At 37.0% G+C, this 144,179-nt stretch overlaps 1 protein-coding gene across 1 annotated transcript; it reads right to left on the reverse strand.

The window, feature by feature from the left end:
- Positions 1-3,212: 3,212 nt before the first annotated feature.
- JAK2 (Janus kinase 2) lies at positions 3,213-119,831 on the reverse strand. The gene is made up of 25 exons (XM_065879133.1): positions 119,625-119,831; positions 119,190-119,268; positions 100,726-100,975; positions 74,335-74,458; positions 66,130-66,247; positions 50,460-50,605; positions 40,043-40,364; positions 39,157-39,276; positions 37,105-37,262; positions 34,923-35,034; positions 32,828-33,014; positions 32,018-32,145; positions 30,377-30,511; positions 29,170-29,257; positions 27,458-27,585; positions 26,175-26,313; positions 25,126-25,277; positions 24,827-24,977; positions 23,937-24,073; positions 21,459-21,648; positions 19,713-19,837; positions 19,369-19,541; positions 6,325-6,442; positions 4,666-4,779; positions 3,213-4,410 (listed from the first exon to the last, which is right to left on the reverse strand). Exons 3-25 carry the CDS (start codon positions 100,949-100,951, stop codon positions 4,303-4,305), a joined length of 3,399 nt encoding a protein of 1,132 aa, XP_065735205.1. The 5' UTR covers positions 100,952-100,975; positions 119,190-119,268; positions 119,625-119,831; the 3' UTR covers positions 3,213-4,302.
- Positions 119,832-144,179: the final 24,348 nt, after the last annotated feature.

Genomic DNA, 144,179 nt, shown 5'->3' on the forward strand with positions numbered 1-144,179 from the left:
AGATTAAAAGTATTTTAATCAGTACTGTTGGAGAATTCAGTTATTTGCTCTTAAGAATCAAGGTGAAGTCTTTGATTCTACAAACAACTTTCTTTTCATTCCTCTCCAACCAAAATTAATCCAACATCCTAAATGTTACTAAGGACATAAAATAAATTTTGTTTTCATATACTTAAAATTTGGGATAGTTAAAAAGGTTCATTACAGCAACCTTCAACAAAACTATTATTGCAGAAGAAGAAAGTATCATATGTGTATTTCAAGTTGTTGAAGTTGAAAGAAATTTCAAGTAGATATTTTCATAATTGAGTGTAGGTTTATCTTTCTCATTTTATTTCCATTTTCTTTAGTATCTATGACTTTCTTAATCTCTAACGTTTTTAGTTTCAGTAAATAAATTGCAACTCACAAGCTTATACTCCATGCTACTAGAAAATTCATGCTCTGAGATTCACATATATTCCAAGCATTTGAAACACCCTAAACTTTTTCATTAAAAACACTTATCTTTTTGCGTGTGAAAAGCACCTAAACATTTTCAACTATGATCTTGAAAGGATAATTGATGAAAAACCTTTCTATTGCATACTTTCATTTGTGTTTTTAGTGTACTTGTTCTGCTTATCATCTGCAACTGGTAAGTTGCCTTTCCAGCTGCCTGCTGTCTCTATAAAATCCTGCTATATGCCTTTTCCTTACCACCTTGTTCTGTTTATTAATGCTATTTACCTGTTGTCAGACTTAAAAGCTATGCTACTGTCTGTTCACACTGCTCAAAGTTGACTTGCTTGACCCCAATAAATAGCATCTATAGGAGTGCTTCCTAGTACAGGTATTAAAAACATAACACATATTCACAAAAACTAAGAATATGGATAACTGGAACAGAGACTCCTAGAAGCTCTTTTAATGACCTCATGTCATAAATCTGTTCCAGTTCAAAATAAGATGTTAAGCAATTTGCTATGCAAAGAAAGGCCTTATAATAGAAAATGATAATTAAAAACTTTTAAAGATATATTAATAACAATTGGTGTTTCAGTTGGAGATAAGAATTTTCCTTATAAATTTTGTAAGACTGGAAAAGAACAATATTTAGGGCCTGCACTAAGCAATGCCATCTAGCATAAGCACAGTAGAAGTTAATTTCTTAACCTATGAAGAACATACTGTAATAAAGTAAAACAAAATTGGTAATTTTAATATTTAGGTATACAATGTGATGTGCATATCATATGCATTTGACTAATGTGAAAGTTTAAAAATTCTCTCACTGTCATTCTGAAATCTCTAATGTTACTGTCAGTATCGTAAAACAGTTAGCAGCTAGTTATCTTGAAATTAAGTACAACCAACCCAAATCAGGGTGTCAATATAAAGTATTTTCTGATATTTATACTTTTTTTTTTCTTAAATAAAATGAAGATTATCTCATATAACCTAGTCTTTTGTTTGGATAATTCTGCTGACTTACTGTTATTATTTATTCTAATATAGGAGATTAAAGATCTTTAGTAAGTTGTACTGGAAAATTAGAGAAACTTTCATTAGAAATAATTTATATACCAGACCTAGGGTGGATATAGCAGTGGTCATAAGCAGCACAAAGTAGTTGATAGCACTCTTAGGAAGCATTTCTTTTAAAATGAAAGGTAAGTTTACTTTATAAAAGTCTTTCTCTGAACATCCCTAAATCAATGTGTGTACCTGCAGTTCCTTGGTTAGGTGACAATACGAAAGAAAATAACTTCTGAATATTTATTACATGAGTATTTCAGTTTTGTGGGAACATGCTAAAGGCACAATGAAGAAAATAATACAGTCTCAATCTGACCACATCATGCCACCCCAAAGAGAATGGCTCCCCAGGTATAGAACTATAGGTATTTTCTAAAGTCTACTCTATAACAAAACTCTTTAAATAAAATTTAAATATCAGGAGTTACGGTTTTGATAAAAATTTCACTTGACTTTAAAGCAGAAGTCTTGGGTTGGGTTGTAAGAAAGCACTCTTCCATAGCAAATTATAGTGCTACTGGCAGCATACATAAATAACATGAAAAAGTGACCATTTCCCAAAGCAGGCAGTCATGGATATAGGGAATTATTTATATAAAGACTGTGTAACTTAGAATACTGGAATATTTACAGAATTGCAGAATTTTAAGAAAATCTTTACGCTCATTTCTGAAGAGTATTACTTTGAAGAAACATTTTGGCATTAACTGGTACAATACTGACTTACCTGTGTCTTGTGCAGAATCAACTAAACAGCTGCATGGTTAATTTCCTTTTATGTATGGTCAGAATCAAAATTTAAAACATCACAAACCCTCAATAAATAATAATTTTCTTGAAAACTTAGAATTTTACAATAAGGCTGTCATCCCATTCTAAAAACTTAAGATGTTTATGTGGGATTTTTCTCCTAAAACTAAAAATGGAAACATTAAAAGAAAAACTTTTAAAAAAGAAACCTACTTAACATCCTTGTTTTTATAAACAAAATGTTATCAACCTTTAAGAATCTACTTTTAGGTACTTAAGTTTTAGTACAAAAATCTGCAATCAAACATATTATATGATATGCTACTTTTGACATGAAAAGTAGCAGAACAGAAGATCTCTTAAATGCATTACATACAGAGATCCTGGAGGAGTCTTTACAAATTAAACAAAAATTATATTCAACTTTCATCAAAATATAATGTTTACCAGAAATCTTTTAAAATCTAATATATTATTTTAGATGATTTGTGCATTTGGTGTAACTACTATTTGGTAAAATGCTTTAAAGATAGCACAAAAAGCATTTCTTCCCTTTCCTTCCAACAAAAAACTCAAACTTTATATGTGAGGCATTTTTTTCTTATATAATATTCATTTTAAAACCAGCTCCAAAAAACAGAAAGATAATCAAAAGTCTTAAGTTCAAGTTAAAAGAAAAAAAGCATATAGCATTGAAAATAAAGAAACTATTTTCTTTTTAACCAAAATGCCAAGTATTTTAAACTTTGTATAAATAACACACAGACAAAAAACCCCACCAAATTTTAGGTATGGTGTCTAAAATGGAGTAGCACTAAAACAAACGACAACAGTAACAAACGACCCTGTATACTCAGGTGAAAAATGCTGATTTTTCTTCAAGACATTATGAATTTTCTACTGGCATTCTTGAATAAAATTAACAAGCATACTTTTTTTTTTTTACCAATTTACTCTTATTTCTCCCTTGTAAGAATCTAACAAAAGAAAATCTCTTTTATAACGGCAATAGATTTCTGAAATCCCTAAAATATACATTCTTTAGAAAAAAATTCCTAACCCACTGTGCATCTTAATAGGCTTATATATATGAAAAACAATCTATTTTATGGCTTACACTTAAATTTAATCCATGAATATAGGTCCCAGGGATTGAAGAGTCTTATTGGCAGCCAGTAGCTCAAGGGATGACAATATTCCTGGCATTCGTCATCTCAAAATTTTAAAAGAAAACTGTTCACTGTAGTCTTAGAAAAGCCTGGAGATAGTTCTATTTAAAAAACATACTCGCCACAAACAGATACAAGGGAGAGAAATAAGAAAATAGATTGTGTTATATCTTTGTAAACTTGTTCCATTTCAAAATGTATTCTTTAGAGTCAGGGAAATTCCCTATACAAATAAAACTAAACATTTGTTCCCTTTGCTTTGAAAAATATTTACAGTACATAGAACAACAAGCTAAAAGTATACACCTGCTTATATTGCTGGCCAGTGATATAGATGAACAAGGACACAAAGGTGCTTATTCAATTATCTGAGCATCTTAATTTGTACAGTGAAGTTATTACAGATCAACTATGGAAAAATTAGAAAACATTATTTATGAATACCAGCTCTTGTGTAAAACATCACACAAGATGCCAAGGTATTATACATTCACTGTGGTAAAAACTGTACATACGTATTCTGTGCATATTAAACATTTACAATTTTTTCATCTCTCATAATTCTGAGTTGAAAAAAGTCTAAGTTTCTTCTTTTGCCAAAGGTGATATTAACTGACTGATTAGGTTCACGAAACTTTTTACAAAACTCTTTGCTAAGGACTTTTCATCAGTGTCTTTGGCTGGTGTCCTCATGAAGAAAAACTCACTAAACTTTTGAAAGCTCTGAGCAGATATTTCCACACTTTTGCTGGCTAAAGTCATGATATACATAATAATGATATATGTAGTAACAGTCCACAGTAATGTGAAATACAACACTTTGTTCTGTAAGTCTATTTTGGTCTCAGAGTGAAGTTCATTTCTTTTATCCAGCCATGCTGTCTCTTATTTGATCAACTCGAAGAGCTAGGTCTCTGAAAGAGGGGCGTTGGTTTACATTATTGTTCCAGCATTCTGTCATGATTACATAAATCTGTAAAAGGGAAAATAAACCAAACTTACAATGAACACAAAGTGCCATCTTTTAATTGGTGAAGACATAAATTCAGAACTCCCACTTAATTTGCCTGTACAGGCATGTGTCATGGATATACCTATATCCACAGTCATGATTATGCTATTTTTCTACAACCTCAGCAAATTAAATTACATAAACTGACCTGAAATCCTTGGGTAAAGAGAGAAAGAAAATGCATGATTACTGCGGATAAAAAAAATTTTTTGTTACCTCATCTGGGCATCCATCTGGTCTTGGTAATCTTCCATTATTCTTCAGGAGTTCTATCAAATGAAACACAATCATCTGTCCTTGTTTGTCATTGCCAATCATACGCATAAATTCCTGAAACACAAACCCACTTTTCAATGACACATTTTTGGTACATTTAATTTGAATCAGAATTCTTTCTCAACTTCTTCCAGTAAATGGGAAAAATCCTGTATGTTTCCTTACCTTGAAACATTTTAAAAACAGACTATTTTAACTTCAAAAACTTTGTTTTCAGTCATAGTTCAGAAAAGATTGTTAAATGTGGAACGTCTATAATGCCATTTCCATAACTGTAACATACTCAGCACAAATTCCCTGAAAAGGTTCAAAACCAGTGAACTAAAAACACTTACTTTGTTTTAACACACCATATTACATTTCAGGTGAAATAAAAAGTTTAATGTAAAAGAAGACATAATAAAAAGAAAATACAGAATGAATATTTAAGCATAAATGGAACGAAGAGAAGTTCTATGTTTAAAATTCATAAAATTGAAGCCTGAACCATAAGCTAGAGAAGTATTTACAATGAACACATCGTTTATTTAAACACAGAGAGCTCTTATATACTTGTAAGAAAAATTACCAATATAAAAATGGGCAAAGTACATGAAGATACAATGCACACACGCACAGACTCACCCCAAACACCCAATAAATATGTATTCAATCACACTAATAGCAGAAATGCAAATTAAAATCCAATAGGTACAACTTTTCTCCCATCAATCTGGCAAAACTGTGTAGAAATATAATAGTCAACACTGGCAAATGATAAAACGTATACCCCTATGCACAGCTACTGAGAGTCTAATCTGGTACAGCTTTCCTGGAAAGCATTTTGAAATAATGAAAATCCTATAAAAGAGTTCATAACGTTTCACCTATAATTATACTTTTACTCTCTAAGATGACAACCAGAGATGAACATAAATATATATAAGGATGTGCACTATGTTCAATGAAGTGTTACTTAAAAGACTGAAAAATAGAAAATAATTGTCCAGAAATTATATCCTTATGATGAAATGCTACCAAGGAATTAGAAGTCATATTTGCAGTAAATATTTACTAATATAGGAAAACATTCATGCTATAATATGTAATGAAAAAGCAGGATAGCAAACTGTACAGTATGACCTGTTATAAAAGAAATCTTTTTAATAAAATTTCGCTTTTATATATAAAATTAAAAGAAGCCTGTAAGAAAACATTAAAGTGGTTATTAAAGTGGTATTAAAGTGGTTATTTCTGAGTAGTTGAATTAGAGATTATTTTTATTTTCTTTTTTATACTTTCCTATATTAAAATTATACAATAAGCAGAAAAAATATTACTTTAAAAGGTTTAACTTTTGCAATAATTCCTGGAATGAATGAGTTTATCGGATTTACTGAAGATAATATTAAGAGAATATACTAAATAGTACTCCAATCCCCACTTTTTAAAACATCAAGTTAATTTAATGAATAAGTTTGGGATTATTTTGTTGGATGCTGTCTTACAAATAAGCAATAGGAGCTCTAAAATAACCCTAAGCTTACTATATTATTCTTTGGAAAAAGCTTTTCTCATGTTAAAAAAAAAAACTTGAGAGTAAATAAAAAGCAAACTGACCGCTGGTGGGCTTTTACTCTTCTCAATATATGTGAAAAGTTCATACAGAACCACTCCAAAGCTCCAAACATCTGAGGCCACAGAAAACTTGCTCTCTGTCAGTGATTCTGGCGCATACCTGTAGTATATTTAAAAGACAGTTACTTGATGTGTCAATTCTTGATTTTATCTGCAAATCATTGGATTAAAAAAAAAAAAGCTGTAGAGAAAAGGGTTAACACAGCAGGTCTGAGGCTGCCATCTTCAAAAAGGTCTGTTTGCAGTGTTGACACTTGACCAGTACCTGGGATCTTAGATTTCAGGAGGGTTTCCACAATTCCCTAAATGATAATAGAAGTGGCTCACTGTACCTAAACCATTTCTGCAAACAAATGAGTCTAGAATCTTGTTAATGTGCCAGGCAGAGAATGTCTACATGGCCAGTCCCAATAAAAACTGTGGGCACTGAGTCTCTAATGAGCTTCCTTAGTAGATGACATTTCACACATGTTGTCACAGTTTATTGCTGGGGGAATTAAGTGTGTCCCATATGACTTTACTCGGAGAGGACACTTAGAAACTTGAGCTTGGTTTCTTCCAGGTGTTCCCCCAGACGCCTTTTCTCTTTGCTGATTTTGCTTTGCATCCTTTTCCTATAATGAGTCATAGCCATGCTTATGGCTGTACGCTGAGTCCTATGAGTCCTCCTAGTGAATCATCAAACCTGAGGGTGGGCTTGGGAACCTCCAAAACACAAAGATAACTAAAATCCAAAATAAATAATGTTTGTCTCAGTAACATCAGGGTTAACTGCAAAGTACCTTCCAAGAACTGAAAAATAGCTGATCTTTGCAAGTTAAGCTTAAAATGAATCCAGATAAGAATCCTAGAGAAAAAGTGCCTTTTAAGCTGGAGAAGACTTGAAGCTACTAACATATAAAAGAAATAACCTGTTAATCTGAAAGGGGGTGATTGTGAGAGGGAGCACAGAAAATAGAAAGTCATAGGGGAAAATGGTGTCATCTACTCAAGTATCAACACTACCCAACTGAGAATTTTGGCCAATGGATTATGAATATCATGGTACCATTGCTAAATTTATCCTATTATAGAGAATTGCAATGGAGATCTGTTTTAGACTGAGGTTTAAAATATGAATTACATAAAATGAACCTCTCCTTCAAAATCCAACTTCCAGAAATCCTCTGACTACTTAAGGTCATAATGACCTCATGCTACTGAAATTCTAAAGTACTTATAGTCTATACTTATACAATTAACCATGTAATGTCATATTCTTTTTATATTTAGTTTTTTAAAAAGTTACATATTTGTTATTTTAAAATATATGCTAGTGTTATCCCACAAATGGAATATAACCTCCTAGAAGGCAGTACTACTCCCTCAACCCTTGAAAAATATTCTCTTGCTGTGGCTTTCATGAAAGCACTCTTTGTAACTTCCCCCTTCATCTCCAAGGCTGTTTTTCTCTTTCCCATTACTTATGTAAGGATAAATACAAAGTTAAAAAAAAAAAGTCCATGTGGAAAAGGAGAGAAAAGACTCTCCTCTTTTCTTAGAGCATTTACTTTAGAAAATTTAAAATTGTGAATTCTCTGTCTCTTTGAAATTTATGTAAAAATCTTTTTAAAAGCTTTTGCTTAAAAAGCCTCTTGCCAGGTTTACATACAGGAATGTCTTTCTCAAGAACCTGGGAACTACCTCTTTGGAATGTAATCATTAAGGATTATCATGCCCTTACCTCCCAGTTTCAATGGCAGGGCAGGAGCCTAACTTGGGCAGGTGTATCCTTCAAGTTGCAAAACTATCTCCTATCATAAAGATATGAGAAGTTTATTTTTCTTTTGGATAAAGCCAATTAGCTAACACAGATGGGCACTCCTATTACTAAGTGAATTTAGGATGAACAATGTGTGACAGATGGTGCTGTCAAGTCCTCTTACTTGAGGAGTAGTTATTGTTTATCCTGAGAACACGTTGGCCATTTTATAAAAGGGTGAGATTTCTTTCTGTTTTTGTAATCTCTTAGCAGATTGCTTATGATGCACATTACTTTCTGGATTACTGCTTATTCAGTAATGAAACTGTTTTCTTTCTATTCTGCTTTTGTGGAGAGGTTCATTTCCTGTGTTAACCTTTCCCCGAAGGTTCCATCATCAGATCTCTTCCTCTCTAAAAAAAATTTCCCTTAGGTAGTATCATTCACTTATATACTACAGTCTCCCAAATTTATAACCACCCTATCTTTGACCTTTCTTTTGTGTTTCAGACTTATTGAACATTTCCATATTAAAGTTCTGCACAGGCAAAAAGAACTCCATCCCCACCTCTCTGACACTTGCTGATTATTTTATTTTCTCTATGCAATGAATGGTATCACAATCTATCTAACTCCCCAAAATGGAAATCTTAAGAATTATTTTTGACTCATCTTTCACTCCCAAGTCTACTGAGCCACTAAAGTATGTCTTAAAAATGTCTCAAATCAGTCTCCTAACCAATACTGCTATTACAGTCTTAGGTTAGATCCTTATCTCCTGACTAGTACAGAGATCTTCAAACCAGGTGAAGAGTAATAAACCCAAGGATATACAAAGATTTTCCAAGGGGCTCTACAGCAAGAACCGTATAAGGATTCTCCATGAGTCCAAAACCCTGCCTGAACAATTTAAAAAAATACGTTAGCAGAAGCATTTTCCCTGCAGTTCTTCTTAATACCACCCCACAGGACATGCTGTTAGCTAAACAAAGAATATTTTTGAACAATAAAAGCAATATAGATGACAGTGATTCTTTTAAGTGAAACTGTATTTTTTTAAAGATAGGATGGCTAAATCCTATGGATAAAAATTATGTGATTTCTTTCAGACTATAGATTTAGTGTTTGTTACTCAACAAGTTAGGTAAAATCTATCAACTCATTCTGAAATATTTATATAAAAATTAGTTATTTCATTTCATTATATAAAACATATTTTTTTACTTGCTAATATAAAAATAAAACTGTATGTCAACTCTCCATCTGATTAGTTTTTAGCAGTATATAGCTTTCTTTTTTCATTAAATACATAAGAAAATTTTGACCAAGATGAAAATGTTCTTTCTGATTTTTATACAAGCTTATTAGTGATTCCCCAAAGTCAAACATCAGAGTTCAATCTCCCCAAAACATTTAGTGAAGGAATAACAGGCCTTTTACCATATTCCTTACTTCATAAATTATAATCTTAACTATATTTTATTCTGTATTATTTATTAGAAATTAAGTAATGAGAAGTGGTTTATCTTATTTTCATAACTTAATTATGAAATTATTTATATTAGATATATATCATCTTAAGCTTATCCTGACTGCCCTTGTGGTTAATCTTTACAGATATGCAGGGAGAAATACTGGGCCCAAAGTTTTAGGGGCTTTCTTTATGACAAAAAATATAAAATGAGGTGTGAAAGCGAATATTTAAAATTAGAAAAGAAGGAATCTTGAAAGGAAGGCACTCTGGTGGATATGCTTTGTTAGCTTCATTGTAAACATGCCTCTGGCACATGTGTTCTGCAGTTTTTATCTGTTTTTTAAAATAATATTTCATAACATTAATATACTTACTTGAATTGAAAATGAAGTAAGACCTTTTCTGTTGGAAATTAAGTGTATTTGTTTATGAGGCCTGGCATTGCCAAATAGATTGTAATGAAGGACACTCTTCATTAAGTGACTCAATCTTTGAGGCAGTGCAAGGGTTTGCCATATTTAAATCACATATTTAAAATGTGATAAAAGATGTTATTAAAAACTACCATATTTAAACTAACAATATTCTATTTTATGAATGTATCAGTTTAAACAAGGTGCCTCTAAATGAGAGTAATATCATAATTTGAACTAATTTTAAAAGATTTTTGGTATACTTCCCAGAAACAGAAAATGAATGACTCTAATGATTGGGTAGTAAATCCACTTTTGAAAATCAAGTGGGTTTAATTCTTCGTTTTCAATGAAACTGAAAAAAGAATGGATCTAATGAAATTGCCAGCTAACAAATTTTACTGGTAGATCACTATATACTGTTTTGCTACGTACGTATCAGGAGTCACAGAAATGAGTGACATTGTTATGACAAAACTCCTTTCTTTCTTTCCCATCTCCTTATTTATACAAAAAAGTTTTCTCCATGTTTACAAATACAGAAATAAAATTAGAATTTATGTTGAATCTGGTCCCATTATAGAAGTAAATAATATTTATCTAAGGATATATGGACTAGTTGGAGGGGAAAGAAAAGCTCCATTTATTAAGAAATGTCTCCAATGCAAGAGGGAGGGGATATGGGGATATATGTATACATATAGCTGATTCACTTTGTTATAAAGCAGAAACTAACACACCATTGTAAAGCAATTATACTCCAATAAAGATGTTAAAAAAATTTTTTTTAAAAGAAATGTCTCCAATAAAAAATTTTAAAGAATTATTCAAATTAGTAATTCATTTATATTGCTTTGGAAATTTCATCCTGGCGGTACCTTTGACGATAACTTAATCTGGAATAAAAAGGTGAATACTTTTTTTGTGGTCATAGGAAATTTTAAAATTAATTTAAATTTATATATGTATTTTGGTTACAACGGAGATAGGTAATCAAAAGATTTTCCAAGTACAAAATATAATACATTATACAAAATTTTGAGATGGGAAGTGGAAATATAATTTTAAGAAGAAAAAGGAATAATGCAAAGTTTCTATCAAGAAGAACATCTGTTCCTATATATTTTTAAGTGGGTGACAATGGGTATCAAATTGCTGTGGTGTCTGGATTTCCTTGTATACATCTAAAAGATTGATGTACCATACTTCAATGTCATTATTTACAATACTTTATAAAATATATTATTTACAACCATCTAAATTTACAAAGGAAAAAATTAGCTATCAATTTAAAAATGTGCCAGAAAGAATATAGCTTTTGATAATTCTTTCAATGGGTATATATGCACAAAGGGTTTGAAAATCAATGACCTAGATTCCTGCAAAAGTTGCCTAATTAGTCTTCTCTCTGCTGTTAGCCTCTTCTCAATAAAATGTACCCTCTATACCTCTAGTTCTCAAAACTTTTGGTCTGAAGTCCCCTATACTCTTAAAAGTTATTGAAGTGCCCCAAAAGCTTTCATTTATGTGGGTTGTATTTACCAATATTTACTATATTAGATTTCAAAATTAAGGAAATGTAAAAGTATAAACCCAGTAATTTAGCATAAATAACATTTTTATATAAAAATAACTATTTTCCAAAACAAAAAATTTTGTATTTAGAGTACTATGTTTTACATTTTTGTAAGTTTAATGTTGGTTTAATAGAAGACATTTTCTGTGAGTAGTTTTTTTAAAAAAGTTTTTATACAATTTTTAAAGGTTATACTTCATTTACAGTTATTACAAAATACTGGCTATATTCCCCATGTTGAACAATACATCCTTGTAGCCTATCTCAAAGGGCCCTAACTCCCGGGCTGTGGACCACTACCGGTCTGCAGCCTGTTAGGAACTGGGCCACACAGCAGGAGGTGAGTGGCAGGTGAGCGAGTGAAACTTCATCTGCCGCTCCCCACCATCCCCCATCACTAGCGTTACTGCCTGAACCATCCCCACCATTGCTCCCATTACTGCCTGAACCATCCACTGCCCTCCCCGCACCGTGGAAGAACTGTCTTCCACGAAATCGGTCCCTGGTGCCAAAAAGGTTGGGGACTGCTGGCCTATCTTATACCCAATGGTTTGCACCTCCCATTCCTATATATTGCCCCTCCCTACTGGTAACCACTAGTTTGTTCTCTATTTCTGTAAGTATGCTTCTTTTTTTGTTATGTTCACTAGTTTGTTGTAGTTTTTAGATTCTACATATAAGTGGTGTCATACAGTATTTGTCTTTCTCTGACTTAGTTCACTCAGCACAATACCCTCTAAGTCCATCCATGTTGCTGCAAATGGCAAAATTTCATTATTTTTTAAGGCTGAGTGGTATTCCATTGTATATGTAAAATGAGAGTGAAAAAGGGGAATAACATCTTAGTATTATTATAAAAATACTTCTGACCTCACAGACTCCCTAAAGGGTGTACCAGAGGTCCTCAAACTTTGAGAACTGCTGTTCTCCACCAAAAGTAGAGCTATCTTCCTAAAATATGAATCTCACCATTATCGCTGGATAAAGCCTCTAATATCCCACCTGCACACTGTCTAATGAATAATGTCTGAACGCACTAACATGGCACACAGAACGCAGTATTATTCCGTTTGTTCTGTGGTAACACCATTCACTTACAACCCTGCTTATCCTGTTGTTCTTGTCATCCTCCTCATGGAATACCCTTCCTCTTGTCCATCTGGTGAACTATTAATCAATAGTTGAAATGTCATCTTTTAGTTGTGGTTTTCTCTGATTAATTTAAACCCTCAGCAGAATTACTGCACTCTAATGTTTTTGCATCATCTTCTTCATTATTGCACTTACATACTACATTGCAATGACTGGATTACACATTTGATTTTTCCTAAACTAAGAGACCTTAAAAGGCAAAGGATTATGGATAGTGGACCTGTCAGTTGAATTTCCACGCCATATCAAACTTTTCCACTTAGTTCAGCCTTCCTTGTAAGGGACAGTTCTTTTTTTTCTGATGCTGATCCTATCTTCTTATTCCAATTTCCTTGTATGGTGTTTGGAACACAGTAGGTGCTTTATAAGTAGGTGCTTAATAAGTATTTATTAAATTGTATTCACTAAGTATGCCAAAATCACTGGAAATCCATATAACTAATCATTATGGATTGCTAGTTAATTCCATTTAACTTCTCTAATTTCTCATTCTGGAAAAACAGAATGAAATTCATGTATCACTGGGGACATGACCAAAATAAGACAGTCAAGTTTAGATAAGTCTTATTTTCTAGTTTCACTTAAACCCTAAAAATAATTAGATAATGCTAATGCTCATAATTATCATCAGGATATTCCTTTAAAATGTTTTTAGTATTATAAAAAACTTCAAACATATACAAATTAGAGAACAATGAACAACCATGTACCTGTCACTTAGCTAAATTCATTGCCCACCTTGTTTTATCTACTACTCCCGACCTGCACACAACAGTATTTATATGAAATGAGTTCTGGATATGACAGTATTTCAACCATATTTCATACCATAACTATCCCAGTATGCATCTCTAAAACATAAGCAGTCTTCTTTAAAACACATTCACAATGCCATTATAAATCATTCTCCTGTGTAAGGGGTCCAAGATGGCAGCCTAAGAAGACTCTGAGCTCACCTCCTCCCATAGACACATGAAATTTACAGCTACACACGAAGTACTTTTCCTCTGAAAAGTATATGATAACTAGATGAACAGCACCTCCACAACAAAAGATAAAAGAGACTCACTGAAACAGGCAGGAGAGGCAGAGAGACAGTCCCACCCAGGACCCCATTCCAGGAGCAAATCAGAAGGATCACAAAAATATGTAACTATTTGGAGTAAAAAAAAGAGGGAGTAAAGGGATTGAGCTCCAAATAACATACCTCAACCCTTGAGGGCATCACTGGGAACACGAGCCCCTAAAACATCTGTTTTTGAAAATCAATGGGGATTAAGTCCAGGAGAACCACATAACTGTAGGGAACAAAGAACCCGCTCTTAAGGAGCTCACACAGACCCATCTACCATGAGAAACAGCACAAAAGCAACAGTGTGAAAACACCTACACCATAAGTGAGGGAGACCTACTTACTGGTCTTAGAGCAGCTGCTAGAGAGGCAGGAACCTAACGGGACTTTCTCTGGAGACAAAAGCACTGGTAGATGACATCTTTGAAATCTCATTCTAACTTGCTGGTGATACAGCTAGTGGGCACTATTTTTGGTGCCCTTCTTCTAGCCTCCTAGCACCAGTAGGTGTGCTCCTCCCACCCTGAACCACAACTGAGCCAAAGCGAGTACCTTGAGTGCCCTGCCTACCCAGTGCAGATGTCACACCACAACTGGGCTGGACAAACACACAATATACCCCACCCTCCCCACACACTAGCTGCACCATAACTGGGATGAGCAAGTGCCCCAAACCCAGTCCACACTATGCAACAGCTCACTACAACCAGCAGGTGAGCACCCCAAATCCCACACATCCCACATCATAGCAGCAGCCCCACCACAGCTTGTAGGTGTGCACAGTCCACGTGAAGAACACCCGTGAGTGCCTGGGTCTGGTGGCCAGGGAGATTGTGCTTCTGGGCCCTATGGATTATCTCCTACACAAGAACAAGACTGGAAGAGGTAGCTGTTTCACCTAATGAATTTAGACAAATAGAGAAAGTTATGCACCATGAGAAGGCAGAGGAATATGTTCCAAACCAAAGAAAAAGACAAAAGACATGAATGAAATGGAGCTAAGCAACTCACTCAACAAAGAGTTCAAAGCAATGGTCATAAAAATGCTCATTGAACTCAGAAGAAGATTGGATAAACACAGCAAGACCTTAAACAAAGAGGTAGAAAATATAAGAAAGTACTAAATAGAAGTTATAACTAAACTGAAAAATACACTTGAGGGTTTCAACAGAAGACTTGATGAAGCAGAAGAACGAATCAGCAAGCTGGAAAATGAAACAAATAGAAATCACCCAGACACAGTTGCAAAATGAAAAAAGAATTTAAAAAAGTGAATATACCTTAAGGGACTTCTGGAACAACATCAAGCAGAACAGCATTCACATTATAGGGGTCCCAGAGGAAAAGAGAAAGAGAGAAAAGGTCAGAAAATTTTGAAGAAATAATGAATGAAAACTTCCCTAATCTGGGGAAGAAAGCAGACATTCTGGGTCTAAGAATTTCAGAAAGTTCCAAATAAGATGAACCCAGAGAGAACCATACCAAGACATATTACAATTAAGATGGTAAAAGTTAAGGATAAAGAATCTTAAAAGCAGCAAAAACAAACAAACAAAAAGCCCCCCAAACCCCCAAAACACTACCTATTAAGTACAAGGGAAATCCCTAAATCAGCAGATTTTTCAGCAGAAACTTTATCAGCCAGAAAGAAGTGGATGACCTATTCAAAATGCTGAAAGGAAAAACTTTCCAACCAAGAATTCTCTACCAATTCTACCAGTCAAGATTATCAATCAGAACTGAAGAAGAGATGAAGAATTTTACAAATAAGCAAAAGCTAAAGGATTTCATCACCACTAAACTGGCCTTATAAGAAATGTTAAAGGGACTTCTCTAGGCTAAAGAAGAAATGGCACTAATTAATAATAAGAAAATATATGAAAATAAAAATCTCAGTGGAAAACATATAGTAAAGGTAGTGGCTCAGTCACTTATAAAGCAAGTATGAAGACAAAAGTAGTAAAGTTAACTCAAATTACAGTAATACTTAAGGGAAGCATAAAATAAGAATATGCAAAAGGCATCATCAGGGCTTCCCTGGTGGCGCAGTGGTTGAGAGTCCGCCTGCCAACGCAGGGAACACGGGTTCGCGCCCCGGTCTGGGAAGATCCCACATGTCGTGGAGTGGCTGGGCCCATGCGCCGTGGCCGCTGAGCCGGCATGTCTGGAGCCTGTGCTCCGCAACGGGAGAGGCCACAACAGTGAGGGGCCCACGTACTGCAAAATAAATAAATAAATAAAATAAAATTAAAAGGCATCATCAAAAATATAAAATGTGGCAGGGGGGAGAGTAAAAATGTAAAGCTTTGCTTTACATTTTAAGTTGTTATCAACTTGGAAGACACTGCTATATACATACAATGTTATATGTAAACACCACAGTAACCACAAAGAAAAACCTTACAGTACACACAGAAAAGAAAATGAGAATGGAATCTAAACATAATACTAAAAAAATCCAGCAAACCACATGGGATTTTTGCATATATGTTCATCCAGGTATTGGCCTGTAAAAAATCCAGCAAACCAAAGGGAAGACAGAAGAAAGGAACAGAGAGGAACTATAAAAACAACCAGAAAACAATAAACAAAATGGCAATAAGTACATACCTATCAATTACTTTAAATGTAAATGGACTAAATTAGCCAATATAAAGACATATAGTGGCTGAATAGATTAAAAAAAAAAACAAGACCCATCTATATGCTGCCTAGAGATTTATTTCAGAAGTAAAGACACACACAGACTGGATGTGAGGAAAAAGTAATGAAAAGAAAGCTGGTGTAGCTATACTCACAGCAGATAAAACAGACTTTAAAACAAAGCCTGTAATAAAAGATAAAGAAAGGCACTATACAATGATAAAGGGGTCAATCCAGCAAGAAGATAAAACATTTATAAATATATATGCACACTACATAGGAACACCAAAATATATAAAGCAAATATTACTGGCCCTAAAGGGAGAAATTAAAAGCAATATAATAATAATAGGGGATTTTAATACCCCGCTTACAGCAATGGATAGATCATTCACAAAAAAATCAATCAAAAAGGAAACATTTGGCTTTAAATGACACATTAGATAAGATGGAGTTCACAGATATGTTCAGAATACTCTATCCAGAAGCAGCAGAATACACATTCTTCTAAGGTACACATGGAACATTCTCCAGGATAGATCATGTGTTAGCCCACAACATGTCCCAGTAATTCAAGAAGACTGAAATCATATCAAGCATGTTTTCCAACTATAATGGTATGAAACTAGGAATCACAATAAGAAAACTGGAAAACCACAAAAACATGAAGATTAAACAACATGCGACTAAACAACTAATGGGTCAATGAAGAAATCAAAGGAGAAAAAAGAAAAAAAGCCTAGGGACAAATAAAAACAAAAATAAAGCACACCAAAATCTATGGAATGCAGCAAAAGTAGTTCTAGGAAGGAAGTTCATAGCAATACAGGCCTACCTCAAGAAACAAGTAAAGTCTCAAATAAACAACCTGAATTTGCACCTAAAGGAACTAGAAAAAGACCAAAGCCCAAAGGTAGTAGAAGGAAGGAAATAATAAGATAAGGGCAGAAATAGAGACTAAAAAGACAATAGAATAGAACAGATCAATAAAACCAAGAGCTGGTTCTCTGAGAAGATAAACAAATCAAGAAGCCTTTAGCTAGACTAACCAAGAAAAAAAGGAGAGGGCTCAAATAAATAAAATTAGAAACGAAAGAGGACAAGTCACAACTGATACCACAGAAATACAAAGGATAATAAGAGAATACTACAAACAATTATATGCCAACAAAGTGAACAACCCAGAAAGAACAAATTCCTAGAAACATATAATCTACCAGGACTGAATCGTGAAGAAACAGAAATAGAAAGCCTGAATAGTCCTGAATAGTAAGGAGACTGAGTCAGTAATCAAAAAACTTCCAACAAACACCAAGTCCAGGAAACAGACAGCTTCACTGATGAATTCTTCCAAACATTCAAATAAGATTCAATACTTTTCCTTCTCAATTCTTCCAAAAAAACTGAAGAGGAGGGAACACATCTAAACATGTTATGAGGCCAACATTACCCTAATACCAAAACCAGACAAGGACACTGCAAAAAAATAAATTACAGGCCAATACCTGGATGAATATAGATGCAAAAATCCTCAACAAAATATTAGCAAACTGAATTCAACAATACATCAAAAGGATCATATCCCATGATGAAGTGGGATTTATTCCAAGGCTGTAAGGATGGTTCAACATCTGCGTGAACAAAATGAAGGATAAATACCATACGATTATCTCAACAGATGCAGAAAAAGCAACTGATAAGATTCTAACATCCACTTATGATAAAAACTCTCAACAAAGTGGGTATAGAGGGAACCTACCTCAACATAATAAAGGCCATATATGACAAATCCACAGTTAACATCATACTCAACAATGAAAACCTGAAAGCCTTTCCTCTAAAATCAGAAACAAGACAAGGATGCCCACTCTCACCACTTTTATTCAACACAGTATTGGAAATTCTAGTCACAGCAATTAAGAAAGAAAAAGAAAGAAAAGGCATCCAAATTCGAAAGGAGGAAGTAAAACTGTCACTCTTTGCAGATGGCATTATACTATATAGAGAAAACCCTAAAGACTCCATGAAATAATAAAAAAAACACTTTTAGAACTAATAAATTCAGTAAAGTCACAGGATACCAAAAACAAAAAAATCAATATACACAAGCCAGTGACATTTCTATACACTAATAGCAAACCAACAGAAAGAGAAATTAAAGCAATCCCATTTACCACTGTATCAAAAAGAATAAAATATCTAGGAATAATTTCAACCAAGGAGGTGAATGACCTGTACAGTGAAAACTGTTTAAGACACTGATAAAAGAAATCAAAGAAGGCACAATTAAATGGGAAGACAGTCCATGCTCATGGACTGGAAGACTTAATATTGTTAAAACGTCCATACTACCCAAAGCAATCTACAGATTTAATGCAATTCTTATCAAAATTCCAATGACATATTTCACAGAACTAGAACAAATTCTAAAATTTCTACGAAACCACAAAAGATCCCTTGAGAAAGGGAACAACCTTGAGAAAGAAGGACAAAGCTGGAGGTAGCATGCTCCCTGATTTCAAGATATGCTACAAAGCCACAGTGATCAAAACAGGTTGGTACTGGCATAAAAACAGACACCCAGATCAACCAAACAGAATTGAGAGCCCAGAAATAAACCCATATATATATGGACAATTAAATTATAATAAAGGAGCAAAGAACATACAATGGAGAAAGGACAGTCTCTTCAATAAAGGGTGTTGGGAAAACTGGACAAACATGTGCAAAAGAATGAAATTAGACCACTATTTTATACCACATACAAAAATTAACTCAAAATAGATTAAAGACTTGAATGTATGACCTAAAACCATAAAATTCCCAGAGGAAAACATAGGATATAACTTCATTGATTATTACTATAAATATATAAATGACAAACTATTAATAGTAAAAATAAAGTTTGAAGTTTGTGCTCCAAAACTTCATTTTACTGTACTAAAATATACTCACCAGAATATGGGACTTTCACCAGGTTCTTTCACTTTGTAGTATTCTTTGCCTTGTGGCAACACTTTGGTTAAGCCAAAATCTCCTATTTTAACTCTGTTTTCATTCTCCACCAATATATTCCTCGTTGCCAGATCCCTGTGGATATACCTTTTTGTACCAAGATACTCCATACCCTATGAATAAAATAACATTTTTCTTTCAGCTAGCTTTATAAACATAAACAAGTTAAATAGTCTTGTATCTTTCTACTCCCTTAATTATCTAAGAAAAACCTTAGAGGATTTCTTAATAATTACTTCAACATATTCTCTTCATCTACAACAAATAGCCAGGATATTAGGTACCTTGCATATCTGAGATGTGTACTGAAGAAGTTTTTTATGATCTATCCGTTCTTTATGTTTTTGGAGATAGTCTCGTAAACTTCCATATGGTAAATATTCCATAATTAATCTTAGATTACGCCGGCCTATTAACACACAAATGAGAACATAACGTTTTACTCTGCTATACTTTACTGATGAACTATTAGAAAACAACTGTATAAAAATGACTTAAAGGGCTTCCCTGGTGGCGCAGTGGTTGAGAGTCTGCCTGCCGATGCAGGGGACACGGGTTCGTGCCCCGGTCCGGGAAGATCCCACATGCCGCGGAGTGGCTGGGCCCGTGAGCCATGGCCGCTGAGCCTGTGCGTCCGGAGCCTGTGCTCCGCAACAGGAGAGGCCACAACAGTGAGAGGCCTGCGTACCGCAAAAAAAAAAAAAAAAAGACTTAAAAGATATATAAAATCTAAGAGACTTCCCTTGTGGTGCACTGGATAAGATTCCACACTCCCAATGCAGGGGGCCTGGGTTTGATCCCTGGTCAGGGAACTAGATCCCATATGCATGCTGCAACTAAGAGTTAGCATGCCACAACTAAGGAGCCTGTGTGCCACAACTAAGGAGCCCTGGAGCCGCAACTAATACCCAGTGCAACCTAAAAAAAAATAATAGTAATAAAGCATGACTGGAGGTTTTTTTTTTTTTTTTTTTGGCTGCGTTGGGTCTTCATTGCTGCGTAGGGGCTTTCTCTAGTTGCAGTGAGCGGGGGCTACTCTTCGTTGCAGTGCATGGGCTTCTCACTGCGGTGGCTTCTCTTGTTGCGGAGCATGGGCTTTAGGTGTGCAGGCTTCAGTAGTTGTGGTGTGTGGGCTCAGTAGTTGTGGCTCACGGACTCTAAAGCACAGGCTCAGTAGTTGTGGTAAACGGGTTTAGGTGCTCCGCAGCATGTGGGATCATCCTGGACCAGGTATCGAACCCACGTCCCCTGCACTGGCAGGTGGATTCTCAACAACTGTGCCATCAGGGAAGTCCTGGAGTTATTAATAAAAAAAAAATCTGAGTCTAAGATGACAAAACCTGATTATAAAATTAAAGGTGATGTAGTAGTTAAGAACAATGACTTTTTTTTTTTTTTTTTTGCAGTACACGTGCCTCTCGCTGTTGTGGCCTCTCACATTGCGGAGCACATGCTCTGGACATGCAGGCTCAGCGTCCATGGCTCACGGGCCCAGCCACTCCGCGGCATGTGGGATCTTCCCGGACCGGGGCACGAACCCGTGTCCCCTGCATCGGCAGGCAGACTCTCAACCACTGCGCCACCAGGGAAGCCCTAGAACAATGACTTTTTGAATCAAAAAGATTTGAATAGAAGTTTTAAAAATAGTTATGTTTTAATCTTCTGTAACCCATTATGCAAACCAAAATAAGCTGATGAGAAAACTTCCTTTCTCTTCATCTATACTGAATAAAAAGCATCTAATTAAAAAAAATAATATTTTCACAGAAAATTTCTTTCTTTAAAAATGACATTCCCTTGGTAAGTTTAAGCAAGAATGGTAACCACCATCCTCAGTGAAGAGAATGATCAATCAAGTAGTCAAGGACTTCCTAACACCAAGTACAATCTCCAGTCATACAGAATGCTTCTTTCTCTGGGTACTGGAATATTTTAAGTCCAGATCTGGAGGCATTATAAGTTTCTACAATATTACCCAGGATGTCAAAGACATACCCTGAGTTCAAAAAAGGTATCAATGGGCAACATACCAGCACTGTAGCACACTCCCTTGTACTTTACAATGTTGTCATGTTGCAAGGATTTAAGGATTTCAATTTCCCTTTCAAAGTCTCTGAGGTGCTCTTCAGTACTGTGCTGGAGCTTCTTCACAGCCACCACCTCTCCAGTGTTGTCTTGTAGAGGGTCATACCGGCACATCTCCACACTGCCAAAATTACCCTAAATAATACATCACATTAAGATAGAAATCGCAAGTTTTCTAGAAAAAGTACTAATAAATTCTGATTATACAGGCAATTTTCAGCAGCTAGACGATGTATCTCAAAACTCACATTAAACAACTTTCAGAACAAGAAAAGGAGATAATATTTCAATAGGTGAGTAGTAAACTTAAATATTTAATTTCTTCAAAAGGAATTACAGGCTGAAATATAAAAACTTCAAAAAAACATTTAAACAAATCATTAACATTAATTTTTAAGATAAGCCAAGGGACATGCCAGGGAATTCCTAAATTTCTATCACTAACTTCCAGGAAGAACTTTTCTTCTTCACAATATAGCCTTTGATGTCACTGTCAGTGAGCTATATGGAATAAGAGTATGTTACAGACTGAATATGTCCATGCCCATCCCCCCAAATTCATATGATAAAGCCCTAACCCTGAATGTGAGTGTATTTGGAGATAAGGCCTGTGAAGAGGTGATAAAGATTAAATAAGGTCATAAGGGTGAGTCCTTCATCCAATAGGGCTGGTGCCTTTATAAGAAGAGGAAGAGACACCAGTTCTCTCTGCCATATAAGGACACAGTGAGAAGGTGGACATGTGCAAGCCAAGAAAAGAGCCCTCATCAGAAACTGAACCCTACTGGAACCTTGATCTTACTTTTCAGCCTCTAGAATTATGAGAAATAAATGTCTGCTGTTTAAGCCAAGGTCAGCCTGTGTGGTTGGCAGCTTCTGTGATTATCTCCCAATGTTCTCTACATTCTGACATTCAAGCTCTTTTAAAATCCCCTCCCCTTGAGTGTAGGCTGGATTTATTAACTCATTTTTAATGAACAGAATATGGCAGGAGTGATAAGATGCCACTCCTGAGATTAGGATATGAAAACACAATGGCTTCGATCTTGGGTATTTGCTCTCAGCTCCTGTGTTGTGAGGCAGCCTGTGGAGAGGCCCGTGTAAGTGAGCTTAGAAGCAGATATTCTGAGGCCTTGTCAATAGCCATGTGGTAAGCTTGGAAGTAAGCCTTCCCCTAGTCAAGCCTTCAGAGAAGACTGCAAGACCTGGCTGACACCTTGATTACAGTCTAGTGAGAGACCTTGAGCTATAACCACCCAGCTAAGTTACTCCCAGATTCCTGACGCGCCTAACCTGTGTGATAATAAATGCTTTTTTGTTTTCAGCTGTTACGTTTTAGGGTGATCTGTTGCACAGCAACAGATAACTAATACACCCAAATACATACTTTTATTTGTCATTGCTACATACTTTGAAACATTCCCGAGACTATTTTACAAACCAGGAATGACAGCAAAGTATTAATATAACTAAGCCAATATATAATATAACACCCAATGTTTAGCTCTGGTAAAGCTGGATCAGAACATTTAGTTTAGATTCAATACCTAAGTGAGGCCTTCATAATACATCCAAGCCCAAATCCAGTTCATAAAGCTACATGGTACAGAGCCCTATACTAGCAAGCTTAGAGGAAGAAAGAGCGCTTTACCACTATGATTGGACCTGCTAAGAACTAAGGTTTTCTTGGTCTTACTTAAAATATGTAGGCTATGCATGACTGTGTGACCTTTCAGCAGGTAGAGACTGTCTGCTAGTAAACATGGTCCAGTCAACATCTAGACTCTGAACAAGCAGATTAATTATTTCTCTCTGAGATGACTGAAAAAGGACATCGGTGGAGAGGCTTAATTAATTGTTCCTTTCTGTATCTCATAACCAAAGCGCCCTCTACCAAGAGTCTCATGGTCAAATTAACTGGGGAAAATACTGCCTAATTTATCCATCTCTTGAAAATGTTCAATGCACAGTACATGTTAAAGGTTCTGAGAAGTTCTTCAGTAAAGACAGCTGTTTATTTAACACAGCATTTCTTCAACATCTGACAACAAAACCTTTTTTCTACAAACACTTTTTTTAAACTTTTTATTTTATATTGGAGTATAGTTGATTAACAATGTTTGTTAGTTTCAGGTGTAGAGTAAAGTGATTCAGGTGTAGATTCAGTGATTCAGTGATTCAGGTGTAGAGTAAAGTTATACATATACATGTATCTGTTCTTTTTCAAATTATTTTCCCATTTAGGTTGTTACATAATATTGAGCAGAGTTCCCTGTGGTATAGAGTAGATCCTTGTTGGTTATACAAACAGTCTTTAAAATTTTGTGGAAAGTGAACTTTAGAGAATCTCTTAAGCCTTTTTTTCCTAAATAAAATGTTTTACGATTATATTTCAACTATTTAAAAATCTTCTGACATCTTACCTTGCCAAGTTGCTGTAGAAATTTCAAGTGTCTCTCTTCAAATTGTGTAGGGTCTCGGTCTTCAAAAGCACCAGAAAACCCTAGGGCACCTATTCTCATATTAGGTAACATGTCATTTTCTGTTAATAGTTCATAATCTGGAGAAATAAAGAATATTTCTACCATAACCTGGCAAATCCATTCTCTAGGTTAAAATAATACATATTCAAGCTGACCAAAATAATCATAATGAGTTAGAAATACTAAATACAAATCAATACAGGGCAACTCTAATAGTTTTGATTATGTTAATGGAAGCCTTGAATTATAACCCATAATCTAACATGTTTTCAGTAAAGATTTTTGCAAAGGATAAATGAATACTTTCCAAAATAGGTAGTTTTAATAGTTATAAAGTAAGATTATATGCCGATTTTTGTGGTGAGAAGAGATAATAGTATTGGAACAGGAAATACTTATAGGTCAGACACATGTATATTTAGCTATGTATTTTAAAGGAGGAGAGGACAAACAAAAACAAATCTACTTCATGTTTACAAAATTAATCAATTACAGAATATATGAGAACTAGTTAAAAAAACAAAAGAATTGTTTTTAAAAAGTCAAATAAGTCAAATAAACTTCTATCGTTTACTACTCATTAACTGGCAAACTAAAATGAGGTTATTAAAAGGGAAAAAGCCTTTTTTAAAAATGGAAATACTTCACAATCAGTGAGACCAGAAAATGTATAAAGTAAGAAAAGTCAAATGAACGTAAGAAATTAAGAGGGTCAAAAAGATATCAGGGAACTTTCCAGAGGGGATTACAAAATTAGTAAGGATTTATTAAATATAACAAAGATAGAAAGATAGCTGGAGACTCATTAAGATTGCTCCATCAATACGTACCTGGAGTAAACAAACTATTAAGATCTCGTATGATGGCTCTGAAAGAAGGTCTAAAATCTGGTTCGTAATCCATACAATTATTAATAAGATTTGCTAATTCTGTCCACTTTGGTGCAGGAAGCTGGTGCCTATTTTCATAAAACTGTAGTTTCTATAATTAAAGAACCACATGTTGATAATAAATTATAAATGCCGTATCAACCTTTTTTACATAAAATGGGCTAAAGAATATCAAATCATGTGCAAAAAATATCAGGGATCACAAGGTAATTCCAACTTCACCGTTTACATGAACTTACTCTTTGAGAATCCAAAGCACTCAGGGGCTTATCTCCTCCACTGCAGATTTCCCACAAAGTGGTACCAAAACTCCATTTGTCTGTTGCCAAATTTAGATTTTTAGGATTTTCAATGCATTCAGGTGGTACCCATGGTATTCTCTCCTGCAGAACTTTCAAATGATAGGAACAAAGTATGGTTAAAGAGTTCCCACAATTAAACAATTCTTATATATGTTAATAATTTTTGCTGTATAATTAAGAGAGTACAGAGTCCTTTCTCCTTCACCATATGAATATATATTCTCTTTCTTCACATCCCATTCCAAAGGGTAAAGTCCCCCTGAGTATCAGATCTAACTAAGATCCTATAACATTTTCTGCCCTATAGTCTCTGTCTTCACTTCATATAAAGGCACCAAGTTTAAGTACTACTTGCTGAAATAGGAAACCATGCATCAGTGTACAAAAGTTGATAAATTTGGATTCTAATTTTAGACATTCAATTAGAGAAATTAGCTAATGTAATGAAATACAATTACAACACTATTTGGATAAAAAAAATGCCTCTCAATTATCTGACTGAATTTTTTACTTTAATTAATTGTGTTAAGGAGAAGGTTATCAACACAAAAGTTTTAAGAAGTCATAATTAGCTGAATAATTAAACTAAATAAAAAATTCAAACTTGATAATATATCTTCTTAAATTTTTATTTAACGACTAAAGGGAAGAAAAATTTAGAAGAATTTACTTGTGGCTCAAAGAATGATATTTAAAAATTTCACAATAAAACTGGATAAAATCCAATATTCCATATATAATTAGGGATTAACACTGTTTAAAAAAAATCATCTTACAGTACATAGAAACATGCTTATAAGAAAGGAGAAACAGAGACTAGGATGTAACTATAACTTAATTTAGATTGCTAAAAATGGTAACTAAATTTTATTATTAATCAAGAACATGTCAATAAAATAGAATTTGAGAAAAATTAACAGCCTGATCTTTATGCCTCTTTCTAAGCAAAGCTTAATAAAGTTAAATTCGATCCCTGTAGAACTTACTGTCCTTTGGCAAAACTGTAATACTAATGCCAGGATCACTAAGTTTGATGAAAGGAGGATTTCCTGTCTTCCTGTCTTCTTCTCTGATAAGAAGAATATTTTTGGTGCACACATTCCCATGAATAAGGGTTTTTTCTTCCTATTAAAGTTAAATGCATATACATTCAAATATTAATCCACAAATAATTTGAGCACTTAATATGTCCAAGACCCCAAAATGGATTTAAAAAGTAAAAATAAGAAAACAGTATTAATAAACATTAATTGGAGGCACACTTTGAGAAAATAAAATGAAATTTTATGGCATCACCATGCTTTGTGTTTTACATTTTAAGTGAAACAATGCTCTATACCCACGAAGAAACAAATACATTAAAAAAATTTATTTATTTATTTATTATTTATTTTGGGCTGCGTTGGGTCTTCGTTGCTGTGCGCAGGCTTTTCTCTAGTTGCGGCGAGCGGGGGCTACTCTTCATTGCAGTGAGTGGGCTTCTCATTGCGGTGGCTTCTCTTGTTGCAGAGCACAGGCTCTAGGCGCACAGGTTTCAGTAGTTGTGGCACGTGGGCTCAGTAGTTGTGGCTCACGGGCTCTAGAGCGCAGGCTCAGTAGTTGTGTGGCATGGGCTTAGCTGCTCCACGGGGCATGTGGGATCTTCCTGGACCAGGGATCGAACCCATGTTCCCTGCATTGGCAGGTGGGTTCTCAACCACTGCGCCACCAGGGAAGTCCCACGAATACTTTTTAAAACTACTTAATGCCAGTTCACTTTATTAAGCTGAGATTTTAAATAGTATATATTTGTAGGTGGTAGTTAACAGCAAGAAATACTGTTTCTGTTCAGTAGGTGCATTCTTAAGGATCTGATCACTAGCTGGCCCTCTGGTATTCTGCTTCTCTGGCAAAACTGCTTTCTCAATGGACATAATGTCCAATTACCCACAAATACCATAACAAGGTATTTTCTGCAGGGATTTTTTGCTATTCATAGTTAGCACAACTTTTTGATAATTTTTCGTTAAATTCTCTGAAGCTAAGATACACAAACTACAGACTGTCTATCAGCAGTTCTAAGAAATTGATGGGATGACAAAACTATTTCTTTCAAAATTGATTTCACATAAGTACACCTAAAATAATCCCTTTCATCAACTAACACAGATTATTTTAAATGACTCAGCATCCATTTACAGATTTATTTCTTGGTCCCACGTCAAGATCCTTTCACATTGCTTCATAATCTAAAACAGTAAGCTGACAAAAGAATATAATAATTACTTACTAGAAAATGCATGGCCCATGCCAGCTGTTTAGCCACTTCAAGTTTCCATAATATATTTATAGAATTTTTATTCTTTTTCAGATATATATCTAGTGATCCAAATTTTACAAACTCCTGAACCAGAATATCTGCATTAAAATATAATGATAATAATAAGACTCAAGTACTGTACAGTAAAATATATATCATTTTAAACTTTTATAATTATATTTATAGTTATATGTGATATTATAGGTAAAGAGATTAAGCTACGTAAAATTCACTAATTTAAAGAAAGGTTAACAGCTATATAAAATGTATATTGGGGTTTTAGTTCATTCACAACAGAAAGAGGTAAAGTCTAAACAATTACATATAAACACAATATTATATATAATTGTACATTATGTATAATAATATGTAGATGTATGTAGATCGAATCCCAAATTGTGATTCCGCTTCATCTAATATTAAAATTAGTTTTCATATGATATACAACAACTTTTGGTGACAAAACTACCTTTGGACCTTGCTGAGTAACTAAAACAAATGTTATGAAAGTTTTTATGCCTATAGTTAATTTGGAGAACAGTCAACATGTCAATAATAAAGAACTGACTGCAGGGAAATTTACATCAGGGCAAGTGTCGAAAAAAAGATCTAAGAGTTACAATGAGCAAGGGCTTAGTAAAACTTTTTTATGTGGCATGTAAGACCTACTATATTTCACAGATACCACTGACTGTCATATGTCCCATTATTATGTGTCATAAAATTTTAAAAATTGCCAATTAAATTATGAAATGACATCAATTATATCACACTTCCTAATTTCAGATATTTTTAATGTGAAAAAAAATGTATCACAGAATCAATGAAATAAGTATAAAAGCAAATGTAAGATCTGGGATTATTTGCTCTAAAACATTGTTTTCAAACTTTGTAAAGAAGTATATTCTTTTTTTCCCCTAGATGAAAATTTACGGGAAACATCAATAAATAAAAAAGAGAAATACAGAACCACTTTAGTTGGCAGTGAGAGGCAGAACTCTCTACTCTGCATTTAGATTTACTCCCATTTCATCAGTCCCCTGAGACACCTCTACAGAACAGATTTGAAAACCACTGCCTCTGAAAAGACTATCAATTTTCAAAAACATGAAAAAATGTTATATAAGTATGGATGCATATTTAATCATATTACTAATGGAAAATAGGAAATTAATTACATAAGTAATTTCTGAATGTAAACTTTTGAGAGTTTTTATGAACAGTTTAAATTTAGCCATAAATTATATCTATATCAACATCCAATCATTTCAGTCAGTTCCATTACAATTCAATCTAACATTTATATGCTTTGTCTTAATAATTTCAAAGAGATCTGTACTGAAATGGCCAGTTATTACAATGTTATGTTGAACCAGCCATAATCTGTATTGCTATGGTTAACAGAAAAGGTTGTTTTTGTTTACTATAATACTGTACTGTTCTGGCATTTTAACATAAGCCATATTAAACTGTTTACTGCATTTTAATTTCATTCATTGGTTTCCTTTATAAGAAGATATAACTGAACAGTTCCACAGTGTTTTTGGTTTCAACAATATTTAATTCCTGTTATAGTTTATATTGATATCTATTATCCTGAAATTGAATTTTCTATACAAATAAAAATGGATGTTCTGAGAAAGGCATAACATTAACATAAGGAAGCCAGTCGTTTTACTTACTCTCCTCTCCACAGACACATACTCCATAATTTAAAACCAGATGTTTGTGAGAAAGCTGGCTCATCATGCTTGCTGCTTCAAAGAAAGACTAAGGAAAAGAAAAATATACAAAAGATGCAAAAGAATTATTTTTTGTGTCTAAAAGCATTCATAGTTCAGCAAGATTCTCTCTGCCATAAGAGAAATGCACTTTCTCCTATTAGCAGGACTATAGATAAGGTTACAATGTGCTTTGGTCCCTTCAGACGGAGTTACAACTGCCATCAACCTTGATGTTAGAATTCATTCTCAGGAAAACCTTGAGTAAGCTTGGTTCAAGCAGACAGCAATGTGAAAGAACAATAGTGGTTGGTACAGAGCAACATAAATGATGCAAGATTAACAGGCTTAGACCCATAGCACCTAGAATAGAGAACAGTGGTACGAACAGAGACAGACACCAAAGACAGTGATGTGGGACTGCAGTAAATGGATGGGAGCTTCAAGTAACACTTCCTAAAAAAATAAGAATGATCGCTGTGCAGATAAAATAGTGTAACAACTATGTCAGGAAACTGGCATGGTATTAACATCACTATAACTCAACTAAACTTTGCCTTGAACTTCTGGGTATGGCTGTTGAAGATCACAATCACCAACACTGTGGTGTTCTGGATTAGAACAACTCTTCGGCTTCTATGTTTCACATTATCTTCTACTAATATCCTTTAAGACATTTTAAGTATCATAAATCTTCGTTACATCATGTTTGGTGATATCTTACTATACTAAGGACTTTGGCAACTGGCAGCTGGGTTTCTGCTGGCTAGCATCTTTGGATGATGCCCAGAGGTAACAACATTTCACCTAGAGTGCTCCTCACGTACACTGCCTTTCAAACTTTTTTTAAGTAGGCGAAATTATAGAGGAAACCTGTGGAACCCATGAAGCTCTGGGGAGCCAAATTTAAAAGCCACTGCTTTAGTATATACAAAGATGTAATAATACACATAACACAATGCTTAATATTTAGTTTGGAAATTAGTTATTATGAAAAAATTCCATATTTTTTTAGACCCACCAGAATACATCCTCAGAAAGGTTCTTGACATATATACTTATAAAAATTACAATTTTGAAAAGCTGCATACATGAATGTGTTGTGTACATATGAGAGCATATCTTTAAATATCATAAACTACATGAACTACAAAAGGAATATACAAACCTCTGAATAGTTTCTATGTGCTTTATCCAGAACTTTTAAAAGAACTTCTGTTTCATGCAGTTGACCATAGTCTCCTACTTCTCTTCTTACACCTTTAAAAATTTTGGTAAAAGTTCCTTGGCCAAGGCTTTCATGCTTTAACAGAAAAAATGGAAAGAAAGAATGAATAAAGATGGAGAAAGAAGTGGGAATAAGGAAATATGTTCAATGACAAACAGTCTTTAAAAAATCCACTAGTATTTCTTGCATATCTTTACAGAATAATTGTTGAAAGACTGCACTCTGAATTCAGCAGGGCTGCCTGCAATCTATTACTATTAGTTTTGTAACGTTAGTCAGGTTACCTGGCAACTCTCTGCTTCTTGTTACTCATATAAGGATTCATATTTTTATAGTTCTGGATAATTCTATCTATTGTCTCCTTAAGGAACTCAGACATTAGTTGGTTTTTCTCATTCTACTCTCCATGTCCCTTAAGTTCTGTTTCATAACTTCCATTTCTTTCTCCCTCTCTGCTGCCTTTGAATAATTTTCAGATCTAACTTTCAATTCACTAGTTTTCTCTTCAACTATGAGTAACTGCTTTTTAATTTGTTCATTTTTTTAATGTCAATGAGTGTATTCTTCATTTCTATACTTGCCCCCCCCCCGCAAATCTTTCTGGGCTGTTTTGATGTCTTGGTTTTTCCCATGTTTTCAACTCCTTTTTTATTTTTAAACATATATATATATACATACACACACACACACACACACACACACACATACATATATATATATATGTATTTTATGATCTCTATCTGAAAAGTCTGTTATATGAAGCTCTTGAAGTATAATTTGATATTTGTCAGTCTTCTGACTCTTGCTTAATCTGGGATTATTTCTCTGTATGTTTTAAAATTTACAATTAAAAGCTCATGTTTGGAGTCATTTTAACTGGGAATCTTCGGTGGCCTAGATTAAGAGTATATTCTTCCAAAAGATTTTATATTTGCTCTGCCAACCACCACAGGGTGTTACTAGGGGAATACCACTTGTTAATTTAATTTATTGGCTTAGGGTTTCTCAAACCATGCAGGTGATATAAAGAAACCCAAACTCAAAAGTTTATAATTACAAATTCTCAGGACAGACTTTTTCATAACTAAGAGCTCAACTAAAACATACAACACTCTTCTCTTTTTGCTAGCAGGTGAATTTTTCACAATCCAAATATTTTTCACTGAGGATGTATTTATGTGAGGGTCCTGGTAATCCTGATCCCCCAAAATGTTCTGTGGCCAAACATCAGCTCTTATGTACTACTTTGTTTTCAGTACCTTCTTTGAACTTCCCTTACTTTCTTGAGAACTTGAGAATTAAGATACTTTTTTAGAGGAAGACTTTTAATTTTTAATTTATTAAAAAATTTTTTAATTCCTGAAAAGAAAATACAATTCCATTCTTAAAATAATTAACTTAAGTTCGGTATCACATTTTCACAAGAAATAAAAATATGTGAACTGCTATAAAATTTTTATAACATAGGTTATAATAAAAGAGTTCCAAATGTCATATGAATGTAATGTGGGTTAGAAAATGAAGAAAACAGTTGTTGTTTTAAAAAGACAAAAAGACAATAATCAGCATCTAATGACTTACAAATATCAAATCTTCATTTCTGATTTTGTGGAACACCATTTGGTTCACATTATTATGCCTCTGTAATGTTGGTGAGGTTGGTACATCAGAAATACCATTGGTTCTGAAGACTAGAAGGTTTGATTTATCTGTTTAAAAAAAAGGATAGAATGAATGAAAAAATATATATATATATAAAATCAAAACACACTGAGGATATAAATTGCTCCAAAGGGATAAAATAAAATGTGTTCTATATACAAGAAATGCTTAACAGCCTCTTATTGTTCATTTTTTTTCATAGAAAATTATTTTAGGAGTTTATTCATTGAACTTTGATGTACTCTAACCAGTTATTTTATATATTCAAAATTATAATCCCTTCCTTAACTAGTATAATTTTTCAGGAATTTTAATAATAATTTTAATGTGCCTGTTACTTTAAAGGATTTCCAACCTTATTTTTATTTTAAAAGATAATTTAAAAGAAATTAAAATTCTAAAAGAATCTGAAAGTTTTTACTTAGAATAACATATGAGAATTTGGTACTGAGGTCTTTCAGTTCAATAAATAAGTGACTTATTGATACCATGAAATTATTTTTTTTAAGTACATTTTAGAATTACAAAACTTTAAGTCAGTTCTAGAAAACATAAACCAAACTGAACAATTCTATTAGAGGATGCCTGTACAACATATCAGGAAAAAATTAATTTGTTTTTGGAGCTTCTTCTTTCCTATTTCTTTTGAAATCAACATGCTGAAAATAGCTCCCACCATATACACCATCCATGGCCAATATTTTAAAAATAACTAGAAATCTATTTTACCTTTTGGCTTTGGGGGACAGCATTTAGTAAACTGGAAAATTATACTGTCTGAGCGAACAGTTTCCATCTGATAGCAATTTAAAAGATCTTTAAGATTACTGAAGTTCTTCTTAGTACCAGTGAGGTTGTATTCTCCATTCTCATTTTTTGTAATCAAACAGTGCTTATATTCAATGACGTTTTCTCTCTATGTAAGTTTAATTATAAAGAGAGGGAAGGAAAAATCACAATGGACATAATAGTGATTACTGTGACAAAAATGATATCACAAAACAACCAAAAGAACATTTAGACATTTGAACCATGAATACCAGCATAAGGTGAGAGAGGTGTTTGGTTCCTCAAAAGGGCATCTAATTACAACTGCCTAGCCTACAGAAATGGTTTAAAAGTTATTTTATTGAAAGGCAAGGAAGAAAGCAATAATAATAAACAATAATAATACCATCCTTAACAGCATTCCACCATTTACAGAATAAAGTCTAAAACTATTTTAGCATATAAGGCCTTCCATAAGCTAGCTTCTGCCTCCAGCCCCAACCTCAACTCCTGCCACTCTCAACATACAACCCATGCTCTAGCTACATTAGGTGACCTAAAATTTTTCAAGCAAATGCCATGCCGTTTCATGCCTTGATAACTGTACGTGCTGTCTCTCTACAGAATGTACATCCTTTCCTTTTGAGCAATGTACTTTTTATTCAATCCTTAAAACTCAGCTCAATTTCCACTTTTTCTGTGAAGTCCTCCCTAACTCTGACCCCATTCCATAAGCAGAGGTGACTACCTATTGTGCCTCTACTGTATTTGTTAATGATGTCTAATATGGCAATTTTAATATTTTTCAGTTTTTCGATGTTTGTCTTATGTGCTCTATTATGAACTTGCTCAACCATCTATTTTTTGAACTGCTTCTTATAAACATATTCTACCGACTTAGAACCATTTTTATAAAATTGACTCATTATCTCCAGTCAGTCTCAAGTGCTTCCTACTCCCAAGGACCTTTCTTAATAATTGTAATCCCTTCTCTTATTGTCAATATTTGCTTATACTGGATATACTGGGTAATAAACAATACTCGATTTAGTATTTTCTGGTATACTTTATTTTTGTTTTTCCAAAAGATAAATTTCTTGAAGCAGGGTTATAGCATAGACTCCCTGATATTTAGCCCTCATATTATGCTGGGCAAATACAGTAAATATAAAAAATATATACATTTTGATATGATAATTGAATATAATAGACTGTCATATATGACAGTAAAGATACTGTGAAATTAGGATAGATTATCAGTATTTTACAACGTTAAAGTCATGGAGCAACCTACTTTATGTATTGTATTTATGGACAATTACTCCACTTTACATATGCTAACTATAAGATGACTGCTTTTTATAAAAATTAATAACACAATCCTTACATTCTCTAATTTTAAAAAGATAAATTTTGTAAGCAGCTACAAAGTTTCTCAAGATTTATACCATGAAACTGCCTTATAAGTGATAGTATCTTTTTAGATAATTTTGGATAGTAAACAATCTTAGCTGAGATCCAAAATGATCTGTATTAACAGTGAGATTTCCTTGCAGTTTTACATTTAAAACATACATTGTAGATCATTATTCTTAATATTGGAAAACCACTAGTTAAAAGTGCAATAATGTCTCTTTCTTTGTTATTACCCTATTTCACTCTAATCCTATAACCATTATCTGTAAAAGGAAAGTTTAACTTCTGATTTATTTAGTTCTACATGTTTTGGTAAAGATATGCATTTTTGTGAAAAAAGAGACTTCAAGAGACTTGATGAAAGTTAACACACTGGTAACACCCAAACATCAAAAAAACAAATTCCAGAAGATAGTAATATATTACAAATAATTTTTAACATAAGTCCTAGAAATTATATCTTGTTTATGAAGAATAGCTGAGGTAAATTAAGTTTACTTAATTGCTAGTTATCATATCCAAAGCCATCATATCCAAAACCATCATTTGAGTATTAAAAAGGAAATATGGTAGATATTACAAAAGGGAAATTATATGCACTAAATAAAGATGTTACCATTAATTAGTGTGACATACTAACCTCAACAGCAAAAGTCAGAAAATATTTATTAAAGTCCTTAGGACTGCATCGAAGTACATAGAGTCCAGTCTGATTACCAGTTTTCTTCAGTTTACTGATGGCAAAATCCATTCTGAAGGTAAAGAAGTAATTTGCATGATAATGTAGCAAGAACCATGACATTATGACCAAAATGTCATCTAAAAGTCGAAAGTCAAATCTAAAACTCTCAGAATTTTTAGAAGTCTCCTCCACTTTATATTTTTATCAATAATCTTACAAGGAAAACTATTAAAGTACCAAGCTATTTTGCAATAAATTCAAACCGATTCAAGGGGCAATTATATTGCTTTAAAAACAAAAGGTATTATAAGACATACAAAATCACAAAGAACAATTCATTCATATGAATTTTCTGCCTTCTGATTTCAAATTTAGTATTTTAAAAACCATAATCTCGGGCTTCCCTGGTGTCGCAGTGGTTGAGAGTCCGCCTGCCGATGCAGGGGACACGGGTTCGTGCCCCAGTCCGGGAAGATCCCACATGTCGCGGAGCAGCTGGGCCCGTGAGCCATGGCCGCTGAGCCTGCACGCCCGGAGCCTGTGCTCCACAGCGGGAGAGGCCACAACAGTGAGAGGCCCGCGTACCACAAAAAAACACATAAACTATACAAACAATATGTCATAAAACACTCATGTCTCTTCTACCACAGCAATTGCTAATATAAAAATTTGTGCATCTTTAATATTTAATATAATACCAAAGTCTACTAGAAGACCCATGGCAAGCAACAAAGACTACAAATTTTTAAAATTTGCTACATGTTTAACTGAAGCTGCACATCTTGAAAGAAATGCAATCTACGTGAAAGCAAGAGTTATCTGTTTCACTTATCACTGTATTTCTCATACCTAAACCAGTGCCTGGTGCATATTAGGTACTCAGTAAATGTTCTACAAATAAATGAAAGAATGGATGGATGGATAATGAATGAATGGATAATGAATGAATGGATGTAGGAGCTTTTAAAATACTGAATATGTAAATTATAGAATGTTCAAGTAGTGCAACTTTTTCATATCAACTGTACTTCTTAAACAGACATTAGGTATAGGCCAAATCAGTCTTAAATACCAGTCAGGACATGATTTCTCAAATAGTTAAGGATAGGTTAAGGTAAAAAACGTATGCTCAAAACCCCAGATTGTTTCTTCTGCTCAAGTCCTTCAGACCTGGTGCCAATCATAAAGCACATCCTGGCTGAAAGATAACTAGGACTTGGGGTAAACAGATGTTGTGCATGATAGCTGGCTTTATCAGTGTTAAAGTAAAGGTTTACATCTGTGTGTATCAACACGGTAGCTAGTAGTCACATGAAGCTATTTACAGTTGACCCTTGAACAACGTGGGTTTGAACTGCGAGGGTCCACTTATTCGCAGATATTTTTCAATAGTAAATACTACAGTACTGCACAGTCTGTGGTTGTTTGAATCCAAGGATGCAGAGGAACCACTGATACAGAGGATGGACTATAAATTATATGTGGATTAACACCTTGTGTTGTTTAAGGGTCAACTGTAAATGTAAAGTTATTAAAATTAAATTAAATTAAAAATTCAGTTCCTTAGTTGCACTAGCCACATTTTAAATACTAAATAGCCACATGTGGCTAGCAGCAATTATTAAACAGCACAGATATAGAACATTTTCATTTTCATCACTGTGGAACATACTGCACAGAACTAGTCTAGAAATATGGACATCATATACATTTTGTGTTCAAAGCTTTCAGTAGAAGGAGATGGATTATCCAAAAATAATGATGATTATCAAATTTTGCACTGTGGCTCCTCTGCAGTATTTCCAAATTAATGAAACATAAATTGGAAGGTTTTAAAAAAAAATTAACACTGAAGAACTAATTAAACACACCTAGGGAACTAAATATCAAACTTATACAGCAACTTAGTATTATAGATTGGGATACAGATGGTAAGTTATATTCTAAATAATTCTAATTATTATGTAGTCTGATTGGAAATAGGCTTTCATTAAAAGAAAAACAATTTCCGTCAGATTAAGATAATATTTCTTTCCTAAACTTCCTAAACCTAGGTATATCATTCTGTTGTGTAAACTCTTCTATGTAAATACCTCATTTACTTTAAAAAAATTTTACTTTTAAAGTCTGTATTACTCACGAAATTGGGCCATGACAGTTGCTTTGTATATTTTCAAGCACCATTGGAGGTGCTACTTCTTTACAAAGATAATGATGTGCGTCTGCAGTTAACCTGTAATATCCATCAATTAATGACACAAAAGACAAAGCTTCTCTTAATGACCTAAGTTCAATTTCCTAAGAGGAGAAAAGAAAAAGAAGAAAATTATTTTCACTCCATGTTGTTAGATAATTCTTCTAAATTAGTTTTCTTCTAAATTGCTCAAATGTCTTTTAAGGCTCCCAATTACCCAAAGTGAATTACAAATTCTTGTGTCTGATATTAAAGACCCTCTCAAATATGAGTTTATCATGCCTTTCTAGTTATAGTTCACTCTACACCCATAATTTTATTGTATTTTCCAATACACCCATTAGACAAATGTGCTAGTCATCTTAATTATAAATCTATCTAATCTGATATAAAAGTTTGTATTAATTAGAAATACTGAAAAAAGTTGAAGGTATGATCAACTCCAGGAAAAACAAAAAGTTGTATGTACAAGAATGGACATGTGATCACGATATAATGCTTGGCTCAGCAATATTTAGTCACAATGAGAACACAGAGTATGGACTTATATCAAAAATTATAATAAGGAGAGAACTGTGTGAGGTGTCTGAACTATAAAAGGTATCTAGCTAACACAAATAGGCCATAAAAATAGGTACTATAAAAGATACCATAAACAATGTTAAAAGACTTGGCAAACTGCAAACCTGTACAACAAAGGATTAATACCTAAGAAAAGGAAGGCATGCTGACGAAAGTGAGTTGCAAGTTTTATAATTTTGGTCATAAAACCCTGAAATGGCCTGGTAGGTAAGTCATATAGATACTTAAGTTAAATAAACAAATAACATTAATATGACGTTTAAGCCCCAAGTACAAGAAATATCTGAGTTAGAAAGAAAACAGAGCCAGAAAAATAAGCAATTTAAGAGCAGAATATAAAGGAATTCATTTCTTCCCTTTCAATTAAAGTAAGTGGGATGTCTGAAGCTATTCTGTTTTATTTTATTATTTTTTTTTGGCTACGCCACGCAGCATGGGGGATCTTAGTTCCCCAACCAGGTATTGAACCCATGCCCCCGGCAGTGGAAGCACAGAGTCCTAACCATGGACTGCCAGGGAATTCCCTCTGAAGCTATTTTAAAAAAGAGAAGGGGTTAATCTTTTAGAGTCAAACATGTCTCACAGTTTGGGTAGGGATCACCTGGGATTGGTTTACATTTTGTTACATAAAGAGGTGGTATGACTAAAATTACGTGAATCTCTATTGGTAAAAAAGATTATACAGTTGTTCCTCCATCCCTCTGTATCTATCTCTCCCTCCACAGATACCAAAATCCGTGGATCCTTAAGTCTCTTATATAAAATGACATATTATCTGCATAAAACCTACTTACATCCTCCCATATACTTTAAATCATCTCTAGATTACTTATAATACCTAATATAATGTAAATGCTATATGAATAGTTGTAAGTACAATGTAAATGCTATGTAAGTAGTTGCCTGCACATAGTAAATTCAAGTTTTGCTTTTTGGAACTTTCTGGAATTTTTTTTCCTGAATATTTTCAATCTGCGGTTGGTTGAATCTCTGGATATGGAACCCACAGATACAGAGGGTCGACTGTAGTGAGGAATGAGCATTACAACAGGGAACTAGCACAACTGAGGCTGGGGGTGGGGGAGGAGAGGGCAGGAGGTAACTGGTGCTTTTGCTAATTATGAAAATGACCGAAAAATACATTAATGTACAAGAGATACTCTATGGGAAGACAGTGTTGGTAGTGATACAAAAAGCTAGATGTAATCAAAAAGCTTACTAAATTGTTGTTTATGTTTATAGCTCTATTTAAAACTATAATCAACATCCCTACGGTAACTTTGTAACTTTGGTATTACAACTTTGGAACTTTGTAACTATTATAACTTTGGAAAGTAACTTTGGTATTAAGATTCTGAAATACTTATTTCTGACAACTGTAAAACATAACCATTATTAATGATAAAGCAAACTTACTAGACTTTTACCATCTTGCTTATGAATAGTTACAATTCTGCTTTCATTTGAGCCTTCTTGGTTTGCTTGTTTAATACTGACATCAATAATATCAGGAAAATCACAATATAACTGTAAATCCTGTAATTAAGAGCAGTTGATATTAAAAACAGGCAGAATTTATGGAGCCATTTTAAAACAAGACTCTTATGAAGGAGATTTCATTCCAAATTCTTTTTAAAAAATACTGATACCAATAGATAAGCATTAAATGGGATTCTCTCCCCCAATAATGTAACCCTAAAACTACACTGTATCTTGCTTTCACTTAAAAATGAGAGCATTAAAGGGTGCCAGGAATCTAAAGTGTGCTATAGTACCCTTCAATCCAATCAACATTAATAGAAACCATTGCCAGAAAATTGAAAGTTTACCAAAGAATGAAGATAAAAAAATATATATATCAGATAACATCCTAAGAACCACATAGATATGAACAAACTTAAAATTTGTAATGCAAACAAAAACTAAATTATTTAACAAGTATACATCATAAAATCATTGAAAATTAATCTTTTCGAACTAATTAAATTTCATGATTGTGCTTCATATTATCAATAATAGTAAAAGGAAAAAAGGAAGCAAAACGACCTTAAACATCACTCTTAGAATTCAAGACTGAAACTACAAGAACACCATTACTAATTATTTAGTCATAAAAAATTAATAAATGCCATTTAAGAACAATAAGGTATGACCTTGTTGGCATCACGTTATTAAAAACTTCCATTTGTATCAATGGGAGAAGAGAAGTGCAAGACCATGTTTCAAATGACTAAAAGTACTGTGCTTCTACTGCCATTCTACTTAAATTAACAAAGAATGAGAACATATCATTGAGGATTACCTGTTCTGTCAGTGTCTCACTTTCTTTATGTCTCCCTCTTGACCACTGAATTCCACCGTTTCCAGTTATTATAATGGTTGCAAAAATCTCCTCACCTGAAGGACCTCTTCCAGGTTCTTTTACTTCAAATTGCTCTGTGTAGAAGGCAGACTGAAGAGTTTCCAGATTTATAAGATACTTAAGTTTCAAGTTTCTGGCAGTGGCTTTGCAATGGCTGAATTGCTCAATAAATCTGCGAAATCTGTACCTTATTCGCTTCCTTGTCAAAATATGATAGTCTTGGATCTTTGCTCGAACACATTTTGGTAAAAATGTCTTGTAGCTAGGGGTAAAGAGCACACACAAGAGCAGAACAAATTGGAAAACAAAGTTAAAAGAGAAGTCACCAACTTTCTCCATAATAAGTAAACAGCACAGTAGTCAAATGGAAAAAAGTGACACAGCCACCATCCATATAGTATAAAAACTTAAGGTTTTGTTTGATGATGTGAATGCATTTACAAATTCTGAGTCACCATAAATTTTTAGAGCAAGAGATGTTAATTTTCTTCCGTAATGAAATGAAGACATAGTCTAGTTAACATTGGAGTCTAAAAATTTATTTTCTCTGATTATCTTATATACCATTTTTTGGCTGTACTCTAAAATGTATCTGAATTCTGGAAATTGTTACATTTTGTTAGATGCTACTGATATACATTAGGTAAACACACTTCTTTTGTATGCATTATTTTTCTCAGGCAAGCTTCAATAACTCCTAATAATTCCTTTGCAATCAAAACATTCCATTTGGAAATGTTCTGAATCTTTTGTACTTCCATCTCTATGTAAAATATCCTAAGGAAGGTAGGTAACTTATTTCTCTCCTGCTCCAATGTCTCACAAACGAAAAACATTTTATTTCTGAAGGTACAACTATACTAAATTTCCATGCCTTCACATATGCTAATCCTCCTTCCCATCACCCATCTCTTATCTGGTTAGCTCTTACTCATTCTACAAGTCTCAGCTCAAGCATCATCAAATTCAGGAAACCTTTCTGGACCTCTATAACCACGTTAGATGCTACTCCCTTTGTATGACAGCATTCTGTGCACCATTCCATAATATCACTTACCACATTCTACCGTACCTGAGTGATGGAGCTGGCTAATGTTTAGAGATTATTGTTACATTTTAAGGACTATTTGTTAAATAGCACTGATTATTAAACAGTGATCATTAAAATTTAACTTAAATAAACTTACAAATTAAGAATATTTAAAATATAGGTAACGATCACTCAAAAGGCATCACTTCCTAATTATTTTACATTTTTAATTTTATTTTACATTTTGCTACTATCTATGCTTTTGAGGTTATAAATGTCTATCACATCCGAGTGGTGGAAAAGGTTTGCTATTCCTCATCTCTTTTCAATTCCGCATTCAGTGATGTCAGGTTGATAACTCTGAAACTGGCCACAGAGAGGGTTTTTAAACCATGGATATCAGCAAAAATTACAAACAAATCAGACTTTTTTTTTTTTAAGAACTGGTTGTTAAACATTTACCTGCATACCACTGCTTACTTACTCCCTTTCCCTCCCTACCCTAATCCCCTTAAGGAACTCTCAGTTTTGTACTCAAGTAGCCAAAGCTGCTGGAGAAAGTCATTTGACAAGGTAGACAGGTTGCATCATAAATTCGTAATCACCAATTTCAAATAGGCTTTTATCACTGCCATCACTTTTATGACATTTCTCTGTTTAATTAATTTTCCCAAGTCCCACAACTATGTCAAACTCTCTCCAAAATCCTCAAACCTCCTACCTTTCTTTTGCCTCAAACCTCAGCTACATTTCTCTTCACTTTCGGCAAATGACTTCACCTCTTTCTTAGGGGGAAAAAGTAAAAAAAGCTTCTCTAAGCAGAGCTCCCTCAGTATCTTGCTAGCAAACTCCCATACATCTGCACTCATTCTCTCCTCCTTCCCACCTGTTACAATAAATAAGGTATAAATCTGTTAAAGCCATTCCTTTGACATGTACTTACCTATACCCCCTCTTTTCCTCTAATATATATCCACCCTCTGGGGAATTTTACCCTATATATTATTTCTCTTCTATCCACAAGTTTTAAAAATACTAATGTTCTTCCTATCTTAAATGTAAAATTTCCTTATCCCTCATCTTCCTCCAGCTACAGCCTATCTGGCTTCTTTTTGAAGTTTATATAGCCATTTCTATTTTCCTTCCTTCCATTTACTCCTTAACTCACCCCAATCTGGCTTCTGTTCCATCATTCCGTAGAAACTTCTCTTGCTAAAATCAAGAAAAACTTCCATGTTGCTAAAACCAAATTCCTTGTTCATTTTACTTATCATTTTTCAGCAGCATCCAACACTGTTGATCATGCTCTCCTTGAAACTGTCTCCCCTTAGCTTTCCTGATTTTCTTCCCATCTCTTTGGCTACTCGTCAATCTTCTTTACAGGTTCAATCCCCTTTAGCTGGTGATAATTGCTGGAGTTCCTCCAGACTTAATTATGGGCCCTCTTCTCTTCTTATCTACACTTTCTTTCGCACTAGATACTCTATATGCAAATGACTGTGATATCTCTAGCTGTAGCCCAGATCTCTAAGCTCCAGACCCATATCTTCCACAGTCAAGTCAATTTACCCTTATAATATGGATGTCTCAAAAGTGCCTCAAACAATGTGTCAAACCAAACTCATGAGTCCCCCTAACGTCCTCCCCTGAAAGATCCTCTTACAGCATTCCCAATCCGAGTACACAGCACTACAGTTCCCCTATTTCCACAAGCCCTAGAAACTCAGGAATCACCCTCATACCACCTCTCTATCAACCCCCACTATTCAATCCCTCACCATTTTCCTTTGATTTTACCTTCTAAATATTTCTCTAATTTGCCCATTTTTCTCATTATTAACCCAATCAACTGCATCTCCTGGAGGAACTACTGCAATGGCCTTACTCTCTGGTTGACCCACATTTCCATTTTCTCTTCCAACCCTCTGATTTGTTTTCTACACTGGTGTGGAGTCATGGGGATCTTTTAAAACACAAATCTAATCTTTTTACCCTTGCTTAATACTCTTAAATAGTTTCTTAGTGTTCTTACCCTTATCAACATGTCGCTAAGGTTCTACATAGTCTAGTCCCTGCCTCATCACCTACTAACTCTTTGAGCTCTAGCCATACTGACTCTCTTCATTCTTCCTATGGTCCCTTCTGCTACAAGGCCTCTTCCATGAGCCTCTACTCTCCACCTCCATCACTTACCTCTCTCCACCCACTAAATTCTACTCATTTTTCAGATATCAAAAGTCACACTCCTTTCCTTTTCATAGCAATTATATATTTGTAGATAAACAGATATATAAAATTTAATGAAAGTCTTGATAGGATATAGGAGAGCCTCAGTAAGTGTAGGGAAAAAAAACTGAAAAGGTTTAAAAATACAATCAGAATACAAATGATTCCTACTTTATCTACTTCTGTCAAAAACTTTAGTTATACCAAGAGTCTTAATTAATTTGGATTACAATTTACATAAACACCAATGGCTACTTGATTTAACAAGGCTTTGAAAGCTTATCTGGACATAAAAAGAAGAGTTTAAGATAACAAACTACAAGTCTTTCCACTTTGATCCCTGGAATAAAGGACCAGACATACATCCTTTGCTAACACCACAGTAATGTATGATTTCTTAAATATAGTGAATCCACTTTGATGTTATGCTATCCGAACCAGACTTGTTAGAAACACTAAAATTTTTCAAGAGACATAGTTGTTAACTTTTGAAGCATAAAAACATTTTTCCTGATGTTTTTCTTATATTGAATTTTTAAAGTAGCCTAAAATTCAGGCTCTAAAAGTTCTGAAATTAAGCCTTGCCTTATTATACTATTTTTGTACCATAAAATGAAATCTGCATCTTATTATTACAATTGGAGTAGGCCACTGGAAACTCTAATATTTGCTTAGTTGTCTAGAAAGGGAGTCTAGTGATATGAGGTATATAATATACCTCAGTTGCTATGTAAGTGGCCTTGGCCCTGGCCTAGTGTTTGCAAATTCAGCAGGGCCTCCTTTAAACTCTTTCCATTTTCCAGCTCTCTTCTTCCCACCCTTTAGCAAACCTAGGATTTTAAAGAGCAGATGGAGAATGAAAACAGAAAAATCTTATTTGTTTCCTTTATTTTCTGCACTCCAATACCTAAGCCACAATGTCCAATTAGGAACTGGCATACAAAAGAGTAAGTATCTTATACATACACATGCACAAAGAGATGTACAAAGACATATTGATATATACAGGTACATATGTACACACAGAGGCATGTGCTCACAGACACAGATGCACCTAACACACAGGCACAGACACACAGAGATGTTATCTTACACGCATTTTTTTTTAAGTCTGGGAAAGAATATGTTTTTAGTTATACTAGTCAGAGATCCATACTCTACTGGATATTTCTAGGAACAAAGAAGCTTATTTCATTCTGCCAAGAACTAATCATTCATCTGTTCTTCCATTATTCCTGAAAATTTTAAAAATGAGTAGAGTTCCTTGATTATTTCTCAGAAATGAGCTGGAAGTGAAAATTCGGAAAACATCAGTGAGTTAAATTACATTAAGAAGTCAAGCAAATCAGGCATGTTTTTCCTTCAGTAGAGGCATAAATTATTTATCTAATATTAAAATATCATGGTACCAAAGACAAAGGAAAATACAGATAAATTAGATTACTTCAAAATTTAAACTCTTGTGCTGCAAATAATACTTTCAAGAAAGTGAAAAGAATCCACAGGATGGGAAAAATATTTGCAAATCATAAATAGGAGAACCTATATCTGGAGACCTGTATTCATAATATATAAAGAACCTTTACAACTCAATAAAAAATACTGAACTGTACAATTAAAATGAGTGAACTTTATGATATGTAAATTATACCTGGATAAAACTGTTTTAAAATATCATGAAATCTTATCAATATAATGAATATCTTCACAGTTTTAAAAGTAAAATAAAGGAAAAATGATGCAGAATTTTGCAGATGCATTTATATCCTGGTAAAGATAATCAGAGAAATACAATTTTTAAATATTCACTTGTTTTAGGACACTAGACTTTGCACAATATTATGGTCTCCAAAGCATAAGTGTTCTATCATAGCTTAAGCCTAAAGATGGCTTCATATTTAAAAACTCATTTTCAGTGGCTCAAAGCTTCTCTGTTCTTCAACTGTGTTCCTTTCAATTCCTTCAGTTTCTATTTATTTATTTTTTTTTTTTTGCGGTACGTGGGCCTCTCACTGTTGCGGCCTCTCCCATTGCGGAGCACAGGCTCCAGACACGCAGGCCCGGCAGCCATGGCTCACGGGCCCAGCCGCTCTGCAGCATGTGGGATCTTCCCGGACTGGGGCACGAACCCGTGTCCCCTGCATTGGCAGGCGGATTCTCAACCACTGCACCACCAGCAAAGCCCCTTCAGTTTCTATTAACGACATCTAAGATACTCCTTCCCTCACTCCATTCTACTATGGTCTTGCTGTAGCAGGTATTCAATAAAAAGTTGTTAAATGAATGAATGAATGAACGAATGAATAAGTTACTATCCTAAGAGGTGTTTGTCTGTATTTTAATAAAGATCAAGGCATTAGTGGAAAACAGAAATGTTTTCATTTTTCCTTTAGATGTTGGAATCTCCAAGACACCTCAGTGAGTTCCTGAAATCATACCCTACGGCCTGCACCCTTAGGTTAAGGACTACCAGACATCTGAAAATAAAACAAGGATACCTAAAACCAAAGAGGGAAACACAGAAACTGATAACCTGTAAATTGGGTATTTAACTGTTTTGAGGGCACTCAGCAAAGGAGGGACTGAAGCCAGTTATTGAGAAAAGGATTTCTAGGAATAAAAGGAATTTTAACCAGATCATGACGTCCTCAAACTTCTAATCAGGTAAGCATATAATATGTAAAACAAATGTTTAGTCTTCAAACTTCAAAAAACCAATTAAAGCATTCTTATAATAGTCATATATACCTTTAAAAAGAGTGGAAGTTTTATAGTCATTAAAGCTGGGCTGTAGGAGTAGTGTTTCAAAAAATCATATAGGTTTGACTGTCAGAATTCAATTTGCAGAAGAATAATTTGGAGAATGTGGATCACTTGTATAAGAATCTGCTGGATCTGTTATAAGATGAATAAGGTCTGAAGAGCTAATGTAAAACATGGTGACTATAACTGATAATACCGTAGTCTACTATTGAAATTTGCTAAGAGAGTAGAACTTAAATGTTCTCACCAAAAAGAAAAAAAAAAAGAAAAATATGTGAGGTGATGGATGTGTTAATAAACTAGATAGAGGGAATCGTTTTACAATGCATATGTATATATACCATGATGTACACTTTAAATATCTTACAATTTTATATGTCAAATACACCTCAATAAAGCTGAAATTTTTAAAAATCTCCTACAACACTTGTAAAAATTCATATTTGTACGCATCACCTCAGATTTACTAACTCCAACTTCTTGGGTTAGAGCCCAAGAATCTAACCCAAGAATCTGTTTTAAGAAGGCACCTCAGGTGATACTAATTCAAGTAAAATATGGAGAAATACTGACTCAATTATTTATACAATTTGTGCTTACCAGAAATTGTCTCCAGGTGTTTTTTTCATTCCTTTGAATTTACCTAGTCTTTTCAGAATGAATGAACTAAATAATAAATAGGTGTTGAACACCTATTAAAACCAAGCAGAACCTTGTGGGCTCCCACCCAAGTACAAAGGCTCCCCTTGTATATAAAAAAGCTTAAATCTCCCAGGACTCCCTCAGTCACAAAGAGCAGGCCCAAGAAATTAATAATTAGGACAATAGAGTCACAGAACCTTTCAGTGTCTGATGTACATTCCTGAGTTGTACAGATACTATAACTGCCACCAGAGGGGAAGAGCTAACTGCATGATGACCAGACTGTGACCATGACATAAGCTGCTCCATCTTGAGAAGTACTGAATCTATGGCTAGCACAATTCCAAGAACCAGCCTCAAGAGAATGGGAATAACACTATTGCTCTTAATAATCTGTATCTTTGTGGGCTTCAAAATAATTGTAGCTTGTTCTACCCGTATATGTAAGTGGGCAACTAAAATTGCCAGCAAAGAGATGCTACAGACCCATGTTGACATCTACTCTAAGAATACAGCACACCCTATGTCAGCATGAAGAAGTTACAGAAGACAGACCTTCACCCATAATCCCATAGAAATGGAATGATGTCTGACAGCGGGGATTTGTAAGCAGCTCTTTGCAGGAAGCAACCCTTTGCAGGAAGCAGCTCCCTGCAGGGGACCTCTTTTGTCTTGTCACTTTAGCAAAGCTATATTTTAACTAGCCTCTGGCCCAAGCACATCTTTCAAATCTTTTGATCACCCAATGCCTCGCCTAACCTGTTGATACTTTTCTTAGATTTAAGAAGAAATGAAGAACAAGTAATTAAGAGATGATAAGCTCTTTTCCCCAGCTTCCCCTTCAGTAATCTCATGAGCAAACTGTGTGAAAAAGATAGCATCTAAAGAAAGATCACTAGGAGTCGACAAACTCACATGCAGTGGGAGATGGTGAAGAATGTGACTCCTGCCTCAATGCCAGACTGAGATTACTTCCCCTTTCTCCCTTTAAAAACTTTCATGGCCGAGCAGAATATTTGGAGGTGGTTGTGGGACACGAATCTGCATTCTTCCCAGGTTGCTGGCCTCCAGAATAAAGCAATCTTTCCATTCCTACAAGCACTCGTCTCTCAAGTATTGGCTTTCAAGCAGCGAGCAGCCAAACCCGAGTTCAGTTAACACTATGATATTTTCTGTAGTACTCCAACTCTTTCAGTAATTTCTTTTAATTATATTTATTTATATTATATTATATTATTTCTTTTAATTATACAACAAATAAGTACTCAGAATGTAATGTACTACAGTTAGCATTGCTGTATGGTATTATTTGAAAGCTGTTAAGAAGGTAGATCCTAAGAGTTCTCATCAGAAGGAAAAGATATTTTTTCTTTCTCTTTTTTTTCCGTCTACATGAGATGATGGATGTTAACCAAATCTAATGTGATAATAATTTCATTATGATGTAAGTCAAGTCATTTTGCTGTATACCTTACATTGTTACAGTGCTATATGTCAACTATATTTCAATACAACAGGAAAAAGAAAAAGGAAAAAATAATGATTTCTTTTATCTCACAAAGTACGCGTTACATAAGGAAGAAAAGTTACTCATACAATACTAAATTATTATAAAATCAAAAAATAAAATACCTAGGAGTAAAGTTACCTAAGGAGGTAAAAGACTTGTATTCAGAAAACAATAAAACACTGATGAGACAAAATGAAGATGACAAACAGATGAAAAGATATACCAGGTTCTTGGACTGGAAGAATTAATACTGTTAAAATGACTATACTACCCAAGGCAATCTACAGATTCAATGCAATCCCTATCAAAATACCAATGGCATTTTTCACAGAACTAGAATAAATAATTTTAAAATTTGTATGGAGACACAAAAGACCCCAAATACCCAAAACATTTTTTTTTTTTTTTTTTGCGGTACATGGGCCTCTCACTGTTGTGGCCTCTCCCGTTGAGGAGTACAGGCTCCGGACGCGCAGCCTCAGCGGCCATGGCTCACAGGCCCAGACACTCCACAGCATGTGGGATCTTCCTGAACTGGGGCACGAACCTGTGTCCCCTGCATTGGCAGGCAGACTCTCAACCACTGCACCACCAGGGAAGCCCCCAAAACATTCTTTAGAAAGAAAAACAGAGCTGGAGGAATCACTCTACCTGACTTCAGACTATCCTACAAAGCTACACTCATCAAAACAGTATAACACTGGTACAAAAACAGACACACAGAGATCAATGGAACAGAATAGAGAGCCCAAAAATAAACCCACAGACTTATGGTCAATTAATCTATGACAAAGGAGGCAAAACTATACAATGGAGAAAAGACAGTTCTAAGCGGTGCTGGGGAAACTGGACAGCTAGATGTAAAAGAATGAAATTAGAACATTCTCTAACACCACACACAAAAATAAACTTAAAATGGATTAAAGATCTAAATGTAAGACCGTATACTATAAAATTCCTAGAGGAAAACGTAGGCAGAACAGTCTCTGACATAAATTGCAGCAATATTTTTTTGGATCCATCTCCTAAAGCAAAGGAAATAAAAGCAAAAATAAACAAATGGGACCTAATTAAGCTTAAAAGCTTTTGCACAGCACAGGAAACCATCAAGAAAATGAAAAGACAACCTACTGAATGGGACAAGATATTTGCAAATGATATGACTGATGAAAGATTAACATCCAACATATATAAACAGCTCACACAACTCAACATCAAAAAATAAACAACCCAATTAAAAAATGTGCAAAAGAGCTGAATAAACATATTTCCAAAGAGGAAATGCAGATGGCCATCAGGCACATGAAAAGATGCTCAGTATTGCAAATCATCAGGGAAATGCAAATCGAAGCCACAATGAGATATCACTTCACACCCATCAGAATGGCTATCATCCAAAAAAAAAAAAAAACGCATAACAAATGTTGGAGAGGGAGGAATGTAAATTGGTGCTGCCACTGTGGAAAACAGTATGGAGCCTTCTCAAAAAATTACAATTAAAACTACCATAGGACCTAGCAATTCTACTCCTGGGTATACAGCCAAAAGAAACAAAAACACTAATTCAAAAAGATACATGCACCCCAATGTTCACAGCAGCATTATTTACAATTGCCAAGGTATGGAAGCAATGTAAGTGTCCATTAACAGGTCAATGAATAAAGAAGATGTGGTATATACATACATACATACATACATACATACATACATACACACAATGGAAGACTACTCAGCCATGAAGAAGAATGAAATTTTGCCATTTGCAGCAACACAGATGGACTTGCAGGGCATTATGCTAAGTGAAATAAGTCAGATAGAGAAAGACAAATACTGTATGGTTTCACTTATATGTGGAATCTAAAAAATACAACAAACTAGTGAATGAAACAAAAAAGAAGCAGCCTCACAGATATGGAGAACAAACTAGTGGTTACCAGTTGGGAGAGGGAAAGGAGGAGGGGATACTATAGGAGTAGAGGGAAAAAAATGATTATGGGATTATATGAAATCATGCGTTTGGAACTTCTGAAAATTGTAAAGCACTATAGAATTTAAAGAATCATTCAATAAAAACAAAAACAACCCACACCAAAAAAAATTATGGGCAAACACAGAAAACACAAATAACTTATATAAAAACTGTAACTGTTCATATTTATGAATATGGATTTACATAAGGAAATTACCTGACAGAGCTATAGATGTCCAGGGGGGTCTGATCCTTTTCTTTGGCTATTCTCATCATATCTAACACCGCCATCCCAAGACATTCTTCCTGTGTTTCATGAGTAACAGGTACTTTTATCCATCCATGCAAAAAATCATGCCTCCACTAAAGTAAAAAGAAAAGAAATTTAGAAGAAAATATCTCATTAGTTTCACTATCACATTTTAATCTACTGTTGTATTTTAACCTATAACGTAATTTCCAGAATATATGCATTTAAAAAGAACAAAAACTCCTCCCTTGATTTTGAAACATTTTGCCATAATATTTTAGTATAAGTTCTTTTGCAAATTGAAACTGATTTAAATTGGGTTCCCAATTATAGAATATATATATGACATCAATCTATTCACTGCTTATATTTTCAATTATAACTTCTACATCAAAATTACCTAAATTAAAATAGATATTAATTAAATATGTACTGAGTTCCAAATATGCTCAAAGCATTCTACTAAGGACTGTTTTGGCCTTAGTAACATGTGGCCACAGCCTCCAAGGAGACTAAAATGTAGGAGGGACGTGAAACAAGTAAACAAAAAATTATAATGACAGACACTGTATAGTAAGTACCACACAACAGATACTTTAGGAACATAAAAGAAATTGAGATTATATCCAGTAGGGGTAATTAGGGAAGGTTTCACAGAAAATTTTAAATTTCATGTATTCTTTGAACATGAAGACATTTTTGATGAGCACAAAAGAGGATGAGGAAATAGAAGAAATGACACAAAAAGAAAGCACAAGGCATGTTCAGAGATGTGAAGTAGTTTGGTTGGGGCACACAACTGTAAGGGAACAGAGTGAATTAAAACCTGGAAAAGTAAGTTGGGGTCACACTGCAGGTACCCTTCAATGACTTGATCCTAGAAGCAACACAGAACCATTTTCTTAAAAGCATCTGTTTCTTTTTTTTTTTTTTTAATAAATTTATTTATTTATTTTTGGCTGTGTTGGGTCTTCGTTGCTGCATGCGGGCTTTCTCTAGTTGCGGTAAGCGGGGGCTACTCTTTGTTGCAGTGCACAGGCTTCTCATTGCGGCGGCTTCTCTTATTGCGGAGCATGGGCTCTAGGCGTGCGGGCTTCAGTAGTTGTGGCTCGCGGGCTCAGTAGTTGTGGCTCGCGGGCTCTAGAGCGCAGGCTCAGTAGTTGTGGCGCATGGGCTTAGCTGCTCCATGGCATGTGGGATCTTCCCGGACCAGGGCTCGAATCCGTGTCCCCTGCATTGTCAGGCAGATTCTTAACCACTGTGCCACCAGGGAATTCCCAAAGCAGCAGTTTCTAAAGAATCTTTTCTTAAAGCATCAAGCCTGTTTCATTGGTAGAAGTAGCAATGACAGAAGTGCTTTAAGAAACTAAAGTATTCAAGGAGACTCTTTAAGAGGCTGCAGTAATGGTTCAGATATGAGATAGTAAGGATCTGATGTAGAGAACAGAAGACAGTAAAAGAGTCTGAAAAAACTGCTAACTTCCTAATTACATATAAAGAATGAAGAAAAGAGAAGTTCCAAGATTTTGATCTGGATGATTTAGGGACATGGATAAAATCAGACTGGACATGTAATGGGGAGAAAGAAAGGGGTAGAAGGTTAAAAGCACCAATATTCTAAAAATAATAGCAATTTTCTTTATAAGAAAGGTAAAAGCCATAATATTGGCTGAAATACCAACCAAGGTTTAAACTAAGTAAGAGAAATAAAGGATCTTCTATATTTTATATAGGTATCTCCCTTCTTTGCTATGAAAACATCTCATGAAATTAAAGTTTCACATGAATTAAAAAAAATTTTACTAAAAGAAATAAATATGCATTTAAAAGTATATTTGTTTAATATGATAGCGCTTATAGGTGGCATCTAAAAAACAGGGTACAAATGAACTTATCTACAAAAATAGAAATAGAGTTACACATGTAGAAAACAAACTTACGGTTACCAGGGGCTAAGTGGGGGAGGGATAATATGGGAGACTGGGAATGACATATACACACTACTATATATAAAATAGATAACTAATAAGGACCTACTGTATAGCACAGGGAACTCTACTCAATACTCTGTAATGGCTTATATGGGAGAATAATCCAAAAAGAGTGGCTACATGTATATGTATAACTGATTCACTTTGCTGTACCTAAAACTAACACAACATTGTAAATCAACTATACTCCAATAAAAAATTTTTTTAATATATTTAACTTTCTATTAACAAATTAGAAACATTTTTGTATAAGAAAATATATTACTTAAAAGACACAAACCATGAAATAACCAGTATTAACCAAACAAAGGCCTAAATGTTTGTCAAACAAAATTAATTCATAGAAGGAGTTAGATTTCTTTTTGCTCAATTTCAAATACTTATTTCACCACATATTTGAAAATATGCAAGTAAGTCATTCTGATTAAGAAAGAGCTACAGATTAGTAATGACTAGGTAGATTATTTTTAATAGCTTGCTTTTGTTTCATATACTATGTAGGACCAGAGGATAATAAATTCTGTTTATGAGGATACTCTGTGGAACTCATGACCCAAAGATAAAATTAGTGAGAGCAGTGCTAACAACATAATCAACCAAATATCCATTAGAGAAAAGTTACAAATGAAATACAGTCCCAAATGCCAAAGCATTATTATCTTAAACCAGCCTTCCTACTTCCTACAGTATGTATCAATAAAAATTTTGTTTAATTAAAACTGTAGAAAAGTAGTTTTTCATATGGGTAGCTGAAAACAACATTTGAACCAAGAAATTTTATCTGCATTCAGCCAGAAAAATAAGAAAACAGTTACAGTCACAGAATCAAAGATGAACCAAGAAAGAACACAAAGTAAATATCCACTTTTTGGCTGAACATACATGAATTAATTAAAGGTTACTCACATGGCAACAGTATATTTATTGGCTGAGTAGACAAAGTTGATGATATAAAGACAATCTTCAGTAGAAAAATGAATTTAAAAGGGCCATCTCGGGACTTCCCTGGTGGCTCAATGGTTAAGAATATGCCTGCCAATGCAGGGGACACGGGTTCGAGCCCTGGTCCGGGAATATCCCACATGCCACGGAGCAACTAAGCCCGTGAGCCACAACTACTGTGCCCCCGATCTAGAACCTGTGAACCACAACTACTGAAGCCTGCACGCCTAGAGCCCGTGCTCCGCAACAAGAGAAGCCACTGCAATAAGAAGCTCGTGCACTGCAATGAGGAGTAGCCCCAGCTCACCACAACTACAGAAAGCCCATGTGCAGCAACGAAGACCCAACACAGCCAAAAAGGGCCATCTCACTTTTAGCTTTTATTTGCTTACTGCTTCCAAATCTATCTTTCTACAATACTGTCTTTTATACTGTGCTTTAAAAACTTTACTGGCTGAACTATTTTTTCAGTTATTTTATAATGTCAACGTTTTCTTACAATCTGGTGGTATCACTGATCAAATCTGCTATATTTAGTCTATAATATGCATAAAGTCTAACCTGATATCAATACAATCTGAGAATAAGTTAATTATTACCTTATGTATTTTCTAGGCATGGATTTACAGAAACAGAAACATTAAGTAATAGAAAATTGCATGTGGTAGTGTCTAGACACAATTTAGGATTCTACTGTGAAATTATTTTGCCATCCTACATAAGAAAATCCCTCCTAGGAAGACAAAACTGGAAATCACCCATAATTTTTCTAGATCAGAAGTATGAGGGGGGGACCTTGAAGATGGCGGAAGAGTAAGACGCGGAGATTACCTTCCTCCCCACAGATACACCAGAAATACATCTACACGTGGAACAACTCCTACAGAACACCTACTGAACGCTGGCAGAAGACCTCAGACCTCCCAAAAGGCAAGAAACTCCCCACGTACCCGGGTAGGGCAAAAGAAAAAAAGAAAAAATAGAGACAAAAGAATAGGGACGGCACCTGCACCAGTGGGAGGGAGCTGTGAAGGAGGAAAAGTTTCCACACCTTAGGAAGCCCCTTCGCGGACGGAGACTGCGGGAGGCGGCCGGGGGAGCTTCGAAGCCACGGAGGAGTGCACAGCAACGGGTGCGGAGGGCAAAGCGGGGAGATTCCCGCACACAGGATCAGTGCCGACCGGCACTCACCAGCCCGAGAGGCTTGTCTGCTCACCCGCCGGGGCGGGCGGGACTGCGAGCTGAGGCTCGGGTTTCGGTTTCGGACGGAGCGCAGGGAGAGGACTGGGGTTGGCAGCTTGAACATAGCCTGAAGGGGTCTGTGCACCACGGCTAGCCGGGAGGGAGTCCGGGGAAAAGTCTGCACCTGCAGAAGAGGCAAGAGACTTTTTCTTCCCTCTTTGTTTCCTGGTGCGCGAGGAGAGGGGTTTAAGAGCGCTGCTTAAAGGAACTCCAGAGATGGGCGCGAGTCACGGCTAAAAGTGCGAACCCCAGAGACGGGCGCGAGCAGCGGCTAAAAGCGCGGACCCCAGAGACCGGCGGGAGACGCTAAGGCTGCTGCTGCCGCCACCAAGGGGCCTGTGTGCGAGCACAGGTCACTATCCACACCCCTCTTCCGCGGAGCCTGTGCAGCCCGCCACTGCCAGGTTCCCGGGATCCAGAGACAACTTCCCCGGGAGAACGCACGCTGGCCTCTGCCGTCGCAGGCCCGCCCCGCACGCAGTGCCCCACCCCCCCACCCCCGGCCTGAGTGCGTCAGAGCCCCAGAATCAGCGGCTCCTTTAACCCCGTCCTGTCTGAGCAAAAAACAGACGCCCTCAGGCGACCTACATGCAGAGGCAGGGCCAAATCCAAAGCTGAGCCCCCCAGCTGTGCGAATAAAGAAGAGAAAGGGAAATCTCTCCCAGCAGCCTCAGGAGCAGCGGATTAAAGCTCCACAATCAACTTGATGTACCTTGCATCTGTGGAATACATGAATAGACAACGAGTCATCCCAAATTGATAAGGTGGGCTTCCAGAGCAAGATCTATGATTTTTTCCCCTTTTCCTCTTTTTGTGAATGTATATGTGTATGCTTCTGTGTGAGTTCTTGTCTGTATAGTTTTGCTTCCACCATTTGTCCTAGGGTTCTATCCGTCCATGTTTTTTTTTAAAAAAATTTTTTCTTAATAATTAATTTTAATAACTTTATTATACTTTACCTTCGTTCTTTCTTTCTTTCTTTCCTTCCTTCCTTCCCTGCTTTAGACAATGAACCATCTCAAATTGAGGAGGTGGTCTCTGAGAGCAAGATTTATGATTTTTTCCCCTTTACCTCTTTTTGTGAGGATGTATGTGTATGCTTCTGTGTAAGATTTTGTCTGTATAGCTTTGCTTCCAACATTTGTCCTAAGGTTCTATACGTCCCTTTTTTTTTCTTTTTTTAAATAAGTATTTTTTAATTCAATAACTTGATTATACTTTATTTTATTTTACTGTATCTTCTTTCTTTCTGTCTTTCTTCCTTCTTCCCTCCTTCCTTCCTTCCTCCCTCCCTCCCTCCCTGCGGCCTTTCTTTCCTTCTTGCCTTCTTTCCTTCTTTCTTTCTTTCTTTCTTCCTTCCTTCCTTTCCTTCTTTCTTTCTTCATACTTCTACTAATTCTCTCTACTTTTTCTCCCTTTTATTCTGAGCCGTGTGGATGAAAGGCTCTTGGTGCTCCAGCCATGAGTCAGGGCTCTGCCTCTGAGGTAGAAGAGCCAACTTCAGGACACTGGTCAACAAGAGATCTCCCAGCTGCACATAATATCAAACGGTGAAAATCTCCCAGAGACCTCCATCTTAACACCAGCACCCAGCTTCACTCAACGACCAGCAAGCTACAGTGCTGGACAACCTATGCCAAACAACTAGCAAAACAGGAACACAACCCCACCCATTAGCAGAGAGGCTGCCTAAAATCATAATAAGGCCACATACACCCCAAAACACACCACCAGACGTGAACCTGCCCACTAGAGACACAAGATCCAGCCTCATCCACCACAACACAGGCACTAGTCCCCTCCACCAGGAAGCCTACACAACCCACTGAACCAACCTTAGCCACTGGAGACAGACATCAAAAACAGCGGGAACTATGAACCTGCAGCCTGCAAAAAGAAGACCCCAAACACAGTAAGATAAGCAAAATGAGAAGACAGAAAAACACACAGCAGATGAAGGAGCAAGATAAAAATGCACCAGACCTAACAAATGAAGAGGAAATAGGCAGTCTACCTGAAAAAGAATTCAGAATAATGATAGTAAGGATGATCTGAAATCTTGGAAATAGAATGGACAAAATGCAAGAAACAGTTAACAAGGACCTAGAAGAAATAAAGATGAAACAAGCAACGATGAACAGCACAATAAATGAAATTAAAAGTACTCTAGATGGGATCAATAGCACAATAACTGAGGCAGAAGAACGGATAAGTGACCTGGAAGATAAAATAGTGGAAATAACTACTGCAGAGCAGAATAAAGAAAAAAGAATGAAAAGAACTGAGGACAGTCTCAGAGACCTCTGGGACAACATTAAACGCACCAACATTCAAATTATAGGGGTTCCGGAAGAAGAAGAGAAAAAGAAAGGGACTGAGAAAATATTTGAAGAGATTATAGTTGAAAACTTCCCTAATATGGGAAACGAAATAGTTAATCAAGTCCAGGAAGCACAGAGAGTCCCATACAGGATAAATCCAAGGAGAAATACGCCAAGACACATATTAATCAAACTGTCAAAAATTAAATACAAAGAAAGCATATTAAAAGCAGCAAGGGAAAAACAACAAATAACACACAAGGGAATCCCCATAAGGTTAACAGCTGATCTCTCAGCAGAAACCCTACAAGCCAGAAGGGACTGGCAGGACATACTGAAAGTGATGAAGGAGAAAAACCTGCAACCAAGACTACTCTACCAGCAAGGATCTCATTCAGATTTGATGGAGAAATTAAAACCTTTACAGACAAGCAAAAGCTGAGAGTTCAGCACCACCAAACCAGCTTCACAACAAATGCTAAAGGAACTTCTCTGACAAGAAACACAAGAGACGGAAAAGACCTATAATAACAAACCCAAAACAATTTAGAAAATGGGAATAGGAACATACATATTGATAATTACCTTAAATGTAAATGGACTAAATGCTCCCACCAAAAGACACAGATTGGCTGAATGGATACAAAAACAAGACCCTTACATATGCTGTTTACAAGAGACCCACTTCAGACCTAGAGACACATACAGACAGAAAGTAAGGGGATGGAAAAAGATATTCCATGCAAATGGAAACCAAAAGAAAGCTGGAGTAGCAATTCTCATATCAGACAAAATAGACTTTAAAATAAGGACTATTAGAAGAGACAAAGAAGGACACTACATAATGATCAAGGGATCGATCCAAGAAGAAGATATAACAATTGTAAATATTTATGCACCCAACATAGGAGCACCTCAATACATAAGGCAAATGCTAACAGCCATAAAAGGGGAAATCGACAGTAACACATTCATAGTAGGGGACGTTAACACCCCACTTTCACCCATGGACAGATCATCCAAAATGGAATAAATAAGGAAACACAAGCTTTAAATGATACATTAAACAAGACGAACTTAATTGATATTTATAGGACTCTCCATCCAAAAACAACAGAATACACATTTTTCTCAAGTGCTCATGGAACATTCTCTAGGATAGATCATATCTTGGGTCACAAATCAAGCCTTGGTAAATTTAAGAAAATTGAAATTGTATCAAGTATCTTTTCCGACCACAACGCCATGAGACTAGATATCAATTACAGGAAAAGATCTGCAAAAAATACAAACACATGGAGGCTAAACAATACACTACTTAATAATGAAGTGATCACTGAAGAAATCAAAGAGGAAATCAAAAAATACCTAGAAACAAATGACAATGGAGACACAACGACCCAAAACCTATGGGATGCAGCAAAAGCAATTCTAAGGGGGAAGTTTATAGCAATAAGGGCCCACCTTAAGAAGCAGGAAACATCTCGAATAAACAACCTAACCTTGCACCTCAAGCAATTAGAGAAAGAAGAACAAAAAATCCCCAAAGCTAGCAGAAGGAAAGAAATCATAAAAATCAGATCAGAAATAAATGAAAAAGAAATGAAGGAAACAATAGCAAAGATCAATAAAACTAAAAGCTGGTTCTTTGAGAAGATAAACAAAATAGATAAATGACTAACCAGACTCATCAAGAAAAAGAGGGAGAAGACTCAAATCAATAGAATTAGAAATGAAAAAGGAGAAGTAACAACTGACACTGCAGAAATACAAAAGATCATGAGAGATTACTACAAGCAACTCTATCCCAATAAAATGGACAATCTGGAAGAAATGGACAAATTCTTAGAAATGCATAACCTGCCAAGACTGAATGAGGAAGAAATAGAAAATATGAACAGACCAATCACAAGCACTGAAATTAAAACTGTGATTAAAAATCTTCCAACAAACAAAAGCCCAGGACCAGATAGCTTCACAGGCGAATTCTATCAAACATTTAGAGAAGAGCTCACACCTATCCTTCTCAAACTCTTCCAAAATATAGCAGAGGGATGAACACTCCCAAACTCATTCTACGAGGCCACCATAACCCTGATACCAAAACCAGACAAGGATGACACAAAGAAAGAATACTACAGGCCAATATCACTGATGAACATAGATGCAAAAATCCTCAACAAAATACTAGCAAACAGAATCCAAAAGCACATTAAAAGGATCATACACCATAATCAAGTGGGGTTTATTCCAGGAATGCAAGGATTCTTCAATATATGCAAATCTATCAATGTGATACACCATATTAACAAATTAAAGGAGAAAAACCATATAATCATCTCAATAGATGCAGAGAAAGCTTTTGACAAAATTCAACACCCATTTATGATAAAAACCCTGCAGAAAGTAGGCATAGAGGGAACTTTCCTCAACATAATAAAGGCCATATATGACAAGCCCACAGCCAATGTCATCCTCAATGGTGAAAAACTGAAAGCATTTCCACTAAGATGAGGAACAAGACAAGGTTGCCCACTCTCACCACTGTGATTCAACATAGTTTTGGAAGTTTTAGCTACAGCAATCAGAGAAGAAAAGGAAATAAAAGGAATCCAAATCGGAAAAGAAGAAGTAAAGCTGTCACTGTTTGCAGATGACATGATACTATACATAGAGAATCCTAAAGATGCTACCAGAAAACTACTAGAGCTAATCAATGAATTTGGTAAAGTAGCAGGATACAAAATTAATGCACAGAAATCTCTGGCATTCCTATATACTAATGATGAAAAATCTGAAATTGAAATCAAGAAAACACTCCTATTTACCATTGCAACAAAAAGAATAAAATATCTAGGAATAAACCTACCTAAGGAGACAAAAAACCTGTATGCAGAAAATTATAAGACACTGATGAAAGAAATTAAAGATGATACAAATAGATGGAGAGATATACCATGTTCTTGGACTGGAAGAACCAACATTGTGAAAATGACTCTACTACCCAAAGCAATCTACAGATTCAATGCAATCCCTATCAAACTACCACTGGCATTTTTCACAGAACTAGAACAAAAAATTTCACAATTTGTATGGAAACACAAAAGACCCCGAATAGCCAAAGCAATCTTGAGAACGAAAAACGGAGCTGGAGGAATTAGGCTCGTGGACTTCAGACTATACTACAAAGCTACAGTAATTAAGACAGTATGGTACTGGCACAAAAACAGAAAGATCAATGGAACAGGATACAAATCCCAGAGATAAACCCATGCACATATGGTCACCTTATCTTTGATAAAGGAGGCAGGAATGTACAGTGGAGAAAGGACAGCCTCTTCAATAAGTGGTGCTGGGAAAACTGGACAGGTACATGTAAAAGTATAAGATTAGAACACTCCCTAACACCATACACAAAAATAAGCTCAAATGGATTAAAGACCTAAAGGTAAGGCCAGAAACTATCAAACTCTTAGAGGAAAACATAGGCACAACACTCTATGACATAAATCACAGCAAGATCCTTTCTGACCCACCTCCTAGAGTAATGGAAATAAAAACAAAAATAAACAAATGGGACCTAATGAAACTTCAAAGCTGTTGCACAGCAAAGGAAACCATAAACAAGACCAAAAGACAACCCTCAGAATGGGAGAAAATATTTGCAAAGGAAGCAACTGACAAAGGATTAATCTCCAAAATTTACAAGCAGCTCATGCAGCTCAATAACAAAAAAACAAGCAACCCAATCCAAAAATGGGCAGAAGACCTAAATAGACATTTCTCCAAAGAAGATATACAGACTGCCAACAAACACATGAAAGAATGCTCAACATCATTAATCATTAGAGAAATGCAAATCAAAACTGCAATGAGATATCATCTCACACTGGTCAGAATGGCCATCATCATAAAATCTAGAAACAATAAATGCTGGAGAGGGTGTGGAGAAAAGGGAACACTCTTGCACTGCTGGTGGGAATGTGAATTGGTTCAGCCACTATGGAGAACAGTATGGAGGATCCTTAAAAAACTACAAATAGAACTACCATATGACCCAGCAATCCCACTACTGGGCATATACCCTGAGAAAACCAAAATTCAAAGAGAGTCATGTACCAAAATGTTCATTGCAGCTCTATTTACAATAGCCCAGAGATGGAAACAACCTAAGTGCCCATCATCGGATGAATGGATAAAGAAGATGTGGCACATATATACAATGGAATATTACTCAGCCATAAAAAGAAACGAAATTGAGCTATTTGTAATGAGGTGGATAGACCTAGAGTCTGCCATAGAGTGAAGTAAGTCAGAAAGAAAAAGACAAATACCGTATGCTAACACATATATATGGAATTTAAGAATAAAAAAGAAATGTCATGAAGAACCTAGGGGTAAGACAGGAATAAAGACACAGACCTACTGGAGAACGGACTTGAGGATATGGGGAGGGGGAAGGGTGAGCTGTGACAGGGCGAGAAAGAGTCATGGACATATACACACTAACAAACGTAAAGTAGATAGCTAGTGGGAAGTAGCCGCATGGCACAGGGATATCGGCTCAGTGCTTTGTGACCGCCTGGAGGGGTGGGATAGGGAGGGTGGGAGGGAGGGAGACACAAGAGGGAAGAGATATGGGAACATATGTATATGTATAACTGATTCACTTTGTTATAAAGCAGAAACTAACACAGCATTGTAAAGCAATTATACTCCAATAAAGATGTTAAAAAAAAAAAAGTATGAGATGTCATAGTACTAATATTAGGGTAAAGTAGATCAATGAATAGTTTGAAAACTTGCCTTATTAATGGAGCTTAACTAGCATTCCATCAAAATAAACCAGATCTGCAGAATAGATGAAATAATATAATTCTAAAAGCAGTATAAAGTCATAACTTCATAGTACACTATTCTCAGAGGCCTGTCTCTTTTCTTTTTTTTTTTTTAAATGCGGTACACGGGCCTCTCACCGCCGTGGCCTCTCCTGTTGCAGAGCTCAGGCTCCGGACGCACAGGCTCAGCGGCCATGGCTCACGGGCCCAGCCGCTCCGCGGCATGTGGGATCCTCCCGGACCGGGGCACGAACCCATGTCCCCTGCATCGGCAGGCAGACTCCCAACCACTGAGCCACCAGGGAAGCCCTCTCTCTTTTCTTAATGACTACTGAAACAAAGGAAGCTGTAAAAAGTTGGTTGGTTTTCAAATGGTTTTTGACAAGAGCAACAAGACCATTCAACAGAGAAAGGATAGTCTTTTCAACAAATGGTGCTGAAAAAACTGGATATCCACATGCAGAACAATGAAGATGGACCCTTACCTTACACCGTACAAAAATTACCTCAAAACATAAAACTGTCATTATATGCAGGTAACATGACACTAGATGCAGAAAACCCTAAAGACTCCACACAAAAACTACTAGAACTGATAAACGAATTCAGCAAGGTAGCAGAATAAAAAATTAACGTACAGAATGGTTGCATTTCTTTACACTAAAAATGAAATATCAGAAAAGGAACGTTAAAAAAACATCCCTTTTAAAACCACATCCAAAAAAATAAAATAATTAGGAATAAAGCTGATCAAGGAGGTGAAAGACTTATATGCTGAAAACTATAAAACATTAATAAAGGAAACTGAAGATGATTCAAAGAAATACAAAGATATCCCATGCTCTTGGATTGGAAGAATTAATATTGTTAAAATGGCCATACTACCCAAAGAAATCTACAGATTTAATGCAATCCCTTCAAATTACCCATGACAATTTTCACAGAACTAGAACTAATAATCCTAATTTTTATATTTTAGTTTTGGCTGTGCCATGCAGCCTGCAGGATTCTTAGTTCCTGACCAGGGATTGAACCTGGGCCCCAGCAGTGAAAGTGCCAAGTCCTAACCACTAGACCACCAGGGAATTCCCAAATAATCCTAAAATTTGTATGAAACCATAAAAGACCCAGAATTGCCAGAGCAATCCTGAGGAAAAAGAGCAAAGCAGGAGGCATAACCCTCCCAGACTTCAGACAATATTAAAAGCTACAGTAATCAAAACAGTGTGGTACTGGTACAAAAACAGACATATGGATCAGTGGAACAGAATATAGAGCCCAGAAGTAAACCCACACACCTACAGTCAATTAATCTTCAACAAAGGAGACAAGAATATACAATGGAAAAAAGTCTCTTCAGCAAGTGGTGTTGGGAAAGTTGGACTGCTGCATGTAAATCAATGAAATTAGAAGACACCCTCACTGCATACACAAATAAACTCAAAATGGCTTAAAGACTTAAATATAAGACATGATACCAGAAAACTCCTAGAAGAGAACATAGGCAAAACATTCTCTGACATAAATCATACCAATGGTCTGTTTACCAAGGCAATAGAAATAAAAGCAAAACCGAACAACTGGGACCTAGTCCAAACTTACAAGCTTTTACATAGCAAAGGAAACCATAACACAATGAAAAGACAATCTACAGAATGGGAGAAAATACCTGCAAATGATGTGACAAACAAGGGCTTAATTTCCAAAATATACAAATAGCTCATACAATTCAATAACAACAAAACAAATAACCTAATTGAAAAATGGGCAGAAGATATAAATAGACATTTCTCCAAAGAAGACATACAGATAGCCAACAGGCACAGGAACAGATGTTCCACATCATTAATTGTGAGAGAAATGCAAATCGAAACTACGAGATACCACCTCACACTTGTCAGAATAGCTATCATTAAAAAGTCTACGAATAACAAATGCTGGAGAGGATGTGGAGAAAAGGGAACCCTCCTACACTATTGGAGGGAATGTAAGTTGGTGCAGCCACTATGGAGAACAGTATGGAGGCACCTCAAAACTAAAAATAGAGTTGCCATATGATCCAGCAATCCCACTCCTGGCATATATCTGGAAAAAACTATAATTCAAAAAGATACATGCAGGGCTTCCCTGGTGGCGCAGTGGTTGAGAGTCTGCCTGCCGATGCAGGGCACACAGGTTCGTGCCCCGGTCCGGGAAGATCCCACATACCGTGGAGCGACTGGGCCCGTGAGCCATGGCCACTGAGCCTGCACGTCCGGAGCCTGTGCTCCGCAACAGGAGAGGCCACAACAGTGAGAGGCCTGCATACCGCAAAAAAAAAAACAAAAAAACAAAGAAACAAAACAACAAAAAAAAACCCACAACGAGATACCACTTCACACCTATCAGAATGGCCATCATCAGAAAAGCAGAAAGTAAATGTTGGTGAGGATGTGGAATGCTGTGTGCTGCTGGTAATAATGTAAAACGGTGCTGCTGCTATGGAAAACAGTATGGCAGTTCCTCAAAAAAATTAAAAATACAACTACCATATCATCTAGTAATCCCACTTCTGGATAGATATCCAAAAGAATTGAAAGTAAGAGCTCAGAGAGATATCTGTACACCCATGTTCATTGCAGTATTATTCATAAGAGCCAAAAGGTAGAAGCAACCCAACTATCCAACAAGAGATGAATGGGTAAACAAAATGTGGTACATACAATGGAATATTATTCAGCCTTAAAAAGGAAGGAGATTCTGACACATGCTACAACATGGTTGAATCCTGAAGACATTATGGTAAGAGAAATAAGCCAGTCGCAAAAGAGTAAATACTGTATAATTCCACTTATATGAGCTACCTGGAATAAGCAAATTCATAGAGACAGAAAGTAGAAAGGTGGCTGCCAGGGATCAGGAGGAGAGGGGAATGAGGAGTTATTTTTAATGGGTATAAAGTTTCAATTTAGGAAGATGAAAAATGTTCTGGAGATGGATGGTGGTAATGGGTGCAGAACAATATGAAGGTACTGGGCTTCCCTGGTGGCGCAGTGGCTGAGAGTCCGCCTGCCGATGCAGGGGACACGGGTTCGTGCCCCAGTCTGGGAAGATCCCATATGCCGTGGAGCGGCTGGGCCCATGAGCCATGGCCGCTGAGCCTGCACATCTGGAGCCTGTGCTCCACAACGGGAGAGGCCACAACAGTGAGAGGCACGCGTACCGAAATAAAAAGAAAAAAAAAAAATGAAAGTACTGAATTAATGTCACTGATTTAACCACTTAAAAATGGTTAAAATAGGGCTTCCCTGGTGGCGCAGTGGTTGAGAGTCTGCCTGCCGATGCAGGGGACACGGGTTCGTGCCCTGGTCCGGGAAGATCCCACATGCCGCGGAGCGGCTGGGCCCGTGAGCCATGGCCACTGAGCCTGCGCGTCTGGAGCCTGTGCTCCGGAATGGGAGAGGCCACAACAGTGAGAGGCCCGTGTACCGCAAAAAAAAAAAAATGGTTAAAATAGTAAATTTTATTAAGTATATTTTACCCCCTCACACACAAAAAAGTTGGTTGCTCTCATATTGCAAAAGAGAAATATTTTTCAATTTGTTGCTCACAAACTGAACTAGCCCTACTACACATGTTAGAAATGTGAGCTATGAGGATCTGTGAGGTTATTTCCCATGATATTAGCAGATCTGATTTAGAACTCCTTGATCTGATACCTTGGGGATATCAAGAATGTATCTTTACACAAAAGCACTAATCAAGGCAATAGATAAAAGCATTTAAAAATGTTCAAAAACACCACAAAAATTTAACAATATTAATAAACAACTGGAACACAGTTCTCAGACTAAGTATCAACAACCAGCCACCCTCCTATGAGGGGCTACACAAACTACTGTAGTTCACTTTTTATGCAATTACTTACTTTCTTCACATTTTACAATCCACTAATTAAGTCCGAAATTGTTTAGGAATTAAAAAAATTTTTTCTCTAAAGAAATTTCACTGTCCTATATTCCAGCCACTTAGGTCTACATGAATCATGTTGTAAAACTCAGTCTAAACTTGTGAAATCCTTAAAATGATCTAAAGCACTAAAATAAAAAGAAAATTCAAAAGGGGCAATTCTAGGAATCTTTATAAGATAGATTCTATTATCCATAAACCATGGGATTAAAAATTAGTGATAAAAGACTCAATTTTGTTACCTTTCTGCACCTGCTATGCAGACAGAACATCAATTTTCCCATATGTGAATATTTTTCTGATTAAGAGATACATTTACATGGCCAGATATTTATCATTTAACACATGTACATACCTGAGCAAAAAGGTAAGACATGACAAAGTCATCAAGAAGAGGAGCTTCAGCACCTCGAGATATTCCATGCCTATAGGTTCTGTTGCTGCCATTACAATACCAGTAAGGAAAGTAAAATCTACAAGACAATTAAAACAATCAGTCAGCCTCCAACAGTTCTAATATAAACATACTGTATATATATAACCACTTCCGATCTACCAAAAGGTATTATCCCATAATCAGAAAACACAACTAACAGTGTTAAATACAAAGTGAGGACAAAAGGAAATATGGGTAAAGCCATGGTAATAATACAGCCAGAAAATACAAGAAACATAAGTTTAAAATCCATATTCTGCCTTCTTCCATGAACAGAACATAGAAGCAAATAATAGAAAATAGAGAAATGTAGAAATAAAACATTAACAAAAAAAATTTTAGTATGGACACCAGGGGGGAAAGCAGGGGGGTGGTAGTGGTGGGATGAATTGGGAGATTGGGAATGACATATATACACTAATATGTATAAAATAGATAATTAATAAGGAACTGCTATATTAAAAAAATAAAATAAAATTCAAAAAAAAATTTTTAATGTAATTCTAGGAACATCAGTAGAGGAATCTGAAAATGCTAATTTGGTGTGAAAACAAATAATTGCTTCTTCTTTAAAGAAACAGAGATTACATAAAAAAGAGTGAAATAATGCCATTTGCAGCTACACAGACAGACCTAGAGATTATCATATTAAGCAAAGCCAGTCAGAAAGAGAAAGACAAATACCATATGATATCACTTATCTGTGGAATCTAAAATATGACACAAATGAACTTATCTGTGAAACAGAAACAGACTCACAGACATAGAGAACAGACTTGTGGTCACCAAAGGGGAAGGGGAGTGGGGGAGGGTTGGATTGTGAGTTTGGGGTTAGCAGATGCAAACTATTATATATAGAATGAATAAACAAGGTCCTACTATATAGCACAGGGATATTCAATATCCTGTAATAAGCTATAATGGAAAAGAATATGAAAAAGGAATATATATAAATATGTATAACTGAATCACTTTACTGTACACAAGTAACTAACACGACATTGTAAATCGACTATACTTCAGTTTAAAAAAATGGAGGTTACAAACTTGTCCTTCAGAGAAACAAAAAAATTCTATATTGCTTTTTTTATTTACAGCTCTACTGAGATATAATTCACATAAAGTTCACTCATTTAAAGTATACAATTCAATGTTTTTAGTATATTCAAAGCACTGTACAGACATCACCACAACCTAACTTTAGAACATCTTTATCTTCCATAAAAGAAATTCCCTACCCAAGCCACCCTTATCTACTCCTCAGCCCTAAGTTACCACTAGTCTACCTCTATAAATTTGTCTATTCTGGATATTTTATATAAATGCAATCATATAATATGTGGCTTTTTCTACCTTCTTTTACTTAGCATAATGTTTTCAAGGATCATCCACATTTATAGCAGTATCAGTACTTCATTTCTTTTTATTGCCCAATTAAATTCCCATTGTATGGATATACCACATTTTGCTTAACCATTCATGACTTCATGGCCATTTGGTTTGTTTCCATCTTTTTGCTATTGTGTATAATGTTGCTATGAATAATCATATACAAGTTTTCTTTCCTGTGGAAGTATGTTTTCATTTCTCTTGCATATATACCTAGGGTGGCACTGCTGAATCATATGATAATTCTATGTTTATCTTTTAAAGGAGTAGCCAAACTGTCTTTCAAAGCAGCGCTATTTTATACTTCTAACAATGTATGAGTGTCCCAATAGGTCACATCCTTGCCAACACTTGGGTGGAGAGTTTAGCTAAGTTACTCTATGGTGCTGCTGACTCAGCATTCATTTTGTTTCGTCAAGAGTCCTGTAGTGACCTTAAACTGACATTAGCTCCCACACAAACGCATGCCCTAGAGAACAACTTGCAGAGTCACAAGCAAATGTAAGTTCCTTATACGACTTCCCCAACAGCCTCTGTGATCAACAGTCATCCCTGCCTCCCAGTGTCTAGTCCTATGCACCTCTTCAATAAGATCCCTGCGTGGCTTACCAAAACCCAACTCTTTTGAATTGACCAGTCTGGCCTTAGTCCAGGAACCTCAAGGCACTCTACACTTAAACCCTAATAAAGGCACGTGCTCCAGGTCCTGACTCTCTCTATCTGCACTGTGCCTTGACCTCTCCATGTGACCCCTTAAGGCATGCGGGTACTTCCTCAAGAACCTGTGAGTAATAAACTTTTTTCTACTTCAATTCCTCTTGTAGTCTGTTGTTGAAATGTGGCTCACCATCTGGCACCCTATGTTCCACTTAATAAGAGGTAATTTGACAATTCTTTTTTTAATCTTTTGGCCACATCGCGCAGCACGTGGGATCTTAGTTCCACAACCAGGGATTGAACCCGTGGCCCCTGCATTGGCAACATGGAGTCTTAACCACTGGACCACCAGGGAAGTCCCTAATTTGACAAATTTATAACAATGTGTTATCGTCCATCTTTTTAATGCTTGCCATCCTAGTGGGTAAAATGGTATCCCACTGTGGTTTTGATTTACATTTCTCTAATGAATAAAGATGTTGAGTATCTTTTCACATGCTTATTTATCAGTTGTATGTTTTGTTTAGAGAAAGGGCTATTCAAAATGTTGCCCCTATTTTAATTGTGTTAGTTGTCACTGTACTGAACTGTAAGAGTTCTTTATATATTCTGGATATAAGACATCTGTCAGATATATAATTTACAAACATTTTCTTCCATTCTATAGGTTGTCTTTTCACATTCTTGTCAGTATCCTTTGATGCACAAACATATACTTGGATGAATCCCAATTAACCTATTTTTCTTTTGTTGCTTAGGTTTTTGGTGCCATATTGAAATCACTGCCTAATTTAAGTATGCACAAACATATACTTTGATGCACAAACATATACTTTGATGAATCCCAATTAACCTATTTTTCTTTTGTTGCTTAGGTTTTTGGTGCCATATTGAAATCACTGCCTAATTTAAGTACACAAACACATGATCCTGTTTTCTCCTAAGAATTTATAGTTTTAGCTCTTAGATTTAGGTCTATGATCCATTTTAAGTTACCTTTTTGTAAACAGTGTGAGTTGCCTAAATTCATTACTTTACATGTGGATATTCAGTTGTCCCGGCACCATTTGTTGAAAAGACTATTCTTTCCCCATGAATTGTCTTGGCACCCTTGTCTAAAGTCTATTACCATAGTATGAAAGATTATTTTTGGACTTTCAATTTTACTCCATTAATCTATTATCTAACCTTAAGTCAGCACCACACTGTCTTGATTACTGTGGTTGTGGATGAAGTTTTGAAATAAATGTAAATCTTCTAACTTTGTTCTTTTTCAAGACTGTTTGGGCTATTCCAAGTCCCTTTGATTTTTTATGAATTTTATGACAAATTTTTCAATTTCTGCAATAAAGATAGCTGGAATTTCAGTGGAGATTGCATTGAATATACAGATTAATTATGGGAACATTGCCATCTTAACAATATTAAGTCTTCCTATATTATCTTTCCATTTATTTAGGTGTTTCTCTAATTTCTTTCAATAATATTTTATATTTCTCAGTACACAAACTGTGCACTTCTTTTGTCAGGTTTATACCTAAGTATTCTTTTATGCAATGGTAAATGGAATTTTCTTAATTTCACATTTCTTCTCTAATTGCTAGCATACAGAAATACAACTGATTTTGTATTTCTATCCTGTAACTGGGCTGAGCTCATTTATTAGTTCTAATTGTTTCTTAATTCCTTAGGATTTTTCATATACTAGATCATATCATCTGTGAACAGAGTTTACCACTTCTTTTCCAATATAGATGCCCTGTATTTCTTTCTCTTGCCTATTTTCCCTGGCTAGAATCTATGGTACAGTGTTAAACAGAAGTGGTGAGAGCAGATATTTGTGTCTTGTTCCTGATCTTTGGAAGAAAGCATTCAGCCTTTCACTATCAAGCATAAGGTTAGCTTTGGGTTTTTCACAGATGCCCTTTATCAGACTAAGTTCCCTTCCATCCTTATTATGTTTAATATTTTGATCAAGATAGAATGTTGGATTTTGTCAAATGTTTATCTCTGTCTCTATTAAGATGATAATAAGATTTGATTCTTTATTCTACTAATATGGTACATTATATTGATTGATTGATTTTCATATGTTAAAGCAACCTTGTATTTCCTGGAGTAAAGTCCACCTGGTCAATATTTAATCCTTTTTATATATTGCTGAATTTTGTTTGCTAGTATTTTCTTGATGATTTTTACAACTATGTTTATAAGGGATATTTGTCTGTAGCTTTCTTTTCTTTTAGATGTCTGTCTGGATTTGGTATCAGGGTAATGGTGAACTCACAGAATGAATTAGGAAGTGTTCCCTCCTTTTCACTTTTTGTGAATAACTAGTATCAACTCTTCCTTAAAAGTTTAATAGAATTACCAGTAGAGCCACTTGGGCCTGGGCTTTCCTTTGTGGAAAAGTTTTTTGTTTGTTTTTTTTTGAGGTACGCGGGCCCCTCTCTGTTGTGGCCTCTCCCGTTGCGGAGCACAGGCTCCGGACGTGCAGGCTCAGCAGGCATGGCTCACGGGCCCAGCCGCTCCACGGCATGTGGGATCCTCCCGGACCAGGGCACGAACCCGTGTCCCCTGCATTGGCAGGCGGACTCTCAACCACCAGGGCAGCCCGGGAAAGTTTTTTTAAATTACTAATTGAATTCCATTTCTTTACTTGCTAAGGTCTATTCAGACATTCTACTTCTTGCTTTGTCAGTTCTACAGTTTGTGTCTTTCTAAACATTTGTCCATTTCATTTGGTTATGTAGTTTGTTGGCATACAGTTGTTCCTTATAATCCTTTTTATTTCTGTAAGGTCACAGTAATGTTACCTCTTTTATTCCTGATTTTAATAATTTAAGCTTCTCTCTTTTTATCTTGGTCAGTTTAGCTAAAGGTTTACTGATATTGTTGATCTTTTCAAAGAACCAGCTTTTGGTTTCTTGATTTTCTCTGTTGTCCTCCTATTCTCTATTTCATTTATTTCTACTCTGATCTTTATTATTTCCTTCCTTCAACTTGATTTGAATTTAATGTACTCTTCTTTTTCTACTTTGTTAAAGTGGAATGTTAATAGCTTTGAGAACTTTTTTCTTTTTTAATATAGGCACTTATAGCTATGAATTTCCTTTAAGCATTGTTTTAGCTGCATACCATAAGTTTTGATATGATCTGTTTTCATTTTCAGTCATATCAAAGTATTTTCCATTTTCCTTTGTGATTTCTTCTCTGACCCCTCAGTTATTTAGAAATGTGTTGTTAATTACCATGTATTTGTGAATTTTCCAGATCTCCTTCTGTTAATGATCCCTAATTTAATTCCACTGTGGTCAGAGAACATACTTTGTATGACTTCAATCTTTGTAAATTTATTGAGATTCATTTTGTGGACTAACATATGATCTATCCTGGAGAATATTCCATATGCACTTGAAAAGAATGTGTATTGTGCTGTGGTTGGGTGCAGTGTTCTATATATATATGTATGTCTAGCTGGTTTACAGTGTTGGTCAAGTCTTCTATTTCCTTGCTGATCTTCTGTCTAGTTGTTCTGTCCCTTACTGAAAGTGACGTATTGAAGTCTCCAACTATTATTGTTGAATTGTCTAGTTTTCCCTTTAATTCTTTCATTGCTGCTTCATTTATTTTGGAGCTCTGTAGTTGGATCCAACTTATAACAATTTTAAACAAATGTTATTATGTTTCCTAACAGATTAACTCCTTGATAACTATAAAATGTCCCTCTTCTGTCTCTAGCAACAATATATATCTTAAAGACAATTTTGTCTGATATTAATACAGCTACTCCAGCTCTCTTTCAGTTACTGAAAGCCTGTTTTATCTTTTTCAATCCTTTACTTTCAAGTTGTGTTTTTGAATGCAAAGTGTGCCTCTTATAGACAGCATGTAATTTATGTTTTTTTTTAATTCAGTCCTCCAATCTCTGCCTTTTGACCTGAGTGTTTAATTCGTTTACATTTAAGGCAATTACTGTTAATAAAGTATTTATTATGTCTGTCATTTTGCTTCTATTAGGCTTTTTTTCGATTTTTTGTTCATATATTCCTCCATTATTGCTACAGATATTTTCTAGTGTATTACATACATTAAGTCTCTTGTTTTATCTTTTACTATATATTTTTGAGTTATTTTCATAGGAGTCTCCCAGAGGATTACAACAGACATTTTAACTTAAACAATCTAGTTCTTATTCATATCAACTTAATTTCAATAAAATACAGAAACTCTGTTCCATTCCCTTTATTCTGTATTTGTCATAAAAGTAACATCTTTATACGTTATAAGCCCTCCAACACAGTTTTATAATTGTTGCTCTTTTATGTTGATTTTGAAATAACCCATAAATATGTAATAAAGGAAATGAAGAATAGCCTCTGAATAAAAGGCAGGTGGAATTTTTTTTTAATTATATAAAATCTCCTTTTGGGTAGTTTCTGGTTAGACTATCCTTGGAACTTTTGATTATAGGTAGCAATGGATATGTGCCCCCTTAGTTTAAAAATACAAGAAAGTCATGAATTTGATAAGGGACATATTTTTTAATTCTTAAGAAGAGGTCAGCAAACTATGGCTCACAGGCCCAATCTGGTCCACTACCAATTTTTATAAAGTTTTACTGGAACACAGTCATGGCCATTCATTTACTTACTGTCTATGGTTGCTTTCACACTATAATAATAGAGTTGAATAACTACAACAGAGACAGTATGGCCTGCAATGCCTGAAATATTTACTATCTGGCTTCGTATAGAAAAAGACTGCAGACCACTGCTCTACAAACATTTTAAAATAAAAAGATATACTACTTGCTGATTGCAGAAAGTACAGTAATTATAGAAAGTAATAAAGAAAATATTCTTAATAAGATACTGATATTTTGTGAAACATATGCATATTACCTGCTTCTTTAAATAACACAAATTGAAAAGTCTTAAAATCTGCATAACTCTTACATAACTTTGAATAGATTTAATCCTAGGTCCCTTATGTTTTTTGTTGTTATTAGTCATTATTTTAAGTGACCTCTTTCTGTTTGTTTGTGGTGTATGGAAATAGTTAATTTTTTAACATACTGATCACATAAATCTAGCCTTCTGCTGAATGATTATTATTGATGCCTGTAGATTTGTTCATATTTTCTATGTTAACAATCATATCATCCCCAAATAATGACTTTTTGCTTTTTTGTTCTCAATTATGAAATATTTTATTTATTTTTCCTGTCTTACTATACTGGTTAGGAACTCCACCAAAATCCTACATACAAGCAGTGATCACGGCTATCGTTGTTTTCTATACATCTTGTTCCTGATTTTAAAGAGAACGCTTCTAACATTTTACCATTTAAGAATATTATTTGCCACATGTTTTTTGCAGATATCCTTTGTCATGGTAAGGATGCCTCTCTTAAGTCTTAGTTTATTACGGTCTCCTTTTTTCTTTTTAAAAACATGAATGAGTCCATTTTCTTTTTTACTATGCAACACTGACTCTGTATGGAATGGATCTATTTCATAAGTAAGAAACAGAGATCAAACTTATTTCTTTGTTTCATCCTTTTGAATGGAAAAGTACCTCTGGATTTCTCTAAATTGGTACTACATATTACCAAAGATTATCCAATAAAGTAACATAATTTGAGGTTGTAAATAATCACTGGCAAAATCTTATCTTTCCTTCACTTCAACTTAAAAAAAAGTTATTAAAAAGAAAAAATGTGAGATTACATATTATTGAACAAAACATCAAATTTCCTGGGAAACTATCAATATTCCAAACATTTAGGATTTTGCTAGTAAAGGCCATTCTTGCCCTGTTCAAAATTTAACTATAATCTTAAGTGGTAAAGTAGCATCTCACCAGGACAGCTTTATTCTCAGAGCATTCTAGTTAAAGAACATGTATGAACACTTTCTCTAGTGGGGAAAGAGAGTCTTAATTGAAGAAGATTAGATGCTAATTGGTTCTGGTCTCTGATATTAAAGACCTTGCAATTTAAAAATATGGTTGATAATTTCTCCCACTTTGCCCTTTTACTATTAAGTTAATTAGTCACTTTACTGGAGAAAGTACCTGACTCTGTAGAGTACATTGTGCCTGGTTGATTCATCTATATGGAAGACGTGGTTGGGTGGATACCAGATCCTTTCTGTTTCATTCATTAAAGCAAACATACTATGATACACAGGTGTGACTCCTAGGAAAGAAGCAGAAAAAAAATTATTAGATAGTGAAGTACATTTACATAACATCTATAATCTGCAATGGGGCTGAAGCAACAACACTTAAAATCAGCACAAAATGCAGTAGCAGTCAAAATCTTCTCGTTCAACACGACTTACAACTGAATTCTTAATTAAATATATTTTCCCCCTATATTTTAAAATTTGATTGCTACGATTCTTTCAAGCACATTATAAAATATATTTTATCTAGTTTTTTAGTTGTCCTGTACAGTAAGGTTGATACAAAGTTACGTGTGTTTTAAATAATCATGAGGGTACCAAATAACTAAAATATTTAGGAGTCATCAGATGCTTTAAAGAGAACAGTGAAACCGTTTTATTTTTAAATGTCAAGTTTTATACAATATACCGGTCATTATATCCTCTGCACTATTTAAACTTACAATGAAATACTTTAAACATCAACTTAAAATGCAAGAATTGTTTTCAAAGATATTTTAGGAGGTACATTAACAAAAGGCTGAAGGACAGTGGACTTTTAAAAAAACATACAGAACACCTAAGTCACACAAGTAAATAACACATATTATTTCCAAGCACATACAGAACATTCACACGTACATTCACCCAAATAAATACCAATCATATGGAGACTAAAAACAAGTGTCCAAAAATACCAGAGAATGATCATACATACCATGTTTTCTAATCACGCTTCAATTAAATCAGAAATGAATACTAAGGAAAAATTTTTTAATCCTATATATTTGTAAACATAAGCCTCACAGAAAGTATGTTTACTCTACTGATGTTTTCATTCTTTTCCACTGTAGGCAAAATGACACCAACCTGATACACTGACAATGAAGATTTAAATTTTTTATTTAAGTTATTAACATAACTGTCTACTCATAAATATGTAACAATTTCAACTAGTTATATATAAAAACATTATTCAGTAACAACTTTGAAACTGTATCCTTGCATCATTTTTGAATTTACAAATACTTCTAAATACCTCACAGGTCATAGGAGAAATTATAACAGAAATTAAAAAGCACTTATAATGAATGATGACCAATACCATGTATTAAATGATGGAATATAACTAAAGTGATACTCAAGAGGGAAAATTGTAGCTTTAACCTGCTTATATTAGAAAATCACAGATAATGACCTAAATTATCTAACTCAATGCCTTAGAAAACAACAGACTAATCCCAAAGACAGATGAAAGAAGGACATGATAGAGTAGAAGTTAACAGAGAATAAAGATTCAATAAAGAGAACCAACAAAATAAAATCTGATTATTTGTAATTACTAACAAAATAAATAAGCCTTTGTCCAGCCTGATCAAGAAAAAAAAAACAAACAAAAAAGGAGGCATAGATAAACATTAAGAATTTTTTAAAGTATAATTACAAGTATATGTTATAAAGACAAAAAGTGTTAGAATAAATTTTGGCAGTAAATTTGAAAATGTAGACAATTGGACAATTTTTGAAAATCTACATTACTTTAAAAAATGGATTCAAGAATTTTAAAACTTCAAAAGAAAAATAACTATTAAAGAAACAATCTAAGCACTTAAAAAGTTGAGGAGAGGGCTTCCCTGGTGGCGCAGTGGTTGGGAGTCTACCTGCCGATGCAGGGGACATGGGTTCGTGCCCCAGTCCGGGAAGATCCCACATGCCGTGGAGCAGCTGGGCCCATGAGCCATGGCTGCTGAGCCTGTGCGTCCGGAGCCTGTGCTCCACAACGGGAAAGGCCACAACAGTGAGAGGCCCGCGTACCGCAAAAAAAAAAAAAAAGAAAGCAGAAGACAGTGCTTATAGTCATGTTTAGTCACACTACCTTATTCCAAAATGGCAATTATATATTAATACTTATTTCATGTTTTTCTTACTAGTTCATGTTAATTGGACTGTCTTAGGAAGGAAGAAAAGGCAGTGATACTGTGTTTGAGATATACATTATATTGAATAGATTGGACCTCAAAGAAACCTCAAAGTCATTTTTAACTCCCTTTCTTTCCCCACACACCAAGTCCAAATTATTCTTATTTTTATTTATTAATAAAATAATATTAATTAGTTCAAATGTTTCTTGTTTTTCAAGCCATTACCAGAATTGTGATTCAATTCTGTATCATTCTAGACCAAGAATAGTCATCATTCCACTAATATTAAGAGTCCCTATTCTATAATATGCACAAGATAGGTATGGAAAATACAAAAATGAAAATAGTGCCTAACTCTAAGGATCTCACAGTGTAGTAGATGACACAGAGAAGCCATTAGAGAATTACAATTCAAGGAATTAAGTGCAATGACAGTAAAGACAACAAGAAAACACAAAAGTACAGAGAGGTGACAAAGGTTCTTCGCTTGACCAAATTTTAGTCAGGTTCCTCTGAACCCTCTCCCTAACAAGTCCCAACCATGTATTTCCTTGTAGAATCCAGTTTAAGCAGGAATCCTGCTTAAGTCCTTTTAGCAAGAATTCGCCACCTTTGATATCTGATCAAATTCTTCACCCCTACCATCCCCCAGGTGGTAGATGCTCACCTTGGCCTGCTCAGCAAGAATCCTCTGTTAGGTTGGTTCAGCCAAAAATATTCCCAGACTTTGATGTCTCCTCTAGTAATGTTCCATTCACCAATGCCCCCACCCTACTTGCTCCTTGGCTATAAATTCCCACTTGTTCAGACTGTATCTAGAATTAAGCCCACTCCTCTACTGGAGTAGCTTCCCCTACTACAATAGTTGTTTAAATAAAGTCCATCTTTACCACTTTAACTTTCGTTTGGCTCTGGTTTCCTTTAACAGAGGTAAAAAATTTATCAAGAGGTTCAAGAGGAGTAAAGATAAACAAGAGCTGAAGGAATCTGTCACCAGCAGATCTGCAATACCAGAAATATTAAAAGGAGTTCTTTAAACTGAAGGAAAATGATGACAGATGAAAGCATGGAACTGTAGGAAAAATGAAGAACATGGGAAAGGGTAAAGATAAAAGAACAATGACTATTTAAAGCAATAATAATATAAGTGCCCTGTGTGTTTATGATGTATACAAAAGTAAAATATACTATATCAATAGCACCAAATGTGAAAAGAAGGAGTTAAACTGTTATAAAGTTCTTGAACTGTTTGAAAAATAACATACTAATTTAAGACTGTAATAAGCCAAAAATGTACATTATAATATCTAGGGTAGCCACCAACAGAAAAATACCAAAACTAGTACAAAAAATCCAATAGAAGAGATGAAGAAACAAAATATACTTGATCAACCTAAAAAACGTAGAAAAGGAAAACAAAATGAAGACAGATAAACAGAAAACAAACAAGATAATAAATTTAAACACAAATACATCAGTAGTTACTGACTATATTACATAAATGTAAATGAGCCAATTAAAATGCATACTCTATCAGTCTGGATTATTAAAAAAACCTTTGTGTTATTTACAAGAGATACTTTAAATGTGAGACACAGATAGGCTGAAGCTAAAAAGTAAGAAAATGATATACGACGCAAACACAAACCAAAACAAACGTGATGAGTCAACATTAGCATCAGATGAAATAAACTTTAGGAAGAAGCATTAGTTGTGATAAAAAGGAACACTTCACAGTGATAAGAGGGTCAGTTCAACAGGAAGACAATAATATTAAATGTGTGTACAGCTAATAACATGGCTACAAAATACATGAAGCAAAAAAACATAGAACCAGAAGGAGAAACACATTCAAAATCTCTCAGAAACTGAGAAAAGACAAAAAAATAAAAATAAAAGGACATAAAATTTAAAAACTAACCAATTCAAATTTAGAGAACACTACACCTAGCAAGTGCAGAATACACACCATTTTTAAATGCATGTGAAATATTAAACAAGACAGTTGATAACCTAAGTAACAATGAAAGTCTCAAAAAATTTCAAAGGATTGAAATTATACAGAGTATACACTATGACCATAGAAAATTAAACAAACAAAAAAATCAGTAACAGATGGATAATTTTAAAATCCCCAAAAGGAATCAGAATCTAGATCTCCTATATTACCTAAAATGTCCAGTTTTTAACAAAAAGATTATGAGATATGCAAAGAAACAGGAAAGTGTAATCCTTGGGCAAGAAAAAAGGAAGGCAACAAACACTGCCTGTGAGAAGACCCAGATGTGAGATTTAACAAAATCTTCAAAGCAGTCATTATAAATATGATCAAAGAACTAGAATAAACCATGATTACAGAAGTAAAGGAAGAGTGACATCAGTGAAAATGGAATATCCCTATACAGCAACAAGAAAAACTGAGTAAAAACTGTCAGAATCAACTTCATGAGAACTCTGGAAAACAGTCAAAGATATGCAACAATCAAGCAATTGTTGAGTGAGGAAAAAGACAATTTTAAAATGGTAGGAAAAATTGGCAGCATTTCTACGTTCCTCTCTGCTCATGAAGGGCTTAGAGATGGCAGCTGGTATTCCCAATGTGAAACTCTGGTTCATGGCTCTGGAGTGAAGAGAGCCAACCTTAATCTCAAGGAACTGATTTTTGTCTCTTTTGACCTGACTGGAAACTGACAGAAGAATTGTTGCAAGAATATACCTATGTTTCACCAAATTTGGAACTTTCTCAGAGCAGAAAAGCAGCTTCATAGAGGTAATTCCTCCAAAATGTTGTAAGGCAAATGACCAATGTGCTGCCACCTGGGGCAAAAGTTCTAAAGTTGAGGCCAAAAACAGACATGCTGAAAGCTAAAGAGAAAATGATAGGGAGAAAGTTTCTTTGAGGAATTAAAGCATTGAAAACCACCTTTATATACTGGAGAAGAGGAAAGCCATATTGATGCCCGAGGAAGGACAGTTAAGAGAAGACCCTTAAAGCTTTCACCTCAGGCTGATCTTCAGTCTCAGCACAAGCAGAAAGAAAAGGCTAAGGCAAAGTTGTACACAGACTGAATAAACACTGAAGAAATGATCAAACAGAGAGCCAATCTGCAAAGACTGGGAGAATTTTTGGTCCTCATTTCTTTTCTTTTGGTTCTTGGAATTCAAAGAAATCTCTGATAATAAAACCTGACCACAAGCTAAAGGAACAGAGACTTCAGAATTAAACATGACAAAGAATACAGACTTTATAAATATAGTTTCGAAAAGTCAGTAAACAAACAACTGCCACCTAAAGCAAGCAACAAAAAACACAGAAGAGAGAAGACTCAAATTTCCAGTTACTACATTATAGATTTGAAAGATCCAACTTGTTGAATATTCAATCAAAAATTATGAAGCAAGCAAAGAAAGAGGAAAGAATTCCCATACACAGAAGAAATTAAGAGAAACTACCTTGAGGAACAGAGACGTAGGTTTTACTAGAAAATGACTTTAATTTGCTGCCTTCAGTGTGCTCAAAAATGCTAAAGGAAACCATGGACAAAGAACTGAAGGAAACCAGGAGAAGGATGTAATCAACTAAGACATGAACAGTATAAAAAGAGAAAATCTGGAGCAAAAAAATACAATAACTGAAACTGAAAATTCACTAGAGGGGTTCAAAAGCATGTTTAAACAGAAGAATCAGCTAACTGATTCTGATTCAAGTCAATTGAAACTACCTACTTGGAAGAGCAGGGGGGAAAAAGAAAATAGAAAGGAAAAAAATGGAGAAAACTAACACACCTGTAGGATACCTTCAAGTGTATCAACATATACATTATGGGAGTTCCAGAGGGAGAGAAAGTAGAGAAAATGACAGAAAGAATATCGAAGAAATAATGGCTCCAAACTCCCCAAGTTTGATGAGAACCACAAATCCCACAAATCTAAGAAGCTCAGTGAGTTCCAAGATGATAAATGCAACGTGATGCACACTGAGACACATTAAAATCAAACCACCGAAAGCCAAAGATAAAGAGAATCTGGAAAACAGCAAGAGACAAATGATTCATTACATACAAGGAATCCTCAATTAGGCAGTCTCAGTAAGACTCACAGCCAATTTCTCATCAGCAACCACTGAGGTCATGAGGAAACTGGATGATATAATTAAAGGGCTCAAAGAGAAAAATGTCAAACAAGACTTTTACATCTGGCAAAATAATCCTTTAAAGATGAAGCAGAAATGAAGACATTCTCAGATAAACAAAAGCTGAGTGAGTTCACTGCTAATAGACCTGCCCCACAAGAAATGCTAAAAAGTATTCTTCAGGTGGAAATGATAACATATCAGACAGTAACTCAAAGTCATGAGAAAAAAATTTAAAACTGTTATGAAGATATCTATATATAAATACAAAAGCCAATATTACTGTATTTTTTAAGTGGTAATTCCTCTTTTAACCCTTAATGCTCTAATATAAAAATGCATAAACCAATAATTACAAAACTATGTTAACGGGCATGTAATATATAAGGATGTAATTTGTAAAACAACAACAAAAAGGAGGTGGGACAGAGGTGTATGTAAGCAGTTTCTGCATACTATTGAAGCTAAGGTGGTATTAATTAAAAATAGATTATCATACTTCAAGAGATTAATTAAAATCCTTAGGGTGACCCCTAAGAAAATAACTAAAAAATACACAGAAAGGAAAATGAGAAAGGAATCAAAATGTTATAATAAAAAAATTAAACACAAAGGAAAGTAATAATGGAGGAACCAAGGAGTAAAAAACATCTGAGACATATAAAAGACAGAGCAAAATAGCAGAAAGTAGCCTTCATTACCAGGAATTACTACAAACATAAATGAATAAAACTATCCAATTAAAGGCAGAGATTGGTAGAATGGGTTAAAAAATAGAAAATGACCCAACTATATGCTGTCCACCAGAGACTCATTTTAAATCTAAAGACATTTTAAGTTGAAAGGGAAAGCACAGAAAAAGATAACCCATGCAAAGAGCAGGCAAAAGAATGCTGGGATGGCTATACTAATATCAGGCAAAATAGATTTTAAGTCAAGAACCGTTAAAAAAGAAGAGCATTATGTATAGATGAAATTCTCAATCCTTCAAGAAGATACAGCAATTATAAACATATACATATCTAACAAATGAGCCCCAAAATATATGGACTAAAAATTGAAAACTGAAAGGAGAAACAGACAGTTCAACAATAACAGTTGGAGAGTTCAATACCCCATTCCTAATAAAGGACAGAAAAACTATACAGAAATAGAGGATTTATATTACTATAAATCAACTAGATGTAACAGACATATTCAGAACACGACCACAAAATAGCAAAACATACATTTTTTTCTCAAATGTATGTTTGAGAAACATACATTTCTCATGGAATATTTCCCAGGGTAGGCCATATGTTAAGTCACAAAAAAAATCTCAACACATTTAAAAAGAATTAAATCATCCAAAATATCTTCTCTGATAACAATGGAATGAAAGTAGAAATCATAACAGAAGGAAAACTGGAAAATTCACAAATATGTGGAAATTAAGTAACACACCCTGAAGAAACCATGGATCAAAGAAATTGAAAAAAGCACTGAGACAACTGAAAACAAAAACACAACATATCAAAACTTCTGGGATGCAGCAAAACCAGAGGATAGAGGGAAAATTATAGCTGTAAACACCTATATTAAAAAAGAATCGGGGGGACCTTCATGATGGTGGAGGAGTAAGACGTGAGATCACCTTCCTCCCCACAAGTACATCAAACATACACCTACATGTGGAACAACTCCTACAAAACACCTACTGAAGGCTGGCAGAAGACCTCAGAGTTCCCAAAATGATCTTGGTGCCCCAGCCGGGTGTCAGGCCTGAGCCTCTGATGTGGAAGAGCTGAGTTCAGGACATAGGACCACCAGAGACATCTCAGCCTCAAGTAATATCAATTGGCAAGAGCTCTCCCAGAGATCTCTGTCCCAATGCTAAGACCCAGCTCCACCCAACAACCAGCAAGCTCCAGTGCTCAATGTCCCATGCCAAACAACTAGCAAGACAGGAACACAACCCCACCCATTAGCAGAGAGGCTGCCTAAAATCATAATAAGTTCACAGACACACCAAAACACACCACCAGATACACCTCTGCCCACCAGAAAGACTAGGTCCAGCCCCACCCACCAGAACACAGGTACCAGTCCCGTCACCAGGAAGCCTACACAAGCCACTGAACAAACCTTACCCACTGGGGGCAGACACCAAAAACAACGGGAACTATGAACATGCAGCCTGCGAAAAGGAGACCCCAAACACAGTAAGTTAAGCAAAATGAGAAGACAGAAGTATGCAGCAGATGAAGCAGAAAGGTAAAAACCCACCAGACCAAACAAATGAGGTAATAAGCACTCAACCTCAAAAAGAATTCAGAGTAATGGTAGTAAAGATGATCCAAAATCTTGGAAATAGAATGGAGAAAATACAAGAAACGCTTAACAAGGACCTAGAAAAACTAAAGAGAAAACAGAGAATGATGAACAGCACAATAAATGAAATTAAAAATTCTCTAGAAGGAATCAACAGCAGAATAACTGAGGCAGAAGAATGGATAAGTAACCTGGAAGATAAAATAGTGGAAATAACTAATGCAGAGCAGAATAAAGAAAAAAAGAATGAAAATATTTGAGCACAGTCTCAGAGACTTCTGGGATGACATTAAACACACCAACATTTGACTTATAGGGGTCCCAGAAGAAGAGAAAAAGAAAGGGACTAAGAAAATATTTGAAGAGATTATAGTTGAAAACTTCCCTAATATGGGAAAGGCAATAGTTAATCAAGTCCAGGAAGCACAGAGAGACCCATACAGGATAAATGCCAAGGAGAAACATGCCAAGACACATATTAATCAAACTATCAAAAATTAAATACAAAGAAAAAATATTAAAAGCAGTAAGGGAAAAACAACAAATAACATACAAGGGAATCCCACTAAGCTTAACAGCTGATCTTTCAGCAGAAACCCTGCAAGCCTAAAGGGAATGGCAGAACATATTTAAAGTGATGAAAGGGAAAAACCTACAACCAAGATTACTCTAACCAGCAAGAATCTCATTCAGATTTGACGGAGAAATAAAAACCTTTACAGACAGGCAAAAGCTAAGAGAATCCAGCACCACCAAACCAGCTTTACAACAAATGCTAAAGGAACTTCTCTAGGCAGGAAACACAAGAGAAGGAAAAGACCTACAATAACAAAACCAAAACAATTAAGAAAAAGGTAATAGAAACATACATATCGATAATTACCTTAAATATAAATGGATTAAATGCTCCATCTAAAAGATAGACTGGCTGAATGGATACAAAACCAAGACCTGTATAGATGCTGTCTATAGGAGACCCACTTCAGACGTAGGGACACATACAGATAGAAAGTGAGGGGATGGAAAAAGATATTCCATGCAAATGGAAATCAAAAGAAAGCTGGAGTAGCAATTCTCATATCAGACAAAATAGACTTTAAAATAAAGACTATTAGAAGAGACAAAGAAGGACACTACAGAATGATCAAGGGGGCAATCCAAGAAGAAGATATAACAATTGTAAATATTTATGCACCCAACATAGGAGCACCTCAGTACATAAGGCAAATGCTAACAGCCATAAAAGGGGAAATGCACAGTAACACATTCATAGTAGGGGACTTAACACCCCACTTTCACCAATGGACAGATCATCCAAAATGTAAACAAGGAAACACAAGCTTTAAATGACACATTAAACAAGATGGACTTCATATTTAGAGGACAATATTCCATCCAGAAACAACAGAATACACTTTTTTCTCAAGTGCTCATGGAACATTCTCCAGGATAGATCATATCTTGGGTCACAAGTCAAGCCTTGGTAAATTTAAGAAAACTGAAATGGTATCAAGTATCTTTTCTGACCACAACACTATGAAACTAGATATTAACTACAGGAAAAAAAACTGTACAAAATACAAACACATGGAGGCCAAACAATACACTACTAAAAAACCAAGAGATCACTGAAGAAATCAAAGAGGAAATTAAAAAATACCTAGAAACAAATGACAATGAAAACACGACGACCCAAAATCTATGGGATGCAGCAAAAGCAGTTCTAAGAGGGAAGTTTATAGCAATACAATCCTCCCTCAAGAAAGAAGAAAAATCTCAAATAAACAAGCTAACCTTACACCTAAAGCAATTAGAGAAAAAGAACTAAAAAACCCCAAAGTTAGCAGAAGGAATGAAATCATAAAGATCAGATCAGAAATAAATGGAAAATAAATGAACAAAACAATAGCAAAGATCAATAAAACTAAAAACTTGTTCTCTGAGAAGATAAACAAAATTTATAAACCATTACCCAGACTCATCAAGAAAAAAAGGGAGAAGACTCAAATCAACAGAATCAGAAATGAAGAAGAAGTAACAACTGACACTGCAGAAATACAAAGAAGCATAGGGACTACTACAAGCAAATATATGCCAATAAAATGAACAACTTGGAACAAATGGACAAATGCTGAGAAAAGCACAACATTCTGAGACTGAACCAGGAGAAAATACAAAATATAACAGACTGATCACAAGCACTGAAATTGAAACTGTGATTAAAAATCTTCCAACAAACAAAAGCTCAGGACCAGATGGCTTCACATGTGGGTGAATTCTGTCAAACATTTAGAGAAGAGCTTACACCTATCCTTCTCAAACTCTTCCAAAATATAGCAGAAGGAACACTCTCAAACTCATTCTATGAGGCCATCATCACCCTGATACCAAAACCAGACAAAGATGTCACAAAAAAGCAAACTACAGGCCAATATCACTGATGAACATAGATGCAAAAATCCTCAACAAAATACTAGCAAACAGAATCCAAGAACACATTAAAAGGATCATACACCATGACCAAGTGGGGTTTATCCTAAATTCTTCAATATACACAAATCAATCAATGTGGTACACCATATTAAAAAACTGAAGGATAAAAACCACATGATAATCTCAATAGATGCAGAAAAAGCTTTCAGTAAAATTCAGCACCCATTTATGATAAAAACTCTCCAGACAGTAGGCATAGAGGGAACTTCCCTCAACATAATAAAGGCCATATATGACAAATCCACAGCCAACACTGTTCTCAATGGTGAAAAACTGAATCCATCTCCTCTAAAATCAGGAAGAAGATAAGGATGTCCACTCTCACCACTATTATTCAACATAGTTTTGGAAGTCTTAGCCACAGCCATCAGAGAAGAAAAAGATATAAAAGGAATCCAAATCAGAAAAGAAGTAAAGCTGTCACTGTTTGCAGATGACATGATACTATAGAGGATCCTAAAGATGATACCAGAAAACTACTAGATCTAATGAATGAATTCGGTAAAGTCGCAGGATACAAAATTAACACACAGGGCTTCACTGGTGGCGCAGTGGTTGAGAGTCCACCTGCCGATGCAGGGGGCATGGGTTTGTGCCCCGGTCCGGGAAGATCCCACATGCCGCACAGTGGCTGGGCCCGTGAGCCATGGCTGCTGACCCTGCGCATCCGGAGCCTGTGCTCTGCAATGGGAGAGGCCATAGCAGTGAGAGGCCCGCGTACCACCAAAAAAAAAAAAAAAAAAAAAAAAAAAAACAACAACACACAGCAATCGGTTGCATTTTTATACACTAAAAACAAAAGGTCAGAAAGAGAAATTCAAGAAACAATTCCATCTACCACTGCATCAAAAACATTAAAATACCTATGAATAAACACACCTAAAGAGATGAAAGAGCTGTACTCTGAAAAGTATTAAGATGGTGATGAAAGAAATTAAAGATGATACAGACAGAGAGATATACCGTGTTCTTGGATTTGAAGAATCAACATTGTGAAAATAACTAAACTATCCAAAGCAATCTACAGAGTCAATGCAATCCTTATCAAATTACCAATGGCATTTGTCACAGAACTAGAACAAAAAATTTCACAATTTGTATGGAAACAAAAAAGACCCCCAATAGCCAAAACAATCTTGAGAAAAACGGAGCTCGAGGAATCAGGCACCTGGACTTCAGACTACACTACAAAGCTATAGTAATCAATACAGTACGGTACTGGCACAAAAACAGAAATATAGATCAATGGAACAGTATAGAAAGCCCAGAGATAAACCCACGCACATACGGTCACCTTATTTTTGATAAAGGAGCTAAGAATATACAATGGAAGAAAGAAAGCCTCTTCAATAAGTGGTGCTGGGAAAACTGGACAGCTACATGTAAAAGAATGAAATTAGAACACTCCCTAACACCATACACAAAAATAAACTCAAAATGAATTAGAGACCTAAATGTAAGGCCAGACACTTTAAAACTCTTAGAGGAAGACACAGGCAGAACACTCTATGACATAAATCACAGCAAGATCCTTTCTGACCCACCTCCTAGAGTAATGGAAATAAAAATAAACAAATGGGACCTAATGAAATTTAAAAGCTTTTGCACAGCAAAGGAAACCATAAACAAGACAAAAAGACAACCCTCAGAATGGGACAAAATATTTGCAAATGAAGCAACTGACAAAGGATTAATCTCCAAAATATACAAGCAGCTCATGCAGCTCAATATCAAAAAAAACAAACAACCCAATCCAAAAATGGGCAAAAAAAAAAAAAAAAAAAACAACTTACTACAAAGCTATAATGATCCAAACAGTGTGGTACTGGCAGTAGGAGAGAAATACAGCCCAATGGAATAGAACTGAAAATCCAGAGATAAGCCAATTTGTCTATGGACCAACGAGATTTTGCCAAGTGATCTGAAACTACTGAGTGGGGAAATCAAAGTCTCTTCATCAACGAGTGCTGTGATCTACATGTAAACATTTATTTGTTACTGGCATCTTACACTTCACACAATTTTTGTAAGGTTCATCCATATTGTACCATGTATTTGATATTATTCAGCCATAGAAGAATGATGTACTAATATATGGTACAACATGGATGAACTTTATAAACACTATACAAAATGGAATAAGTCAGTAATAAATGGATATTCCCATGCAAAAGAATAACTCTGAATCCCTACCTCATACCATCTGCAAAAATCAACTCAAAATGAATCAAAGCAAAAATTGTAAAACTCCTAGAAAAGAAAATGTAAGGGGAATTTGTCATGACTTTAGATTTGGTAAATGGAGTCTTAGATATGACATAAAAACACAAGCAACAATAACTAAAGTTGATAAACTGGGCCTCATTAAAATTAAAAATATTTGATTCAAAGGACACCATCCAGATCCAGATAATGAAAAGACAAAATACAAAAATGGGAGAAAATATATCCGAATAATATACTTGATAGGGGATCTACCAAGCCACGGAGTAGCCACGGCCGCTGAGCCTGCGTGTCCGGAGCCTGTGCTCTGCAACGGGAGAGGCCACGGCAGTGAGAGGCCCACGTACCGCAAAAAAAAAAAAAAAGATTACCATTTGACCCAGCAATCCTAGATTTATACACAACAGAAATGAAGTCATACGTCCACAGAAAAACCTTGTATACAAATGTTCACAGAAACATTATTCATGATAGCCAAAAGTTGGAAACAGCCCAAATATCCATCAACTGATCAGTGGTTAAACAAGAAGTATATCAACACAACACAATGTAGTATATCAACACAATATTATTCAGCCATGAAAGAATTAAGTACTGATAAATGATACAACATGAATGAAACTTATAAACATTATATGAGTTTAAGAAGCCAGTAACAAAAGGCCAAATGTTATATAATCCAAATTTATTGAGACAGAAAGGCAAATTTACTAAGACAGAAAGTAGTTTAGTGGTTGCCTAAGACTGGGGAGGGATGGAGAGTTGGGAAGTGATACCCAATAAGCACAGGGTTTTCTTGGGGGAGAAGAAAAAGTTCTAAAATTGATTGTGGTGATGGTTGGGCAACTCTGTGAGGATAGTACAAACTACTGAATTGTACATATTTAAAACGTGAACTATATGACTTGGAATATATGATATTGAATTATATATCAATAAAGCTTTTGCAAAAATATATGAAATGTATTACTTGAAATGTATGATACTGAGTTACATATCAATACAGCTTTTACAAAAAATAAACATGAGATACTACTTCACACCCACTGGTATGATTCAGGGTTAGATGGCTCCATGGGTGTTGGCTTGGCTGAATGAATGCCTGAACCACCTCTTGACTGGTCACACTTTTCAGTATTTAAGATTAGGGCCAGGGGCTTCCCTGGTGGCGCAGTGGTTGAGAGTCCGCCTGCCGATGCAGGGGACATGGGTTCGTGCCCCAGTCCGGGAAGATCCCACATGCTGCAAAGCGGCTAGGCCCGTGAGCCATGGCTGCTAGGCCTGTGAAGCCGGAGCCTGTGCTCCGCAACGGGAGAGGCCACAGCAGTGAGAAGCCCGTGTACTGCAAAAAAAAAAAAAAGATTAGGGCCCTGAAAACTCTACTTCCAAAAGGAATTCTAAGATCAAATTAAAGAATAAAAGTCATTTGGTCAATTTCCTCACTTTAAAAGAGAGATAAACATAGTACCTTGTTCTGTGTCAGTCTCAGCCTAGCAATAACGTTGCTACTGGCCAGAAGTACCTAAAGACCCACCCAGAACTAAGGCAACCCCCACAGACATTTCCCCTTCCAGAATCAATACTGTGGCTGGACTAGCCCTTATGGATCTTACTATGATTACAAGATGTACTTCAGCAACAACCACCAGGGAACTGTGAAAAATAAACAACGTTTATTATTCACAAGTCCTGGCCACACAGCAAGGTCACAGGTAGAGAGCTAGTGAATGCAAACCCAGGGTTCTGTCTTTCCTGGGGTTGAGAGTGAGGTGCCTAGGGTTTCACAGGTTTCTTTTTATTGATGAATTTAAAACATAAAGCAGGAATGAAAGCACAAGAAGCACAAGAAGAGAAAAGCAAGAGGTCAAATGGTCACTATCTAAGTTATCTAAGTCAGACCTCTTTAAAAAAAGGAACTTCATGGATGGGGTGGCCTGGCTCTTTATCTAGTCCTAGAGCTGGCAATTTGTTTATTTGAAATGGATGTCTTTCAAGTGGCTACCTAGACAATCAAAAGCTTAATACCAGACACACTGCAATCAACAAAGCTAGTTGTCAGATAACTCCAGGAGCAAACAATCCTTCAGGACCCTGACTTTCGGCCTCACTGTGGTTTCCAAGAAATAGATACAGCTGGAATTCCTGGCTACAGTACTAACTAGGAGTGTGGTGAGCAGAAAGCTCTTCTCTGCTGGTAGCCATTCATGCAAGAAGTTTCCTAAAGATGAACCCTCTTCCAAATTAATCTTCCCGGGAAAGTCTTAAAATGGTGGAGGAGAAGGACGAGAACTCACCCCTTCTTACGAAAACACTAAAATCACAACTAGCTGCTGAACAGCCATTGACAAAAAAACGGTGGATCCTACCAAAAATGATACCCTCCATCCAAAGACAAAGAAGAAGCCACAACAAGACGACAGGAGGGGCACAATCGCAATAAAAGCAAATCCCATACCCACCAGGTGCACGAACCAGACACTGGAAAATAATTATACCACAGAAGTTCTCCCACAGGAGTGAAACTCCTGGGCCCCATGTCAGGCTCCCCAATCTGGGGGTCAGGCAATGGGAGGAGGAGCCCCCAGAGAATCTGGCTTTGAAGGCCAGTGGGGTTTGACTAGGGGAAACAGAAATTCCACTCTTAAAGGGTGCATACAAGGTCTCGTGCATACCAGGGGCCAGGGAAAAAAGCAGTAACCTCATAAGAGACCAGGCCAGACTTACCTGCTAGTACTGGAGGGTGTCCTGCAGAGCAAGGGGTGGCTGTGGCTCACTGCAGGGACAGAGACGCTGGCAGCAGTAGTTCTGGAGAGTACTCATCCATGTGAGCCCTCCTGCAGGCTGCCATTTTCTCCCCAAGACCTAGCCCCACCCAACAGCCTGAAGGCTCCAATGCTGGGATGCCTCAGGCCAAACAATCAACAGGTCAGGAACACAGCCCCACCCATCACCAGACAGGGTTTAAAGTCTTTCTGAGCATGGCCCTGACCACCAGAGGGACAAGACCCAGTTCCACCCACCAATGGGCAGGAACCAGTCCCTCCCACAAGCCTCTTACACACCCTCATCCACCGGAGGGAAAACAGCAGAAGCAAGAAGAACTACAATTCTGCAGTCTGTGAAAAAGAAACTGCAATCACAGAAAGTCAGACAAAATGAGATGGCAGGGGAATATGTCCCAGATGAAGGAATAAGATAAGACCCGAGAAGAACAGCTAAATGAAGTGGACATAGGCAATCCACCAGAAAAAGAATTCAGAGTAATGACAGTGAAGACGAACCAAGATCTTGAAAAAAGAATGGAAGCACAGATCAAGAAGATACAAGAAATGTTTAACAAAGACCTAGAACTAAAGAACAAACAGATCAACAGCACAATAACTGAAATGAAAAATACACCTGAAGGAATCAATAGCAGAATAACTAAGGCAGAAAAATGCATACGTGAGCTGGAAGACAGAATGGTGGAAATCACTGCCTCACAACAGAATAAAGTAAAAAGGATGAAAGAAATGAGGACAGCCTCAGAGACCTCTGGAATAACACTGAACGCACCAACATTCACATTGTAGGGGTCCCATAATGAGAAGAGAGAGAGAAAAGACCTGAGAAAATATTTGAAGGGTAATAGCTGAAAACTTCCCTAACGTGGGAAAGTAGACAGCCACCCAACTCAAGGAAGCACAGAGAGTCCCATACAGGGTTAATTCAAGGAGGAACATGCCGAGACACACGGTAATCAAACTGACAAACATTAAAGACAAAGAAAAAATATTAAAAGCAACAAGGGAAAAGTAACCAATAACATACAAAGAAACTCCCATAAGGTTATCAGCTGATTTCTCAGCAGAAACTCTGCAGGTCAGAAGGGAGTGGCACAATATATTTCAAGTGATGAAAGGGAAGAACCTACAACCAAGAACACTCTACCCAGCAAGGATCTCCTTCAGATTCGACAGAGAAATCAAAAGCTTTACAGACAAGCAAAAGCTAAGACAATTCAGCACCACCAGAACAGCTCTGCAACAAATGCTAAAGGAACGTCTCAGAGCTGAAAAGAAAAGTCCACAACTAGAAACAAGAAAATTACGAATGGAAAAGCTCACCAGTAAAGGCAAACATACAGTAAAGGTAGGAAGTCATCCACACAGAAATATGGTATCAAAACCAGCAGTTGTGAGAAGAGGAGAGCACAACTGCAGGATACTGGAAATGCATTTGAAATTAAAAGATCAGCAACTTATAACAATTTTGTTTATATACAGACTGCTGTATCAAAACCTCATGGCCACTGCAAACTGAAAATCTACAATAGATACACGTAAAAAAAATGAGAAAGGAATCCAAACACAACACTAAAGGTAGTCATCAAATCTCAAGAGAACAAAAGAGTAAAGGAAGAAAAAAGACCTACAAAAATAAATCCGAAACAATTAACAAAATGGCAATAAGAATATACATATTGATAATTATCTTAAATGTAAACAAATTAAATGCTCCAAACAGAAGACAAAGACTGGCTGAATGGATACAAAAACTAGACTCGTATATATGCTGACTACAAGAGGTCCACTTCAGATCTAGGAACACATACAGACTGAAAGTGAGGGAATGGAAAAAGGTATTCCATGCACATGGAAATCAAAAGAAAGCTGGAGTAGCAATACTCATATCAGACAAAATAGACATTAAAATAAAGACTGTTACAAGAGACAAAGAAGGACACTACATAATGATCAAGGGGTCAATCCAAAAAGAGGATATAACAATTGTAAATATATACGTACCCAACACAGGAGCACCTCATTAAAGGAGGTAAGTACTAACAGCCATAAAGGGAGAAATTGACAGTAACAAAACAATAGTGGGGGACTTAAACACTCCACTTTCATCAATGAACAGATCATCCAGACAGAAAATCAATCAGGAAACACATGACTTAAATAACATATTAGACCAGATGTATTTAATTTTTATAGAGCATTCCATCCAAAAGCTGCAGAATACACATTCTTCTCAAGTGCACATGGAACATTCTCCAGGAGTGAACACATGCTGTACCACAAAGCCAGCCTCAGTAAATTTAAGAACCCTGAAATCATATCAAGCATCTTTTCCGACCACAATGCTATGAGATTAGAAATTAACTACGAGATCAAAAAAACTGTAAAAAACGGAAACACGTGGAAGCTAAACAATATGCTACTAAACAACCAACAGATCACTGAAGAAATCAAAGAGGAAATCAAAAAATACCTACAGACAAATGGAAACAAAAGCATGACAATCCAAAACCTACGGGACACAGCAAAAGCAGTTCTAAGAGGGAAGTTTACAGCAATACAATCTTACCTCAGGAAACAAGAAAAAATCTCAAATGAAAAACCTAACTTTACACCTAAAGCAACTACAGAAAAAAGAACAAACAAAACCCAAAATTAGTAGAATGAAAGAAATCATAAGGATCAGAGCAGAAAGAAATGAAATAGAAACTAAGAAAAAAGAAAAGATCAATGAAATTAAAGGTTGGTTCTTTGAAAAGATAAATAAAATTGATAAACCTTCAGCCAGACTCATCAAGAAAAAGGGGGAGAGGGCTCAAACCAATAAAATGAAAAAGAAGTTACAATGGACATCACAGAAATACAAAGGATCATAAGAGACTGCTACATGCAACTATACGCCAATAAAATGGACAACCTGGAAGAAGTGGACAAATTCTTAAAAAGGTACAACTTCCCAAAACTAAACCAGGAAGAAATAGAAAATATGAACAGATGGATCAGAAGTACTGAAATTGAAAATGTGATTTAAAAACTCCCAACTAATAAAGTCCAGGACCAGATGGCTTCACAAGCGTATTCTATCAAACATCTACAGAAGAGTTAATACCTAACCTTTTGCAACTATTCCAAAAAACTGCAGAGGAAGGAACACTCTCAAACTCATTCTATGAGGCCACCATTACCATGATACCAAAACAAGACAAAGATACCACAGAAAAAGAAAATTATATGCCAATATCACTGATAAACATAGATGCAAAAAGCCTCAACAAAATACTACCAATTCGAATCCGACAATACATTAAAAACATCATACACCATGACCAAAGTGGGATTTATCCAAGGAATGCAGAGATTTTTCAATGTCCGCAAATCAATCAGTGTGAATCACCACATCAAAGAATTGAAGAATAAAAACTATATGATAATCCCAATAGATACAGAAAAAGCTTTTGACTCAATACCCATTTATGATAAAAAAACTCTCTGGAGGGCTTCCCTGGTGGCGCGGTGGTTGGGAGTCCGCCTGCCGATGCAGGGGACGTGGGTTCGTGCCCCGGTCCGGGAGGATCCCACGTGCTGCGGAGCGAGTGGGCCCGTGGGCCATGGCTGCTGAGCCTGCGCTCCGTGGCGGGAGAGGCCGCAGCAGTGAGAGGCCCGCGTGCTGCAAAAAAAAAAAACTCTCTGGAAAGTGGGCATGTAGGGAACCTACCTCAACATAATAAAGGCCATATATGAGAAACCTACAGCTAATACCATACTCAATGGTGAAAACCTGAAAGCATTTCCTCTAAGATCAGGAACAAAACAAGGATGTCCACTCTCACCACTTTTATTCAACATAGTTTTGGAAGTCCTAGCCACAGCAATGAGATAAGAAAAAGAAATAAAAGGAATCCAAGTTGGAAAAGAAGAAGTAAAACTGTCACTGTTTGCAGATTACATGATACTATACATGGAAAATCCTAAAGATGCTACCAGAAAACTACTAGAGCTCATCAATGAATTCAGTAAAGTTGCAGGATACAAAATTAACACATAGCAATCTGTTGCATTCTATACACTAACAACGAAAGATCAGGAAGAGAAATTCAAGAAACAATCCCATCTACCATCACACGAAAAAGAATAAAATACCTAAGAATAAACCTACCTAAGGAGACAAAGGACCTGTACTCTAAAAACTATTAAGATGCTGATGAAAGAAATTGAAGATGATACAAGCAGATGGAAAGATATAACATGTTCTTGGACTGGACCCATCAATATTATCAAAATGACTATACTACCCAAGGCAAGCTGCAGATTCAATGCAATCCCTATCAAATTACCAATGGCGTTTGTCACAGAACTAGAACAAAAAGTTTCACAATTTGTATGGAAACACAAAAGACCCCCAATAGCCAAAGCAATCTTGAGAAAGAAAAACGGAGCTCAAGGAATCAGGCTCCTGGACTTCAGACTCTACTACAAAGCTACAGTAATCAAGATAGTATGGTACTGGTACAAAAACAGAAATATAGATCAAGGGAGCAGGACAGAAAGCCCAGAGATAAATCCACGCACATATCACCTTATCTTTGATAAAGGAGGCAAGAATATACAATGGAGAAAAGACAGCCTCTTCAATAAGTGGTGCTGGGAAAACTGGACAGCTACATGTAAAAGAATGAAATTAGAACACTTCCTAACAGCATACACAAAAATAAACTCAAAATGGATTAAAGACCTAAATGTAAGGCCAGACACTATCAAACTCTTAGAGGAAAACATAAGCAGAACACTCTATGACATAAATCACAGCAAGATCCTTTTTGACCCACCTCCTCCAGAAATGGAAATAAAAACAAAAATAAACAAATGGGACCTAATGAAACGTCAAAGCTTTTGCACAGCAAAGCAAACCATAATCAAAACGAAAAGACAACCCACAGAATGGGAGAAAATATTTACAAACCATGTGACTGACAAAGGATTAGTCTCCAATATTTACAAACACCTCATGCATATCAAAAAAGCAAACAACCCAATCAAAATATGGACAGAAAACCTGAATAGACATTTCTCCAAAGAAGACATATAGATGGCCAAGAGGCACATGAAAAGGTGCTCAACATTGCTAATTATTAGAGAAATACAAATCAAATCTACAAGATATCACCTCACACCAGTCAGAATGTCCATCATCAAAAAATCTATAAACCATAAATCCTGGAGAGGGCGTGGAGAAAAGGGAACTCTTTTGCACTGTTGTGCAAACAACAGTGGGAATGTAAATTGGTACAGCCACTATGGAGAACATTTTGGAGGCTCCCTAAAAATCTAAAAATAGAGCTACCATATGAGCCAGCAATCCCACTCCTGGGCATGTATCCAGAGAAAAACGTGGTTTGAAAGGATACCTGCACCTCAATGTTCATTGCAGCACTATTTACAATAGCTAATACATGGAAGCAACCTAAATGTCCATTGACAGAGGAATGTATAAAGAAGATGTGGTACATATATACAGTGGAATATTACTCAGCCATAAAAAAGAATGAAATAATGCCATTTGTGGCAACATAGAGGACCTGGAGATTATCATACTAAGTGAAGTAAGTCAGACAGAGAAAGCCAAGTATCATATGATATCACTTATATGCAGAATCTAAAAAAAAATGATACAAATGAACTTATTTACAAAACAGAAACAGACTCACAGACTTAGAGAACTTATGGCTACCGGTGGGGAAGGATGGGGGAGACGGATAGATTGGGAGTTTGGGATTGACATGTACACACTGCTATATTTAAAATATATAATCGGGCTTCCCTGGTGGTGCAGTGGTTAAGAATCCGCCTGCCAACGCAGGGGACACGGGTTTGAACCCTGGTCTGGGAAGATCCCACATGCCACAGAGCAACTAAGCCTGTGCGCCACAATTACTGAGCCTGTGCTCTAGAGCCCACAAGCCACAACTACAGGAACCCACGCGCCACAATTACGGAAGCCCACATACCTAGAGCCCATGCTCTGCAACGAGAAGCCACTGCAACGAGAAGCCCGCACACCTCGATGAAGAGTAGCCCCCGCTCGCCACAACTAGAGAAAGCCCGTGCACAGCAATGAAGACCCAACACAGCCAAAAATAAAAATAAATTTTTAAAATAAAATTAAATAGATAACCAACAAGGACCTACTGTATAGCACAGGGAACTCTGCTCAATATTCTGTAATAACCTAAATGGGAAAAGAATTTGTAAAAGAATAGATACATGTATATGTATAACTAAATCACTTTGCTGTACACCTGAAACTAACACAACATTGTTAATCAACTATGTTCCAATATAAAGTAAAAAATTTTTTAAAAAGCTAATTGTCAGGTGCTTACACTACAACATCTACACACCCTAGTGCTGCTGTAAGAATTGAGTAACACACATAAAGCACTTAACACAGTGTCAATAAATTTTAGCTAGCTGAAAGAGGTGAATGAGGTACAGCTATAACATTAACTCCATATTCTACTCTTTGGGGACTGAGAAAAGAATAAAGGTCATTTTAAAGGAATACATTTCCCCTGAACATTTTTTATAATTAGAGGTTACTACAGATCAAGATTCTTCATTAAATACAAATATCTCAATATTAAAACTATTTGTCATTTATAACTTACTGCAAATTATTTTATCATCAAAACCATACTTAACAAAGGGTCATCAACATAAGTTCTGATTGCAGCTAGATACAATAAAGGGCATTTGGGGATGGGAATGGAAAGGAATATGAGGATACTAGATACGTGAGTACCTCAGTCAAGAAAGAGTAACTGGCATAGGGCTCAGAGAGAGGTGGGAGGATTCCAAAAGATAACTCTACATAGCTATTTTGTCTAAACCTTGCTGTCTCTATGCTAGGGAAAACTATCTCATATCATATCTTTGAAATATAACTTGTCAAGGCTGTAGATATGATATCAGAATAATTGTCTTTTCAGTTCACAGATTCTCTGAATCAAGCAGAATAACATCTGGACATGACTGAGAGAATACAGGGAGAGCCTGGATTTTAAGCCTGATTCAAGGACACCTTTGGGTATCCTCACTGGGGAAGGAGAAAATTTATTCTCAATACTGAAGAAAGAAATTATTTGTGGTCAAGAGGGAAAAGTGTAGCAGACTACATTACTGCTCACAAATACTCACTTTTCTCTTCCCAGTCCCTGAGAGGACCACCCCATCTGACTAACACTGGCTTGGCCATATGACTTGGTTTGGCCAATGGAATCTGAGCAGAACTGAGAGTGTGTTAGTTTCAAGCAGAGGCAGTAGGGAGGTATTTCATTTCCAGCAGCCCTCATGCTCTTTTGCCTTTTACCAGGAGAACATCATGTCTCATATAGGGGGCACTCCTTCAGCCTGGCATCCAAACTGAGAACGTACATGGAACATACAGTTTACCATGTATGTTATGAGCCACAGCCATCTATATGTGGTGTTACAACTTCTCATGTGATCTCAGATACTTTCCTTCTACAGCCTCACCCTAACTCACAAGATGCAACCTTTCCAGCGCCCACTTCCACAAGCAAGCTTTAAGACTTTAAGGTAAAGTGCCAAATATATTTCAGATTTTATATATTTTGTTACCATTTAACATGTGCTGTTTTTATTGTTTTTTTTAATGTCACAAAGTTTAGAATGTTATGCCACTAATCTCATTTTTCCTCTAAGCCTTATGGTTTTTATTGCACAATTCTGCAGAGCATAGTGCATTTTAGGAACACCTATTTCACACTATACCACAACTGACTGTATCTTGAAAAAAGAGACACGAATATCCATAATCCAAAGAGACAAGTTCTATAACTGAGCCACAAATGGGTAGAAAAGCAACTGAGATAAGGTGATACTTAACCTTATAACCTGGTCACCCCACCGCCAAATACAATCACACTGGGAGATTAGGTTACAACATATGAATTTGAGGGAGAAGAGATACATTCAATCTACAGCATTCTGTTCCTGGACCCCCCAAAATAATATCCTTCTCACATTCAAAATATGTTCATTCTATTCCCAACAGCCCCAAAAGTGTTAACTCATTCCAACATCAACTCAAAGTCTGAGTTCAAAGTCTCATCTAAATATCATCTAAAGCAGATTGGATGAGACTCAAGGTACAATTCATCCTGAGGTTCTCCAGCTGTAAACCTGTGAAATTAAACAAGTTATGTGCTTCCAAAATACAATGGCAGAACAGGCACAGAACAGATATTTAGAAGAAAGGTGTGACAAGTCTCAAGCAAGTCTAAAACCCAACAGGGCAAATTCCATTAGACCTTAAGGTCCATGAATAATCCTCTAACTTGATACTCTGCCCTCCAGGCCCACTGAAGCAGAGGTCCTACCTACAGGACCCACTGGGGCAGCATTCCTGCCCCTTCAGCTTTGCTGGGCAGAGGGTGGGCACCTAAGGCTCCTGGCAGCCCTGCCCTAGTGGATTTGGGTGGCTCCTGTTCTTTGAAATCTAGGTGGAGTCAGACATGCCCCCTGGGCCTGTGCATTCTCCACTAGTGGAGATGGCTTATTCCACCAGTTTGTTGCCTGCACCCTACTGAGAGGCAGCTGCTGCACCAGGGGCTGCCAGAATCACACCTGGGGCAGCCAAGGAGCTCAGCACCAGCAGTGCACCAGCAGAGCCCTCAAGGTGAGGTAGCACCAAGCAGCAAGCTCAAGGTCTCCAAACACTGGCACCTCCTCCTTTGAAATCATTCTGCCTCCAGGCCCTGTGCTAAGACAGCAGCCCTGGTGGTTTCTGAACTGTCTTCAGGGTCATTCTTCCATTGTTTTAGGTAGCAGCATCTGGTTCCTGTTGAGATGGCTTATCCACACTAATCTTAACAAATGGTTGCTTGGCCACACCCTTAGTGTTCTCTACTGAACAGGCTTTCTCATCTTTTGGATAGGTGGGGAATTTTCCAAATTTTTAAGTCCTGCTTCCTTTTTGCTTAACATTTATAATTATGCCAGTAAGTTATTTCTCTCTAATTATACTATGTTGACCTAAAACAAACAGGCTGCCAGGTATTTTTCCAGAAAAGATGGATTTATTTGGGATCAGCAGAGAACTGCAATCTGGGGTCTGCAATCATGGTGAGCCACATGGAAGCTCCCCCAAGGCAAGGGAAGGAGAACACTGTCCTAGAGGGGAGGGCTACAGTAAACAAGAAGCCCAAGGTTTTTCATTGTTTGAGTCCTTGCCAGGAAAGAAGAGGAGTCTTCTTCCCCTTGGGCTCTGGTATCCTTGCAGACCATGAGAACTCCCCCTTCTGGTCTCCTGATTCTATTTTATTGAGGTTTCTGTTTATTAACTTTTTACAACTATAAGCAGTTAGGAGGGCTCAAGCCACACCTTCAAACCTTTGTTTAGAAATTACTTCAAGTAAATACCCAATTTCATTGCTCACAAGTTCTACATTCTACAAAGCACTGAAACATGAACATAACTCAGCCAAGTTCTTTGACACTTTACAACAAGGATCACTTTTCTTTCAGTTTCCAATAACACAGTCCTCATTTCCATCCGAGATCTTATCAGAATGGTCTTTACAGTACACAATTCTACCAATATTCTGCGCAGGATTACACAGGGTTCTCTAAGAAGATTGAGGTTTACACAGGTGTTCTCTAAGAAGATTGAGGTTTTTCTGTACACCTCTCCTCCTTTTGAGTCCACACCAGAATCTCCTGCTCACAACAATGTAGGCTTTTTCTAGCATACACCTCAAAACCCTTCCATTACCCATTACCCAGGTTCCAAAGCCACTTCAACATTTTTAGGCATTTATTACAGCACCCCTCCACTTCTCAGTACCAATTTTTGTTTTAGTTCATTCAGGATACTGTAACAAAAATACCACAGACAAGGTGGTTTATAAAAAAAAATAGAAATGTATTTCTCACATTTCTGGAGGTTTGGAAGTACAAAATCAAGGTGCTGGCAGATGTGGTGTCTAATGAGGACCCATTTCCTGGTTCATAGATAGTTCACCTTCTTATTCATCTTCATGCTATGTCCACACATGGTAGAAGGAGCAAAGGAACTCTCAGTGGTCTCTTTAACAAAGATACCAGTCCCACTGATGAGGAATCCACCCTCATAACTGATTCATCTCTCGAAAGCCCCACTTTCAAATTTATCACATTAGAGGAGTAGGTTTCAACACGAATTTTGGGGAACACAAACATTCAGTCTATACCACTAGCTCAACACAGAATTTACCTTAAATTCTACTTTAGTGATATTCTCATTTTATATGCATATGAAAACACCTGTCAGTCACAGTAGCATAAAAATACATTATACATGTACATTGTGTTAAGAGTAGCATAATTAAAGCACGGATATATTAATAAGAAGAAAAACACTGCTTTTTAACACTTACCACAAGCTTTAGAAGCAGCAACACAAATCTCTTCTGCAACATACTCCCCAGTTGGAAACTTCAGATAATCCCCCTCAGCTTTTCCAAGGGAATGATAAAGATAGACCTGTAGGACTGGATCTATTTGCTTCACAGAATTAGCATTTCCAGGAATATCACCATTCTGATGTACAGGAGATGAGGATGTTCCTTCCATTTCTGTCATTGTAAGGCATGCCATTCCCATGCAGTCTTTTATCAGAACATTTGCCTGTAAGAGAAACCAAAGTTACAAATGGAGGTGATATTCATAAGTTATCCTTCATATATAAAGAAGTCTTCACTGACAGCAATGACTCTGTCAAATCCATTAACTGAATAAATATCATGTACAGCCATTTCTCAGACAGATACTGAGGGTTTTGTTCCAGACCAGTGCAATAAAGTCACACAAATTTATTGGTCTCCCAGTACCTATAAAAGTTATATTTACACTATACTGTAGTATACTGAGCATGCAATAGCATTATGTCTAAAAAAAAACTGTACATACCTTAATTTAAAAATACTTTATTGCTAACCATCATCTGAGCCTTCAACGATTTGTAATCTTTTCACAATAGTATTATCAAAGGTCACTGATCATAGATCACCATAACAAATATAATAATAATGAACAAGTTTGAAATATTGCAAGTATCAAATGTGACAAAGAGACGTGAAGTGAGCAAATGTTTTTGGGAAATTGGCACTGATAGACTTGCTTAATACGGGGTGCCACAAACCTTCAATTGTAAAAAACCAGTATCGGGGAAGCACAATAAAATGAGGTATGCCTATACTACTATATACAAAGCACAGTGAGAGATATCAAAATTATAAACTTCCTGTGGACAATGACAATAAAACTGAAGCTTATACACTGAGGAACCACAATATAAATATATAACACTAACAGAACAAACAAAATCAGTTACAGACAACAGAAGAAGAGATTCCACAAAGCGACATGATTTCTCAACAGATTACTCTGACAACTGCTTATTGGAATCTGGAAGGGAAAAATAAAATTTCAAGCTGGGATTAACTGATGAGCTTTATTAGAGGAGGTCATATTTAAAACTGTTCTTGAAGCATGGATTGGATTTTGATGGATGGAAGAGAAAGAACGTTCTGGAAGAGTGGAACTGTTCTGAAGAGTAGAAAGATACAAGATATGTTCAATAATTTATTGGTCTGAGTGAAGTATTTGAGAAATTATACCATTTAGGAAAAGATTAAAAATACAGATGGATAGGGACTTCCCTGGTGCTCCAGTGGTAAAGAATCTGCCTTGCAATGCAGGGGACGCTGGTTCAATCCCTGGTCAGGGAACTAAGATCCCACATGCCGCGGGGCAACTAAGCCCACGCGCCACAACTACCGAGCTCCCATGCCTCAACATGAGAGCCCGTGTGCTGCAAACTACAGAGCCCACGCACCCTGGAGCCTGTGCACCACAACTAGAGAGAGAAAACCCGCACGCCACAACTAGAGAGGAGCCTGCACGCTGCAACAAAGAGCCTGCACGCCACAACTAAGACCTGGATACTTGTAACAAAACCGCAGCTACATACCCAGTATGCATTTCCCCCTTCTTCCTTGATACAAAAGCCCAAATGGGGGGGTTTACCAATGTACCCCCCCAAAAAACCTCTACTTCCCCACAGATGGATAGCCATGTGAACCAGTTTAAGCAAATGAGATTTATGTGAAAGTTGTTGGGTGGTACTTTCAGGACCACTCCTTAAAAAAAGGCTGATGTAGCTGTCATGTCTCCTTTTACTTTTTCCCCTTCACCTTCTGTGTGAATCTAAGCATAAATATAGGTAGGGCAGTCACCTTAACACCATGTAACCATGAAGGAAAGGCCAAGAGAATAAACGACCTGGTAACCTTAAGTAGCTGAATCAACGTCAGGAATCCCCTACCAACCACCAGACACCTTATTACGTATAAGTAAGTGCAATCCTAACTGATACAGTATGAAATAAAAGAAGGTCCAAATGTCAGACCAAAGAATTTAAACTTTATCCCACAGTCAATAATGATCAGAAAGGTGAAGCGGTATAGTTAGAAAGCTATTACAATAACCTAGGCAGTACTAAGATCCTGAACTGAAACAGCAACAGTTGGATGGTTAGAGGTAATAAAAGAGGAAGACTTGATGCACCATGAGGACTAGCTGAATATAGACTCCAGAAGTAAAAGATAGTATGAGGATTTCAAACTTGGGAGATCTGTAATACCATTATTAGAAGGACTTTGTCCCTTGACTTTGGAAGGTGAGGAGAATAAAGACTACTGTTTTACAGACTTTTATTAGGAACGAAAGCAGGGCAATTAGACCAAAATCTAGCTGGCAGCTAAAACATGAGACTGGTATTTGGAAGACCTGAAAATTTGACAACCTTCCTCACAGACGTAATCATTTAAATCATGAGCTACGTGAAGGAAGAGGACAGGAATAATAGCAAACACACTTGCACAGCATCTACTATATGCCAGGCACCGTTCTAAATACAGATATTAAATAAATAAAGTGATGATTAAGTGAACTGCAATATGAAACACAGTTCTACATTCAACTACAAGAACCTTATTCTATTAGAGAAAATACTAGAATTAATACTTATTCAAATAATATAAAACTATCAGTGTGTAAAAATAAAACAAAACACTGGCAATTGTGAGCAAAACTGCCAGATTTTTGAAGTTCCTCTGCGTTTGGATATGCAAATTTAAACAATTTTAATTTGTTAAAAAATAGAAATTTTAAAAAATATTTATCGTACTCTATTACACTATCTCTATTACTCAGTTATAGAAAGCCATCAGATGAATTCTTAGCCATTAAAGAGCAAATATGCTAGAATTTCATCAGTTTGTGCTTACCATTATTTTGGATCCTATGCCTTCCTTTTGGACTCACTTTTTCTTATTGCAATATATATATTAGTAGATCTCTCAATGAGGCATTAAGGGTTTTTCTGTTGTAGTCTTTGAAATAAATTTTTTTCAGCTATACTAAGGTATAATTAACAAATAAAATATTTAAAGTATAAAACATGATGATTTAATATATGTATACATTGTGAAAGGCTCCCCCCCATTAAGTCAACACCTCCATCAACCTCATGAATTTACCGTTTTGGTGGGTGAGGGAACATTTAAATTCTACTCTTTAGAAAATTTCAATTCTACAACACAGTGCTATCAACCACAGTCACGTTATACACAGATCCTCAGAACTTATTTATCTTATAAGTGAAAATCTACCCTTTTACCCATTTCTATTTCCACTAACCCTGGCAACCACATTTCCACTGTCTGTTTCCTAAACTTTTTAAGATTCCACATATAAGTATTAACATGCAGGATTTGTGGTTCTCACTGGCTTATTTCACTTAGCATGATGTACTCCAGGCTCATCTACGTTGTCACAAATGACAAGTATTCCGTTTTAAAAGCTGAATAATATTCCTCTGTGTATGTGTGCGAGCGTGTGCACACGCACACATATACATACACCACATTTTCTTCATCTATTCGTCTGCTGACAGATACTTAGGTTGTTTCCATACCTCGGCTGTTGCAAATGATGCTGCAATGAATGTGGAAGTACAGATATCTCTTCAGAATAATGTTTAAATTTCCATTGGACATATACCCAGAAGTGGGATTGCTAGATCATATAGTAGCTTTATTTTTAATTTCTTGAGGAATGCCATACTATCTCCATAGTGGCTGTTCCAGTTTACATTCCCACCAAAAACTTACAAGGGATCCTTTTCTCCACATCCTCTCCAGTATTTTTTATTGTTTGTCCTTTGAATGACAGACATACTCATAGGTGTGAGGTGATATCTCACTATGGTCTTGATTTGCATTTCCCTGATGATTAATGACGCTGATTACGGTTTCATGTACCTGTTGGCCGTTTTTGTATGTCTTTGGAAAAAATTCAGATCCTTTGACCATTGTTTGTTTTTTTTACATCTTTATTAGGGTATAATTGCTTTACAATGGTGTGTTAGTTTCTGCTTTAAAACAAAGTGAATCAGTTATACATATACATATGTTCCCATATCTCTTCCCTCTTCCGTCTCCCTCCCTTCCACCCTCCCTATCTCACCCTTCTAGTTGGTCACAAAGCACCGACTTGACCTCCCTCTGCTATGCAGCTGCTTCCGACTAGCTAGCTATTTTACGTTTGGTAGTGTATATATGTCCATGCCACTCCCTCACTTTGGCACAGCTTACCCTTCCACCTCCCCATAACCTCAAGTCCATTCTCCAGTAGATCGGTGTCTTTATTCCTGTCTTACCCCTAGGTTCTTCGTGACATTTTTTTTTCTTAAATTCCATATATATGTGTTAGCATACGGTATTTGTCTTTCTCTTTCTGACTTACTTCACTCTGTATGACAGACTCTAGGTCCATCCACCTCACCACAACTCAATTTCGTTTCTTTTTATGGCTGAGTAATATTCCATTGTATATATGTGCCACATCTTCTTTATCCATTCATCCGATGATGGGCACTTAGGTTGTTTCCATCTCTGGGCTATTGTAAATAGAGCTGCAATGAACATTTTGGTACATGACTCTCTTTGAATTTTGGTTTTCTCAGGGTATATGCCCAGTAGTGGGATTGCTGGGTCATATGGTAGTTCTATTTGTAGTTTTTTAAGGATCCTCCATACTGTTCTCCATAGTGGCTGAACCAATTCACATTCCCACCAGCAGTGCAAGAGTGTTCCCTTTTCTCCACACCCTCTCCAGCATTTATTGTTTCTAGATTTTATGATGATGGCCATTCTGACCAGTGTGAGATGATATCTCATTGCAGTTTTGATTTGCATTTCTCTAATGATTAATGATGTTGAGCATTCTTTCATGTGTTTGTTGGCAGTCTGTATATCTTCTTTGGAGAAATGTCTATTTAGGTCTTCTGCCCATTTTTGGATTGGGTTGCTTGTTTTTTTGTTATTGAGCTGCATGAGCTGCTTGTAAATTTTGGAGATTAATCCTTTGTCAGTTGCTTCATTAGCAAATATTTTCCCCCATTCTGAGGGTTACCTTTTGGTCTTGTTTATGGTTTCCTTTGCTATGCAAAAGTTTTTAAGTTTCATTAGGTCCCATTTGTTTATTTTTGTTTTTATTTCCATTTCTGGAGGAGGTGGGTCAAAAAGGATCTTGCTGTGATTTATGTCATAGAGTGTTCTGCCTATGTTTTCCTCTAAGAGTTTGATAGTTTCTGGCCTTACATTTAGGTCTTTAATCCATTTTGAGCTTATTTTTGTGTATGGTGTTAGGGAGTGCTCTAATATCATACTTTTATATGTACCTGCCCAGGTTTCCAAGCACCACTTATTGAAGAGGCTGTCCTTTCTCCACTGTACATTCCTTCCTCCTTTACCAAAGATAAGGTGACCATATGTGCGTGGATTTATCTCTGGGCTTTCTATCCTGTTCCATTGATCTTTCTGTTTTTGTGCCAGTACCATACTGTCTTGATTACTGTAGCTTTGTAGTAGAGTCTGAAGTCAGGGAGCCTGATTCCTCCAGCTCCATTTTTCATTCTCATGATTGCTCGTAAAATGTGTTTCCATACAAATTGTGAAATTTTTTGTTCTAGTTCTGTGAAAAATGCCAGTGGTAGTTTGATAGGGATTGCATTGAATCTGTATATTGCTTTGGGTAATAGAATCATTTTCACAGTGTTGGTTCTTCCAATCAAAGAACATGGTATATCTCTCCATCTATTTGTATATTTAATTTCTTTCATCAGTGTCATAATTTTCTGCATACAGGTCTTTTGTCTCCTTAGGTAGGTTTATTCCTAGATATTTTATTCTTTTTGTTACAATGGTAAATGGGAGTGTTTTCTTGATTTCACTTTCAGATTTTTCATCATTAGTGTATAGGAATGCCAGAGATTTCTGTGCATTAATTTTGTATCCTGCTACTTTACCAAATTCATTGATTAGCTCTAGTAGTTTTCTGGTAGCATCTTTAGGATTCTCTATGTATAGTATCATGTCATCTGCAAACAGTGACAGCTTTACTACTTCTTTTCCAATTTGGATTCCTTTTATTTCTTTTACTTCTCTGACTGCTGTGGCTAAAACTTCCAAAACTATGTTGAATAAGACTGGTGAGAGTGGGCAACCTTGTCTTGTTCCTGATCTTAGAGGAAATGCTCTCAGGTTTTCACCATTGAGGACGACACTGGCTGTGGGTTTGTCATATATGGCCTTTATTATGTTGAGGAAAGTTCCCTCTATGCCTACTTTCTGGAGGGTTTTTTTTGTGTGTGTGGTGGTACGCGGGCCTCTCACTGTTGTGGCCTCTCCCATTGCAGAGCACAGGCTCCGGACATGCAGGCTCAGCGGCCATGGCTCATCGGACCAGCCACCCCGTGGCATGTGGGATCTTCCCAGACCGGCGCATGAACCCATGTCCCCTGCATCTGCAGGCGGACTCTTAACCACAGTGCCACCAGGGAAGCTCCTGGAGGGTTTTTATCATAAATGGGTGTTGAGCTTTGTCGAAAGCTTTCTCTGCATCTATTGAGATGATTATATGGTTTTTCTCCTTCAATTTGTTAATATGGTGTATCACATTGATTGATTTGCGTATATTAAACATTCCTTGCATTCCTGGAATAAACCCCACTTGATCATGGTGTATGATCCTCTTAACGTGCTGTCGGATTCTGTTTGCTAGTATTTTGTTGAGGATTTTTGCGTCTATATTCATCAGTGATATTGGCCTGTAGTTTTCCTTCTTTATGACATCCTTGTCTGGTTTTGGTACAGGGTGATGGTGGCCTCGTAAAATGAGTTTGGGGGTGTTCCTCCCTCTGCTATATTTTGGAAGAGTTTGAGAAGGATAGGTGTTAGCTCTTCTCTAAATGTTTGATAGAATTTGCCTGTGAAGCCATCTGGTCCTGGGCTTTTGTTTGTTGGACAATTTTTAATCACAGTTTCAGTTTCAGTGCTTGTGTTTGGTCTGTTCATATTTTCTATTTCTTCCTGATTCAGCCTTGGCATGTTGTGCATTTCTAAGAATTTGTCCAATTCTTCCCGGTTGTCCACTTTATTGACATAGGGTTGTTTGTAGTAATCTCTCATGATCTTTTGTATTTCTGCAGTGTCAGTTGTTACTTCTCCTTTTTCATTTCTAATTCTATTGATTTGAGTCTTCTCCCTCCCTTTCTTTCTTGATGAGTCTGGCTAATGATTTACCAATTTTCTTTATCTTCTCAAAGAACCAGCTTTTAGTTTTATTGATCTTTGCTATCGCTTCCTTCATTTCTTTTTTATTTCTGATCTGATTTTTATCATTTCTTTCCTTCTGCTAACTTTGGGGTTTTTCTGTTCTTCTTTCTCTAATTGCTTAAAGTTCAAGGTTAGGTTGTTTATTCGAAATGTTTCCTGTTTCTTAAGGTAGGATTGTATTGCTATAAACTTCCTTCTTAGAACTGCTTTTCCTGCATCCCATAGGTTTTGGGTCGTCGTGTCTCCATTGACATTTGTTTCTAGGTATTTCTTGATTTCCTCTTTGATTTCTTCAGTGCCCACTTTGTTATTAAGTAGTGTATTGTTTAGCCTCCATGTGTTTGTATTTTTTACAGATCTTTTCCTGTAATTGATATTTAGTCTTATAGCATTGTGTTCAGAAAAGATACTTGATACAATATCAATTTTCTTAAATTTACCAAGGCTTGATTTGCGACCCAAATCAAGAGAGATGTTCCATGGAGAACAACGGAGAATGTTCCATGAGCACTTGAGAAAAATGTGTATTCTGTTGTTTTTGGATGGAATGTTGTATAAATATTAAGTCCATATTGTTTAATGTATCATTTAAAGCTTGTGTTTCCTTATTTATTTTCATTTTTGATTATCTGTCCATGGATGAAAGTGGGGTGTTAAAGTCCCCTACTATGAATTTGTTACTGTCGATTTCCCCTTTTATCGCTGTTAGTATTTGCCTTATGTATTGAAGTGCTCCTATGTTGGATGCATAAATTTTTACAATTGTTATACATTCTTCTTGGATTGATCCCTTGTTCATTATGTAGTGTCCTCCTTTGTCTTTTGTAATAGTCTTTATTTTAAAGTCTATTTTGTCTGATATGAGAATTGCTACTCCAGCTTTCTTTTGGTTTCCATTTACATGGAATATCTTTTTCCATCCCCTCACTTTCCGTCTTTATGTGTCTCTAGATCTGAAGTGGGTCTCTTGTAGACAGCATATATATGGATCTTGTTTTTGTATCCATTCAGCGAGTCTGTGTCTTTTTGTGGGAGCATTTAATCCGTTTACATTTAAGGTAATTATCAATATGTATGTCCCTATTCCCATTTTCTTAATTGTTTTGGGTTTGTTATTGTAGGTCTTTTCCTTGTCTCGTGTTTCTTGCCTAGAGAAGATCCTTTAGCATTTGCTGTAAAGCTGGTTTGATGGTGGTGAATTCTCTTAGCTTTTGCTTATCTGTAAAGCTTTTGATTTCTCCATCGAATCTGAATGAGATCATTACCAGGTAGAGTAATCTTGGTTGTAGGTTCTTCCCTTTCATCACTTTAAATATGTCATGACAGTCCCTTCTGGCTTCTAGAGTTTCTGCTGAGAAATCAGCTGTTAACCTTATGGGAGTTCCCTTGTATGTTATTTGTTGTTTTTCCCTTGCTGCTTTCAATAATTTTTGTTTTTAATTTTTGCCAATTTGATTACTATGTGTCTCAGCGTGTTCCTCTTTATGTTTATCCTGTGTGGGACTCTCTGCACTTCCTGGACATGGATGGCTATTTCCTTTCCCACGTTAGGGAAGTTTCTGACTATAATCTCTTCAAATATTTTCTTGGGTCCTTTCTCTCTCTCTTCTCCTTCTGGGACCCCTATAATGCGAATGTTGCTGTTTAATGTTGTCCCAGAGGTCTCTTAGGCTGTCTTCATTTCTTTTCATTCTTGTTTCTTTATTCTGTTGCCATCAGTGAATTCCACCATTCTGTCTTCCAGGTGACTTATCCATTCTTCTGCCTCAGTTACTCTGCTATTGATTCCTTCTAGTGTAGTTTTCATTTCATTTATTGTATTGTTTGTTCTTTAATTCTTCTAGGTCTTTGTTAAACATTTTTTGCATCTTCTCGATCTTTGCCTCCATCCTTTTTCCAAGGTCCTGGATCATCTTCACTATCATTATTCTGAATTTTTTCTGGAAGGTTGCCTATCTCCACTTCATTAAGTTGTTTTTCTGGGGTTTTATCTTGTTCCTTCATCTGATACATAGCCCTCTGCCTTTTCATCTTGTCTATTTTTCTGTGAATATGGTTTTTGTTCCACAGGCTGCAGGATTATAGTTTTTCTTGCTTCTGCTGTCTGCCCTCTGGTGGATGAGGCTATCCCAGAAAAATTATTGAAGGAACTCTGGGAACCTAGTACTTAAAAAATTAGATATAATAAATTTCCAGTCATCATAAATATTCTGATTTTACCTTCAGTTAAATATTAGACCAAGATGAGTCTTCATTTTGTCATAATGCTATAATAATGGCTTGATTATTCAACATGAAGAATCCTTTTACTGGAACCATTTTTCAGCTCATTTCTATATTTAAGTTGAGATTGAGTGCCATATTAGTTCTGTTTGGAATCCTCCTTGAAGACTTGTCCATCATAGTCAAGACCAGGGCTCAGAGTTTCTAAAAAAGATTTTAGAAGATGAATTAAATTTAGTCAGATGTAGGCTTGGCAGCTACCAGGAGCAAGACTTCTAGGATGGTGGGTGACCTTGCTGATTTAACTCTCTGGGATTGAATCCTTCTTTGCCAGTTTAACTAACGTGGTGTCCTCATCTGGCAGTCCGGTGGTTAAGATTCCGCACTTCCACTGCAGAGAGCGCAGGTTCAATCCCTGGTGGGGGAACTAAGATCCTGCAAGTCTTGTGGTGCAGCCTGCTAGTGCTGGAGGGTCTCCTGCAGAGGTGGCAGGTGGCTGTGGCTCACCATGAGGTCAAGGACACTGGCAGCAGAAGTTCTGAGAAGTACTCCTTGGCGTGAGCCCTCCCAGAGTCCACCATTAGCCCCACCAAAGAGCCAGGTAGCAGGACATAAACATTTTAAGAGAGAATAAAAAGAAGAGACAACTCTTCCAAAGAGCTTTGCTTCAAAAGGCAGTAGAAATGGGGCAGTAGCTTGAAGACAATATGGAGTCAAGTAATGGTATAAATTAGGAATTGTCAAACTACAGCTCACAGGTCAAATTCAGACAGTTACCTGTTTTTGTAAAGAAAGCTTTACAAAACTGCCTGTTTTGTATATAAAGCTTTACATGTCTCTTCATTTATGGCTGCTTTTGCACCGCAATGGTAGAGTTGAGTAGTTGCATCAGAGACAATCTTGCCTGAAAAGCCCAAAATATTTACTCTCTGTTCTTTAAGAGAAATACTGCCAAATCCTGGTTTAAATCAGTAACTCTCACAGTTTGGTACCCAAACCAATATCATCAGCATCACTTGGGAACCTATCAGAAATGCAAATTCTCAGGTCCCACTACAGACCTACTGAATCAGAAACTCTGGGCACGGGGCCCTGCAATCTGTGTGTAAACAAGACCTCTAGGTAATTCTGATTAAGAACTACTAGGGGGGCTTCCCTGGTGGCGCAGTGGTTGAGAGTCTGCCTGCCAATGCAGGGGACACGGGTTCATGCCCCGGTCCAGGAAGATCCACATGCCGCAGAGCAGCTGGGCCCATGAGCCATGGCCGCTGAGCCTGCGCGTCTGGAGCCTATGTTCCGCAACGGGAGAGGCCACAACACTGAGAGGTCCACATACAGCAAAAAAAAAAAAAAAAAGAACTACTGGGTAAGGGAATGGTTCTAGTAAGGCCAGGAACAGATAGGGACCCATCTGGAGTTTGTGTTCACAAATTTAAAGGGCCTTGAAGAGATTTAATGGAAACTTAACTGGCCTCAAGGAGGCTGTCAGTGAGGGCTTAAAGGAAAATGAGGAAAATTCTATTGAAAGCTAAATAAAAGGAGATTCTTGTTATATAGTAAAGTTTAGCAAAACTATCACCTACGGTAACATGGAAAATAAAACATATACTTAATAAATTAAGAAGATTCTAGGTAGAATGTTGAAGAAACAGCTAGCTTCTTCTATCTGCCTTTATAAGTGGAAGAGCAGCAAGAGGAAATAAAAAATGAGCTATTTGCTTTCTGAGTGGAATTTCAATGAAATGTAAAGGGCTAAAAACAGTCTTTTCAGCCAGCAAAATGTTCTTAAAGAAAGGGCCTCAAGGCAAAAACCAAATCTAGAGTGGGACCACTGTTCAGACCTCAGAAAGATCTGAATCACTACCTCACATATCCTTTCAAACAAGAGATTACCTTAGGATCTTAAGGATATTGTTCTACAGCAGCTTCACAGAAGCCTAAGGTAGCAAAAAGTTCCTCTCAAAACAGATTTGTGGGTATGACTTTTGTCTGATGGAGTAGACTATGAACTGACACACAGGAAGTCCACAAAGTTTTTACTGGAGTCACATTAGCTTAGAATGAAAGGGACAGTAATAATATAAAATAAAAGGAAGCATTTGGACCCCAAACTACTACAGGCAGGAAGCAAGCTCAGAAACTTACTCAGTGGCAAACAAGATCAGTTCTTCTGGGGAAAAAAAAATGATTCAGAAGGTGAAGCCAAAGACCAAAAGAAGATGCCACGGCCCACTAAGAACAACTTCCAGGGAACAGGACTGAACTCTAATCAAGGAACTGCCATCATGCACATAGCCAGATTTTGGAATTGCTATAGAATGCCGTGTGACTCCTTTTTTCCCTGTTTTTTGAACAGGAATGTCTAATGCAGTTAATGCATGCCTTTCCAATCTTGTAGTTTAATTATGTGGGGGCATATTACTTGTCTTTTCACAGGTCTTCAGTTATAGAGGAATCATTCTCAAGAAACCATACCCAAGGAACCTCATCTTCATCTGGACCTGATTTCAATGATGAGATACTGGATTTTGAGCGATGTCATTATGGGATGTGAATTAGAGGTCTCTGAGGAAGGGGTTAGTGTATTTTGGACATAGGAGGGATGTGAAGTGTGGCAAAATGGCAATTATGGCAATAATATTGTCCAGAGACAGCCATAACAAAATCTCCTATCCCATGTTTTCTTCCACAATGTGACCTTGCCACTCCCCAATTTATACCGAGGGCTAACCTGATTAGGTCCACCAAACCTAACCTGACTCACTTGCTTTTAATCGCCTGCCTTTAGTTGATTTTAAAATCCATATAGCTAACAGTCATTAGCCAAGCAATATATCTAAACTCCCAATAGCTTTCTCATAGATAACACCTTAGACTATAAGTCACTATAATAATGCTTGCCTAAGTTGTTTTTCAGGAGCTAGTTCTTGACCAGCTCAACCCAGCTGAGACTACCACCCATTCAACTGGGATTGCCTGATTGTCCAATGGATCACCTTTTCATGTCAGAAGACCCAAAGCTCCACCCTCAGATCATACTAATGCCACCATTTTCTGAACATGCACCCCATGAAGAAGCCTGTAGCTCAGTTGTGCCTGTGCAGAACTTCAATTACTGCACTTTTTTCCTGCTTCCAATCACCTTTCCCCATGCCTCAGACCACTGTTCTCCTTTATTCCATAAATATCCCAAGCGCTTCACCTTCGGGAAGGCAGATTTGAGATTTGTTCTCCAGTCTCCTCACTTGGCTGCCCCATGAGTAAACATTTTCTCTGCTGCAAACCTCAGCATCTCAGCATGTGGCTTCCTGCACATCAGGCAAAGGAACCTGGTTCGGTAACACAAGAAGCAGTCTATTCCCCACCCCCACCTCGCCATGTTCACTGAAATACTCACTTTTAAACCCTGACTCACCAGGTAAGAAAGCCAACTACCCTGAGGCCCCGATATTTTAAGGAAGTCCAAGCCACATGTACATGTTCCAGTTAAGAGCCCCAGCTGAGATCTGAGTCAGCAGCCAGTGTCAATTACCAGTCATGTGAGTGAAGACACCTCCAGATGATTCTAGCCCTCTATATCCAAATTACCCCCAGCCAGCAACTCTTCCCAACTGAGGTCCTAGACACTGTAGAGTGGAAACAAGTCATCTCTGGTGTGCCCTATCTGAAATACTGACGCGTAATATGAGTCTAATAAAGTAGTTATTTTTCATCACTAAGTTGTGGGGTGGTTTTGTCACAAAGTAATAGCAACTAAAATACATACTAATGGAAATGATCCAGTAGAGGGAAAAATTGAGAATGCAAAAAAAGGAGAGAGAAATACAGTGCTAAAGTCCTTGAAGGCAAAAGGGGATGGTTTCCTCTACCCAAATAGATGAAGAAGTCTTACATGGGACACTGAATAGTACATACATTGTAAAGGAGGGAAGGGCAGAGTACAGGTACAGATACAGAATTGGAGGAAAGGGGCCTATTGATGGTGGATTGTGTTATTTACACATATGGAGCTAAGTACCAGAAGACACTGTTTTAAGATTTGAAAGTGGTTTCCTGGAGAACAAGAATCAGAGATGCGGGGAGGGGAGCAGAGGCAAGGGGCTGCTGTTTTTTTGTTATAAACATTTAAACCATTTACTTAAACTTTATACACACTTTACCATGTGATTTCACCTTTTTAAAGTAAACAGTTTTTTAAAAAATTTAGTCCACTCCTTCATTTTCCAAATGAGGATAAAACAAGACTCACTGATTATGTGACTTGCTCAAAATCACACACCATATTGACAGCAGTCAGTCCTTGATCCCCTGACTTCCAAAACAGTGTACTTCCTCACATCACACTACCTTTTATATTATAAAAATATTACCTACTGGCATATTTCATAATCAGAATTTATTAAAATAACCTAGTAAGCAATAATGAATGCCCTATTCTCAAGGACTGATACCAAAAAAGGCAGAAGAGTGTCCTTGTGAAGATCAAAATACTCATTCAAGCAAAACAAATAGCCCATGGACTATCTCTACCTCATTCACCTTTAGAATAGCTATACTGTACAGGCTTCAAAAACAGATAACACTTCCTTTGTCCTTTCCAATTCTCCTAATCTGAATACTCTTAATTATGCTACCTTCAGTTTTATAAGTTATCAACCAAGAATTTCTCTTTCCTTTTAGCAATTAATACCTTATCATTTTATTCAGATCTTACCAGTACAATTGCACCTAGAGGTTAGTTGTCTAAACTGACAGACCAATGAATGTCTAATGCTAACCACTGAATGTCTACTCATTCAAATAATATAAATGCAGGGCTAATACCCATAAGGAATATGGGTCCCTGTGTAATATGATATGAGACGACACAGATGAATGACAAACATTCTGTCAAAAAATACCTCCTAGTCTTTATTGTGTCTAAAATTCTCATCATTAGTCCCAGGGATGGAGAGCTTTGAATAGAAGTCTCCACTGATCAACCAAAAGTCAAATTCAATGGTTTTTTGTTATACTAGAGAGAACAAAATATTTGCAATGGTTATTTCTGCATGGGGAAACCATAAGCAATTTTCTTCTTTCTTCTGCTTTTCTAGGTTTTATATTAGGAAAGACAGCAGTACACATTTTTAAGACCTTTTTCTTTCTTTTTTAAAAATTAATTAATTAATTTACTTTTGGCTGCATTGGGTGTTCATTGCTGCGCACAGGCTTTTTCTAGTTGTGGTGAAAGGGGGCTACTCTTCGTTGTGGTGTGCAGGCTTCTCATTGTGGTGGCTTCTCTTGTTGCGGAGCACGGGCTCTAGGCGCACGGTCTTCAGTAGTTGTGGCACGTGGGCTCAGTAGTTGTGGCTCGAGGGTTCTAGATACATGCTCAGTAGTTGTAGCGCACGGGCTTAGCTGCTCTGTGGCACGTGGGATCTTCCCGGACCAGGGCTCGAACCCGTGTCCCCTGCATTGGCAGGTGAATTCTTAACCACTGCGGCACCAGAGAAGTCCCAAGACCTTTTAAAATTCTGATTCTTCTCACTTCTTGGCAGTGATCAACAATGGTAAACTTGTTAATCAATCCCACCTGCTTAACCTACCCACCCACCTGCTTCACACACTGACTGCTCCATCTTTGTCGCCTTTGCCAATTCCTCTTCTTTCACCCATTCTCTAATTATGTGCAGTTCCCAAGGCTCAATCTCAGATGCACTGCTCTTCTCTCTAAGCACAATTCCAGCCTTAAATTTCTCTATTACGTTCTAGTCATATTGTCCCACTGTCTGGCTATCTATTTTCACTTATTTACCCCACTGTCACCTCAAACTCAACATATCCAAAATATAAGCCCAGTTGTCTGTATCCCGTCAACCAGCTACTAATACCTCATACCTATTTCTGTCAGTACTGTCATTAATAAAACCCTAGTTCTTTTTTGTCACCAACTAGGTGAGTAACTTTGGCCACATTTTTAAACCTCTCTGGGTTTCCTAATGCACATGTTCTCAGATATCTTAAGAGTTTCAACACTCTTTGATTTCCTCTGTCACTGAGGATCAAAACTTCAGTCATTTTTGATTACTCCTCTCCCTCCCCGCACTACATCCTCCTTTCTTATTCAGTCCAGAATTAAGCCTTGTGTGACATCTCTCCAGTCTTATTTTCACTAAAGCCAAATCCTCATTACCTCAGGCCCAGATTATTTTCCTAGCTTTATCACTTCTCTTTCCAACTCATACTCTACCCAATGCTGGTGCCACTGTGATTTTCTTAAAATACTTTTTTAAGCAAGTTCCTTCTCAATCTGAAACTATTAAAGCTTGTCTATTACCTATGAAGCAAAGTGCTGATACATTCTTCTCATCCTAGCACTTGAAACCAGCCATAATCTAATTCCAATCCACATTTTCAATGTGATTTCTTACTACTCTGGATTCTAAGAGGTTGATATGACTTTCGATATTCTAGGCTAGGCTGAGGATAAGAGTCCCGGAATTCAGGTGGTAAAAGTGGGGAAAGCAGAAATATGAATGACAAAATAAATATGAATAGGACATGTTGAATGGATTAATATATGAGGTAAATGAAAGAGGTAGTTTAAAGATGACATCTAATTTAAAGCCTATATGGCTAGGAGAGAAGGAAATTACAAAGGGGTATAAAAAGATGATTTTCATTTAAGGTATGTTATGTTTAAGGAGATGGTCAAAAATACTAGTAGAAAAACAGTACTGGAAAAACCAGAAAGTAACTAGAATGACAATCAATAGGATTAGCCTAAAACGAAAAAGCTAGACAGAAGCTATAAAGATATTAAATAGGAGAGTAAATATACTAAGCTATGATCAGCTAGTACTGGTTTTATCAATAAATTGATAACTGGCTGTATCAATAATTGTATCAATAATTTTGGTGGGGAGGGGAAGCAATTAGTGACCAACATTAAAAAATGCAGTTTTCCCATTTAAAAAAATTTATCAGAAAAGCCAACCAAAAGCTAAGGCAAAGGTTCCCAAACTTTCTCTATTTAGGAAGTTCTTAGTGTTAGTAATTTTTTCATAGCACCCTTAGGCCAAAAGAAATACTTAAGTAGCTGGGTTCAAACCACTTAAGTGTTAATGTCCTTATAACTTAGTGCTTGTTGGACACTGTACAAACTCTCAAACCTGGAATCAAATTGGACAACATGATACTGTAGTATCCTGTTTCATACAGTAGTTGCTTTTTATCAGAGCAACCTCTAAAAATATAGCTTTGCAAAAACATGACATTGTAGAAAGGAATGTGTCAATCTAATGTTGAAACTGTGAACTACCTCAAACTATCAGTTCATGCTTGGGTTCAATGGCACTCTGGGCCACCTCAGCACACAGTCTGGGAAACTGGGAGCAAAGGGAAGGGGCCTAAAAAAGAGAAGAATAAAAAATAATGGGAGAGGAGCAAAAGAAAGTTCTTATTAGCATGGTTAACCACAAGAGGGCAGCACAACAGTTGGTAGGGGCAGCACAAATGTGGCAGGGAGGGGGGTGCGGAGAGATAAGGGTCAAACCTTTCCATAAAAATGCTCTAAGACCCCTTAACCACTTCAAGACATAAAAGTCCTTTTTCTCCTTATACTACAGAGGAAGAAACACTGGTCACTGGCAGATCACCTTATGCAGTCATTGTGCCCTTCTCTGAATATCCTTTGCCTGCCCAGCCATGACTTTCACAGTAGCCAAGCAATGTACTACTTTGCATGCATAATCTTACTCAATCCTCACAACAATCTTATAAGAAAGTGAGACTCAAAGAGATTTTAAATAATACCACTATTAAGTGGCAGGAACACCAGAATTCAAACCCAGATCTGACCCCAAAGCCAATGTCCTTCCCTATTCTGCCTCAAAAGTATCTCACCTTTCAGCAATAACCAGGTGAAGTAGAGAAAAGATCATGTTCCCATCCTATACCTGAGACACCTGTCTCAAATCACTAGGAAAAACCAGTAAATGAAACAAACTATTCCTTAACAGGTCCCTAAAACATGCTAAATAACTCCAAACACAGGACACTCAGAGCCAAAACAAGCATTATATGCTTAACTAGTCAGCAAGTACTGTAGCTTTCCTGTACAGGTAAATACTTGTTAAGGCAAATGTTGGACACATCTGCTTTGCAGATATGTTACACACTAAAAGATATGTGCACATACAAGCAAGCGATTCTCATACCTAAAGTGGTAAAAGGTGAAGGGGGTAGGGAAAGGTAGGCCAAAGGGTGATTATTCATCTTCATATCTATTGGGTGTTATATCAGAATATCTGCAATAGCCCAACAACTCACTTGTACAAACCTATTATGAAACCAAAAGCAATCGTCATCGCTCTTATTCCCACTTGTAGTTTCCTTCTCCACATTTCTCCTCCCCTCTGTGACATACTCAGCTGCCTCTATCCTTTCATTCAGAGAAAAGGAGTTTCTTCTGACAGATTAATAACCACCGGAAAGCAAAATGGGTAAATTCAACCGACACAGCAAACTTAAGCAGATAAAACCATTCACGAAGCATTCAGTGTGGTCGCAGAAACCCCAGCAAGAGCAGCTAACGTGTCCTCTCAATAGGTATCTCTTATTACTTGAAAATGTTCCTCGTTCAAAGATTAACAATCTTTGGCTGCTTGAGGAGAAAGGGTAACGGACAACGTTTTCTCTGCAAAGAAAGACAATGTACAATCAGCAGAGAAACAAACAATTAACGTTTCTTAAAGGATCCAAGAGCAACAATAACCCCCAAAATTACCCTCCCAGAGCAATATTCAAAGTTCAGTACTGCCATTTTCAAAGGAGTAAGCAACAATGAGCCCTGCCCGTCGACACACGCTTCCAACCTTCCTACGCACAACAGCTCGAGACACCCTCGTCTTTACTGCAGCGAAAAAAGACAGCAGCCAGGATCGCATACCCACCTTCGCGGGAAGGGGAGGAAGGGCCTCTTCTGCAGAAGAGAAACAGGTCACATCTTGTTGCCTTGCCTGCTTCCGAAACCTAAAAAAAAAAGCAGCAGTTAGTACCGCAGAAATCCAGGGGAAATTGATGCTCTTTTCCAGGCTGTTCAGATATCTAGAAAATTTTAAAGAGGAATAAGTAAAGAGGGAGGAGGAATATCAGACACATAAGGATGCAAATAGCAACGAAAAACACTCCGTTGTAGGTTCCCTTTTAAAGAGGAGGATTTTCTTGCCGAGAAGTTTACTGCCACTAGCGAGGGGAAAGCGGAGATCAGGAGGTGGGAGGGAGGGTGAAGAGAGAACTGCTGCCGGAGCCCAGGCAGTAATAACACCCACCCGCTGCACGGATCAGGCGACGAGGACGCGCCCCGAGGCCGCAGGGACTGCTCCTACCCGGCGCCTCCGCCCGGCCACGATCTTCGAAGCCCCTGGAGCGGGCAAGGGTCCGAGCGTCCGCCAGGCTGGGCCCTCGGTGGCCCTCCCGTGCGGGTTCTGCTCCCACTCACATCCCTCGGCGGCGAGGACCGGGCCTCTCCCTGCGCGGCGATAGCAGCCCTCCGCCCCGACGCGCGCCGCAAGTCCGGGCCCCGGGGCCGAGGGGCCGAGGCGGCGGCACGAACTGACGAGCGAGCCGGGAGCCGGCCCAGCCTCTCAGCGCCCCGGGAGGCCGTTAGCGGAGGCCGCTGCTTGCCCCCTTCTGCTCCTCTTCCTCTCTCCTTCCGGCAGCCCACACCACTCCCACTTCGGGCAGCCGGGAAGCCCGTCACAGTCGTCGTCTCCACCCTCTTCCAAGCCACACCGTCTTCTCAGCGCCGCAGGCGACACTGTCTGGGACGTCCTATTTACGTCCAACTCAGCCTCCCAGTTGGCCTCGGGTCCGGCGGCCGGTTCACGGCTGACTGAGGCAGCCTCTGAACGCGGCGGGGGCGGGGCGGGGGCGGGGCGGGGGCGGGGGCGGGCGCGGGCGCCTGGCGTGCGCCCCCGGTCTGCGCGTGCGCGCGTGTGCCTCTCCACCCAGGCCGCGCTTTCCCCGGCGCGCGCGGAGGGGCCGACGGGGCCTGGCTACGCAAGACCGTGGCTTCTCGGGAAGCCAGCGAACGTGCGCGGAGATTCCCGCGGTGGCCCCTGGGCGTGAGCGGGCGGGGGGACTTGAGCTGGCTGGGCCCTCCGCAGATGGCCGTGTGCGTGGCCGGAGGCGGCTGGGAATGAGTAAGCCACGCCGGGAAGGCGCCCTCGGCGCACAACCTGGCACCGCACAGAGACTTTCCCCTCCCGCGCACTGTTGTCTTTTTCTGCTTTTGCTCCCACTTTGGGGGTGCAGCAAACCTGCCCCTCCACAGTCCAGGCCGCTAGGCCGAGAGAAGTAGCGCCGAGGGTTGGGGCAACGCGTTCATACGCACCGTTTCGCGCCAATGCAATTCCGTGCGCCTGATTCCAACCAGTCACCTCTGCTGGAAAGGGGTGAGGGTGGAATGAGGTGCCCAGATGCCTGTGGAATGGCGGCAAGGCCTGGCAAAGGAGGAGAAACAACTTCCACCATCCCAAAGAGCCTCATTCATTCATTCAACAAATATCTACAGAGCATCTACTGTGTGCCAGGCTGTAGGACCCCAAGGATGATATGTGAACACAACCCACATACTCTTTGCCCCACGGGAGCTTGTATTCTGATAACGCGACAAAAATGCTTTTAATTTATCAGTATAATGTGCCAGAGTATAACTGCCGCTAGGAAAAGTAAAGGAGCAGGAAGTGAGGAGGCAGTGTGCTATTTTAGTTATAGTGGCCAGGAAAGACCTCCCAGAGAAACTAACGTTTGAGCAGAGATCCGAAGGATGAGAATGAGCTATCTGGGAAAAGAGTTTCATGCAGAAACACTAGCAAAGGCAAAGACCCTGAGAAGGGAAGGTGCTTGGCAAGTTCAAAGGACCGAGAAAGAGGTCACTGGCTGGAGGACAGCAAAGGAAGGGGCAGTGGTAAGAGGTGAGGCCGAAGAAGTAGCCTGTGACCCAACTGTGTAGGGCCTTTTTCACTCATCATCAGCCTTCTTTCTGTCAATCTGAAAAAAAAAAACCATGCATTTATAGCCCCTGTTTCCCCATACAAATGATGCTGTGATTCAGGTCAAGCTTGTATTTAATGGTTTCTTTAAATAAACCTCACCAAAGCAACTCCTGCATTTCTTCTTACATAAGACCCATTGCAAAAGGTCTTTGAGCAAATGATAGCAGGATCAGAAATGACTTGAATTCACACTGACTTCTTTAAAGTAAGTAGTGAACTAGAGCCCTGTTTTCTCCTAAGAAGGGATTTACAGGGAAACTGCATTCCTATGGCTACTGTCTGACAAGCAAAATATGCTGGAGAGTTCTTGGTTGTTGTTGTTGTCGTTGTTTAATTTCTAAAAAGAAATTAGAAATAGGAGTTGTGACTCAACAGCAAATCTAAAATCTGCTTAGAATGTTAAGGTTGAAATTACAAGCAGCAACCACCATGAGAGTTCCCTTTTCCTGCAAACAAAAACTGTTAACTGGAGTAGAAACCAGAACACAGACCCAAAGAACATAAAGTGCTGAAGGTGGCTTTAATGTTAGGGTTAAAATGAAAGTCGTCTGAACTGTGGAAATGGAAGCATTCTCTTTGGGAGGGGTGGGGGGCAAAAGCCTGTTTAAGAACTCTAAACAGTACAGATACATTCATTGTAGTAAATGATGTTTCTATATGTTGTAATGATGTGTTTATTCAACCAGGCATGGTATCTGTTACTCCACTGCCTTTTTGCAGGGAAAGGCCATTTGGAAATAGTAAATATTGAGGGTTTCTTGTGGGGGAAGGGATTCTTTTTTATAATAGTGATTTGGATAGGGAAGACAGGGTGGGCAAGGGAAATATATTAATCACAGGCTTGTAGACGAGAAATCAATCTACCCATACAGAGAGATAAGGTGACTTGCTTAGTGTCATTCTACTAGTGAAAGCCTCTCTCCTTACCAAAAATACTATGATTTTAAGCCAATATTACCCTGGAATGTTTAGCTCTTTTCACTCTTTGGAGAACTTTTTAACTCTTTATGTGATCCCTGGTAGTGACATAACTAGAAATTTGCTCCCAGGGCGAATATTTCAGAAAGTTTCCTCTATTCTTTGATAATGGTAAAAGAGGATTCCAAGACATTTGACCAAGTCTTTCAAGACATTCTTTCACACAACATGGAGAAACAAGAAATGTGAGTTGGGTTGGATGATAAAACATTTAGATTCAAAACTGATTGTATGGCCGTATCTCGAAGTAAAAATTAGCAGCCAGGTGTCAAGTATGGGGTGTTGTGCCACAAGTTCTGTCGTTCTACTGCAGTCGAATATGGTGGCAGTGGCTCCTGACTGCCATTCCTAACCCACACCTGCAACAAGACTGACAGAATGTGTTAGATAGGGCTTTGGCATTCACTTCTTTTTAAAGTCCTTAAGTGGTTTCAGTGCAAAGGTTGGAAATCCATGGCTCAGCGTTTAGGAACTTAAGGTTGAGAGTCTGGCTGACTCAGGTTTGAATCACTGTTTTCACCAAGGAAGTCATTTAAATTTTCTAAGCTTCCATTTTGTCATCAGTATAATGAGGATAAGAATATCTTCTTTGAAGAGCTGTTTTGAAGATTAGATGAAAAAGTATGTTTAAACCCTTAGCACCGTTATTAAATGCCTATTATGGTTGTGGTGGGGACAATTTATAGATATCCCCAAGCTGGGGGGTATGAGAAATACGCTGGATTTTCTCAGTAATCCTGAAGCATTTGTCACAGTTTATTGTGTGACACGAAACTGTGTGGGCAGGAATGATAAGGGCTGGGTTGTAACAGAGATAAACGCAAAGACCTGCAATTGTATTTTTTAAAAAACAGGGCTTCCCTGGTGGCGCAGTGGTTGAGAGTCCGCCTGCCGATGCAGGGGACGCGGGTTCGTGCCCCGGTCTGGGAAGATCCCATATGCCGCGGAGCGGCTGGGCCCGTGAGCCATGGCTGCTGAGCCTGCGCGTCCGGAGCCTGTGCTCCGCAATGGGAGAGGCCACAACAGTGAGAAGCCCGCGTACTGCAAAAAAAAAAAAAAAAAAAAAAAAAAAAACAAAACTATGCCATTAACTGATGAAATAATGAAAACATTCTCAAGAGGAGCATAAATGTGAGAGCAGAAAAAGATATAGGAAAGTTCTTCCCCTTGGAAGGGGAAACAGGCTCAAGCAAAAGACTGGGGATAGATCCACAAGTTAGATTGTTTCCTTCCAGGGTAGAGAAGATGTACTTTTCTGAAGGCATCAGCTATGGAGAGAGGCTAATTTATCCCAGGTCTAGTAATATAAACCGAAAGACAAAGTCAGGAGTGTGAATCAGGTAGACAGACAAGCAAGCAATGTTTTTTACTTTGAATCATCCAGATATTTTAGGACTATTCATTTCAAAGTTAGGTTGGATATGGCAAAAATTTTTTTCAAAATTTCCTCTGCCCTTTATCATATCTATATCTCTACATCAATTCTTTCACTCTTCATTATAGTCCCAAAGAAAAAGGTGTTCCTGGCAAGCAGGTCCCTCCTTCCCTTGAGATAACTGAATAAGTTTAATGTTGGTGCATAAAAACTAAAATAATTTCCCCATCTGTAAGCCAGGAATTAATAACCTCCTTCAGGTAAGGACGATTATTTGGCAAAATATGCAAAATGTCTATTATAATTATGCTGTACTTTACAAAAAAATTTAACTTAAAACATTTGAGGTATAGTACCAATTCACTAAAACTATTTTTCTTTATAAAAGGATCCATACCAAGATTCACTCTTCAAAATAGAAATTCCCCTCGCATAATTATCAGTGTACAGAGCGTTAATTCCTGAGTCCTTATTTAGATTAAGGATTCTGCCTTCTTTCTTTGAGAACTATCTTCTTCACCCAGAGTAGTCAGCCTCTAGCCCCTGTGTTACGGTTTGTGACCCTGCTACCCACACTCCTTGATCGCACCATGAGTTGTCACCTGACTCAAGCTGAGCCATTCATGATCTCCCTCCTGAGGAAGTTGGAACTGGGATTCAAAGACAGTTGCTCAGACTTTTTTGTTCTCTTAAAGTGAAGTTACCCATGCTCTAAAATTATGGCTGCCATCTGTATTCATGTACATGGAGTTGCACAGAAAGCTGACTTGCTTTGGGAGAAAAGAATTGACACAGACAGAAGAGAGAAAAAAAAAGAGTTCACCAGGAATGAATCCTCTTAGCTTTTCAGCTTCCTCTTCCTTATAAGGCCCAAAGAAACTTCCTGTATTTGGTATCTTGAAAATACTTCCGTATGACAAATTTCCCCTTTTTACCTGAACAAGATGTAGTAGTGTCAGATCTAGTAGTGTCAGAGTACTTGCAATGAAATAACCTGGAGTGAAACAGATATTATAGTACACTGATGAGAAGAAAAGAAAAAGAAAAGAAAAAAATATTCTTCAAATTACAACAGGGAAAATGTGTATCTTTTTTTTTGTAATATGAGCTCCTCTCATTTATTTTTTTGTGATTCAAAATTTTTGTAGATTATACTCCATTTAAAGTTATTATAAAACGTTGGCTATATTCCATGTGCTGTACTGTGTGTCTTTTAAAAATCCAATTTACCCACGAATTTTGGAATTCTATCTTCAATCATAAGGTCAAGCATAACTATACAAGTATTAGTCACAATCTAAGACATTACACAGAACCCATGGGTTAGCAGAAAATAAAGATAGCTACTCCTATAAAACATCACTCCTGTCACCACTGTTCAATTTTCTTTTCTAAGTTGCTTCACTCTACCTTCTCTTTAACAATAATTTTATGAGTCTTCTGGGCCATAGTTATAATAATTGCTGTGGTCACTCCACGCTATCTACACTACTGACCAAAGGAAAATCTGATTTGATATTAAAGCATCATAATGATGTGGTTAAATACTCTGAATTTCAGTGTTACCTATGAAATACATAAATGGACCAGAAAATGCTGCATGTCATAGTTCTCAATTTTACCTTCCACTCCTATATACTAATATACTACCCTACATTCCTCAAACTGAAACTGAGAAAAACCAGGAGAATAACTTTCTTCTTTCATCCACACCTAATATTGTCTCCCACTGAACACTGATACAACCATTCATTTGGAGAAAAAAAACAAATACTATTTCTTTGGTTTCTCCTTTTGTGTAATAGTGGTTTTGTTTTTCTGACTTTTGTTTTGTTTTGGTTTGGTTTTTTTTCCTCTGTCGCCTTCATCTGTTATAAATCAAGCATGAAATGATGTAATAGTCCTCAGGCAAACTCTCTGGCTAGGTATTCTAATGCTACAAGAATTTTAGTATTGAGTGCTTTCCACTTAGATACCAATTCAGCTCTTTTACTACCCATAGGAAATGCTCTGGGGATCAACAGCACTACAAGTGATAAAGTTTTTAGTAGGAATGATAACTTTGGAAAATTTTTAAAATAACTGCTAATTACTGGAATAGACATGTTTTAAGGCTTTTGAAAGGTTGTCTTGTACATTTTAGCATCTATTATCCTCATTAAAGGGCTTATATTTGTTGAGCAAGCTACTTTTTTCCTTTTTGATTCCAAAGTAAACATTAATACATACTACTTGTGGTAAATCCAACTAATATGGAAGATAAAGTATACAAAGTGGATGTTCCTCTTGATCCTCTTTTCCTAGCCCTCTTTACTTCCCAGAGGTAACCACTGATAACTATTTCGTGTGTAACTTTTCAGAATTTTTTCTAAGCATTTTCCTACTTATTTCCTATAGATTTAGTTTTGAACTCTATAAACCAAATAGATAATTCTATACTTTTTGTGTTACCATTTTTTCACTTAACACCTTCTGGAGACCATTCATTTCAACATTTATTGCTTTCCCTCATTCTTTTAAACTTTTTACACAGTGTTCAACAAAATGGGTCATCATAACTTACCACATAATTCCCCCATTTATGAACACTTAGGTTTGTAATTTTCACAATTAAAAACAGTGCTAGGACTTCCCTGGTGGTGCAGTGGTTAAGAATCCGCCTGCCAATGAAGGGGACACAGGTTCGAGCCCTGGTCCAGGAAGATCCCACATGCCGCGGAGCAACTAAGCCCACGTGCCACAACTACTGAGCACACCTGCCACAGTTACTGAAGCCCGCATCCCTAGAGCCCATGCTCCACAAGAGAAGCCACCACAATGAGAAGCCCGCACACCACAACAAAGAGTAGCCCCCGCTCACCCCAACTAGAGAAAGCCCACGTGCAACAACAAAGACCCAATGCAGCCAAAAATAAAAAATAAATAATTAATTTTTTTAAAAAAGTGCTAAATTTGAACGTCGTTGTACATACATTCCATGGGCACAAAAGTATTCCCTAGGATAGACAAGTAGACTCCCTGAGCCAAAATAAATATATATTTAAAATTTGGTGGCTATTGGGGCTTCCCTGGTGACGCAGTGGTTGAGAGTCCGCCTGCCGATGCAGGGGACACCGGTTCGTGCCCGGTCCGGGAAGATCCCACATGCCACAGAGCGGCTGGGCCCGTGAGCCAAGGCCACTGAGGCTGCGTGTCCGGAGCCTGTGCTCCGCAACGGGAGAGGCCACAACAGTGAGAGAGGCCCGCGTACCGCAAAGAAAAAAAAAAAAAATTTGGTGGCTATTGCCAAATTGACTTTCAAAAATCTCATACTAGTATATCAATGCCCATTTCTCTATAATCTCACTAACTCTGGATATTATGAATCTTTAATTTTAGGTATTTTAAATTCCAAATAACATTCATTCCAGTTGATCAACATATATTTTTAAAAACACCTATTATATGACAGGTAGTCTGCAAATGTTAGACACTCACTAGTTCGTTACAGAGCCACTATTCTACCTATCCTTGCCTCTTTAATACATTTTAAAGTAGACATAACATTAAATTATAAAATTCACCAACTATCTTGATCAAGCAATTATTCAATCATATTCAAATATAGTTTTGAAATTAGCTTCCTTGTACAATTTTTCTTATGGGAGAAAATGATTCCTTTGGGAAAATGCTGGTGGAATAACAAAGGCCAGAGATTTTTACTTACTGGGGATTCTTTTTTTTTTTTTAATATTTATTTACTTATTTATTTGGCTGTGCTGGGTCTTAGTTGTGGCACGTAGGATCTTAGTTGCAGCATGCAGGATCTAGTTCACTGACCAAGGATCGAGCCTGGGCCCCCTGCATTGGGAGCATGGAGTCTTAACCACTGGACCACCAGGAAGTCCCCTAGCTGGGGATCTTTATTCAACCTTTCTGAACTTTTGTTTCCTAGTCTCCACAATGAGAATAATATGGGTGCCTACCTTTTAGAACTAATTTCAGGTTTTAATGAGATAACATAGAGAAAACAACAAATTCCTGATGGTAATAGGTAACGTCAGAGTGCGTGCAACACGCCAGTCACTCTTCAAGAGCTTTATAGGTATTAACTCATTTGAGCCTCACAACAGCTCTAGGAGATGGCTACCTCTGTTATCTTCATTTCAAAAATAAGAAATTGAGACCAGAGAAGAACTTTCCCAGGGCCTTCCGGAAACTCTGCAGAGGCAAGACTGAATCCCAGAAGACCTGGCTTCAGAGATAACTCTCATACCAACTCCACTATACTGTCTCCTGTAGAGGTAATCAAGCAATAAATATTATTTCCTTTATTCTTCGAGCATTATACCAGAGTCTATGCGATACACATCCCTACCTACAGGATGTTAAATATGCTGATAGAAGATGATTCATTAAATTCTTTTTTTTAACATCTTAATTGGACTATAATTGCTTTACAATGGTATGTTAGTTTCTGCTGTATAACAAAGTGAATCAGCTCTATGAATACATATAGACCCATATCCCCTCCCTCTTGCGTCTCCCTCTCACCCTCCCTATCCCACCCCTCTAGGTGGTCACAAAGCACCGAGCTGATCGCCCTGTGCTATGTGGCTGCTTCCCACTGGCTATCTACTTTATATCTGGTAGTGTATATATGTCCATACCACTCTCTCACTTCGTCCCAGCTTACCCTTCCCCCTCCCCATGTCCTCAAGTCCATTCTCTACATCTGCATCTTTATTCCTGTCCTGCCCCTAGATACTTCTGAATCTTTTTTTTTTTTTAGAGTCCATATATATGTGTTAGCATACAGTATTTGTTTTTCTCTTTCTGACTTACTTCACTCTGTATGACAGACTCTAGGTCCATCCACCTAATACAAATAACTCAATTCCGTTTCTTTTTATGGCTGAGAAATATTCCATTGTATATATGTGCCACACCTACTTTTTTTTTTTTTTTTACATTCTGGTCAATTTTTTTTTTTAACTTTTATTTATTTTTTTTTTAAACATCTTTATTGGAGTATAATTGCTTTACAATGGTGTGTTAGTTTCTGCTTTATTACAAAGTGAATCAGCTATACTTACACATATATCCCCATAACTCCTCCCCCTTGCATCTCCCTCCCACCCTCCCTATCCCAGCCCTCTAGGTGGTCACAAAGCACTGAGCTGATCTCCCTGTGTTATGCGGCTGCTTCCCACTAGCTATCTATTTTACATTTGGTAGTATATATAAGTCCATGCCACTTTCTAACTTCGTCCTAGCTTACCCTTCCCCTTCCCCATGTCCTCAAGTCCATTCTCTACGTCTGTGTCTTTATTCCTGTCCTGCCCCTAGGTTCTTCAGAACGTTTTTTTTTTTTAGAGTCCATATATATGTGTTAGCATACGGTATTTGTTTTTCTCTTTCTGAGTTACTTCGCTCTGTATGACAGTTATTAGGTCCATCCACCTCACTACAAATAACTCAATTTCATTTCGTTTTATGGCTGAGTAATATTCCATTGTATATATGTGCCACATCTTCTTTACCCATTCATCTGTCAATGGACACTTAGGTTGCTTCCATGTCGTGGCTATTGTAAATAGAGCTGCAATGAACATTGTGGTACATGACTCTTTTTGAATTATGTTTTTCTCAGGGTATACGCCCAGTAGTGGGATTGCTGGGTCATATGGTAGCTTAATTTTTAGTTTTTTAAGGAACCTCCATACTGTTCTCCATAGTGGCTGTATCAATTTCCATTCCCACCAACAGTGCAACAGGGTTCCTTTTTCTCCACACCCTCTCCAGCATTTATTGTTTCTGGATTTTTTGATGATGGACATTCTGACTGGTGTGAGGTGATACCTCACTGTAGTTTTGATTTGCATTTCTCTAATGATTAGTGATATTGAGCATCCTTTCATGCGTTTGTTGGTAATGTGTATATCTTCTTTGGAGAAATGTCTATTTAGATCTTCTGCCCATTTTTGGGTTGGGTTGTTTGGTTTTTTGACATTGAGCTGCATGAGCAGCTTGTAAATTTTGGAAATTAATCCTTTGTCAGTCGCTTCATTTGAAAATATTTTCTCCCATTCTGAGGGTTGTCTTTTGGCCTTGTTTATGGTTTCCTTTGCCGTGCAAAAGCTTTGAAGTTTCATTAGGTCCCATTTATTTTTGTTTTTATTTCCATTTCTCTAGGAGGTGGGTCAAAAAGGATCTTGCTGTGATTTATGTCACAGAGTGTTCTGCCTATGTTTTCCTCTAAGAATTTGATAGTGTCTGACCTGACATTTAGGTCTTTAATCCATTTTGAATTTATTTTTGTGTATGGTGTTAGGGAGTGTTCTAATTTCATTCTTTTACATGTAGCTGTCCAGTTTTCCCAGCACGACTTATAGAAGAGGCTGTCTTTTCTCCATTGTATATCCTTGCCTCCTTTATCAAAAATAAGGTGACCATATGTACATAGGTTTATTTCTGGGCTTTCTATCCTGTTCCATTGATCTATATTTCTCTTTTTGTGCCAGTACCATACTGTCTTAATTACTGTAGCTTTGTAGTATAGTCTGAAGTCCACAAGCCTAATTCCTCCAGCTCCATTTTTCTTTCTCAAGATTGCTTTGGCTATTTGGGGTCTTTTGTGTTTCCATACAAATTATGAAATTTTTTGTTCTAGTTCTGTGAAAAATGCCATTGGTAGTTTAACAGTGATTGCACTGAATCTGTAGATTGCTTTGGGTAGTATAGTCATTTTCACAGTGTTAATTCTTGCAATCCAAGAACATGATATATCTCTCCATCTGTTTGTATCATCTTCAAATTCTTTCATCAGTGTCTTATAGTTTTCTGCATACAGGTTTTTGTCTCCTTAGGTAGGTTTATTCCTAGGTATTTTATTCTTTTTGTTGCAGTGGTAAATGGGAGTGTTTCCTTAATTTCTCTTTCAGATTTTTCATCATTAGTGTATAGGAATTCCAGAGATTTCTGTGCATTAATTTTGTATCCTGCTACTTTACCAAATTCATTGATTAGCTCTAGTAGTTTTCTGGTTACATCTTTAGGATTCTCTATGTATCATATCATGTCACCTGCAAACAGTGACAGCTTTACTTCTTCTTTTCCAATTTGGATTCCTTTTATTTCTTTTTCTTCTCTGATTGCTGTGGTTAAAACTTCCAAAACTACGTTGAATAATAGTGGTGAGAGTGGACAACCTTGTCTTATTCCTGATCTTAGAGGAAATGCTTTCAGTTTTTCACCATTGAGAACGATGTTGGCTGTGGGTTTGTCATATGGCCTTTAATATGGCCTTTATTATGGCCTCCTACTACTTCCTGCAGGGTTTTTATCATAAATGGGTGTTGAATTTTGTTGAAAGCTTTTTCTGCATCTATTGAGATGATCATATGGTTTTTCTCCTTCAATTTGTTAATATGGTGCATCACATGACTGATTAGCAAATATTGAAGAATCCTTGCATTCCTGGGATAAACCCCACTTGATCATGGTGTATGATCCTTTTAATGTGCTGTTGCATTCTGTTTGCTAGTATTTTGTTGAGGATTTTTGCATCTATGTTTATCAGTGATATTGGCCTGTAGTTTTCTTTCTTTGTGATATCTTTGTCTGGTTTTGGTATCAGGGTGACGGTGGCCTCGTTGAATGAGTTTGGGAGTGTTCCTCCCTCTGCTATATTTTGGAAGAGTTTGAGAATCATTAAATTCTTAAGCTTTGTATTAACATATAAGGAATCAGGTAACATTATTTATATATAATGTGTAACAAAGTCTTCTTTACCCAGGGATAAATTCTTGTCTGCTGGAACAGCTGCTGGCTCCTATGTTGTAGAGTACTAGTTCTCAGAATGTGATCCCTGGACCAGCAGTAACAGTGCTACCTGGGAACTTGTTAGAAATGTAAATTCTTGAGCCCCAACTCGGACCTCCTGTATCAAACTCTGGAGGTGAGGCCCCGTCACTTGTGTTCTAAACAAGACTTTCATATGATTCTGAGGCATGCTAAAGTTAAGAACCACTGAGTCCAGGTCTTTTGAGCATGAGCTGTTCTGTTCTCCTTGCTTAGCATTGGAAGCAATGCTTTCTCCACTCAAAACACAAAACAAAACAAAAAAAAACCCCACTATTGTAGGGAATCCATGTAATGGGTGAAATGGAAAGAAAAAAAGTAAGCCAGAGAGCTTAGGATGACATTCATAATAAGTCATGCACAGAAGAGAGGGAGCGAGGAAAGATGAAAGATGCATGAGGCTCAGGTATAGTATCTGACTTGAGGGATGAACAAAAAGAAGAGATCTTTATTTCAAGTTTCTATAGTATGTGGAAGGAAATAAGAGATGGATGGCAAAGAGAATTTCAAAACATTTTGCTTTATAAATTGGGTACACTTTCATACCCTTAAAAAAACCCTCAAATTTTCTCTTCAATTACTCTTGGCTATTAACTTGTACTTATTTGAATACAGTTACTGTATACTGCCTAGACCATAAAGGAGCCCCTAGTTTTATTAAGATTACATTGTTATAATGCAATGGATTTAAATCAATAGCATTGAGTAAACAATACAAATCAAATTCTAAAATCAGAAAGGGTTGATGCTGAATAACCTTACAGATCATATAGATCACTGAGAAGATAAAATCATCAAGTCTAAATATCATATTCTACAAGTTACAGAGGCTGCAAAGATGATGCAGTCCAAGCAATGTACCTATTTTTTGACAGTAGAGTAGGAAGAGTCTATTGCATAAGCACTCAAAGGTACACCTGTAGACTGTGAAGGCAGGAAATATATCTGTTTCTTTCCCCACCACATATCCAGTATCAATCAAAGTTTGACATGTCATAGGTGCTAAATAAATCTTGTCATATAAGTGAATTAATGAAAAAGAACAATGGCAGGACAAATATGAGCGTTCAGTGACCAAATCCTCTGTACCAATAATACCCTAAGCTAACAGGAAAAAAGTTACCACTTTACTCCCTGGGCAGAGGTCTGGATATGGAAGTAACTCACCTTCAGGAAAGAATTTGAGGTTCAGAAGTTTAGTCTGGAGAAAATGACTGAGTATCAGGAAGTGTGATGAGTGATAACTGAGTTAAGCACAGGATGCTGTTGTTCTAGATTGCCCTCCAGCCCAGCCATCCAGCACCTGTGTCACAGTCAGGAAGGGAATGGAGAGAGAGGACTGTAATCAAGAACATGTCAAATAAAATACTTATATATCCAGGGCTTTTATAAGAATCTGAAAGCTCAAGGTAGAGCTTTTTGTGGCTCAGTTACAGATCACAACCAGGGAGATATCCCACTGGAAGACCCTGGTCTGAAGTTGTAGAAGTCAGAGTTGCTGCTTCAGGGAAGCCAAAATGGGTCATTACAAGAGCTACAACAGTAACCATCGCTGCAGCCAGGAATCGGGGTAGTGACCTTCCCTGAGCCCCTCCCTACCTTCCTATATCCACACGTCTTGCTCCATCATGTCCTTCAGGTGAGATGTAATTGAAAATGCAATATCTCCCAGCCCCCAGCACTCCCTACACCAGTACCCTGATTTGTTTTTCTCCATGACACTCATTACCAGTTCACATACAATATATTTCATTTATTTGTTTGTCTGTCTTCCCTCAAGTAGAAAGTGAGCTCCATGTCTGTTATATTCATACTATATGCCTTAGCACCTAGGACAGTGCATGGTACATAGTAGGTGCCAATAAATATCTATTGAATGAGTGGACTTTTCATTCATGTATATTTTTGCTATACATTCTATTAGGTAAGTAATATCTCTATTTTACAGACAAGAAATGAAACTCAGCAAAGTTAAGTGGCCCAAAGCAACATAACCACTAAGTATTGGGTTGGCCAAAAAGTTCATTCGGGTTTTCCCATAACCTCTTACGGAAAAACCCAAACAAACTTTTTGGCCAACCCAATATTAAAGTTGCTATTTGAAGCTAGCTCTGCCTTCTCACAAAGATGTCCTCTTAAACTGGATGTCATTTGAGCTTAAAAAGTGGGTAGTACTGGACTATTTTCATAACTTATATTGTTTCTTTTAAAAATTTACATTGTGTTCTGTAGCTATAACCTTCATGTTTACTCTATTCTTAGTTCTACAGTAAAAGAGATTCAACATTCATCAGTCATTCTGCTATAGTTTCTTCATCTCTCAGTTCATCCTTTAGTTTCTTCTAGAAGGGCTCAGGAGGGAATTCCCTGGCAGTCTAGTGGTTAGGACTTGGTGCTTTCACTGCCAGGGCCCAGGTTTGATGCCTAGTTCGATCCCTGGTCAGGGAACTAAGATCCTGCAAGCTGTGAAGTGTGGTCAAAAAAAAAAACACCCCAGAAGGGCTCAGGGGAACTAGGATATATAAGTTAGGGTCCTATGAGAAGCAGATGCCAGGATAAAATTAGATGTGCAAGAGATTTATTAGGAGAAACATTTGTGAAGGGTAAAGGGAAAAGAGAGCAGGAGTAGATGGGAAGAGCCTTCAGACAATGATGAAAACCTGAGACCTGGTGAAAAATAGAAGGAATATGGGGCTTCCCTGGTGGCGCAGTAGTTGAGAGTCTGCCTGCCAATGCAGGGGACACGGGTTCGAGCCCTGGTCTGAGAGGATCCCACATGCCGCAGAGCAACTAGGCCCGTGAGCCATAACTACTGAGCTTGCGCGTCTGGAGCCTGTGCTCCACAACAAGAGAGGCCGCCATAGTGAGAGGCCAGCGCACCACGATGAATAGTGGCCTCCGCTTGCCGCAGCTGGAGAAAGCCCTCGCACAGAAACAAAGACCCAACACAGCCATAAATAAATAAATAAATAAATAAATAAATAAATAAAATTAAAAACCATTCTGTAAAAAAAAATAATAAAAAAATTAAAAAATAAAATAAAGAGGGGAATTCACTACTGATGACTCTCTTTAAAAAATAAAAAATAGAAGGAATAAAGGAGGATTGGGTAGTTCCTCAAAGGGTTAAACACAGAGTTATATGGACCAACAATTCCACTCCTAGGTATAGACACAAAAGAAATGAAAACAAATATCCTTTCAAAAACTTGTACACAAATATTCACAAAAATATTATTCATGATAGGCAAAAAGTGTAAACAACCCAAATGTCTATCAAATGATGGGTGTATAAATAAACTGTGGTGCATCCCTACAATTAAATATTTTCAGCAATAAAAAGGAAGTACGGCTACATGCTACAACGTGGATGAGCCTTTAAAACATGCTAAGGGAAAGAAGCCGGTCACAAATGACTACGTAGTATATGACTGCTCTTACATGAATTATCCAGAAGGGGCAAATCTATAGAGACAAAAAGTAAATTAATGGTTGTCTAAGGCTGTGAGGGATGGGGAATTTGGAGAGTGACAGCTAAAGGGTATGGGTTTCTTTGCGGGGGGGGTAACGAAAATTTTCTAAAATTGATTGTGGTGATGGTTGTACAACTCTGTGAATAGAATGAAAATGATCGAATTGTACACTGTAAATAGGTGAAATGTATGGTATGTGAATTATATCTCCATAAAGACTTTTTTTTTTTTTTTTTTTTTTTGCGGTACGCGGGCCTCTCACTGTTGTGGCCTCTCCCGTTGCGGAGCACAGGCTCCGGAGGCGCAGGCTCAGCGGCCTTGGCTCACGGGCCCAGCCGCTCCACGGCATGTGGGATCTTCCCAGACCGGGGCACGAACCCGTGTCCCCTGCATCAGCAGGCGGACTCTCAACCACTGCGCCACCAGGGAAGCCCCATAAAGATTTTTTAAATGAGAAAGAAAAATAGAGGATTGGGTAGCAAGACTCAAAACTGCAGTACCACTCAGAAAGTCTTGACCGGGTCAATAGGGAGTCTTCAAGCAGAGACTGCCTATTAGAGGAATTGCACGTGGAGCAAAAATGACCCATCTCTGGTACTCCTACCATGCTGAGTCACTGGCTAGGAGAAGCCTGAGAGAGCTTGGGGGGAGGGCTCTCAGTGTCAACTCTGCAGTAAAACTAAAAGTGGACCAACAGGAGGCCGTAAGCCAACTCCACACCTCCCAGCAGGTTCCCTTCAGCAGAGCACCTCCATGGCTGCCCAAAGTAAAAGAAAGCAGGTTACATGGGTACAATATGGACAGCTAAGGCTTCTGTTCACCAACTGATTCTCATTTTTTTTTCCTATGCATAGGAAGCAAGATCATCAACTGACAGTGAATTTGGGTGGGAGGGGGTAGAGATGTTGAGGTTTGAAGATAAAAGAGAGGGCATGAAGAAGTTATCTACAAGAATAGAAGGATGAAAAGACCAAGGAGATGTAGTTTGAAAACCAGGCAGTGTTAAGAGCCCACTAGACGGCAAGAATTCAAAGTTAGACTCATCAGCATGGTTGTGGGTTTTTCTCCACCCACATTCAGCTGCATGAGACAAAGCTCAGAATAGAGAAAGCTTAATTAAAACAGTGTTGAAGTTTTCCTGGATGAGTAAGAGGAAGTGAAAAAGAGGCAAGGAAGTTGAGGGTGTATGCAAATAACTGATTATAATAGTTGATCATGGAATTTTAATTCGGTAAGCAAGGAAGTGAAGATATGAGGTAGGTGACAGCAACAGAAAAGAATTAGTGGTTTGTCCAGTAGGGAATTGTTTGAAGGACTCTTGGAGTTAGGGTACCTGAGAGAGTGACCTAGAAACAAAGGAGGTGGAACTACAGAAGGTAGTAGGGTTTCAGGGAAGCTTCTGCTGTCAGCTTTCCAGCTCTATTCCTATTACAGTCATCCCTCAGTAACCAAGGGGGATTGGTTCCAGGACACCCTCGGATACCAAAAATCTGTGGATGCTCAAGTCTCTTATATAAAATGGCATAGAATTTGGATATAACCTATGTACACCCTTCTGTATACTTTAAATCATCTGTATTACTTATAATACTTAATACAATCTAAATGTTATGTAAATAGTTGTAAATACAATGTAAATGTTATGTAAATAGTTGCCTGCATGTGACAAATTCAAGTTTTGCTTTTTGGAACTTTCTGGTATTTTTTTTCTAATATTCTTAATCTGTGGTTGGTTGAATCCACGGATGCAGAACCGATGGATACAGAGGGCCGACTATACTCCAAACAGGTTTTGCCTGTGCCTCATGCTTTGGAGGACTATCATCTGCTGACCTAGTCTGAGTTCAGCAGCCACGAGAAGTCTTCTCTCACACAGTCCCTCCTCATATTTTTGCTTCACGATTACAGGCGTACCTCTAAGATGTTGAGGTTTTGGCTGTGGTGGCACGTCACATAAATTTTTTGGCTTCCCAGAGCATATAAAAGTTATGCTTATACTATACTGGAGTCTACTAATTATGCAATCGCATTATGTCTAAAAAAACAATGTATATACCTTATTTATCGCTAAAAAATGCTAACCATCATCTTAACCTTTAGCAAGTCGTAATATTTTTGCTCGTTGAGGATCATGCCTCGATGTTGACGGCTGCTGACTGATCAGGGTAGTGGTTGCTGAAGGTTGGCACAGCTGTGGCCATTTATTAAAATAAGACAACAATGAAGTTTGCCACATTGATTGACTCTTCCTTTCATGAACTATTTCTCTGTAGCCCACAATGATGTTTGATAGCATTTTACCCACAGTAAAACTTCCTTCAAAATTGGAGTCAATCCTCTCACCCTGCTGCTGCTTTATCAACTAAGTTTGTATAGTATTCTAAGTCCTTTGTTGTCATTTCAACAATCTCCACAGCACCTTCACCAGGAGTAGCTTCCATCTCAAGAAACCACTTTCTTTGCTCATCCATAAGAAGTTAGCGCTCATCCATTAAAGTTTTGTCATGAGACTGCAGCATGTCCGTCACATCCTCAAGCTCCACTTCTGATTCTAATTCCCTTGCTACTTCCACCACATCTGCAGTTCCTTCCTCCACTGAAGTCTTGAACCCCTCAAAGTCATCCATCAGGGTTGGAATCAACGTCTCCCAAACTCCTGTAAATGTTGATATTTTGACTTCTTCCCATGAATTATGAATGTTCTTAATGGCATCTAGAATGGTCAATCCTTCCCAGAAGGTTTTCAGTTGGCTTGGCCCAGATCCATCAGAGGAGTAGCTATAGCCTTACAAAATGTATTTCTTATAAGGCTTGAGGTCAAAGTGACTCCTTGATTCATGGGCTTCAGAATGTATGCTGAACTCTCCAGCTTTGGACCAGCTTTGCAACAAATGCTAAAGGAACTTCTCTAGGCAAGAAACACAAGACAAGGAAAAAACCTACAAAAATGAACCCAAAACAATTAAGAAAATGGGAATAGGAACATACATATTGATAATTACCTTAAATGTAAATGGACTAAATGCTCCAACCAAAAGACACAGATTGGCTGAATGGATACAAAAACAAGACACATATATACGCTGTCTACAAGAGACCCACTTCACACCTAGAGACACATACAGACAAAGTAAGGAGATGGAAAAAGATATTGCATGGAAATGGAAACCAAAAGAAAGCTGGAGTAGCAATTCTCATATCAGACAAAATAGACTTTAAAATAAAGACTATTAGAAGACACAAAGAAGGACACTACATAATGATCAAGTGATCGATCCAAGAAGAAGATATAACAATTGTAAATATTTAGGCACCCAACATAGGAGCACCTCAATACATAAGGCAAATACTAACAGCCATAAAAGGGGGAATCGACAGTAACAAATTCATAGTAGGGGACTTTAACACCCCACTTTCACCCATGGACAGGTCATCCAAAATGAAAATAAATAAGGAAACACAAGCTTTAAATGATACATTAAACAAGATGGACTTAACTGATATTTATAGAACATTCCATCCAAAAACAACAGAATACACATTTTTCTCAAGTGCTCATGGAACATTCTCCAGGATAGATCATATCTTGGGTCACAAATCAAGCCTTGGTAAATTTAATAAAATTGAAAGTGTATCAAGTATCTTCTCCGACCACAACGCTATGAGACTAGATATCAATTACAGGAAAAGATATGTAAAAAATACAAACACATGGAGGCTAAACAATACACTACTTAAGAACGAAGTGGTCACTGAAGAAATCAAAGAGGAAATCAAGAAATACCTAGAAACAAATGTCAATGGAGACACGACGACCCAAAACCTATGGGATGCAGCAAAAGCAGTTCTAAGAGGGAAGTTTATAGCAATACAATCCTACCTTAAGAAACAGGAAACATCTCGAATAAACAACCTAACCTTGCACCTAAAGCAATTAGAGAAAGAAGAACAAGAAAACCCCAAAGTTAGCAGAAGGAAAGAAATGATAAAAATCAGATCAGAAATAAATGAAAAATAAATGAAGGAAACGATAGCAAAGATCAATAAAACTAAAAGCTGGTTCTTTGAGAAGATAAACAAAATTGATAAACCATTAGCCAGACTCATCAAGAAAAAAAGGGAGAAGACTCAAATCAATAGGATTAGAAATGAAAAAGGAGAAGTAACAATTGACACTGCAGAAATACAAAAGATCATGAGAGATTACTACAAGCAACACTATGCCAATAAAATGGACAACCTAGAAGAAACAGACAAATTCTTAGAAATGTACAAACTGCCAAGACTGAATCAGGAAGAAATAGAAAATATGAACAGACCAATCACAAGCACTGAAATTGAAACTGTGATTAAAAATCTTCCAACAAACAAAAGCCTAGGACCAGATGGCTTCACAGGCGAATTCTATCAAACATTTAGAGAAGAGCTAACACCTATAGTTCTCAAACTCTTCCAAAATATAGCAGACGGAGGAACACTCCCAAACTCATGCTACGAGACCACCATCACCCTGATACCAAAACCAGACAAAGATGTCACAAAGAAAAAATACTACAGGCCAATATCACTGATGAACATAGATGCAAAAATCCTCAACAAAATACTAGCAAACAAAATCCAACAGCACATTAAGAGGATCACAGGGCTTCCCTGGTGGCGCAGTGGTTGAGAGTCCGCCTGCCAATGCAGGGGACACGGGTTCGTGCCCCAGTCCGGGAAGATCCCACATGCCGTGGAGCGGCTGCGCCCGTGAGCCATGGCCACTGAGCCTGTGCATCCAGAGCCTGTAGCTCCTCAACGGGAGAGGCCACAACAGTGAGAGGCCTGCGTACCGCAAAAAACAAAAAACAAACAAAAAAAATGGATCATACACCATGATCAAGTGGGGTTTATTCCAGGAATGCAAGGATTCTTCAATATATGCAAATCAATCAACATGATACACCATATTAACAAATTGAAGGAGAAAAACCATATAATCATATCAACAGATGCAGAGAAAGCTTTCAACAAAATTCAACACCCATTTATGATAAAAACCCTGCAGAAAGTAGGCATAGTGGGAACTTTCCTCAACATAATAAAGGCCATATAAGACAAGCCCACAGCCAACATCATCCTCAATAGTGAAAAACTAAAAGCATTTCCACTAAGATCAGGAAAAAGACAAGGTTGCCCACTCTCACCACTCTTATTCAACATAGTTTTGTAAGTTTTAGCCACAGAAATCAGAGAAGAAAAGGAAATAAAAGGAATCCAAATTGGAAAAGAAGAAGTAAAGCTGTCACTCTTTGCAGATGACATGATACTATACATAGAGAATCCTAAAGATGCTACCAGATAACTACTAGAGCTAATCAATGAACTTGGTAAAGTAGCAGGATACAAAATTAATACACAGAAATCTCTGGCATTCCTATACACTAATGATGAAAAATCTGAAATTGAAATCAAGAAAACACTTCCATTTACCATTGCAACAAAAAGAATAAAATATCTAGGAATAAACCTACCTAAGGAGACAAGAGACCTGTATGCAGAAAATTATAAGACACTGATGAAAGAAATTAAAGATGATACAAACAGATGGAGAGATATACCATGTTCTTGGACTGGAAGAATCAACATTGTGTAAATGACTCTACTACCCAGAGCAATCTACACATTCAATGCAATCCCTATCAAACTACCAGTGGCATTTTTCACAGAACTAGAACAAAAAATTTCACAATTTGTATGGAAACACAAAAGACCCTGAATAGCCAAAGCAATCTTGAGAACATAAAATGGAGCTGGAGGAATCAGGTTTCCTGACTTCAGACTATACTACAAAGGTACAGTAATCAAGACAGTATGGTACTTTCAGAAAAACCAAAAGATAGATCAATGGAACAGGATAGAAAGCCCAGAGATAAACCCACACACATATGGTCACCTTATCTTTTTTTTTTTTTTTTTTTGCAGTACGCAGGCCTCTCACCGCCACGGCCTCTCTGGCTGCGGAGCATAGGCTCCAGACGCGCAGGCTCAGCGGCCATGGCTCACAGGCCCAGCCGCTCCGCAGCATGTGGGATCTTCCCGGACAGGGGCACGAACCCGTGTCCCCTGCATCAGCAGGTGGACACTCAACCACTGCCCCACCAGGGAAGCCCGGTCACCTTATTTTTGATAAAGGAGGCAGGAATGTACAGTGAAGAAAGGACAGCCTCTTCAATAAGTGGTGCTGGGAAAACTGGACAGGTAATGTAAAAGTATGAGATTAGATCACTCCCTAACACCATACACAAAAATAAGCTCAAAATGGATTAAAGACCTACATGTAAGGCCAGAAACTATCAAAGTCTTAGAGGAAAACATAGGCAAAACACTCTATGACATAAATCACAGCAAGATACTTTTTGACCCACCTCCTAGAGAAATGGAAATAAAAATAAAAATAAACAAATGTGATCTAATGAAACTTCAAAGCCTTTGCACAGCAAAGGAAACCATAAACACGACCAAAAGACAACCCTCAGAACGGGAGAAAATATTTGCAAATGAAGCAACTGAAAAAGGATTAATCTCCAAAATTTATAAGCTGCTCATGCACCTCATAACAATAAAACAAACAACCCAATCCAAAAATGGGCAGAAGACCTACATAGACATTTCTCAGAATAGATTTCTTGTTTCTTGAATGAACATTTGACATTTGTTTTTGTGATCAGAAATATGGCTAGTAAAGAGTGGCATTCAATTTTTTTTCACCTTGAAATCTCTAGTGCTTCATATAAATCCCAACCTAAAACAACCTGTAGAATACTGAAAGGTGGACTGTCACAGTGATTTGTTTGCCAAGTTCCTCTCTGAACAAGAATACATGGTAATTATTTCACAAAGTAATTTGGAAGCAACTGAAAAATAGGACTTTATCTTATAGTTGTTGTAGTTCTCACAAAGGTAGAACAATAAACACTCTCTCAATACATACTTATTGAATTGACTTGAGATACAGAAAAGCCAAATGGCATGTCCAGAACTCTTTTACCCGACTCTTCCAGCACTCCCATCAGGGAGGACAAAAAAGAAAGTTCCTCTATCATGTTAATGATGATAATGGATAAATAAATTATGAGGCTCAATTATATAAACTTAAAATAATTTTTTTTCACCTTGAAATCTCTAGTGCTTCATATAAATCCCAACCTAAAACAACTTGTAGAATACTGAAAGGTAGACTGTCACAGTGATTTGTTTGCCAAGTTCCTCTCTGAACAAGAATACATGGTAATTATTTCACAAAGTAATTTGGAAGCAACTGAAAAATAGGACTTTATCTTATAGTTGTTGTAGTTCTCACAAAGGTAGAACAATAAACACTCTCTCAATACATACTTATTGAATTGACTTGAGATACAGAAAAGCCAAATGGCATGTCCAGAACTCTTTTACCCGACTCTTCCAGCACTCCCATCAGGGAGGACAAAAAAGAAAGTTCCTCTATCATGTTAATGATGATAATGGATAAATAAATTATGAGGCTCAATTATATAAACTTAAAATAATTTTCTACATAATTTTATCCTTTATTTTCCAGGACATTAAGTAAATGATTGAATTATCCAATGTCTTGAGTGAGGGTGGGTTGTATACCTTGAGTAAATATCTAAATACCTATTAAGAAATTTGAGTTTATTTAGACTAGCAGTAATCTTTAAAATTGACCTAATGAAAAATAAAGGTGTTGATGAACACATGTTTAATATGGAAAAGATATTCTTAGACACATTTGTATACTACGTGAAATTTCTGCAGAGAAATCCATGATACCAAAGAGGCCTATGCACATGAATGACAAAACTGAAAATATTGCTTATCTGGATAAAAGACTATCTTTAACATTAATTTTAATATCAGGCTTTAAGCCTCAACATACTCCTTAAAGAGAGGAGCTCTCAAGCTGGGTTTTTTAGTCATAACCACAGGCAGTGTGTCTAATTTTACTTCTTTTTTCTTTTGCCTTTACTAATATCAATAACAAACTTTCATCCTGTTCCTAATCTTCAAACTAATTTAGATAATTTGGGGAGATTACTTTCTTTGGAACATTTTCTTAAATGAGATTTTTCAAACTTGCTTTATTTTTTAAAACTCAGGAAAGGCTCTCCTACTTCCTTTTCTGTCACAGCTTAAGCCTCAAGCCTTAGTACTCACAGTGGGATCAGACCAGCAGCATCAGAACAACTTGGGAACTTGTTAGAAAAACATGGTCTTAGTCTCCACACAGGTGTACTGCATCAGGTTTCACATTTTAACAAGATCTGGGGGTAACTTTTAGGCACATTTTTGCAGTTTGAGAAGCACTCTCTAAAACATTAAGAGAAAGTAAAAGTATATATTACTTCTCGAAAAGTCTTTTGTCAGTTACAGAACCACTGCAGAAAAATTCAAAGTTTAAAATTACTTATGAGGTTGGAGTACAAATTAGTATAATCCTTTTGACAATTTAGTAATAGTATCAGGAATGTTAAAATGGTTATACTTGCAGACCTAGTAACTACACTTCTGAAATGTATCCTAAAGAAAGAATCCAGTGAAATGATAAAAGCTTTATGTACAAAAGATGTTCCTTGTAGATATATCTAAAACAGCAAAAAATTAGAAACAAATTAAAAGTCCAATCCAATAATAGAAAAATTATAAATAAATTATGGCAATCTACCAGACAGAATATTATTCAACAACCAAAATTCTGTTCATTAAAATATATATCATGGAGTGAAAATGGTAGAGTAGAGCACTCCAGGATTCTGTCCTTCTGCAAAAGCAACTTATGAGCTGGCTAAAACAGTCAGAATCACAAGATTCAACACACATTTTTGACAAAAACTCTCAATAACAAAATGAGTACAGGGACTTCCCTGGTGGCCCAGTGGTTAAGAATCTGCCTGCCAGTGCAGGGGACATGGGTTCAAGCCCTGGTCCAGGAAGATCCCACATGCCACGGAGCAACTAAGCCCATGCACCACAACTACTGAGCCTGTGCTCTAGAGCCCATGAGCTACAGCTACTGAGCCTGCGTGCCATAACTACTGAAGCCCGTGTGCCTAGAGCCCGTGCTCCGCAACAAGAGAAGCCACTGCAATGAGAAGCCCATGCACCGCAACGAAGAGTAGCCCCCACTTGCCACAACTAGAGAAAGCCTGTGGGCAGCAACAAAGACACAACACAGCC

The sequence above is a fragment of the Phocoena phocoena genome, chromosome 6, assembly GCF_963924675.1.
Source record: "Phocoena phocoena chromosome 6, mPhoPho1.1, whole genome shotgun sequence".
Classification (NCBI taxonomy): domain Eukaryota; kingdom Metazoa; phylum Chordata; class Mammalia; order Artiodactyla; family Phocoenidae; genus Phocoena; species Phocoena phocoena.

Excerpts from the sequence above, each read along its gene's own strand:
- JAK2 (XM_065879133.1), bottom strand. The coding sequence starts at position 100,951 with ATGGGAATGGCATGCCTTACAATGACAGAAATGGAAGGAACATCCTCA. Across the intron at positions 74,459-100,725 it reads TGCTGCTTCTAAAGCTTGTG|GAGTCACACCTGTGTATCAT; the intron begins GTAAGTGTTAAA and ends CTTCTTTCCTAG. Across the intron at positions 33,015-34,922 it reads TTCTGACTTTTGCTGTTGAG|AGAGAAAACGTCATTGAATA; the intron begins GTTAGTATGTCA and ends AAACTTACATAG.